Genomic DNA, 142,923 nt, shown 5'->3' with positions numbered 1-142,923 from the left:
TTTCCTCCTCTGGGCACTGAAGAAAGTGTTACTGAGGGGGACTGTTTCCCCTCCCTCCCCGATGCCCGATCGCCCCCCCACCCACGCCCCTAGGGAAATCCCTATAAATCTGCCCTTCCACTGCCTGGAGTGGAGCAAGGACTGAGCGGTGGCAGGGATGTTGCCTGGAGGGTGTAAGAGGCAACTCATGACTCAGCCCTGGAAGGAGACATCCATCACCCTGGGCAGCAGAAGGCAGTCCGGGAGAGACAGCGTGAGAGCGAGGGGAGGGGAGGGGAGCACCCAGCCTGTTCCTGCATAGGCTTTGGAGCCATTAAACTACAGGAGAACCCTAAGCCCGGAGATGAGAAAACCCAAGATTCAGGGGAAATAGAAAGGAAGGGTCCAATTATACAAAACCATCCAGGATACAAAATGCATGACCCAGAACTTCCAACAGATTCTAATTCGAGGGAAATTCCTCCCCCAACCCCATTTTCCTGGCTGCCTCTCTTCTCAAATGTCACTTCAAGAGAGTGGGCCTCCCTGGTGAGCCATTTGATCACTGCCATCTTCTCAGGGCCCTCTGAGCTTGTGACTCTTCAGAGTCACGGTGAGGTCTGCTCACTGGCCTGTGGCACCTCCCTGCACCTCTGTAATGACGCTCCGCTCCGTGAGAGGCCAGGTCTCCCTTCTCGATGGCCGTCCCCCCACCACACACACACACCTGGGACAGTGCCTGGGACACAGTGAGCCCTCCGCACAGCTCAGTGAGCTGGGAGCCACTGCTGCAGATGACCTACTGCATTATGTCACCGTGTCCCTGCCATCTCTAATAGGGAATGTGATCGCTTCCCATTGTGCAGATGGAAACACGGGACAGAGAACCAAGTGTCCCAGGATTAAGCGGTAGGGGAGCCCTGATTTAGGCCTCCGCTCTCTCACCCTAAAGCTCAGAATATTGGAACATGAGAGCAGATGAGATGCTGGGACACCCTGCTCTGTGTGACTGTGTGTCTGTGTGTCTGTGTGTCTATCTGAGACCTCCTAAGATCCTGACAAGGAAACCTCAGCACAAGCAAGGCCCTTTTCCAACTGGAATGCTTCAGCTGAGGATTTCTCCGGGGAGGGGTCCTGGTTTAACAGTTGCTGTCCACCTTCTGGAATTTGTTACCCACGCGGGGTCTTCCCAGCTAAAAATAGAAAGGAGCTCAGGAAGAGCTGTGTGAGGTTAACGGAAGCCAGGTCCCCAGTGGTAATTAAAGGAAGCCAGCGATGCTGCGGGGGTTGGGCCTACAAGCTGCAGGTCAACATCACGCTGGGGCTGCCACGGTGTCACTTTAATAGATCCCAGGTGCCCCAAGCAAAAGCCATGGGGCCTGGAAACGTGGAAGACACTTGGTCTCACAGTCCCAGGCTATCGCTGCCAGAATTCTTGCCCCCTCCCAGTCCCAGACTCAGATGGCCCCTGGGGCTGCATATCCTGGCAGGGTAACTTAGTCACCTGCTTAGGTTAATTTGTATAGGATAGATGGGTAAATTGGGTAAATAGGTAATAATATAATATATATTATATTATATTATATTATATTATATTATATTATATTATATATGGTTTTGGGTTTTGGTTTTAGGTTTACTTGTTTTTTTTTTTTGGTTTTGGTTTTCCAAGACAAGGTTTCTCTGTGTAGGTTTGACTGTCCTGGAACTCACTCTGTGACCAGGCTGGCCTGGAACTCACAGAGATCCGTGTGCCTCTGCTTCCCGAGTGCTGGAATTAAAGGCATGTGCCATCATCACCTGGCTATATATATATATGTTTTTAATGTTTTATTACGTTTTGTGTGTGTGCATGCAAGTGTGCATGCATATGCACACACACACACACAAAAACACACACGTACACAAGCGCACATACCATGGTACACAAGTGGAGAGCAGGAACAACTTGTGGAGCTGGTTCTCTCCACTGTGCAGTTCCCATGGAGTGAATGCTAGCAGCAACAGAAGCCCTAACTAAGACATTCTGGTATTTTCTTTGCTGCCTTTGTTTTGGTTTTGGTTTTTTGTTTTGTTTTGTTTTTGTTAACATAATGGCTTTTTTTTTGTGTGAGTTTTGGAGTTGACTTTTTATATGTGGTTTTGTTTGTTTGTTACTTTGTTCAGTTGAGTGTTGAGACAGAGCCTACCTATATAGCCCTGGCTGGACTCAGACTCCTGAAAGTCCTTGGTTTTAGTCTCCAAAGTTCTAGGATTACAAGTATGAGCCATCATAGCCATACTTTGTGTGTGTGTGTGTGTGTGTGTTGATCATTATTTCATTTGTTTTGTTTCTGCTCTTCCTTCCTTTCTTTTTTTCTTTCTTTATCTTTGAGACATTCATAAATGTATCAATGAGATATCTTATACATTCTCCATCACCCCTTTCAGGCCCCTATTACTTCCAAAACATCCCCTCCTAACATCAAAGCTTTCCTTTTGCTCACCCACTAAGTCCCGTCAGTACCGCCCATATGTACACAGGTATGAGGCCATCCCTAGAGTTCAGGAGATCTACCAGTTGCCATACATTCACAGAAGAGTGACGTGACTGGTTTGATATTGTGGAGGTCTCATGCAAATAACCGCAGTTGGTTTGGGTTCATGCATGCAATAGCCAAGCCATGCCTAGAGGGTAGACAGCCCCTCACAGCTCCCCTCTACTACCTCAGCTCTTATATTGTTTCACCCCACCTTTCTGTCATCTGAAATGTTCCCAAGCCATGGGGCTGTGGATCAGGGATGGGGTGACTGGGTGGCAGGTTGGTGAAGATGTCTTATTTAGGTCGGAGCACTTAGGCACTTTGACCTCTGCACTAGCTGCTGTGCACTGCACAGACAAGCTTCTCTGACCAAGGTTGAGAAGAGCCCTGGTTCTGGGTCAGATCTGGTTCCCACCCTAGGTCAGTAATTTCCTCTGAACTTTTCGGGGGAGGGGGCAAAGTCTTCTTTCTTTTCTTATGGTTCATATTCCTTCCATTTTTTTGTTGTATTTATTATACAAAATTCAATCAGCAGCTCTCTTTCTCACGAGATCCAGACTCATGAATTTCAGGCCAGGGCCTCTTGTGTATAGTAAAGCTAAGACAGGGACCTGAACCCCCCTCCCCATGACCTCCCTCCCACCAGCGTCCCACAGACAATGTGGATCATCCCTTACATTGTCTTCCTGCCATGGCCTTTACCTTTCCCTTTGTCTCTTCCCTCCCTCATCCTCTTCCCCTCTGCTTCCCCTGGTACCCACCTGTGTCCTGTCCACTTAGCCAATGTCTTCCTCCTCCTCCTTTTCCAGACTCCTCCCCCATGCAGCACCCAGCACCCTCACACTTCACAGTCACCCTCCGAGCATCTAAGTCTCTCTTATCCCGGCCCCTCCCACTCTCTGAAATATGAACAGGCCCAAGTTGTCTGTGTTCTCAGAAGCAGTCTCTGCTGGCCCTATCCCTGCCCAGTCCTCCTCACTACCTGAAAATATACCGGCTCCAAGTCACCCACCATGAGGAGAGGCGGGAGCTGCCAGTCCCTTGACCACTGGGGCCAACATACAGTCCCCTCTGTCAAAGTTAGGGTGTCAAGGCTGAGGTTGGAGCGCAGAGCAGACCTTGTTCGCTATCTCAGGCTCACTTTATGAGATCCTGGGCAAGGGCAATAATCTTCCTCACACCCCTAGACACCCCGTATGAGGATCTGATGGCCACCCAGGAACAAATGGTCATTGGAAGCAGCTGACCTGAGCCTCTCTCCGCCAGCAGCAGGCTGGGGCATCTGAGGGCCCAGCTTCTGCCTGGGCCTTTCTAGCTTTCACTGCTGCAGCAGTGTTTTTGCTGATAAGGAAGGTCCCAAGTCTCAGATACGCACACACAGTACAGGTACCTCTTCCCACGTCATGGCACACATGCATTACAGCAGGGCTTCCAGAACTTGAACACCAGAATCACCTGGGAAGCTTGGGGAGTGCAAGGCTCCACTCTTGGGGGTTTGTAATTTGGCAGAACTCTGGTGGGGCTGAGGGGCGGCCGCATTCAATGAACGCCAAGCCCGGCTCCTGCTGCTCCTGCCGATCTGGTGCCAGACTCCGAGAACCAATGCTCTAGAGATGCTCACTTGGGCACACACAGGAGGGGACACAACCATGCAAAGCTTTGGCAACCGGGGAGGACTGGAAGCGATGAGTCGAGGTTGAGGATTCCTCCGCCTAAGAACAGTCTCCAAGCGTCTTTCTCTCCTCTGTTTCTAAGCGCAAGTCTCTGAGCTCTCGGTCACCCTTCTCCCGGCAGTATCTGGTCCCAGGCAAGCCCTGCAGCTTCCAGGTGGCCTCCCAGCTCCTCTGCACACCGGAACTCGTTTACCGTCGTCACCTCATGAGTGGCAGGCAGGTGCGAGAGAAAGGTTACAGAACAGGCTCAGTTTCCAGCTAACAGGGAGCACCTTCACCACAAGAATTCAGCCAATTATTTTCCCTGTTCTGGGGGGATAATCATTAATGCCACAGGAAATTCTAAACAAGTGATTAAATCATTACTGGGGAAGGCTCAGCCACCCTGCGCCACCACTAAGTTCACTGTGTCTCACTCTGAGGGAAGTTCACCTGAGAGATAAGGAAAGGACGGGGAGAGGGTGTTGGCCCAGCCATGCAGCATCACCAGCAGCCAATCTGACAGGTGCTGGTCCCAGATCCACCATCCCTTCTCCGAACTGCACAACTCACTATTACTTCTGACCCACCAGCAGCCCTTCACAATCACATCCCACTTGAGGGGTCGGTGCTTTCATTCTATCGACAACTATTTACTAAGCACCTACTATGTGCCAGAGGTATTCTAAGACACTCCCTGGGGAGACCGTGTGACGATGACAGGCAGGTCCCTATCCCCAGGAGCTCACAATGCAGTAGGAAAGGCAGATAATCGAGAGGTGAACACATAACTAAGAAATAATTACAACTGTGGCAAGTGCCCAGGAGGGTGTAAACAAGGGACTAGGTGATTTGCGTGGAGCACCCTGTGGGAAAAGCATGGAGGCACCACCATCAGCCCTCCCGGGGCTGGTCAGCAGTCTGTACCCAGCTCTCGGGCCCACAGATGATGTTCTTTATGAACATCTGCAACTCGTGAGCAGCCTCCTGCCTACCCCCGAGTCTCCTGCACACTATCTTTGGAAAGATAATGAGTATCTGCAACAGCTTACTGTTGTTAGCACTTACTGTGTGCCAGGGACTGCACTGAGCAATTTATGGTCATGACGCCGTTTCATCCACAGAACAATAATAACGTGATGAGCGAGGTGTTTCTGAATCCCCATTTTACAGAAGAGGAAACAGAGACCTGAAACCTTCGAGTCATGTGTCCAAGTCACGGCGTCAGAGGTCTGCCTCAAGCTCCGGGGAGATACCACCTTGTTTGGACTCCCAGGAGGCCCACGACAGGCCTCTGCAGACACCTCAGCATCTACCGCAAAGCTGAGAGGTGTGTGGCTTGGCCTCCCTGTGGAGGTGGAACACTTTTAGTATCGGACAATGAGGGCTGGTGAGGCCAGCATAATAACAACAAGAGGCAGTCTGTGCTTCGGGCCTCCAAAATGAAGCCCCAAGAGGACACGCAATTTGCCACGGTCAGCTGTAGAGAGCCCCACACACTCTAGATTCTCTAGGTCAGCCGCTCTGGTTCCCCAAGACAGAATAGAACCCACAGATCTTGCTAGTTCACTGCTGCACCCCAGAGAGCTCTCCAAGTGTCCCTATGTGTCCTCCATCCACCTCCTGCCCCTGTGGCCAGGCTGCACTCCTCAGGGCCCTTGGGGCAGCCAGAGGCAGACAGGACCGGAGCCTGGGTCTGCGGTGACTAATCGCCTGGTGCTTGGGAGGCCATGGTGAATTATTCACACGGATTCTGTGAATTATTCAAGTTGTTATTATTTATTTTTCAGATATGCCTGCAGCAGAGCCTCCAGGCCCATGTTCAAAGGATGACATAACTCCTGACTCCTGGTCTCCTCTGTCTGTGGAAGGAACCCAACCAATCCTCAGCCTCCGCACCAGTCCCTAAATGCAAGCCCAGACACAGGCTGTTCTACAGGACAGATTCCTGCAGAAGCCCTACCCTGGCCCCAATTACTTATGGAGGCTTTGCTATGCCTGCCCCGGCAGGGCTTTCCCTAGACAGTCTCAACTGACTGTCACAGCAGCTAGAATAAAGAATACTATCAAACCCATTTTATAGATGGGGGAACTGAGGCTACGAGATGTCATATTCCGTGTCCAGGGTTACCAGTTAGAAACCGGGATCAAGTCCAGACCTGCAGATCCTAATGCCAGTGTCAGTCACGTCACATCATACTTGCCCATGGCTGTTACGTTGCACAGTATCTTGTCAAATCCCTCTGCCGCCCCAACTGCATCCCACCTCCACCCTCAGCTTCAAACCGTGCTGAGGGCAGGCCACGCCCCATGGCTTAACACTCTCAGAGGAGCTTGGCTCCACATCTCTATGGCAACAGTATCCAGAACAGCCAGTGCTGAGCTTGCTAGGCCTCCGAGGAACGGAGGTGGCCTTTGCCAACAGAGGCCCCCAGGTGTCCCAGGCTCCGAGCAAACATGATTCGGGGCTCCCTCAGGCACATCAGCCCCACACACTTCTCCGTCTCCCCAACACAGAGAGAGAAACATGGTACCATTCCTCCCTCGGCAGGCAGGGCAGCCGTCCCTGCCCCCATTCCTCAGCCCCACTCACAGCTTCCTAGCCATCTAACTTCCATCCCTCAGTGCAGCTTCTTCTGGGATGGAGCCTCCTCTGCCCTCCCACACACTGCCATCTGAAGGGGGAAGACTTCATTTCCGGGAAGGTCCCCAAGATCAAGGTGATCAGTGATCTGTGTCCCACAGATGCTTTCTCGTCCCGGGAAAAAAAAAAAAAACACTTGTCGTTCTGCCAGCTCATTCATTCATTCACCACTCACTCACTCACTCACTCATTCATTCACGAACTCCTAGCTGGGTGCCTCCTATGTGTCAGGCACTGTTCCAGGGGCTGAAGGGAGATGTCAGGGACCCCTCTCTCCAGGGACCAGCACCTCCTGACATCGGAGGCAGAAATCACAGGCAGGCTGGGTGAGAGCCTAATTTTTCCAGTTCCCCTAACTCTGAATGACCTTGAGCTAGCAGCCCCCTGCTCCCTGTTTTAAAAGAGGGCTGTGGGGTTCAACTCTACATCTAAACCCTCAGAGTCCCCCCTTTCTCCTGTGCCAGGAACTTAAGAACAGGAACAGCACAATCATTTCCATCTCACGGTTGTGGGAGCCAGCACTGTGCACATGCTCCACCTCAGGTAGACTAACAACTGTCCCTCTGTCTGTGCGCTCTAAAGAGGTAGAAAGAAACCAATTCCTGAAAGTTGTCCTCTGACCACCACAGGACCACCATGGCACAAGTGCACCTACACACCCACACACCCCCACACACACATACACGCAAATATCGGACACCTATGTGCAAATATAATATTAATTTTAAAAAATTTAAATGGGTGCATTTCACTTGCTAAAGTAGAACAGTAACAAGCCTTTGCATGGTGCCTGTGCTTGCCTCACAGACGGCTTTTTTAAGTTTCTGCAGAGGTAGACCTTATTCATGTCAATTGATGGACAGGAAAACTGGGGCTCTGGCTACAGGGCTGCAGAGGTAGATCCCATTAGATCCATTTGATGCCCAGGGAAACTGGGCCTCTGGCTGCAGGGCTGGGAAGCAGCAGAGTTGGACTTTGAATCTGGGCCCCCAAGAGCCCAGGCTGCTACCAGGATGAAATTATGGGGTGTGGTTCCCTCTCCGGAACCTATGATAGAGATGGGTATGGGTGACCAGATTAGCCCCTCTCCTGGGAATTTGAAGGCTCTTGTTTTCTGCTTTTGCTGACAACTACAGTGGGGACACTTTGGGTGAAGCCATACTGAGTCGTAAGGTCTAGGAAATCCAAGTTTCTAGTTACCCTAAAGCAGCCACTTCAACATGCTGGGGTTCTGCCAGCTCTTTATCTCAAAGCACCTGGACTTGGTGAGAGGAAGCTCAGAGCAGACATGGACATAGAAACCGGGCGTGGGAACATCCACCGGCACTGCCAGTGACATTGTATTCATATAGCCCAGTCTGGTTTTCATATTTCTTCCCATCCTGGAACTCTGGAGGAGATCTTGCAGGACTATGAGGATAAAAACCATTCCTAAACTCCCCAAGCCCAGCAATGGGGCCTCCTCTTCAGAGCCCAGGCGCTAGGAAACCTAAGCCTGCATCCTAGGGCTGTTCCTCCCTAGTCAGGCGTCCTTGGATCAGCATGTCATCTATTGAACCTTTTGTGAAACTGGAATACCTGCACCTTTCTCCTGGGCCCGTGTGACAGATACAAAGCGCTCAGCAAAGACCAGGTCTAGTGAGCTGGCTCCTCCCTCCAAACTCTTCCTGTTGGCCATGAAGTGAGCCAGTGAGTCTTATGCTCCTCACAGTAGCATGCTGTCAAACTGCCCTTGAACAATTCCTTGCTCCCATGGGCCATGCTTGAGGCTCTGCAGAAAGTCAACTCCAGGTTAAGAGTGCTTGCTGCTCTTGCACAGGATAGGAGTTTGGGTTCCCAGCTCCCGTATGGGGCAGCTCCCAACATTCTGTAACTACAGCTCCTGGGGATCTGAGGCCCTCTTCTGGTCTCCGTGGACACACACACAGATCTGCAAACACACACACACACACACACACACACACACACACACACACACCATTTCTTTTTAAAGAAAGAAAACTCAGCCAGGCGGGGTGGTGCACACCTTTAATCCCAGCACTTGGGAGGCAGAGGTAGGCGGATCTCTATGAGTTTAAGGCCAAATTGGTCTACAAAGTGAACTGCAGGATAGCCAGGGCTACACAGAGAAACCCTGTCTTGAAAAACCAAAAATGGGAAAGAAAACTCCGTAGACTTTTGTCTCCTGCAGCCTGGGACCAGAAGGCCTCTGTGGAGCCTCTGAGCTTCAGAAAGCTCTACCTTTAGTGTCACGGGCTAAATGTCAGAGAGATAGCTGAGGACAAGGTTGTGATTAGGAGACCCACGGGGGACAGCAATGTTTAGGCAGAACTGGAAGCCCACCCCACCTCATTCCTCTTGCCTATGCTTGGGAAAGGACTGGTGTTGGTTCTGTCTACAGGTGACAAAACCAATCGGTGCTCCGTGTTTGTGGATGAAGGGATGGATCTGGTCAGTAGATAGGGAACTGAAACCAAACCTTCAGAAGTCCGAGGTCAGAGTTGGAGCCAAGCAAGTGATGCCCCACCCTTAGCCGTCCGTGGTGATAGTACTTTACAGAGCTCTAGTGGGTCCAGGGCCTCTCTCTGAACACTGTTCAGCTATGTTCTCACCCTTGCTTCTCTTTGGAGCCCTCCTCATTCTCCTCTGCCTTCATCCTGGCATCTCAGTAAGACTCAGGACTGAAGAGGTGGCCCCCACCTCCAACTCCAACCTAGTAACTGTCCTTCCCACTGCCTGCAGGCCCCTGGGAACCAGCCCCTAATTGCATCTCAGGCTGGGAGGCTATTAGCCTGTGATTGAATCCCTGATGTCTCCCATGCCCCCTGGGTGTCAGTTCTTAGCTTCCATGGGGGTTTGAGATGACATTGAGCTCTAATTTAGGACCCAGCTAGCTTGACTCCCCAGTGCTCTCTCCCCAAGCCCTGGGCTGGCTCCTTCAAGGAGCTGGGTCCCCTACTGTGAGGCAGTCAAAGGCTCTGATCATAAGAGAGGGTCCTTGGCCTGTCAAATACAGAACACATCTGCACACTGACACACAGCTCATGCCCTGCTGCTGTGGGACTCTCGTGGCAGCTTCTTCTTCTTCTCCCTTTTTTGGTCTGGGATGCCTTTCTCATGGGAGGACAAGAGCCTGGAGTGAGAGTCCTGGTTGCTTTTCCCCTCTGCCTGGTCGCCCGCTGCCTGAGCCTTAAAGGTGGGGGTGGGGGAGGGGTACTTCTGCTTTGTCTCATCTGCTTCTAGCAGGAATGATTGGCATTTTGATACGTCCTGGGGTTTCCTCCACCAGCGTCTTCTGAAAGCTGGGCATGGTGCCAGGCAAGGTGCATGTCAGCAAGGCAAGGTCTTGCTTTCCCAGCGGCAGTACAGCTACTAGGGCTGGTCTAGAGGACTCACAGAGAGCATGGGGGATGGGATGGCCAGCGGTGGTCTGTAAAGCCAGAAGGGGAACATTTCCTCACCAAGAGGTGTGGCACGAGAAAGCTTCCCCTGTAAGGAATGAGAATGACTTTTCCATTTACTCAAGGGTGAGGTGTGGGATCTGGACAAGGAAACTGGCCCAAGCAGAGGGAAGAGCATAGGGGAGAGGCCTCGGAGGGGAGGAATGGTCAAGTGTAGAGGCTGGAGGCTGGCTAAAGCCCTGTTTGAAGATTTGTACTTCATCCAGAGGGCACGGAAGAGTCATAGGAAGTATTGGGACAAGAGCACGATACGGTGCCATACGGAGGAAAGATTGGGGGCCAGAGGGGTGAAGGCGGGAGACCTTCACGCAGACTCCCAACCATCTGTCTTTCCTCCCCCACAAGTGGGAGCAGCCCCGTATGTCCCCATTAGAAAGGGAAGCGGGACTTCTCCGGTTCTCCTTCCCTCTTCTCCCACAGAGCCCGACTCGCACGTGTGCACACAGGCACAGAGCAAGACCTGCTGGAGAGATCCTCTGTTGGGGGAAGGGCGGAGGTGGCTTGGGGGAGGACGACACAGAGTCATCTGCCCTTCCAGAGCTGGAAGGGAAGAGGTCTGGAGGTTTCATGCCTGGGTGAAGCTCCAGTCAGGAGAGCCACTCCATGCCACTTGGCACAGCAACACACTTGTCCACTAAAGGGTTAATCTCTGCCAGAGTCACAGAGGAGACTGGAGTTCAGCAGCTCCAGCAGCCTTGGGATCCACCCTCTCCATGAAAGTCCCACACTTGGGCTCAGAGAGACAGAGTCCCTCAGGGGTGGGCGCCATCATCAGACACGGAGCAGCCGTCACCAGACTACAGCTCTACCTGTGAGGACCTCCGGGAAGCATCTGTCCATTTCTGTCAACTCCACAACACCCTCCTCCTTGTCTTTCTTCTCCCACCCTCCCGCTGCCATCCAGCCCCCAACACTGAGGCCACACCAGTGTCCTGTAAGAAAACTCCAGTCACTGTTCTTCTTGATGCCTTTCTGTGGCTCTCACTGCCCTCACAGTGAGAATCAAATCCCTCCTGTAGACTGCAAGGTTAGTCTGACCGCCATACCTGACTACAGCAGCTTCACTAGTACTGCTAGTACCGCACAGGGATACCCCTCATCCGGGTCATCCTGGAGAGCTGGGCCCTCAGGGTCTACCAGTTCTCCCTCTAGGCTTTGCACTGCACACTTAGTCTCCACTACACATTTGTTCATTTTGTCTCTTCTTGGAAGTTAACTCCACGTGTGCGGAGCCTCTGACCACCATGTAGGCACCCCTTTAGGCCTGAGGGTTCACTTTTTGTTGTGTTTGTTTTGTTGTTGCTTTGAGACAGGATTTCTCTGCGTAGCCCTGGCTGTTCTGGAACTCAAACCATAGACCAGGCTGGCCTCGAACTCAGAGATCTGCCTGCTTCTGACTCCCAAGTACTTAGATTAAAGGTGTACACCACCAACTTGGACGGACTAGGGTTCCTAAAACCCTGGAATCTTGCCGACCACAGCACTGACTGTACTGCGCTCTCAATGCCTGTCTGAGAGTGCCCTGGATCTGGATCTGTGAGAACTCAATAATGAGCTGCAAACGACCTGTCTGTGATCCCAGTACTTGGGAGACAGAGGCAGGAGGATCAGGAGTTCAAAGCCTAGACTGGACTACATATGGTTCTGTCTCAAAACAAACAAGCAAAATGCCAAACAGGCCATTGGGTATCTTCATCCACATGGCTTATTTCTTACAGTATATTCTGAGTTTTCTATTACTTTACCTTAAGTAAAATTTCCATGATGCTTTTAAAACAAACAAACCTGAGGGGCAGTGGTGGTGCATGCCTTTAATCCCAGCCCTGGGAGTCAGAGGCAAGTGGGTCTCTGAGTTTGAAGCCAGCCTGGTCTACAGAGCTAGTTCCAGGACAGCCATAGTGCTACACAGAGAAACCCCTTTCTTGAAAAAAAAAATCAATCAATAAGTAAATAATAAAAATAAACAAACCCAATAACTATATGCCAAGTCCATGAGAGAGTAATAAAGGCAGGAAAGAGAATGCTACCACCATGCTACAGAAGTCAAGGGCCAAGACATTACTACTGTGCTCGGGGTAAGGTGGCAGCTCTTAGCAACTGTGCCCACTTCATGTCAGGCACTCTCCGAGCAGTCCCTCATTGCATGCCCAGGGATCTTAAGAAGGGAGGTAGTTGTTGCTATTATCCTCATTGGGTAAGCAAGGAAATCAGTTTGGTGCCATGAACTAGATAGTCCCCACCAAAATCCATGCCAAATCTTAATTCCCTGTGTGAAAGGTTAGAAACGGGACCTTTCGGAGGTAATTAGATCATGAAGACTCTGTGTTAATGAATGGATGAGCCCACTGATGGATTTTTAAAAATATCTCTCTCTCCTTCCCCCCCTCGTGTGTGTGTGTGTGTGTGTGTGTATGCGTGTGTGTTCAAGTACTAGGAAGACAAACCCATTCTCTCTTGCATGCTCAGTCAGTGCTGTAACTCGTCCGCACCCCGATTCGTGTGTTTACAGAATCAAGGGTTAATGGGTTATCTGCAGAGTGGGTCTCATACAAAGGGCGATTTGGCTCTGTCTCCTGCGTATGTCTCACTCTCCAAGCAATGTCCATACTCATAGAGTCCCGCCATCCAGAAGGTCCTCACCATAAACGGGCTCAGAAAGCTTGATACCCAAGGTTACATAGCCAGAAGATGACATAGGCTAGGTCTTCCCAATGGCTGGGGTAGGGACTTTGAGGGGAAGCCTTTGAGCAATGTGAAATGTATCTGGTACTCGAAAAAAACTCTTCGATGTTCTGGAACATTCTTCAGGCCAGAAAACTCACCGGAACACCCTGCGTCTCAATCAGGAGAAGTCCCACTTCTCTGGCCAAGGGGCCAAGATCCCTGTGTCCTTAAAGAAATATGCCACGTGGGGACCGAAAAACCATGCAGGAGGTAGGAAGAAATCAGCCTCTGGGGACTCCCTTGTTAACACTTGTGTCCTTCTGAGGCAGAAGTCTGGGAGGTGGGAAGAACATCTTTCAACATCATGCCAGAAGGTAGGGTCCTGAATCTAATAGCAAAGCAAATTTGACTGGAAAGGAAATGAGATTTCTTTGTCAAGGTGAGGATGTCTAGGAGAACAGGGAACAGGATGGAGTGGGGGGGGGACAGGGTGCTTGGGGGGGCTACAAAAGAGGGAGCGTGGATCTGGAATTATTAGAATGTTGATTATGTCCTCTTGATTGTTAATGAAATTCTTCACCTTGGGTTTCTGGACCAGGGGGAAAGCTCCCAGAGCTCATTTTCCAGCTGATGAGAGCAAGAGAGAGGGCAGGAGGGGGCAGAAGGCTCTCGGCTTAGGGAGAAATTAAATTCCATCTCTACAAATGGAACTGGACAAGCCTGGCCGCTGCCATTGGAGGCAAAGCCCCTGGCTGACCTGAAGTCCCTGTGGAAATGTGATGGAGACCCCGGAGAGGGAAAAGCCCAAGACCCATGACTCAGGCAGCAGCGTGAACTCTGATAACAACAACCCTGAGTCAGCCATGTAACCCAGGTACAAGACTGCTCAGGAGCCTCCCACTGAAGCACCGAAAGCCCCAGGTGGCCAAAACAGCAATTGCTCCCGTCCTGCAAATTTGAACACTGAGGCACAGCCAGGACAGACGTGTACCTACTCTCCCATACCTGGGACATGCAAAGGCTAGTACTCTCAACCAGATAGGATCAGTTTGTGTCCTCTGAAGTTTGGAAGATGGCCAACTCTACACTGCCTCCCAGAGCCTCAGCGGTGTCCAGAACATGGAGCCAATGACATTTGTTGCCATGGAGGGCTGTTAAGAGTCAAGGGAGCAAACAACAGCAACAAAAGCTCATTTCAAATAGAAGTAGTATTCCTTTAAGCTGGGGATGCGGCTCAATTGGTAGAGCGCTTGGCTAGCGTGCCTGAAGCCCTGGGTTTGAGTCAACCGGTCGCGGGTGCACATCTGTAATTCTAGCACTTTGTAGGTGGAGACAGGGAAGTAAATTCAAGTTCATCCTCACCTATATCCTCAGTGAATCTGAGACCAGCCCAGAATAATAAGACCCTGTCTCAAAAATAGTTTTAGGGCTGGAGAGATGGCCTAGAGGTTAAGAGCACAGGCTGTTCTTGCAGAGGACCAGGTCGATTCCCAGCACCCATACATGGCTCACAGCTGTCTGTAACACCTGTTCCAGAGGATCTGATGCCCTCTTCTGACCTCCACAGGGACCAGGCACCCACATGTTCAACAGACATACATGCAGGTAAAACATTCATACAAAAATAAAGAAAGAAAAAAATTTTAATTTAACATAAGAACTTAACTTCCCCCTTTGCAGCGACCCCTCTTAGCTGATTCAGTGAGCTACTGTGACGACAACACAGAGCAGCAAGACCAAGATCCCCATCTGTGTGACCACAAGCAAGATAAACAAGTCAATTATAACACAGCTGTAGTGGTTTCAGTGAGGATGTCCCTGTAGACTCATAGATTTAAATGCTTGGTCCCCTGATGGTGGAAATGTTTGGGAAGAATTGGGAGGTGTGGCCTTGCTGGATGAGGTGTGTCGCTGGGGGTGGGTTTGGAGATTTCTAAAGACCACACCATTCCTAATTACTGCTGTCTCCATCTCTGTCTCTGTCTCTCTCTATCTCTCTGTCTCTCTCCTCTCCCCCACCTCTCTCTCTGTGCCTCCTGTGGATCAGATGGAAGCTCTCAGCGACTGCTCCAGCACCAAGTCTGACTGCCTGCATGCATGAAGCCTTGCTCCCTAGCATGAGAGCCATGGACTCCCCCTCTGAAACCGTAAGCCCCATTAAATGCTTTCTTCTATAAGTTGCCTTGGTCATGGCATTTTGCCATGGCAATAGGAAAGTGACTATAACACCTACAGAAGATGAATACAATAGAACACAATCAAGTGGCAGAGAAGAGGAATTGTTGATGAGAAAGGTGATAACTAAGAGAGTCTAAGAAAAGAAAGGGGAAGAATGGAACAGAGGGCCAAGTAAGTGCAAAGGCCCCGAGGTGAGGCACACACAGGAGATCATAATAAAGAGGAGTAAAAATAATAGGGAGTGCAGAGTACATGGCAGCGTCTTGGCCTTTGAAAGGGCCCTGAGCATCTATATTCGTGAGACAATGATGCTTCAGAGGGTTTTAGGAATCATCCTCATAGTTAATGGTACCTCTCTGATGCGGCATTGAGAATGGACCACAGGAAGCCCAGCTCAGAAGCAAAGGAGAACTAGGAGGCTGTGGGCGATAATCCAGGTGACAATAGATGGCAGCTTGTGCAGGGAAGCAGTGATGGAGGTGGTGCTAAGCTCCCATTCTGAATGTGTCCCGCGGTGAAGGTAAAGCCCACAGGATGAGCTGATAACACTACAGGAGAGATAAAAGGAAACATCTCTGATGGGTTTTGTTTCCCCCTTTTCCACCTCCCAAACTCCTGAAGACCTGTCTCACATAACTCCATGGAGGACCCATAGCCTTTCACCTGTCTGCTTCCACTATCCGGCAGACTCATGACCTAAAGCGCAAATCTGCCTGGTGGCTTTCCGGAGCTCCCTGGGTCCCTCCCCTACAGAGACCCCACTGCAGCCTGTGTCAGCCTCAGGCCTGTGCTCCTGTAGCCCTCCCTGCTTCTGCTCTGGGACCATCGCTTTTCCCAGCTGCCAGCCCCTTGTCACCTCAGCAGAGCATCCACATGGCCAGAAGACCTTCTCTGGCCTCCCAGAGTGGCTGGGTGCTGCCACTATCCTAGCTCCGTGACTCTGAGCTTTCTCCGCAGGGGAGAGTCCCTCTTTCCTCTTGTGTTTGATGAAAGCCTGCCCTCAACTCACTGAAGCAACCTCCTCTGTGGCAGGGCCCACCTGTGTCCTCCCTCACATCATCTGGGGCCACATCCAGAGAGACCTTAGATCTGCTGGGGATCCAGAGAGTCCTTAGGTTTCTGGTAGATTAACTTTGGCGGGTGTTGAGACAGGGTGTCACGCGGCCCAGGTTGGCCTTGACTCACACTGTGGCCAAAGGTGACCTTGATCTCCTGAGCCTCCTACCTCCGCTGTCCTAAGTGCTGGGAATACAGCTGTTCCTCACCATGCCCAGCTGGTAAATTACCTTCACTGACCTAATATCTCTGGCTACCAGGCAAACACCTGGCACAGAACAGGCGCTTTGCACACACTTACTGAAGGAACAAGCCAGACTTTTATAAGACCTTGTGCATGAGGCAGGTCTGAGCGTCAGTCTTTCCATAGGTAAGGATGGGAATAAGGATACCAACTCCATGTGTTGTGTGGGGATTGAAAGCATGAGGCGTGATCAATGCCCACGCTAGATGATGCACAATAATTGTCCCTTGAACACATTCTCAGATAACTACACCTTACTATTCCCCTGTTCATCCCTGGCCCCTCCCCACCCCATTCCATACCACCCACCCCTCCCCCGCTGCCTCCCCTTCCCCTCCAAAGGACTCCCAGGGGTGGAATCATCAAGGCCTCCAAACGCACCCCGTCTCCCCCAAGGTCCCCCCAAGTCACCACTGGTTACATATTGATCCCGTTTAACTTTCCCAATGGATGATAAACATGAAATTAAAATGACTTCCTGGAATATTAATGTAGTAAATGGCCCTATTAAAAGAAAGAAAATACAGCTGAGAAAATTTGCTTTGATGTAGCATTTCTGCAGGAGGCTCATCTATCTGCAGCTCAGATTCTCCAAATGAGATTCTGAAGGTTTCTCTGATGTCTCTTATTTTTCCCTCACCAGAATTTCAACAGAAAATAGAATTACAAGCTGGTGTCATAAAAATGCGGGACTTTTCCCTTCTCAACCAAGAAGCAACTGAAAACAGGGCAGGTAGGTGTCTGTTTCTGCAAACACAGGCTGAGGGCTCTCCTCCTCCCCTTTCCCTAGCATCTTGCGGATGGAGTCCTGATCTAGGCTGCAGCAGCCTCTAAAGATCGGGGCTGCCTCAGAGATTTGCACTGCCCTGAAGTGAGGAAGAGGACTCAGCTCCTCTCAGACCATGTCTTGGTGTGGATGGGCAGCTTAACTCGTGTACGCGAAACCTTGGCTGTCACTTGTCAAGTGCATGGTCTCTGACAAAGCATTTCAGGACAGCTAGAGCGGTGACTACCTGCAGTTCCAGCCCTTGGGGAGAAAATGTAGAAGGAGCACCACAAATTCAAGGCCAACCTGGTCTATAGCAAGTTCTAAGCCAACCGTTACTACATAATGCCTTGTTTCAGTTTTTTAAACCAAGGACATGGTGGCACACACCTCTAATCCCAGCACTCAGATAGCAGAGGCCAGCTTGATGTAGTGAGTTCCAGGACAGCCAGGGCCACACAGGGAAACCCTGTCTTGAAAAACCAAAAAATAAAATCAGGTATGAATCTAGAGAGTTAGTTCAGTGGTTAAGAGTCCTGACTGTTCTTCCAAAGGACCCAGGTTCAGTTCCCAACACCCACATATGGTTCACAACCATCCATAACTCCGGTTCAGGGGATCTGATGCCCTTTTCTGACCTCTACAGGCATCAGATGGCATACATGTAGTGCACATACATATAGGCAAAACAGTCATACACATAAAAATAAAATAAATAAGTCTAAACATTTTTCATAATTAATCAATCAATCAATCAATTACCTATAGTGGTCCAAATGAGAATAGCCCCCTCCATGAGCTCATATATTTGAATACTTGGTTTCCAGTGGGTGGAACTGTTTGGGAAGGATTAGGAGGTGTGGCCTTGTTGGAGGAGGTGTGTATTACTGGGGCAGACTTTGAGGTTTCAAAAGACTTGTGCCATTCTCAGGGCCTCCCTCTCTGCCTTCTGGTTGTACATTGAGATGTGAGCTCTCAGTTGTTCCTTTGCTCTAACCTCATGGACTCCAGCCCTCTAAAACCATAAGCCAAACTAAGTGTTTCCTTTAGTTGCCTTGGATCATGATGTTCTATCACAGCAAAAGAAAAGTAGCTAAGATATTTGGTTCTTTGAGACAGGGTTTCGCTGTAGCTTTGAACCTGTCCTGGAACTAGCTCTTGTAGACCAGGCTGGCCTCGAACTCACAAAGGTCTGCCTGCTTCTGCCTCCTGAGCGCTGGGATTAAAGGCGTGCTAAGGGATACTGGTATTTTCCTTGCAGGCAGCAGTCGAGATTAATGAAGATTCTTGATGTCGGCAAGTTCTCAATATTGTTGTCAATCACTACCGTTACTATAAACACTAATTTATTGCTACTGCAGTCATGCAGTACTCCACTGAGATGTCACCTACTCCAAGAAGATGCCCCTAAACTGAGTTCTCCCCTGCTTGTGGGATTGTGTGTGTGGTGTGTATATGTATCTGTGTGTGCAAGTACGTGTGCACACGTGTACACACATGTTTATAGAAGCCAGAGGTGGTGGTTGTAGTCAGTCACTGAGCGTCAATCGCTCTCCATTTTCTGCTTTGAGGCAGAGTCCTTTTACTGAACTTGGAGCTCACTATTTTGACGAGACTGACTGGTCAGAAAGCCCTAGAATCATCCTGTCTAAAGATATGCACCAGCGGTCCCCGCTTTTTACATGGGTGCTGGGAATGTGAACTTAGGTCTTCAAGCTTACACAAGAAGCACTTTAACAAAGGAGCCATCTCCTCAGCTTCCCCTCATTCTGGTAGTTGGCACCCTGGTCCATCTAGCAGGGCCTTTGTGTTGTAAAGGGGCTACCATGTGGATCTACAAACTCTGAGTGCCCAGCTCAAAGAGGGTGCTCCTGGGCTTCCTTGTCTACATCTTGCCTGAATCTCCTCTTGATGTGAAGAAACCTGTTCCTTCCTCCCGTTCTCAGAGAGGCAGCTCTGCTAGGCCCTCTTGCATAGCTCAGCCTGCCCTTCTTTATCAACCTTTACTTTCCTTTCTCCTTAGCAACTTCTGCAGCGATCTCAGGCCCTACCCCCCACCCCTGACCAGGATTGGGTTCTATGGGTCGGTAAAGAAGTGCTACATACCATCTGCCTAGGTGGCCCTCTGCGATGACCCAGAAAAGCCCGAGATATCACATAGCCTCCCAGCTTGACAAGGCCTATCTTTGCCACCTACAAGTTCAAGGTTCTTCTGACACTTTCCAGGCTACCAGAGAAGCCCTATGCTGGGATCCAGAGCAGCCCTATGCTGGGATCCAGAGAGCAGCCCTATGCTGGGATCCAGAGTAGCCCTATGCTGGCATCCAGAGCGAGCAGCCCTATGCTGGGATCCAGAGAGCATCCCCATCCCTGCCTGCCTCAGTGCTTCTCATCCAGACACAGTCGCATCCAAGGAAGGCTCAGATGCTCAATCTGATAATCCCTGTGGTCACAGCCCCAGGAATCAAAAAAGAAGAGGAACCCCTGGGGACCATGGATGGGCCTGGGGCTGTGTAACAACAGCTTACCTGCTGGGACTACTACCCTTTGAGACCCCTGCCCAGTCAGCCCATGGTCCCCTAGCAGGAAAATGAAGGACTGGAACATGGGGGTTAATTTAGGGAAAGCAGCAGCTGCTTAGATGACGGAGGGCAGCCCGAGGGCAAGAGCTGTTCTGACTGTGATTATGACCGTGGAGTACACCCCAAGTGCCTCCCCTCATGCACAGCACAGGCAAGCTGTGTAGATACACACACACACATACACACACACACACACACACCCACACAGAGAGAGAGAGAGAGAGAGAGAGAGAGAGAGCCTTTTCTAGTCACTGTGTGGCAGGGGTCTCACAGCATGCTAGATGACCCTCTCATCACTGCACATAAACAGAGGATTCCTCCCTGTAAGAGTGAGCAAAGACACTGGCGGAGAGCCCCAGGACTGGTTGGAGCTGTCCTTAGATCCGCTGGCCTCTCCATACTCCTGAGAATACTCTCAAATCACACAAACTGCGTTAAACCACGCCCAGTTTCACGCTCCATCCCATTACTGAACGCCGGATGAGCTGGGTAGCTGGGCCGTAGGCATAGTGTGACGCTTGGTTGGCAGTTCATTATGCATTTGTTGCTCCCGACTTCTTCTTGTGGGTTTTTCCCATCGCTGAGGCCGTTGATCATCTTCAATGGCAGAGCCCTCCAAAGCTTTTGGCCTGGGGTTCAAGTCCTTGGTGATAGATGATCGAGACTTAGGGGAAAAGGTGGTGGGCTGGGGGAGCCAGCGCGGTTGCCGCTGGGAATCCAGCCGTATAATGATCAGTCAGAAACAGCAGGCAGAGACTCTCTGAGGACCAGCTGGCTCACCAGTTGCCTACCATCTTCAGAGCCAAAGAGAAAGCCGAAGATTGTGGACCCAGGAGACTCCATGTTGAAAACTCAGACTCCAAACTCGCCCTACTCAGCTGATTCACAAATACTCCACAGACCACATACGGACATCAACATAATGTGTGGGCTCTCACACAAGCGTTCTGACAGCCGCGCACCCATGTCTCCTGCACACATGCCCCAGCTGATAAGCATTACCATGTTACCTGCACATACTTCTGACATACATACACTCCTAACTAAGTGGCCGCAAGCAGATTCAGGCGCATCTAACTCTGCCTCTAACGGGAAAACTACACCATACAGCACGGAGGCCCCCTCTGGAAAAAATTGCCTATGGGTGACACCTAGCCTGGCCCTTGAGTCCACACTGCAACCCACAACCAGGCATGTGGCTGCAGATGCCCATATCTGAACATCCTGCCTGCCTCCTTCCGCTTGCCCCAGCTTCCACACTGCCTGTCCTGTCATGAGGAGACAGAGCATCCCAGTCCCACAGAGCCCAAGGGGCCTGATTAACAGGAAATTCTACGAATGCCAATTAGAGCCAAGTTTACTGAACAAATTGTTTGCAGTTGTGCCCCGGAACCATCATGAATTTTAATTTTGCATTGATTTGCACTGATTCGAGGCTCACAGATACCAGGGTCTGTGGCACCTCCCACCTCTCTCCCAATCCCCAGTGAGGTGTTATTATCCAACCTCAGACCCTGGGGCCCTGGGACAGAATTCAGTCACAAGGTCAGTGCCACCAGTTCAGGTTTGAGAGACCTACAGTGCCCAGGAGGTAGATGTGGGATTTAGAAACACACACATTGTTGATGAGGAAGACTCTAGGCTTTCAAGAATCCTGGAAGTCTCTAGATGACACTGGGCCCTCTCATGAACCTGAAGTCATCCGTGAATATGAATATCAATGTGGGAGAGACACAGTCACAGGCAGCGTTGTAATAATTTTATTTAATAGCCAACTAAGTGGATTTCCAGCATCATACAAGCTCCATCCAAAAGATACTTCAAAAATAAATCTAGCTGTATCTCCCTGTCCTTTATATCAAAGTCTCTTCCCAAACGCCTCCGTCATTTCCCACCACTTAAAAAAGGTATCCTTGAGTCTGGGCCTGCTGGGACACAACTGTGATCTTAGTAGCTACTTGAGAGGCTGAGGCAAGACAAGTCTCAAGTTCAAGATCAGCAAAGGCTACAGAGCAAACTTGAAGTCAGCTTGGGCAACCTGGTGAAACCCCATCTCTAATTAAAATATTAAAAAGTAGTAGTGTACTAGCTAGCCAGTCAGGCTGTGGTGGCACCCGCCTTTAATCCCAGCACTCGGGAGGCCAAGGCCAGCCCAGCCTGCAAAGCAAGTCCCAGGACAAACAGGGCTACAAGGGAAACACTGTCTGGAAAATAAAACAAAACAAAATCTATTCATTTCTACTTAAGCGTCACTCGGAATTTTTCTTGGCCCCTCCCCCTTCAAAATGCACCCTCTGCACTTCCCTGCCTTTAAATGACCATATCTGGCTTTGCCCATGATTGCATGGTCAGTGCCTAGCCAAAGGCCTTGCATGTAACCATTGCTCTGCATGCCTCAGCCTTTTGCTCAAGGAACACTGTGCTACAAACCGCCTCAAAGCAAGTATTTCTTTCCTTCCGGTTGACTGGGTTTTGGTCTGTCTGGCCTGGGCCCAACTGGGCCTTGTTCTAACCTGAGGTTGGGTGCAGCAACCTGAGGTGTGTTGAGCAGAAGGGAGGAATTCAAGAAAGCCTGTGCAGCCAAACAGGCACACCCTTGGCTAAGGCAAGCCCTGAGGCCACAGCAAGGGTGTGCATTCAGGATGCCAGGCATTCCGAGCGGGCCACTAAACACCCCGGAGACTCTAATACCTATCTATTCTGTGCTCCGTGGTGCTAAGCACCTTCCATGTGTGAATTCTTCCAGGCCTCTGGTACTGACAGCCCTGTAAGTGGTGTACCATTGGCCCTGCTTTCATAAAAACAGTTTAATTAGTAAGTCAAACTTATGTAAACAGCTAAAGTCACATCAGTATTAATATTCTTCCTGCAATCTCAACCTGACCCCCTGAGACATAGGGCTATTTTCTTTATTTTGTGCACTTTCTAGTAGTTTACACATACATCTCCTTTGTTACATGCACACGCGCGCGCACACGCGCGCGCACACGCGCACACACACACACTAAACCTTTGAAAATGTGACTTGCAGGCTGGGGAGCTGCCTGACTTGAAGAGTGCTTGCCTTGAAAAGGAGAACCTAAGTTCTAGTCTCAAAACTTACTGGGAAAAAAAAAAATCTGGCAGGAGGTACGCACTTTTAATCTCAACACTCTGGAGGCAGAAGTAGGTGGATCTCTGTGAGTTCAAGGCCAACGTGGTCTACAAAGTGAGTTCCAGGACAGTTAGGGCTGTCACACAGAAACCATCTCAAGAAAAGAAAGAAAGAAAGAAAGAAAGAAAGAAAGAAAGAAAGAAAGAAAGAAAACAAAAATAAAACAAACAAACAAACAAAACAATAAATAAAGAAATCTGAGCAGTACTTTTAATCAGAGTACTTAGAAAATGGAGATAGGTGAGTCTGGGGAAGGGCTCACTGGCCAGTCAGCCTAGCCTAGCCTATCTGGTAAGTAAACTGCAGACCAGTGAGAAGCCCTGTCTTAGGTCTGAGGAACAATGCCTGAGGTTGTCTTGCACTATACACACACCCACACACACATTCAAATGCATGCATATATACACATTCAAATGCATGTGCGCACGCGCGCGCGCGCGCGCGCACACACACACACACACACACACACACACACGGCAGCTGTGGATGTAACTCAGATTCACATGACAGAGTACTTTCCTAGTATGCATAAATCCCTGGTTCAGTCCCCCACATTGCCGAAACAGAGAAAGACAGGAAGAACATTCAATTAAAGATACCTAGTGAGTTTGAGACCATGTCTCAAACAAACAAACGAATAAACTGAAATGTGACTTGGAGCATGAAAGCTTTTGGTTTCACTTTGTTTTAGGCGGGGTCTCGCTGCACAGTCCTGGCCTCCCTTGAACTCTCAGTCCTCCTGTTTCAGCCTCCATGGACTACCAGGACCAGTTTTCCTTGTTTGCCTGTTTTAGGTTTATTTTATTTTGTGTGTATGGGTGTTTTGTCTGCCTATATTCTGTATACCACAAGTATGTAGTGCCCTCAGGGCTCAGAAGCGGGTGACAGAAACCAGGGAACTGGAACTACAGACACTTGCTAGTGATGGTGTGGGTGCTGGGAACAGAAGCCAGGTCCTCCGCAGGAGCAGCAGTTGCTCTTAGCCACTGAGCCATCTCTCCAGCCCCTCCTTTGGTTTTTGAAGGAAGTCCCCGGCCCCTGACCTCACTCCGTCATGTCCTTCTCTGGTTCTGCTTTTGACTGCTTATCTTTTCCCTCCTGAGTCACTTGCTTTTGCAATTGCCTTGAGTTCCAAGAACAGCAGGACTGATCAATAAACATCTTTATGACAAGGGACTGAAACTACCCCTTAGCAACAGCCAGCCTTGTAGGACAGATTACCCTATGATGAGATCATTCCCCAAATAGTGAGACTGTACCCTGGAGCAGGGACACCACGTCGCTCTCAAGCGACAATTATGCTACCAACTCCTTTAGACCCTCTCTCACACAGAACTAGAATTGAGACAGTAAGCAAAGAAATCTTCCTAACCATAGTCAGCTGCCCAGTAGTTGGGTCCTGTCCCTTCCCTTTTCTATAAAAACCTCAGAGGTCAGTGAGATGGTTTAGCTGGTAAAGACACTTGCTCTCAAGCTGATTTCTGCCCCCAGACTCACATGGTAGAAAGAGTGAACCAACGCCCACATGTTGTCTCTGGCTGTCACAGGTCATGACCTGCACAAGCATGTACACACATGTGCACACACACATATACACACACACAAAAGCACATCTCAGAGTATATTAGACCCTGGAATACAGACTTAAGAGTCACTGAACTGTCATTTGTCATCAGGTGCCTTGCTAACAGAAGCTCCTGCGTCTGCCTGGTATTTGCTAGATCAGGATCTGTGGCAGAGCCCAGTCCGTTGAAACTCCAGAGCCGGGGCCTTTGCCCTTGAACTCTGGTAGCCTGTTCCATGAGTCATGCATCCAGCAGCTCTTCCGTAGGAGTCAAGTTGACCTACATTATTTTTCACTTTCTTAGATTTGTCAGGTGAGAAAACAGACTTAAGAGTCAGGCATAAAGCACATACCTATAACTCCTGTGCGTTCAGCTGTTCTGTTCTACTGATATGGGGAAACAGAATGACACACAATGCCCCTGGCCTGAGCAGAGAAGTCCAATCCAGATCTTTGGACTCCAGCAGAGGGCTCTCCTATGGGACAAGGAATGATAATGGGAACCTGAAAGCAGGTTCCACCAATGCCTGCTAGCACTCCCAAACCCAGGACTGAGGATTTGGGCCCCTACGCCAGCCTCTGCCCTCAGGCCCCCCTCCCTTCCTAGAGCAAAGCTTGGGTTTCAAGCAGCTTCTCCCCACCCTCTGTCCAGCCTCATCTTCCCCTCTGCTCCTCCGAGAGAAAGCAAAGTCCCTTATGAAGAGAGGCAGGAAGTGTGCAGCTAAACCTACCTTTTCCCCCCAATTTTGTGGTACTGGGGTTTGAATCTAGGGTCTACCACTGAGTTACATCCCCAACCCTCTTTCTACTTTTTATTTTGAAACAGGGTGTCTCTATGTTTCCCAAACTGGCCTTCAATTTGTGGTCCTGCTACCCCAGGCTTCCAAATAGCCAGGATTACAGTCTCTGTCTTCAGGACTGACCTCCTATCTTAACAGAGACTTTTCACAGGACTTCTTGCTGGGCAGTGGTGGTGTACACCTTCAATCCCAGCACTGGGGAGGCAGAAACAGGTGGATTTCTATGAGTTCAAGGCCAGCCTGGTCATAGAGTGAGTTCCAAGACAGCCAGGGCTAGACAGAAAAACCCTGTCCTGAAAAACAAAAATTTAAAGATTAAAAAAGAGAGAGAGAAAGAAATCTCTCTCACCTCCTCTTCCAGAGGAAAGAGACTATAAGCCCAGATATGGGAACAAGGGGGGGGTGTTGGTAAGGATGGGTACAAACTATAAGACTATTAGGGAAGGTGCTCTGAATCTTGTGATTGGGCTGAGAACCCCACTAACTCCCCACACACTCACAGTGATTGTGCTGAGAACTCCACTAACTCCCCACACATACTCACACTGACTGGGTTGAGAACCCCACTAACTCCTCCACACACTCAGAATACAGCCTCTCTTCTGTAAACAGTGCCTGTGTGGGGTGGCTCACAGTCTGCCTCTGCCTGAGGACCGGGCTCTGTCAGTCAGTTGTCACAGGGCACAGTCTCGGAATGTTCCAGATGTGGATGATCTTGCCTCGAGCAATGCACCAAACAGTTCTGGGGAGCAGATACTGTCCTGAGCAGAATCTAAGTCACAGAAAATCTGGCTCAGAGCCAAGAAGTAGAGAAGGGAAGTGTTTTGTTTTCTGAGTCTTGGGTTCCTCCTCTCTTCAGGGGGTGCAACAACGTCCATCAGAAGCAAACTAAATCAGCAGGGCTGCAGGCACACAGTGGGTGCTCAGTAAACACAATTCTCTGTCCAACTTGATGGAGTCAAACACAGACAGTTTGAATCACCTAAGAGCTTTGTTTGTTTCGGTTGATTTTTCAGATAGTCCTGGCTGGCTTGGAACTTAGTGCATAGATCAGACTGGCCACAGGGCTGGAGAGATGGCTCAGTAGTTAAGAGCACTGGCTGCTCACTCAAAGGATCTGGGTTTGATTCCCAGACCCCACTTGGAGGCTTATAACGGCCTGTAACTCCAAGTCTCAGGGGATCAGACACCCTCTTCTGGCCTCCGTGGATACTTTGTCAAAAAACAAAAACCAAAACAAAACAAAACAAAAAAACCAAACACCAGAAAACTGAAAACAACCTAAAAGGACTTAGTTGGGACCTGGGTCAGGGCCTAGGGAGGGTTCTGTGGTTCAGTGGATGCCACACAAGTATGAGGACTGAATTTGGACCTCCAGAACCCATATAAATGCTAGTTGGGTACAGCGGCACACCTATAATTCCAGCCTCCATAAACACCGACAGAGAGCAGCCAGAACAAGCTGGCTAGTGAGACTGGCCATAGCGGTAAGCTCTGGGTGCAACTGAGAGACTCTGCCTCCTTGACCGACATGGAAACATCAAAGATGAATCCAGACATCAACCTTGTATTTTCATATGCATGTGTACCTACATGTCTATGCACACATACTTGCAAATATGAATACATAGATACATACCACACACACACACACACAATGGAAAAAGAAAAAACTTCATAAGGAACAATTTGGTAGTATGTGCCTATAAACCTTACATGACAGAGGCAGATTGGAAGGAAGAGAGCTCAGGCAGCTGTGTGTGTTACAAAAGCATACTACCAAAGGAGCTACATCTATAGCTCTTTCACAATGCATTTAATAGATTTCTGGTTTTAATTTTGTTTTTGTTTGTTAGTTAGTTAGTTTGGGGTTTTTTTTGTTTGTTTTTTTGTTTTGTTTTGTTTTTTTTTCAAGATAGCATTTCTCTGTGTAGCCCTGGCTGTCCTGGAACTCGTTCTGTAGACCAGGTTAGCCTTGAATACAGAAATCTGCCTGCCTTGGCCTCCTGAGTGCTCATTGCTCCTATGCCCTATTGCCAATATATACCTGGACAGTTCCTGCTGCACATGCCCACCAAAAAGCTTCCCTGACCAGCAATCTGGCGCTGGCACTTTGGCTTTGCTCTCTGAGATACTGTTAAATGCATGCTGGGCTGGATGTGTCGTATTTAAAACCCTTGCTTTCTGTGTTCGTGTGTCAGCTCCCTGTCTCTCCTTCCTTTCACTCTCAGCTTCAGAAGGACAGGGTCCCTGTCTGCTGTCACAGCAGCTAGCACACCAGCTGAACAGAGACAGTGCTTGCTAGGGCTGGGATGTAGTTCAGTGGCTGAGTGCCTGTCTAGCGTGGACAAAGCCTGGGTTCCATCCTGGCACCACAGAGAGAGAGAAGGAAGAATTGGGTGATAGCTTAGTTGGTAAAACGCCTACCATGCACACGTGAGGATGTGAGTCTGACTCCCAGAAGACATTTTTTAAAACCAGTGGTAGTGTCATGGACTCATAATCCCAGCCCTGGAGAGGTGGAGACAGGTGAATCCCCGAAGTCAGCCTTGCCTAATGGATAAGTTCAAAGCCAGTCTCACAAGGTGTGGGCTGGGTGGATACCTCGCTGGATAAAGCGTTTACTGTGCAAGCGTGTGGACCAGGGGTGGGATCTCCAGCCCCAGGTAGATGCGGGACAGGTGTGGAGGCTAACTACAATCCCAAAACTTAGGCGGCAGAGAGAGAGAACATCCCGGAGCAGACTAGACAGATACATTATCCAGAGTGGGTGGGTTCTAGGTTCAGCAAGAAACCCTGCCTCAATAAATAAAGTAGAAAGCAAAATAGAAAGCAATTAAGGAAGACATTTGTAATTAACTTTGAGCCTCTAGACACATGTATAGTCACACACAGGAACATGCATATACATACATGTCACACACATATGCAAAATGATAATAATGCATTTTAAAAGTGTCCCCAAAGCAGGGTTTTGGTGGCACTTGCCTTAATTCCAGCACTGGGGGGGGGGGGGGGAAGGAGGGGAGTGCCAGAGGCAGGCAGATCTCTGTGAGTTAGAGGCTATGCTGGTCTACAAAGCGAGTTCCAGGACAGCCAAAGTTAAGCAGTAAAACCTTGTCTCAAAAAAAAACAACAAAAAAAGTGTCCTCCAAAAGCTCCAGGAAGATAATACCTGAGAAATGACATCTCCAAGGTTGATTTCTGTCTTCCACATGCAAGTAGACACACCTGCACCCACAAACTCACAAATAAGTAAACAAATAAACATTTGTTGAATAAATGAGTGAATCCAAGTCCACAGTGGGTCTGAATGTCTCAGCAATTTTTTCATTATAATATATATATATATATATATATATATATATATATATATATATAGTGTGTGTGTATTTCTGAGGGGAGCAGAATGAGGAAGAGTGTCGCTGGCAGCAACCCAACACGAGTCAAGGTGAGGAAGATGATGATGATGATGTCCATGGTGACCATGATGGGACTAAGAGCTGTGACCCGTGGTCCTGGGTGGAGAGAGGATGAAAAGGAGACTGCTAAGAGAATATGATATACATACATACATACATACATAGAGAGAGAGACAGAGAGAGAGAGAGAGAGAAATAACAGGGAGTACAGCCAGTCCTCTATGCCCATAGGTTGCACATCTGTGGATTCAACAAACTTTGATTAGACAATCTTTGTGGGGGAGATTACATCTATACCGAACATGTAGAGGCGATTTCCCTTGTCTTTATTCCCTAAACAACCCAGTGCAGCAACTCTTTACACAGCATTTACATTGTATTAGGCATTATAAGTCATCTGGGCATGATTTAAAATATGCTGCAGGCCTGCTCGAGCTCTATGCAAATTCTACAACATTTTATACAAAGGATTGGACAGCCATAGATTTAGGCAACCAGCGGTGAAGCAGTCCCGGCAGCGATCCCTCCGAGGATCCAAGGTCTCTGGGACAAATGGGGTCGTGCGAAAGCCTCCTTCATCTCCTCTCTACACCTACAAGAACCCCTCTGCTTACTCCAGCAGCCTGGTGGGATAACATCACCTAAAGCCCCGTGCATACTCAGGAGACGTGCTTTCTGGGGGGAGCAGAATGAGGAAGAGTGTCGCTGGCAGCAACCCAACACGAGTCAAGGTGAGGGAGATGGTGATGATGGTGCCCATAGTGACATCATGGGACTAAGAGCTGTGGCCCGTGGTCCTGGGTGGAGAGAGGATGAAAAGGAGACAGCTAGGAGAATATCGTCGCCTGCTGCCAGCCCCTGCTTCCCTGTCCCACCCAAACCCCAGCCTGCTACCTTCCTCTGAATACCCCCAAGCTTTCCCAGCACTTGAGCAAGGGCAAGTATCTCAGCAGAAGCCGGGTCTCATCCTCACCTTTGCTCCCTCCGTGGCTAAGGGGCCAGGCACTAAGCTAAGCTATTTACACACACCCTTCCAGTTCATCTGGACTCACAGCAGCCACAGAAGGTCACACTCACACTGTGTTGTGACAAATGAGAAAACAGAGGGTCATTTGTCTGTTATGCCATTTGCCTAACTGTCATAAACAGCAGTTATGTCATTGGCCCGTAGCCAAGCCCAGATCTCAGCGGCATTGCTATGCCTGTTCCCCAAAGGGTACTGCTTAGAACCATCATAAACCCCTAATCCTGACAAGGAGCGCCTCAACAGCGCGCTACCCTTCCATCATTTTGATGGTTGCTTCCCCTTCATGCTTAGTAAAGGTGCTGCAATTACTGACACCACCTCTGGCATGAGGGAGCTGAAAGAAAGACAGAATCATAGGATGTCAGGCTGGCAGAGACCTAATGTCACATTGTCAGCTGGCAGGTGAAAAACCAGATGTCTGCAGAGGCTTCCCATAACCATCTAACGGTAGCCATTGAGATCTGGGATGGGGGCTTCTAGATATTTCTGCTCAGGTCCCTGCTCTGGTAGGTATCCATTTTGATTTGAGGGTAGGTTGTGGAGCTTGAATCCAGAGACTCCTGCTCGCTAGGCAAGTCCTCCGCCACTGAGCTATATCCCCAGCTCATATATTTCCATTTTGAATTTCAGCTCTCTTACCAGAAAGTCCCTGGGAGCCCTCTGCTTCTTCTCATTTTGTGTATCTTTAAAGAAAACTGTGCACAACTCTTCTCCCTCCCATTGGATTTTGTCCTTTGGAGCCAGGGCCCCTCTCCCCCTTCCTTCTCTTCACACCCCCAGATCATCTTCCTCCTCTTCCTTCTCTTGCAGCTAGAACAGGATCCTGAAGGATCCGGGTCCCGCTGTGGTCATGTGCTGGCCAGCAGGGGCTATCGGGTCTTCTGACTACGGCAAAGAGCCGCTCTCCGCTGCTTCTCTCCTCTCTCAGGGTTGCTGGGAGATTATTAGATAATTTTCAAATTTGTAAAGTGCCTTAAGCTCCTCGGAGGCAAGGTGGTATATGAGTGTAATAACAATAACAATCCTATCTGTCAGAGCCATTGAGAAAATGAATCTTGTTATCCTCAGGAACCAGCCTAGAAACCGCAGCAAGGAGCACCTAAGCAATGTCTGCGGCTTGGTTTCCTAACCAATCAGGGGCAGGTAAAGTGCCACCCCAGCCAATGTGGCATTGCACACACACACACACACACACACACACACACACACACACACACACACACGGCCCAGGGCTAGCAGTAAAGGGCTCTCAGAAAGTTATCCAAATTGCCTCTGACGCTTCACCAATTAAAATGACTTTAGGACAAGTTGAAATCAACTTAGGGAGCAAAGCATTCTGATTTCTGAACCTCTCGGAAGGCAGCCGGGAAGGCAGGTGTCTGAGCAGGTTGTCACTCACTCAGGAGTAATGACGGGAAATCCATCAGGGACAGCGATTGAGTCTGGAGAATTAGTAAGGCTGTTTACACCATCGCTGGGAGTCGGCGGGGCTGGCCAAGGCTGGGCTCTTGACGGCTGTGTCAGCTTCTCTGCTAATGAGCTTCTCCAACTCCACACTCCCCCGCTGGACTCACTGCTGCAGACTTCAAGTCTGGCTGCCTCTGACCTTTCGGTGAGGACCTCGGGGCAGGGTGACTGCAGACAGGCAGAACTGTATTCAAGTTCTGGCGCCATCACTGCCAGTCTTCCAGTGCTGGGCAAAGCTCTGCCCTTCTCCAAGCCTCGGTTTCCCCAGGGCTAACATCTACTTGAAGAGACAAGTGCATATTTGTCAACCCGGGAGGATCAAAAGTTCAAGGCCAGCCCAGGTTATGTAGACAGTTCTAGGCTAGCCTTGGGTACCTGAGATCCTGTCTCAAAAACACACCCACAAAAAAGTAAAATCTACACAATAGCACAATTTGCCATTGTCTGGTGAGGATGGAAGGGGGGGGGCCCGAGATGCCTTCTGCTGGGTGGGTGTGGAAGGAAAGGAAGTCAGTTTACCTCCTTAGCCCTAGGGCATCCATCTCTTTGGAGATCAGAAGACACAGGGAGGCAGAAACCATTGAGAAAATATAACCACATTTCCAGCCACAGCCCTGTCCCACCCTGGCTGTGTGATTGTACACAAGTCACTCCTAGCCTTAATTTCATCATCTGCAAAATAAAAGAAGCATGTAATCCTTCTCTAAGCCCACCAGAAACTCGCTAGGAGAAATTACAGAGGACGGCAGTTGGACCAGCTGCAGTCAGATTAGAACCAGACTTCCCGGCAATGGCAGCAATAAAGCCACTCCTTCCTGGGGTCCTCGGCTATGTTGGAGGGAAGGCAGACATGACAGCCCCAGAGATGCTCTACAGACAGAAGGAACACTGTGGCCTAGCAGTCCCAAGGGCTTTCTTTGATCCTCGTTGTCCAAGGCTTTGTAGAACCTAGAGTGACCCTGAAGGGAAATCTCTGGTCCTGTTCAGGAGCAAAGGTCACATCCTCACCGACAAGCCCCAGTCAGCCATGGGCCATGACCCTATTATTTAAGCTTTTCATAAAAGGGCAACCCCTGAGGCTGGAAGAATGGCCGGGACTGACTTTTCCGGACAGGAAGTAGGAGCAGCTGGACCTAAGGCCTGGATTGACCTGGGCAGCACTCTGGGCTGGCCTGAAGACGTCCAGACTAAACCAAGTGCCTCCGTGGCTGAGAAGAAGGCCGCTGGGTGGCCAGGGGGGCCTCTTTTCTGCCTTAGCCAGGCCCACCGGCCTCGCCACGCTGCTCGTGGACCCTGTGCTGACTTTATTGTAATTTCCGACTTGTCACAGTTAATAGCAGCCCTTTGTTAATTACTGTGTGTTTTTAAAGTAAAAGGAAAGGAAGTTCCCACAGGAGACTCTCACTTGGCTATCGCAATGGGAGGTGAGGAAGGGAGAGGGTCTGGGGAAGTGAGGTTGCCTGACTGGATTCTGCTCAGCCAACATCTGAGGCTGTGGACTGCCAAGGTGAGGGACATCATGTCTCTTCCTGCCTCCTTTTGGGGACAGCTCCTCACCCCCATACTTATGTCAGAGGCCCTACCTACTCACCAACCCCATACTTTTAACAGGGGAAGCCTAAGGAGAAAGTCTATATATACACTAGGAGACCTAGGGAACAGCTCCCAGGGGCCTGTCAGAGTAAAGATCTTTCAGTTAGGAAACGGCTAAAATTCAGGGCTCATATATTAAAATTTAGCCATAAAGCTCAGTGATAACACGCTTGCCTAGCAAACATGAAACCCTGGGTTCAATCCCCAGGAATGCATTTTTTAAAAATAATAAAGAGGAGCCGGGTGGTAGTAGTGCATGCCTTTAATCCCAGCACTCAGGAGGCAGCTCTTTGTGAGTTTGAGGCCAGTTTGGTCTTCAGAGTGAGTTCCAGGACAGCCAGGGCTACACAGAGAAACCCTGTCTGGAAAAAACTAAGAAAAAAGAAAAAAAAAAAAAAGATTTGGAGGAAATAGCTCAGCCCGCAAAGTATTTGCCTAGCAATCATGAAGACCTAAGTTCTATCCCCCACACACATGCGAAAAGCCAGGCACAGTGGTGTGCACTGTAATCCTGACACTGGGAAGGCAGAGACAGTGCAGGTGATGCTGGGGCTCAGAGAACATTCTGCTTAGCCCATTGGTGAGGTCTAGGTTAACGAGAAATCCTGACTCGAAAAAAAAAAAGGTGTTGGGGGAGTTGAATGGTGCCTGAGGAACCATACTTCTGGACCCAACCTGTCCATGCACACACACAGACACAGACACAGACACACACACACACACACACATACACACATACTACAACCCCAAGAGAAAGAAAATAGATACGGGGTCTAGGTCCCACCAGAGGCTGGAGCAGCAACTGTGGTTAGCCACTAAGAACTGTAGGTTGTAGGGCAACTCAGCAGGCTCCAGGCCATGCCATGCAATGGAGGGGGTCGGGATTTTCAAGGGGCTCCAAAATCTGACCTGCCATGTTCTTATCCAAAGTCATCCTGAGTCACAGACTCGGGAAGCATTGATATAGAGTAGGGGCAGGGAGAGAAGGGAGTCAGGAGGAAAGGGAGCTGGGGACACAGACTCCCCAGACAGAGAAGGATGGAGCCGAGAAAGAAGTTCATACAATCTAGAGGCGCTGATTAAAATCCTAGAAGAAAATGTAACAGAGGGACTTTCTATCTTTCTATTGAGACATTTAACCTAAAAGAAATGAGTTAAATAATTTATACGGAGAACAAGTGAAATTTGCTTTGATCAAATTAAAAAATATGACTGTGGAAATAAAGTGTCCGCCGCATCCTTTCCAGGCGGCAGAAAGGGCTGCCGAGAAACAAAATGACAGAGACATAAAAATAACTAACCCTAACCCGGCGAATATTAGCACCATATTTTTTGGGAGATTACACGGCGTCACTGTAGGCCACGCAGAGAAATCCTTGCTAAGCACCAACAGGAGAGGTCTCTCTCATTGTGGAAGCCCCATAAAACCCAGAAAATGGATAAAATTTTCCTTTGTAAAAGCGATCTGACTTCACTCAGGGGTTGGCCCAAAAGCCACAAGGGATCGAATCAAATTTCCCACTTGTGCCTTTCTGAAAAGGAAGAAAACTGCTTAGCTTCCCACCCCATCTCTGTGCTTCTTGAAGATGCCTCCCTTTCTCCCACTTATCCTGCACACACACACACACACACACACACACACACACACACACACACACACACACGGGCTCACACACACATGGGCTCACACCCTCGGCTATGATTCTTTTCTTTCTTTGTCTTTTTTTGGGGAGGTAGCATTAGAAACAGGGAGTCACTTCGTAGCTATAGGCGACGGAACTCATCATTTAGCCTGGACTGGCCTCAAATTTGTAATCCTTCAGCCTTTACCTTCAGGTACTGGGATTCTGTATAGGTCCAGACCTCCACACCAGACATTCAACCCTCCTACATACTTTCTCCCCCTTTGCTTGCTTCTACCTCTCCAGGCCTTGGATTACAACCATGCATCACTGAGCCTATCTGATACAGGGATAGATCCTAGAGCTTTTAGCACAATAGGCAGTACTCTGCAAAGTGAGCTACATTCCCAACCTCCCTCATCTGATCCTTTTGTTGTGTGGGGGGGAGTGTGTGTGGGAAGTGTGTGTGTATGTGTGTGTGTGTATGCGTGTCTGTGCACCTTGTGCATTCAGTACTTGTGTAGGCCAGAAGAGGGCGTCAGTTCCCATGGGACTGCAGTTACAGATGACTTCCGGTACCAGAGCTACTTAGAGTTGGTTGTTAGCTGCAGTATGGGAGCTGGGAACGAAACCTGGGTCCTCTGGAAGAGCATCCAGGGCTTTTAATGCCTGAGCTGTCTCTCTACCCCCTGATCTGCCCTTCGGAAACATCTCAGACCAGTTCTAAGAGTCCTGAGCAAGATGAACATGGATACCAGTCGCCGACTTAACCACTCAATCTCAGCCAATCACCCTGTACGGTGGACTTGCCTGGCTCACCTTGGTAGCACATGCCTGTAATCACAACATTCTGGGAGCAGAAAGGCAGAATGATGGATGAAAACCACAGTCAGCCTGATCTACATTGTGAAATCTGGTCAAAAGGAGGAGGAGGGGGAACCGAATAAATAAGCTGCCATAGTACAAAGGGAACCTCTCTGGCTTGGGATGTATCTTCCTCTTCTACTCGGGGAGGGGGGGGACCAGTAAGTAAAACAGAGAAGCCATGATCTACCTTCATCCACGTCAACTCCATCTTCATACCTCCTCCTGGAGAGTCTACTGAGCACCTGTAATCCAACCTAGGAGTGAAAGTTCAGCTTGGCTTGTACCAGTCCTACTGACTTTGGGGGTTCAGATGACCCACAAAACCCTTAACTCTGAGGAGAGGTTAAAAGCCAGACAGTGGGGGCTGGAGAGATGGCGCATGGCTATAAGCACCGGCTGCTTTTCCAGATGACCAGGGTTCAATTCCCAGCACCCATACGGCAGCTCACAACTGTCTGTAATTCCAGTTCCAGGGAACTTGACACCCATGGCAAAACACCAATACACGTAAAAATTTTAAAAAGTCACACAGTAACTGCTTCAAGTTCTGGCTTCACCACTGTGTACTTGTGTGCCCACAACCAATCTCACACCCCTTCTCACCTGCAGAAAGAGCAGAAACACTTTTCAAGAATGGAATGGCATACGGGCAAGCAACAAGGCATCCAGAATTTGCAAAAGTTCCATAAATGCAGATTTTTTTTGCAGTGACCTTGGTCAAGGCATCCAAGGTCACAGTAGATTTTTCTCCCCAACTCTTTAGTTATGGTTTCTGACTCTCCACAGAAAGAACGTTTAACTAGCCTCTGTTCTGCCTGCACCGTGGAGAGGGCTGTGGTTTGCAGCCCTGGCTGCACAGACAAAGGGCATCAAGATAAAGGCACAGTTGAACCCGAGGTCGCATGGACGCGTGCTTTCTCCAGAGAGTGAACCCCTGGCAGCTGTTCCCTTCCCCAAAACCCGCTATATGCCAGAGGGAACCTGAAGCCAAGATTGGCTTCTCCTGAGGAAGCTTTGTGTTGTCTGTCTGTCTGTCTGTACTTTGATTTTTGAGACAAGGTCTCGTGTAGCTCAGGCTGGTCTCTAACTCACTATGTAGCAGAGAGTGGCACTGAATGTCTAGTCCTCCTGCTTCCACCTCCCTGGTGCTGGAACTTTAGGCGTGCACCACCAAGCCTGGCTTCTAGAGGAACTCTGCAGCAATGTAGATGCTGTCTCTTGTGAGAGTGAGCTTTCTGTCCCGGAGGGTGTGTAAGCAGAACCCAAGGGACATACAGAGGGGTGTGTGTGTTCAGTGGGGGCCACTCTGCGGGAACCCTGTGCAATTCTCAGCATGTCGAGACAACTTGCTCTCAGAAGCTACAGGCCTTTGTGGGCTCGAGATGTCGGCTCCCTTCTTTTCTGTGCACCTCCTCATTTTCCCCTCCCTATGATTGATCTTCTCCTCTCCCACCCCCTCTCCAGGACCCTTGAGAAATGAAAACCCATATGAGAATAGAATCTCATATTATGTGCATATTATGGTTGTGTGTGGTGGAATGCTGTGAAGATAAAGGAGGGAGAGGTAGAGAATGGAAAGGCAGGCTCTCTCTCTGACTGTCTCTCTGTGTGTGTGTGTGTGTGTGTGTGTGTGTGTGTGTGTGTGTATGTGTGTAAGAGGGGGAGGGATCGAGGCACACAATATCCACAGCAGGTGTGCTGATGTCGTCCAGCGTCCAGGAACTGGGCTGTGGGTGAGCCCAGGGCACACGAGTGTGCGCATCAGGGCAGAGCTGCTGAGCCACTGTGCCAGTGCAAGTGTGTCAGCCCTGGGATGGGGTTGAGCCTGCTTTTATCTCCTCTGGCTGTGCGGGATTTACAAGCTTTTGAAATGCAGGATTAATAAGAAGAGGCCGGTGTTTTAATCTATAATGGAACAGAAAGTATCATTATTGTTAAATAATGCACAGCCTGTCGTTTATTAAGAATTAATGGTTTATCGAGTGTTCAGGTTGCAGCAGTCGCCTGTGCCCTCCCTGGCCTGGGCTTCTAGCTGGTGGCCTGTCCCTCAGTCCTGTCCCCAGAGCCTGCAGGCTGCAGGGGCAGCAGCCACCAGTGGGTGGCCTGAGAAGCTCAGAGCTTCAGCTGAGAGGTTCAGCCTCTCTTAGTGGTATTCCTTGGTGGGGTCAGGAACAGGGAGGCAGACTAAGGAGATATGACACAGTGATCCCGTTCACTGACTCAGCCTGGATCCTTCTGTCCATCCCATTTTAGGGAGAGGGAGATTCCTGACCCACCACATTTCAGGTTAGGAGACTGTCTCCATTCTTGGAAGTCGGGACAGTAGAGACCCAACTATACAGGAAGTTCCTTCCTCCTGGGTCATGGAGTGTGGTGCTACAATTTTCTCAGGAGAATCAGCATCTACAGAGACCTCTCAGCTGGAAAGAAAGAAGCCACTTTAACCAAGGACTTTCTGCAGGCCAGGCATCCCCAAATGTCTTTCCAGTTCAGGCCTTGGGGCAATAGCTCTAGGCTTCCCTGTTGCTTTAAAGCAGTTGATTTTCAAGGAGAGTGCTTGAGAACCACTGACGGGCCTCTATGCCTGCCCCGTGATGCTTCAACTGTAACGATGCACAAACAAAACATCAAAAACCTCAGCAAATCTAGCATCTCCCCCAGCAGAGAGCTCTGAGGACAGAGCCAGGTGATGCTCCAGATGGCAGCCAGGGTCCTGACTCCCAGCTTAGCATCCCAGTCAGATCCATCCTTGACCTCTGGACACAGAAAGTCTCGCTTACCCATCACCCACCTGTTTGTATGGTTTGAATCTCTAGCCAGAAAGACTGGACTCCAGATCCAGCTTCTGATTGCCACTATATCTGTGGCAGAATCAGCACCCTGTGACCTTGAATAAGTTCCTCAACCTCTCTGAATCTCTGGTGGATGTCGTAATAGGCCTGCCTCAAAGGATTATTGTAAGTGCTCAATGAGGTCATCCATGTCAGCCTGCAGCACAGACTTGACAGTAAACACTGGGTTGATACTGGGGAGGAGTGGTGCTGCTGGGGCTGCTGATGCCAGCAGATATTCGTAGCATCCAGAGGCCACCAGTTACCACCCCATTCCTCCCCTACTGTGCTTATGCAGCGAGCACATACTCTGGGCTGGGCACTTGTGATCAGTCTGAGGCCTTGCTGAACAATGTCTGTCTTTACCAAACCTTCAAGCCCTCTTCACCTCCTTCCTATAGTCCCAGCTCCAATCCCTCTCCTCTCAGCCTTTAATCTTGCACCCTCTGAAGCCCCCCACTGTTCCTACCCCACCTCATTTCTGCGCCCCACGCTCCACTCTTCTTCCATTCCAAACAACGCGGTGTTTGCCAGCTGCCTCCTTCCTACTTCTTTCCTCTTTTCCCATCGTCAAGTGCAACACCACTCTAGTCTCAACCCCAACTCGCTCTACTCTTCTTTCCCAGTCCCAGCCTTTCACAGCCACTACTATCCTCCCCTATCCCCAGCCTTCTCCCATCCCAGTTACAGGGGTCCTGAGGTTCTGTTGAGGGTGGTGACACTGCCCCTAGAGGCCATTGTGGGAAGGCGCACTATGAGAAAATGAACCCCCAATATCCCAGAGCGGGCACAACCCCAGCACCTGCAGTGGGTGGAGCCCCTGATTGGCTGGAGTGGGGTGGGCACAAACTGCGCTCCAGCGAGCTCCTCACTCCCCACCCCCACTGTCCTCTCTGCTCTGGGCGGGCCACCACGCTGGGACCTCGGCCCACAGCCGGGCTCCTCACGCGGCTCCTGTTTTATTAACCTGCCTGTCGCTGCTCTCGCCACTGAATAGGGCCTAGGGGGGGAGGGAGGGAGCTGAGAGGTGGGGGCCGGGCTTTGCGGGAGATCACCATGGAAACAGCAGCTCGGCCAATCAGTGGACAGGCAGGCCGAGTGCAGCGGGCAGCTCGGTCTCTGAAGCCTCGTGCAGCCACCGGCTGACTCCTGCCTGACAGGCGGTCTGCAACCCCTGCGAGGCAGAGGATGAAAGGGGGGGACAAGACCCTAGGGGAAGTGGTACCGGCAATTGAGTGGCGGGGCGGCCGTGAGGCTAGAGGCACTGGGGTGTGTGTGTGGAGGGGGCTAGAATAGAAGATAGAGAAACTGGGGGAAGCGATGCTGGCGACGAGCCCTGGTGTGGGGAGACAGTGACAGGACCACAGGAGCCCGATGCAGAAAGCCCAGTCTCTTCCTGGTGGAAGTGTTCCATCCACGCCAGGGTTCCTCGCTGGTTGGGACCACTCCACTCTTTGTGTGGGAAAGGACCGACTCTGCACCCACGGCCAGCCAATAGCACTCCCTACCCCACCCCCCACCCCCAGTTATGACAAGCAAAGACGACAGCACACATTGTTGAATGTCCGGGGGAGGGCGGGTCTGTCCCTAGTCAGGAACCGCTGAGCAGCACCAGGCAGTGGTCACTATTCATGAAATTTGTTGCCCTTGAACTGGCTTCCCTGCGAGAAAGGAGGAGGACAAGGAGGGGAAGTGGAACAGGAGGAGAAGGAGCCAGAGAGAGCCAGGCTAGGGTCCAGGTGGGTGGAAGGGGAGCAGGACTCCAGTTTGGGCTGCTGCGAGGAGCAAACAAAGCAAGCTCTCTAAATTCCTTCCTCCCTGCCCAGCCTTGCCCAGCTGTCCTGCAGACTCACTCCAGACACCACATCCAGGAAGTCCGCCCTGGTTGTCTCAAGCCATCTCTGGATTTCCTTTCCTTCGGAACAGTTCTCACTCGCCCCTGCCTCCACCACATCCCTCTGACTCACTGCTAAGAGTTGTCACCCCTGCTGAGGGAGAACCTTCCCTCTGCCAGACCCTGACAGACTTCATTCCTATTTCCTCATCTCATTGTCACAACTCCACGCGCCGGGTACCATTATCATCACCATTTTGCAGGTGAGAAAAGCGAGGCTCCCATTAGCAAGCTCGCGCAGGATGGATCACGGAGACAGCGGTGAGGATTCAAAGCAGGTGGTCAGGCCTGAAGGCTTGCCTGTCTAACCTCAGATGTGTAGTGTGAAGCTCGCGGCTCCTGGATGGGTCTGGAGCCCCTTGCAATGCCCAGCACGCACTGGTGAGTAGCAGGCACCACTGAACTGCTCTGAATAGCATGGTGGTTCTGTGTGAACAGCCAGGCACCGAGCCCAAGCAGGCTAAGACTGAAGCAACTCATGGCGCTGGTCCCCAGAAGGCCAGCAGGGTTTGTTGTGGCATGGTCTAGTGGGGTCCGTCCCACGAAAGGAAGTAGTACCACTGAGACTATTTTCCAGTCACACTACCTCACCAGGTCTCCCATGGAGGCTGGGCCATGGCCCCCCCTAGTGGCCAAAAGGTCACTCTGATGACAGGGGTGTCCCCCAGTGTACCTGAAGATCTCAAACACAGTGGTCTTCTCACCAGGCTAAATTCTCAGACTCCAGAGCATGCCCTCGGAGTTAGAGCTAAACACCTCAAGGGACTGGACTTGCCCCAACTGAGCTTGACAGGACAAACCTCCACCACTACCCCTCTCCCCACAGAAAGAGTTCCTTCCCTCCACCCCTAACACATTTGAAAAGGTGCTGCCCTCAGAGGACTCAATCAGAGCCCTCCTTCACAATGGCCAGAATGATTCCACCCCCATCCCAGCAAGAGGGGGCTTGAGGCTGTGGGGGTACCGCTAGGAAATATTGAATAACGCCACCTCCCACTCAGGTGAGGGTTTTGGTCTGGAATCCAGGAGCTGGAGTCCCAAGGGGCTCCCATCATAACCGCTACCCCCACACACACCATGCACCACCCGCCTCCCTCAGGAACCTGCCACACACGCACAGCACCTCGGCTTTGAAGGCAGGGCTCCTGGCAGGCTGCTGTTCCCATGGCAACTCCATCCCAGGCTGCCCTACCCAGTACTTTCCTCCACCCCCTTCCTCCACCCTGAATCCATAGCACCTTCATTCACAGAACAAGTGCAGCATCACATCATCAAAGTGGACACCTTCCCCCCTCCCTGGCCTTTCTTCATCCTTGTTGTCTCCCCCTTCTCATTCAGTGGGAAGCCACAAGCTGGGAAGGGGAGGGGTGGAGAGAGTGGAGGTGGCAAGAGGTTGAGCTGCGGTGGGTGAAAGAAGAGGGGAGACTCCGGAGGGAGCCATGGCTCAGCTCCCCTTCACAGTGCTGTGGTTCCCAAGGTTTTGGCTTCTGGTCTCATTCCCAGGGCTATTTCATCTCGGTGCATGGGTCTGTGTTTTTCCTGGGTGAAAGTCCAAAGCCCAGACAGGCTCTCTGATGAGCCCCAAGACTCACACTGGGGCTCACCATCAGAGCCCAGGTGCTGTCATTTCAGACCCTGGAACTCAGCCCCCAACGCCAAGGCTGCTCCCCATTCTGAGCTGGTGCCCCTTGCTTGGGAAAGACACTCCTTGTCAGAGTCAATGGGGTCACTGCAATCTCCCAGTGGGTCAGTGGGCAGAGCTGGTGGAACCTCAACCCCCATTGTTGCTTAGACAATATGACTCCTCCAACTAGGGAACCTTGACTTTGGCAGGTGCTGTTGCAAAGTCCAGAGACGCCTGCTCTGGCCAGCAACAGTCCTCTGTCTTCAGGAGGTCCAGGGCGATGGTCACAACCCAGCTTTAGAGCCAGCGGCCTGGACTTGAATTGCAATGCTCTCATTTGTCCTCCACAGGGAGCTTGTCTCCTCTGCCTTGATTCCCGTGTCTGAACAACGGAGGCAGCAATGACACACAGGCCTTGAGTTGCAGTATTTCATTTACTCCTTGCGGCAGCTCAGCGGGGTAGAATGATTGTTGTCTGATCTACAGAAGGGAAACTGAGGCTGGGATAGTTAGCGGCACAGCAGGACTTTAATCAGGCAATAGAAGGTACTGTTGGCACAGAGTCCATACACAGCGGCTAAATCTGAAGGGGGAGGGGTCTTAAGAGGTGGGGCTCAGGGCTGCAGCACTTGCCTCACACTGGGTAACTCAAGCTGCCATGTAGTCCCTATTGCGGTTTCTATGACCTAAGCTCAGGCCTCCTGTGTCACTGGCCTTTGCTCTGGGGATGAGCAGATTCCACTGGGGACCCAGGCTGTGCATTCATCAGCCAAGATCAAGGTCAAGAAAGGACTTAGTGAGACTGACTGATGTTGTCCAGGAGGGGAGCTAGCTCCGGCCCAAGGAGTGCCTGAGCCAACAAGTTGTGAGCAACTCTGTCTAGCCAAGCACTTGACCATGTACACTGAAGAAGGTGGAGCCTCAAGGATGAAGGGACTTGGCCAACGGATAGCTGTTTGGTCTACCCTGCCTTCCTAGGATGCTGCCTGTGGGAGACAGACCAAGGTCAGGGGCTCTGGGCTTAGAATCATCCAGAAAGGGAGCAGAAATCCCTAAGGAAGCAAGGCTTGAACCTGAAGGACAGGTTGTGGGGCTCGGTCTCTCCCCTGCCAGCCCACAGCTTCCCATCTTCCCATAACCCACCCCCAGTTTTTTAGGGGTCCTCCAACCCCTAAGCAGCTTAGCCTCTCTGGGAATTTCAGTGTGCTGGAACTTACACACACACACACACACACACACACAGCCCCAATCCCCTACCTTGAGTGAACAAGCCAAACAAACAGCATTGTTCTCCTACACAATGGACACAAAGAACTTGGGAATTCACAGAATGGTCCAGAATTTCAGCTTCCTTCCCCTCCAAGCCCTAGAGAGCTCCATTGTCTGCAAACTCCACTTAGAATACGCACCACTGCTCCAGCTGTGGAGCCACTTAAGACTCAAGGAAGCACCCCCTCCTTCCCTCCCAGTACCCTGCCGAGCTAGTGGGGAGGAGGGGAGCAGCCTACAGTCCCTACACCAGTGACAAGCTAGAAATGACTCTGCCCTCAGTGCCACTCGGGGGCGCCCATTTTACAGCTGAAAACCCCGACAGACCATAATCATCAGACCTAAGGAAATGAACGTTCCCAGGGCCCCCTCCTCTGTTCCACTGTGTGTTTATAGACCTCTAAGGACAGAGGACTCCCTGAGTTCCTAAGGCACCTGTTCTACTGAAAGGTCCCACCAACGACAAAACAATCCTTGAAGGAATCCCCTAAGACTCAAATGACTGACCCTCCGATGGGATGTGGCTCCTGGAATCTGAGTCTGCCATGATGCTCTCCTGAGGTCCTCTTTCCCCCAGAGCAACACAGTTCTCCTGGATGCTATTAATTGATAACTTTAAGCCCCTCCCCACACTATTTCCTTCACCCCAGCATCCCTAAGTGGTCATTCAACATACACTAAGTATCTTCTAGAAAGCCAGGTGGTGGTGGTGCACATCAATCCCAGCACTCAGGAGGCAGAAGTGGGTGGATCTCTGAGTTCAAGGCCAGCCTGATCTACAGAGTGAGTTCCAGGATACCCAGGACTACACAGAGAAACCCTACCTAGAAAAATCGGTGGGGGGGGGGGAGTGTTGGAAGGAGGAGTATCTTCCAGAGATCAGGCCTTGTGCCTGGGGGTAGACATCAGACAAGACTGCAGCTCTCCAGATAAGCACTGTAAATTAATGCATAATTACCAAGTAAGATAAGGGATCTGACTATACGAATTTGGGGAAAGCGACTAACAAAGCATTCTTGATTAGTGGAACAGAGCCGAGTAGCCACCAACTAACTGTGCAAAGGCCCTGTGGCAAGAGGAAGTTGTTTTATTCATAATATTTATGTAATAGATGAAGTTGGTCATTAAATTTGCAGGCACTGGTGGGGTGGGGATGAAGTGTTTGAGCAACAGTGAGGGATCTGATCTGATTCTAGAGCAACAGAAACACACATCAACGTGTGCAAGAACAGCTGGTTGGTTTTCCTGATTGTTTGGTAAAAAGAGGGCTTCATATAGCCCACATGTCCTGGAACTCACTCTGCAGTCAAGGCCTTGAACTGCTCATCCTCCTGCCTCTGCCTCCTGAGTGCTGACGTCACAAGCATAAGCCACTCCACCCAGCAAGATTGGTTGATTTTTGCTCCGAAAGCCACGTGGCACTGAGGATGGAGCTCAGCTGGTATGTTTGTCTAGCGTGTACAGCACTGCAAGTCTAATCTCCAGCACCACCTTAGGCAGACCAGGGCCATGCAGACCTGTAACCCAGCACTTGGGAGGCAGAGGAAAGAGACTCAGAAACTCAAGGTCCATATCAGCAAGTTCTAGGCCAACTTGGGCTACATGAATCCTGTCTCTAGAAAGATAAAGAGAAGCAGGGGAGGGAAGGTGAGAAGGATGGAAAGAAAGAGCAAGGAAGGAAAGGCAAGCCACAAATCCCAAAGTCCCTCTCCCAAAGCAGGTCCTCTATACCCTTGCACACAGTTTTCCCTCTACCCAGAATGCTCTGCTTTCAGAACCGTCATTCCAGTCTGTGCCCAAACTACTCTCCTCTCCCCCAACAGAAGAGCAGCTCTCCCTACACATACTGTCATACTACCAACTTAGACAGTTTGGTCCTTTTCGTCGTATTCACAGGGCCTAAAAACAAATTATTTGATTTCTTTGCCTGCTTACTGCTGCTTTCTCCTTCCAAAACATAGTTTTGCCTAGTCATTAAATTTGCATGCTTCAGATCCCATTGGTTGGAAAGGGGTGAGTCAAGAGAATGCTGTGCAGTTGGCCAGAAGGCCAGCATGATGCAGAGTGTCCTCAAGTGGCCACCATGGCCAGCCAGGGTAGAGAGAAGACTTAATTCACCTCAAGCCATCCTGCTCTCTAGCCCCATCATCTGTGTTCTCACAGAGTTCTTGGCACTCAGCAAGGGCCAGCACGTAGTAAGGCCTCAGTACGTAGTAGATGAAGTTGGTCGTTATGGTAGACACCCGGCATTCCAGCATTTGGAAGGGGAAGGTAGTAAGATCGGGACCTTGAGGCTCTCCTTAGCTACACAGCAAGTTGGAGGCTAGCCCGGGTTATGTGTGAGAGACTGTCTCACAAAAACTAAAACACCTCCCCTCAAAATGAACAGGCGAATGGATGACTGATAAAAGAACCAGGGTTTACCCTCAAATATACAGATATAAATGGATATTCTAACAGGAAATGTGTGGGCACTCAATCACACAGACCAGTTTATTGCTCCGGTCTAGCTAAGCCATACCCACAACCTCTGGCTGGCCAAGGAGGACAAGGACAAAGACCCTGGCCTCGTCATCTAGTTGATCAGAGATCACTGTAGACTTCTAAACACCACACCAGAGAAGCGGCAGAGGTTAAGTCACGTGTCTCTCACAGACTCCATCTATCGCCTACCTCCTACGCCCCTCCCCCACCCACAGCCCACTGAGCTCATGGTTTCCTGAGCCCTACTCTTCTGGGAATAGTTGATCCAGTCACCAAATGGGAATTACAAGAGAGAGTAGAAACTCGGTGGGATATCTCCAGGACTTATAGTTTGGCTACTTGAGAAATATATTATTACAGGGATTTTTGTTCGTTTGCTTGTACCAGGGATTGAATTTATTAATCCCAGCACTCGGAAGACAGAGGCAGAGGGATCTCTGTGAGTTCGAGGCCAGCATGGCCTACATACTAAGTTCCAGTTCTCTGTTACACAGAGAAACCCCGTCTCGAAAAAAATAAAAAACAAAACAAAACAAAACAAAAAAAACCAAACAACAAAAAACCTAGGCAATGGGGCTAGAGAGATGGCTCAGTGGTTAAGAGCACTGACTGCTCTTCCAGAGGACCCAGGCTTGATTCCCAGCACCCATACGGCAGCTCACAACCTTCTATGACTCCAGTTCAAGTGGATCCAATGCTCTCTTCCTGACCTCCACTAGTACATACACACACATGCAGGCAAACACCTAAACACATAAAATACAATCAGATTTTCATAAAAAGAAGGCTAGGCAAGGATTGGCAGCCAGGCCTGAAGACCTGAGTTGGATTCCCCAGATCTCACATAATGGAAAAAAGGGACCCCTGAAAGTTGTCTGCTAGACTCCGTGTACACTTGGGTTCACATGCCCACTCACACTCACTCACTCAATCAATCAATCAATCAATAGGCAAGTAAGTAAGTGAATAAATAAATAAATAGAATTTCTTTGGAAGGGGAATAATTTGAGACAAGCACTCCATCTTAAAGTTACATCCTGGCCCTAATATTTTATTATTTTATTTATTAATTTGTTGACTTTGGCCGAGCAGTGGCGGCGCATGCTTTTAATCCAAGCACTTGGGAGGCAGAGGCAGGCAGATCTCAGTGAGTTTGAGGTCTACAAAGAGAGTTCCAGGACAACCAAGACTGTACACAGAGAAACCCTGTCTTGAACCCTTTCCCCCAACACCCCTCCTCCAAAAAAGAATTGTTGACGGTGCCTAGTAAGTGGTTAACCTGGCAAAGGATGGGCAGGCCCATGCACTACCGTAGCTGACTTGGGGGTAGACTGAGGCAGATTTGGAACACTGAGTGATCAGGAGATGTCTTCACACGGCTTTGCTTACGGTCCCACTCTGAGACAGTGTGAGAACGCATGCGTCTCTGTGGGACTGCTAGTATTCTCCCAGATAAGCACACTAAGGCTCAGGAAGGACTAAGCAATTTGCTCAAAGTTTCCACTATTAGCCATTCAGTGGGAGGATGGGATTTTCAAACTCAGAAAGGTGTGGAGCCTGCCTCCACTCTTCATCCTGATGGTGGTTGTAGTCGAATATATCATGAATCACGCCTATAATCCCAGCACTCAGGAGGCAGGTGCAGTTCTGTGAGTTTGAGATCAGCCTGGTCTGCAATCCAGGACAACCAAGTCTGTTGGTTACACAGTAAAATCCTGTCTCCAAACAAACAAACAAATAAAATAAAAAATAAGGTTGAACCTGATTGGGCAGACCAGAGAATCACAGTCCAGGAAGAGGCCGCAGTTTGAGCAGTTTCACTTTTTGTTTTTGCCTCCTGTGGGTCAACCCTAAAGTTTCATGACTCGCTGGCAAATACTACATCTGGGCTATGCTGCTAGCCCTAATTTGTCTTGTCAATTTTTGGGTATTTTGGGGTTCTAAGCCTTCATCAACAAACAACCGTTTCTGATGATTTTTTTCCTCTCTGTGGCCTTTAGGCTATCCGGCCCCGGGATGGAGTCCCAGTCCTGGGTGTGTCTCTACCTCTCTAACAGAGCTTTACAAACCAGTAGACTGGACTGAGAGTGGAGGGGTGGGTGTAAGGGGTAGGAAAGAGGTGAGCAGAGAACTTTGGGTAAATTTGTCTCCCTACTCTGGTTGGGGGTGGGGGCAGAGGGCACTTGGGGACACTCTCAGGGCCAACTTGGTCCCTTGCCCATCTGCATCCCTGCCTCCTCCTGGCTCATTTCATTCCAGCCAATAGATTTGAAATATGCAGATTTAATGAGTAGGCAAAGAAATGATTGGCTCATTCCCCTGATGTAATAAATGCCACTATTCAAGTGACTCCTATGTGCCCCACCCCCGTGCCCATTTGGGGCATTGGATTTTATTTCTGGCAGGAATCCCCTAGCTCCTCTATTTCCCCTTGTTCTTTTCCCCATTCCAAGCTAGCAAATCACATCAAAATGCCCAACTCATCTCCCAGAGGATGGGAGTATTAGCAGATCAGGAAGCCCACACCCTTAGGTCCTGCCTGGGCTCTGGTCTTCATCGGCCAACCCACGTGCCTTTGCTGGCTGTACAAAGCATCAAATCCAGATGACGGAGCCCACTGAAGACACTTTGTGAGAATCCATGTCCAAAGCTTTCTAAAACCAAACCCCAGATATCGGCTGTTCTTTTCAGCCCCTAATTTAGTAATTCTATTGAGAAAAGAGATTGTGGGTTTTTTTATTTGGTGTGATTTATTCTTTATCATATAAATAATAATAATTTACACAAAGCTCTTCCCCAAACAGAAGAGAATCTGTACATAAAAATAAACAAAAATTAAACTGAGCTGGGCCTGGTGCCCAGAAAACCAGCCAATTCCAAACACAACCAGGAGAAAAAAAAACCCTCCAGGTCCTGGGAGCTCTGGGGCCTTGGCTGGAAGTCTGGGTGGAGGCTCTGATACGGGAAGCCACTGCCCTCTCTTCAAGTTCCTATGCAGGCTGATGACGTGGATGGCAGCCGACATTCTTAGGGAGCAGGCAAGCTTACTGGGCTGGGAGGCAGGTGAGATTCAGACTAGTAGTGATAAGCAATTCCCAAGCTCCTGGGTGGTGTTCCTGGAGGCTGTCAGCATCCAGGGGGTGGGAGAGCTACTGTGGCTAGGGAAGATGCAGCGGACTGTTGGCCAACACCCAAAGTGGGTGGTTCTCTGTCCCCTGCAGCTCCTCGCTGGCCTGGGCTGGGCAGAGCATTGCTGGTCTTCGTTCCCTTGGCGCTCTGGTTCTCTCTCTCTAGAGGCCTGTTATTTTTACAGATATTGAAAGATGACAAGCAATCTCCTTGGCCATTGATTAATTCCCTCAACAGACACTCTTTGGCTGTTTTCAATTCTCTTCCCGCCCCCGCCCCCGCCCCCACCCCTGCCCTTCTTTTCTGAGGACTTTCCACCCTCTTAGGTTGTGCCTGTAGTGTAAACTGCGCCACCCGCTCTGGTCCTAGCGAAGGAGGTGGGTGAGCTCCGCTCTGTAAGTATGGCCACCACTGCAGTTAGATATATTACAAACGGTGAAGGTGACGATGGCCCTGGGTGCGGTGATATTGAAGAAGAGGAGGAAGATAGAGGAGGAAGGCCCTCCAGCGTGGTACTGAGCCTGCTTTGGAGTCTCGGGTAATTATTTGTCTTGAACCGAAATGAGAAATGAGAAGACGATGAATTGTGAAGGCAGGTGGTGACAGGAGCGGATTAGAAAGCCCGAGAGTGAAGGACAAGAGGCAGGAAACGCAGGAAATGCATATAGGCGCGGGTGAAGCTTCCAGAACAGAAATGAAGGGACCGCATGCAGGTGCGGGTAAGCTTCCAGAAGGGAGAAGCAACATCACACAGCAGGTAAAAGCCAGGGATCTAGGAACAGATGTTGTGGCTTCAAAGTCCAGCTCCTGTGTGTGCCTAAGGGGCACAGCACTTGCCTAGGATGTGTGGTTCGGAATCAGTAAAAAGGAAAACAGCTGGGGGGGGGTGCACGCCTTTAATCCCAGCACTCAGAAGGCAGAGGCAGGCGGATCTCTGTGAGTTTGAGGCCAGCCTGGTCTACAGAGTGAGTTCCAGGACGGGCTCCAAAGCTACGGAGAAACCCTGTCTCGAAAAACAAAACAACAGCAACAACAACACAAGACAAAACATCTGCAGCACTCACTGACTTAACCTTTCTGAGCCTCAGCTCTTTTATCTCTACAATAGGACACGCACATGCGCACATGCGGTAGTACCTGCCATGACCGTTGGGTATTCAAACAAAGCCTGGCTAGTCTAGCTGGGTGTGATGATGCATACCTGTGACTCTCAGCCCTCGGGGGACTGAAGCTGGAGGATGGCAAATTTCAGACCTATGTGGTCTACATAGCAACATCTCCCCCCCCCCCCAAAAAAAAAAGAGAGAGTGAAGGCCCGAGAGATTGCTCATCGAATTAAAGCACTTCCGGGACTCATGTGGTGGAATGAAAGAACAGGCTCTGTAGGCTGTCCTCTGACCACACATGCATGCCACAGCATGTGTACACCCCCTGCCTCAAATTTAAAAATCTGAAAAGGAAAGAAAGGGAAGAAGAAAGGAAGAGGAGAGGAGAGTTAGGGATAAACCCTCCGCAAGGGTGTGCACCCTAGGTGCAGATCAGGGTTACAACTACTTCCAGGGCAAGGGTCGTAGAACTCAGAGAGCAGCTTGAGAAAATTCAGACCTGGGTCGGGCCCTGCCGCTTAGTTTGAATGACTTTTACCCCCACCCCCACCCCCAATCCAGGCTGTCCTGAGCGACATGATTTGAAGAGGATGATGTTTCAAGCCCATCAGTCCCCTCGGGCTGTAACGCTGTGGGAGTGACCGCATGGCCCGTGGGAATGTTCTGGTTCCAGACAGGCCCACACAGGTGTGCAGGTTCAGGTACAGACCAAGCAGCATACCTGTGCCAGGGGTCAAGCAGAGGGAGAGGCTGAGCAGGTCGGACCGGCCTCCTTGCTGGAGTTGAGGAAAGGTCTGCCCGAGCGGGGAAACTCCTGTACCTCCCCCAAAACAACTGCCAAGCTCTACGTGGCCTCTCATCTTGGGCCCAGCTGCAGAACCTGGCGAGGCTATGGCTGGGCCCATGCTTGCCATCTGCTCCCAAGCTTAGCTAAATGTTGGAAAATTGGCTTGCACCATTTTGGCCCCTTTTTTGCATTCTTCATAATGTTCTTCCTTCTCCCCAGAGTTGGAGGAAAGGAATGGGCAGCAAGGGTCACCCATGCACGGTGCCTGATTAAATCTTTATAGACGTTCCTTGTCTGGACCTTGTCTATGGATGTCGGGGCCCTCTAAAGTCTCAAAGACAGCAGGTGCCTGCTGAGGCTGCAGAGAAGGGTTAGATGCTTTTCCTTGACTGGCCCCAGAAGCAGACTAGTACAAGCATTATGTTCCTTAAAAGCCCAGGATTGGGGCTCAATGTCAAAGTCCTTCATGGGTTCCTCTCCTTGGCTCCTCATGGACATCAGCCACCAATTCACTGGAATGAAAGATTAGATTCGAGTTAGGCATTCCCTGGGATCAACTCCAGGACCACTCATTCACATGCTGTATGGTCGCAGCCTGAGTTCATCCAGGAACCCGGGCCTGCCTGGAGGTGTCTCCGGTGGCAGGACTAGTGTGGGCAACTGGAGATGCCTCTGGCTGCTGCTCGGAAACCCTGTGGTTCACTTACTGCGCACTCAACTCCTGCATTCTCCTGCCTTTGCCTTGTAAGTGCTGGGATTGCAGGTCTATCCCTCCATGCCCAGCTTTTCTTCTTTTTAAGATTAAAAAATTAATTCTGTGTCCCGTGTGTGTCTCTGTATGAGTATGTGCACATGAGTGCAGTGCTTGCGGAGGCCAGGAGCATCAGATCTCTCCGGTGCTGGAGAACTCGGCAATTACAAGACCCTGATATGGGCACTGAGAACTGAACTCGGGTCCTCTGCAAGGACAGCTTGTGTTTTTTAACCACTGAGCCATCTCTCCAGCCCCTGCTCAACTTATTGTCAGACAGAATGGTGTTACCATGTAGCTTTGGCTGGCCTACCACCATGTGACCCAGACGAGCCTTGAACTCTAGCCATCCCCTTGCCTTCATCTCTTGAGGACCAGCTCTCCCAGTGTGGGCTAGGCTAGTTCTTCTGCCTGCATCACTTCAAATAAATTCCCCTTTTCAGGAGAATCAGGCTCAGAGAAGTTAGGTCACATGTTCAAGGTCATCTTGATAAAAACATCTAAGTGGCTACTCAGAAATCACCCCAAAGCCACCAAAGGCTGGGCTCCTGCCCACTAAGGTAAGCGCCACCCACCTGGATGAGCTTCCATTCCTAACAGTAAAACAGATGTGCTGAGACCGTACAGAGGGCCAAGACAGCAATACCCCAGCCTCAAATGCTCCTGCCCGCCTATGTGTTCTTGCACACCTGGGTCTGCCTAAGCAACCTCCTGAAGAGCTAGAGCTGAGTCCAGAACTATCCAGACAGCCCCTGGAGGTGACCACATCCTTGATGAGTCTACAGATGCCCCCCCCCCCCGCCACCAACCTAAGGGCCACTATGGCTTTCCCTCTCCTGTAGTCCATCTCTCCTTGCTTGCGTAAGTCTATCAAGGGTGGCTCTATACCCCTCTCTTCTGTGTCCCTCTCCTTCTTTTAGGACCCTTAGGCTCCCTCCGTGCATGGCCCACACATGTCTGTAGGTTTAGGGGGTTTAGGGTATGTAGGTTTTAGTTGCAAATCTGCCTGATGAGCTTGTGATTGGGAGGAATCGCAGAACCCGTATAATGCATCATCATGTATGTGCTTTTATAAATCAAATGAAGCCCGGAGTCTCCTGGCTGGCTGGCCTATCCTTTGGACTCCCCTCCCCCTGCAACTTCCCCCCACCAGCTGCACAATGGAGTGAGGGGAAGGGGTGAACTGGCAGAAACCAGCTTGTTTCTGAGGCTAGAAAACAGAACTGTAAGAAATTAGCAGGCTGAGAAATGTCTGCTCCACTCCGTATTTGTATTGCACCCACCGCTTTCTCTGTGCAACTCGGTTCCTCCTGCCCCTGCCACCTCCATGCGGGCTCCCCACCCCCATCACCCAGCGTGGGAGCCTGGGGCTTGGAGGTTGTGTGTCTGGGGTTTTGAGGAAGGCGCAGCTTGATGTGTGTGTGCGCGCAAGTGTGTGTGTGTTTCTGTGTGGTGTGTGTAGGGATGGCAGACCTACCCCTCCTTGGGAGGCAGCTTAGCTAGAAACGCCAGCGGCAGAGACAATTGTGAGGGTGGGGATGCTGAGCGCAGAGCCGGCGGAGCCCGCGGGCAGGCAGAGAAGCACCACACAAGAAATTGATTCCATTAAAAAGTAATCTTAAATTTAATAAAAGTTATGATTTGATTATAGCCACAGAACCTACAGGCAAGAGGGAAGGGGGTGGCTTCTAGTGATGGATAAACAGAAAGGGGGGGCAAGAAATGAGGAGGAAGGGAGAGGAGAGAGAGATGCTTAGGTTTAGATGGATGTGAAAATGGAAGGACCTGGGGTGTAGTGGATGAGACCATTTTCTTTCCCTCCGAAGGAAGAAAAAAGCCCGTGGCTGCTTTCCAAAGTGGAAGGGAAGGAAGTGAGGAGTGTGAGGAGACCGGAGGAGCAGGGAGAGACGGAGCCACAGGGTGAGTGGGAGGGACCAGGGCATGGAGTGAAGGCCTGGACCAGGTGGATGTCATGCCTGTGTGTGGAGGATGATACGGAGCCTTGGGAAGGACCACAAAACACCCCTTAGCAACCAGGCAGGCAATTCTGAGTTTCCACTCCAGGTTAGAGTCTCTCTAGCAGCAGGAGTGAGAACCTCTCAGACCCCCAGTTTCCCCAGCTACTAAACTAGACTGGAGCTCGCACCTTCTGCACCAGGCTCTCCTAAAACATAAAGAAATGGCTGACCCCTGAAAGGGTCGTTCTCTTCTGATACTCCCCCACTAGAGGGCACTAGCGAGCACTGCCCCCTCCCTTGGTTTGGAAACACTAGGCTAGCCTCATTCCTTTTCCAAGGCAGATGGAGCTCTCTCTAACCCCACGCTAGGGCACTGTTTCTCAACCTGTGGGTCTCAACTCCATTGTGTGTGGGGGGGTGTCAAGCGACCCTTTCACAGGGGTTGCCTAAGACCCTCGGAAAACACAGATATTTACATTACAATTCCTAACAGTAGCAAAATTACAGTTAAGAAGCAAAAATGAAAATAATTTTATGATGGGGGTCATCGCAACATGAGAAATTGTATTAAAGCTGTATTAAAGGGTCACAGTATCAGGAAGGTTGAGAAGCACTGCCCTAGAAGCCAGCTCTCCCATGATGGCCCCTGCTTTGAGCATTGTTCATCTTTCCGAGTATGGCAAGGTGGAGGACTATAGCCCTGAAGCCCAGGGAGGGAGGGGTGACCAGAGATGGCAGATAGAGAATCAGAAGTTCAGGAGTTTCAGGGTACATTTTGGTTACACGATCAAGGACCATCTGCCTTTTCCCTCTCCTGCTCACCCCAGAATCATGCTCAGGTACAGAGTTGACATCCTTCTGACCCCAGAGAGGTGGGTACCTCTGGGGTTGAGACACTTGGGTCCAGTCTGCCAGCCACCGCAGTCAGAAAGGAGGGCAAAGCGTTCGGCTTCCATGAAAGTCTTGATGGATTGTCTTCAGCAAGCCCTGGCCCTGTCTGGAGCTGGGTGGGAGGGTGCTGGGGCCTGCAAGTTCAGTTCCAGAACCTGTGAGTGGGGACTGGGCCCAAAGCCAGGCCATCACTGTGAAGAGCTAATGGAAGTGAGAACCAGAAAATCTCTGCTACTCCCATGTCCGGGATCAGGAACCACGAAATACAATGAAGAAAATGGAGCCTCCAGGAGACACAGACAACACTGGAGGAAAGAGAAGACCAGGTCGGCTTTGTCGCCTCCTCAAAGTCCACCTGCTTGAATACTCAAATTCATTGTTTGTTTGTATGTTTGTTTGTTTTAGAGAGAGGGTCCCATGTGACTCAGGCTGGCCTCAGACTTAATATGTATCTGAATATAGTCTTGAGCGCCTGACCCTCCTGCTTGAGCCTCAGGAGTGCTGGAATTACAGGAATGCATCACCATGTCAGATTTAAATTCACTCTTCATGTGAGCTTGTTAGTAGCATCTGTTAGTGGTTTGGAGTGTGACTCAGTGGTAGAAGACTGGCTCAGAATACACAAGGCCCTGGGTCCCACTTCCAGCACCAGCAAAGAGCATTCATTAACAGAGACATTGCAAAAGGCGTGACCAAAAAACTTTCTCTTCTTTTCTTTTTTATTTTATTTTTCTTTTAAAGACCCAGTGTTATGTAGACCAGACTGGCCTCAAATTCTATGTGTAGCTGACCATAGCCTTAAACTTCTGATCCTCTGTCTCTTGTCCCCCAAGTATTGAGATTATAGGAGTGTACCTAACACTGACCCCTTTAGATTTTAAAAAAATTATTTATTTTATTTTTGAGATTATAGTATAATTATATCATTTCCCCCATTCCCTTTCCTTTTTCCAATATACCCTTCCTTGATGTGTGTGTGTGTGTGTGTGTGTGTGTGTGTGTGTGTGTGTGTGTGAGACAGCAGAGTGGCTGTCCTGAAACTCCCTCTGTAGACCAGGCTAGCCTCAGTCTTAGAGATCCACCTGCCTCTATCCCCTAAATGCTGGGATTAAAGGCGTGCATCACCATCGCCCAGCCATGGCCTCCTTTTTTCTTCATTAATTGTTATTCACGCGCGCATGCACGCGTGCACACACACACACACATATATACACACACACACACACACACACACTACATATTCCTAAATACACAAATACAGCCTGCTCATTTGTATACTGTTACTTGCATGGATGTTTTCAGGGCTGATCATTTGGTATTGGATAACCAGTTGGAATGCTTTTCCCTGGGGAAGTCTATGCCCTCTCACCCACTACCCCATTCCATCCCATAGTAGCCTTTAGTTCTTTGTCTAGAACTGAGGCCTCCTGGGATTTCCCCTATACCTCTTTGTGTGTCTATTGTTGTCCTTATTCAGTTCCTGTTTAGGGAGTTGTCGGTGAGACTTTCTGGGTATAGTTCATGACATTCCAGGAGACACAATCTCACAATAAACTCCCTGTTCCTCTGGCTCTTACACTCTTTCTGCCCTCTTTTGCACAATGACCCCCAAGCCTTAGGTGCAAGGGTTGCTTTGTAGATGTATCCTTAGGACTGAACCCCACAACTCTGCATTTTGGTTGGCTGTGGTTTTCTGAAATGGTCTCTTTTTTTAGCAAAGAAAAATTTCCTTGATGATGTTGCTAAGCAGGTTGTTGTCATCCAAGAGGAGACCAGGAGGAGGAGCCACCCAGACCCAGCCTGGGCTTGCAGTCCTGGGACTACAAGTCTAAAGAGGTGACCCCAAGTCAGTAAAGTAGGACACTTTAGTACACTTATAAAGACAAAACCCACAAGTTGTGCACTTTCTGTTGATGTGGGTCTGGTGGCTGTCGGCGAGCATAACCTGCTATGAACTTTCTGTTAAAATGAGGCATCTCTGTGTTAGCATGATACAACTGTTTCATCAGGGAGGGGAGCAGAAAGCCTTGCAATTACAGGAGCAGAACACTGGCAGGTGAGTTATGGTTCCCATAAAGTACTATGCCTGCCCGAGGGTCAGGCTGAACACAGTTTCAGCACGAGGTCAGGCCAGGATTTAGCAGATGTTTTTCTCTCCACTCCCCCCCTTGTCTGAGGCATTCTGGCATATCCGCACTAGCATTCAGTGCGGGGTGAGGACTGCACTTATCTGTGGGTATAAGGACATATTTAGAATATTGTTAGGGATTATGCTCGTAAGTAAAATGGTAATTTTGGGTTCTCCTCCAAGATCCATGACTTCACTAGCCCTGGGTAATTGGCTAGGTTTCTGGTACCACACATGGTTTCACTCTTGTTGAGTAGGCCTAAGTCCAATTAGAGAGAGCTGTTGGTTACTGCTAAGGTATGCGTGCCATTACTACACCCTTGGTGTTATCGTGCCAGGCTGCACATTTCTGTGGTTCATAGGTGTCATATCTGGTGGTTTCCCCTCTTTGGAAGCTTGAATGATACCTTCTGGTGCCACGGAAGCTGGTTGTCAGGGAGGGGGCATTCAGGTGGTTTCCAGCCCTCTGAGCTCTGTGTCTGAAGTTCACGGTGTCTTCAGCAATAGGGACACTTACCTTCCACCTCTGGGGGCAACCAAGGGCAATAGTGATAGCCTGTAATGTTTTGAGAGTCTTGGACAATCCTGACCAACAACTCAAAAAAGAGCTTTTCGTGACTGGTGCTGGAGTTTTTGGCTCTTGGAGAAAGCACTGTCAGTCCAGATGGAAACTTTGTATTTAAGCTGTATATGTATGTTTATATATCAACTTACAAGTATTGTAGACTTCTGGGGGTAGATAGTTAATAGTAAGATTCTTTGTGACTTTTTCAGACATACTTAATGTTATTTTACTCTCTTCCTTCCTCCTTCCACGATCGGCTCCCTAATTAGAGCCCCAATTTTCCTTATTTCTCCATTCAGATCACTTGTCCCTTCTCCATTGACTCCCACCCTACCCTGAAAGGTCCCTTTTTTAAAAAAAATTTTTTTAATAATTTATTTAACTTTATTTTATGTGCATTGGAATGAAGGTATCAGATCCCCTGGAACTGGAGTTACAGACAGTTTGTGAACTGCCATGTGGGTGCTGGGATTTGAACCTGGGTCTTTTAGAAGAACAGCCAGTGCTCTTAACTGCTGAGCCATCTCTCCAGCCCCGAAAGGTCCCTTTTTACTTTCCTGGTTTCTGCAGTTCTTTTAAGTTTGTTTTGTTTGTTTTGGAGATAAAATCTCACTCTGTATTTCTTGCTAACCTAGACTTTACTTTGCAGCTCAGGCTGACTTTGAATTCTCAGTAGTCCTCAGACCTCAGCCTCTCTGGCGGGAAGACTTTTGGGTAGAAGCCACCACACTCTACTCAACTTCATTTTTTTTTCTTTTTGTATTGAAATAGACTCAATAAAATGAGGCCACTCTGTAACTGGATTTAATTCTAAATCCTTCTACCATAGACTCCTGAGTGCTGGTTCCAGGCATGAGCCACCACACCCAGCCTCTGGAGGTTACTATCTTCAATGGAGGTTACTGTCTTCATTTTACCAATGAAGAAACTGATATTTAAGAGGGTTTATTACTGCCCCTCCCCCACTCCGGACCACAGAGCTTCTACCGGATGGATCTGGGACTGGAAACCACCTGTCTAGACCCAGGCAAGGCCTTCTGCAGATCACCGCCCATCAGGTCTTCTGGAGGTCTGCGGTCACCGCTGTCACAGTGCTGATCTGTTCTACCGTTTTGGATCACCACTCTGATTCCCATACCAGCAGCTTCTGTACCCGCTTCCAGGGAGTGCAGCCTGGTCTGGAAGTCCCATGGTCCATTATGTTGCCAGGGGCGGGAAACTATAGATCTGATTACCACAGGAAGCTCTGGAGCTGGCAGAGCACAATGATGTGCTGATGAGGGTCCCCGCCGGGACTTGGGAGGTGATCTGCAGCTGCCGCCTTCCCAAGGACTTCCAGACCCCTTCTCAGAAGCCCTCCCTCTGAACTAGGCTGGAGTCTCACTCGTGTGCTGTTCCACACTCAAGTCCTGTGCTGCTAACCACAAACCTCTACCGTGCTTCCGCTGTGGTGTGCTCTGGGTAGAGAGCATCTGGTCATTCCCTGTCACTGGATCCAGCCATCCTTTTGTTCTTGACCCCTTCGTCTTCTGCAGAGACCGCAGAAGCTTTGGCTAGGCTGAATGAACCTTGGAGGGAAACTGTTCTGCAGTCCTATGTCTGCATGACACTCCCTAGTAAGCATTTTCTGCAGCCTTTCCCCAGAGCTGCTCTGTGTGGTGGATGTAGATGGATGGTCCAGACAGGGAAAGAGAACATATATTGGTCAAGAGCCTGTTGTGTGCTGGGCCAGCTAGCCTGGTATAGACAATGGCAAACAACAAAGAAACCCCTCTTCAAACAAAGGTGAATGTTGAGAATCAACCTGAGGTTGTCCTCCGAACTCCACATATGTGCCGTGAAATGTGCCTGTTTGTGTGCATGTTTGTGTGTGTGTGGTGTGGGGTGTGTGTGTGTGTGTGTGTGTGTGTGTGTGAGAGAGAGAGAGAGAGAGAGAGAGAGAGAGATTAAATGGTTTAGCCAAAGTCACATAGGCAGGTGACAGAGCCAGGACTTGAACCTGCCCGTGTCTAATAGGAAGTCCATGCTCTTTCTGGCCTGGGTATCTTTCATTTCTGGTTAAGCCCCGGAGAGGAAGGGCTCCTTCACAGGAAAGAGGTCTCCACTCTAACTTGGCACAATCTTTCAAAATGAAAAATTCATAGACATTTTGAGCCAGCAATCTCTTTTCTAGGAATGAATCCTCAAGAAACATTTACACATGCGCACAGAGTCTAGATGTTCTTGTTTGCAGTATCAAAAGCTCAGGAGCAACCTGAATGTCCATCAGCAAGGGAAAGGGTAAGTACAGTACTGTGACCACGAGAAAAGACAGGCCAGACTGTACACCAACGGAGAAAATACAATACCTCAGCTATCGGATACATGTGCGTATATTTTATATGTGCACATATATTACACATACTTATTATATTTATATAGCTGAGGTTTCTTTACACAGTGTTGATGGTTCCCCAGTGAGAGGAAGTGAAGCAAGTGGGGAAGGGTAAAGAGGCTCCCAGACACCAGGAAGCAGCCCCTCCACCCTGCCTGTCTCTTTTCTGTCTCTCCCTTGAGGATTCCCAGTGCATAGACATAGCAGACATTGAAAAGTGCCTGGGACAAAGGAAGGGAGTGGCTTATCAGTGCTGGGCACCGCTTCCTCCCACCATCCCCATCCTGGCCTGGCATCTCCGGAAGGAGTCTCAGACTAGACCCCTGTTTGGGGCCCCAGGGTTAACTTCATTAGGTTTCTAACAGTGGAGGTTGAGCACGTCTTGCCGTTACAGACTGCAGAGGAATGCTGAGATCTCACCTCTCTACCTCTCTGGGCCGTCTCATGATGGCATTGGATGAAGGCAACCTGGGCCACCGAGTTCCTCCTAGGTCTCCGTTGTTTATCATTGAGTTTTGTATATTGTACAGCAGACGAAATCCGGATGTGTCTGATAAGGAACAGGGCATTCTGAGCGTGAGACACGCAGGGATCTGTTGAATGTTTTTCCTTCATCTTTAGGAGGACATCCGTTGCGTCTGAGTGCTAATAAACCAGAGACACTCCAGCTGACCTTGTCCTCCTATCGTCCTATATTCTCCTACCACCTGGACAGGTCTGGGACTCGAATGCGCTATCATTGCATGGTTAGACAGTCAAAGGAAGAGTTTTCCTGCTTCCAACAGGCCTCTCTGGAAAGCCTCTCTGACTCTGTGGTCTTATCCACAAACTCGCATCTTCCTGTCTCACTGCTAAATGTCAGCCCTTTGATCCAAATGCCCCCACACCTCCACCACCAGAAATACACCACCCCCCTGCTTTCTCTTCAGACTTGCCCCTCTTCTTGCCGTTCTTTCTCTCCTTAGGTTCTCTCTGTCTGTCTCTAGGCTGATCCACAGCCTCCTGCATGTAAACGACAGGAAGATAGGAATCCGGCTCAAGAGGCTGAGGATGAGGCTTTGTTGGTGCAGCGCTTGCCTGCCACATACAGGGACCTGTGTTTGATCCCTCATGCCACATAAAACCATGCCATGTGTGATGGTACATGCCTATAGTCCCTGCTTGGGAGGTGGAGGCAGGAGGATCAGAAGTTCAGAGCATCCTCAGCTACACAGAGTTGAAGACCAGCTTGAGTTACATGTGACCCTGGTGGGGGCTGGGATAGGAGTTCCAAATCAGGGAAGCTTAAGCTTTTTTTCCTCACATAACTGAAAAACTCAGAGATAGAGATTTCAGGCAATATCTGGATCGGGGCACTTAGAAAATGTCACCGGGCATCTGTCTCTTTGACTCAGGCCTGCTCTCATTTGTGTTAGCTTTACTTTCTGGGTAGCCACACCCCAAATGGTCTAAAGCAGCCCCATATTTAAATGTTCCAGAATAGCAAACCATGCAGAGAAAAAGCACCCTTTCTCTAAGAGGTCAACAAAAGGCCCCCGACTGATGGTAACTGGGTCTGTTTCTATTGAGTGCCTTGTGGTTCATGGACAAAAGGCACAGACTGGCCAGATCCAGTCCTTTGTCTATCCAGGAAGAAGACTGGAGAGCCCTTTCTAACCAGACATGGGGAGACATGCTCTGCAGGCAGGATTTGGGGGTGTTCACCAGCGGGAAGACTTTCTAACCAGACATGGGGAGACGTGCTCTGCAGGCAGGATTTGGGGGTGCTCACCAGCGGGAAGACTTTCTAACCAGACATGGGGAGACGTGCTCTGCAGGCAGGATCTGGGGATGCTCACCAGCGGGAAGATGCCGAGAGCCTGACGGTGAATGACAGCAACTGTCCAGCCTTGTTACTGATCTGGGGGCAGTATCTCCTTTCTGTGGAAAACTGGTGGGGTGTTGAGATGCTCTGGAGGCATCCTCACAGCCTGGTTTTTTTTGCCTAGTCTTGGCCCCCACAATCTAGATTAAAGCAGCTCCTTGGCCTAACTCTGTCAGGGCCATTCTCACCATACACCCAGTGCACACTCTAGTATGAACGGGGGCAGGGACAGCAGAGGAGCGGAAGAAGGCAGAGGCTCAAGAGCAAACTTTGAAGGTGAGCCATTCCGGGGTGCCTGGACCTATCTCCCAGCCTCACTGGCATTCTCCTGTCAGGGGTGGCACATGCTAGCTTAGTGGTCTCTGGTCTTCTGCTCCTCCTGACAGCCGCCTTCTGCTAGGGTCTTCTCACTGCCACACTGCCAGGGACTCTGCACACTCCGCACATGGCTGCCAATCCCTGTCCAGCACCGCTCTCTCCAGTCTTCTCGCCTCCCAGCTGTATTTTCTACTCAGTCTAAAGAAAGTCAAGACTTTTGCTCCAAGGAGCCTCCTGGTCTTCTGTGGGAAGACCAAGGTGGGAAGAAAAGTGTGAAATCAGAGAGGCAGAGGCAGAGGCAGGGGCCGGGCAGGTCCAGCGAGTTAGCATTCAGTGGAAACACTGGCCCCACGTCCCGCTGGTGACTCACCACTTCCTTCCCCACAGCTGGGGATTGTCTGCCCTCTGTTAGCACACAGCCGGTACCCGGATCCACCACCATTCTCAAGTCCCTTGTCTGTGTTAGGTTTGAAGATTCCAGCTGGGTATGGTGTCTAAAGTCTGTAAACCTGGGAAGTGGAGAGCCAGGAGTTCAAGGGCAGCCTGGGCTACACAAACCCTTCTTGAAAAAGAGAGCGGAGGCGAGGGTAGGATTGAAACCTTAGACAGATGCCTTACTGGAGGTTCTTCTGTTGTCCTACATTGAAAAGGTTGCAAATGGAGCAGGTATATGAAATTCTAGTGCATGGACCCCCATTGGAAAATCCAGTGCTCATGGCAGACATTACCAATCAACACTAGTATGTCCTTCTCAGCACGCATCCAGGTAATTGTTACTCATTCCACAAAAGCTTGGGACTGCTTCCTTGCCACTCCTGAACTGGCTGATCTCTGAAGGCTCTTCCCATGCTGATAGCTAAGGGTTGTTTGGACCTGGATGAATGATTCTCCTACCCTCCATTTCCCCTTTCTCCCTCTGACTCAATGCTTTGATCACTCCTTTCCCTTCCTCTCTCGCCTTGCCATGTTTCTGAGTTCTTCCCAAGTCCATGTAAACCCTCGTTTCTGTCTGGGTCTCCAAGGTTCTGTTTACCATCACTCAGCCTCGGGTTCCTCGTAGTTACGTGTATTGAGTGATTCAGTGACATCGGCTCAGAGAGACAGGCATTGATAGAGACACAGGAGGCAGTCACAGGAAGACAGGAGGGACGAGTCTACAGAAGTGTCGCCAGATAACAGAACAGCCAAAGCAGGGGCTAGAGTTAAATCAAGGTTGTCTTAGTAGGAGTGCTAGTGCTGAGGGGGAATCTGAATGAACTTTGTCCTGGAACACCCAAGGTCACAGCAGGAGAGAGAATCAGGTAGGATCTAAAACCACAAATGACAAAGGGAGCATATAAATTAGGATCTCAAATGACAAACATGAGAAGGACAGAGGATTTTTTTGGGTAGCGGGGAACTATGAAGAATTGTCATAATGAGATGAACTTCACAGGGCTTTATACCGGTGACAGCAGCCACAAGTTACTGAGCAGGAGAGTTTGGACCAGGAGGGTAGGTGCTGGCCTATTAGAGTTTAGATAAGCCAATTAGAGGCTTATCATAAAGCCTTTCTAGGTTGGTGGCTACGGCTTACCCATAGGAAGGAACCACCTGGAGCAATTTTAGACATCCAGAAAGAAATACCAACGTTATCTCAGGGGTATGTGTGCTTATGGGACGCACACAAAGGCCAAAGGGTCTGCAGGGCCCTATCTATAATCTGGGAGTTGAAATCCCAGGTCATCTACTTTCTAACTGTAAACCTCTGGCGCCAGTGTCTTCACTTGCAAAATGAAGATGACTATCATCCATCCCTAAGAGTTGCCTCTAAATAAAGTGTTAAATAAGAATGTGAATGGGAAGGGGCTGGGGAGAGAGCTGCTAATAAAGTACTTGCCTGAGTTTGATCCCAGGTAAAAATGTTGGGTGTGGTGGTGTGTGTTGTAATCCCAGCTCCAAGGAGAGAGAGACAGGTGCTTTCCTGGAGCTCACTGACCAGTCAATCTAGCCTAACTGGTTATCTCCAAGCCAAAGGTGGACTCATTTCTAAGAGGGGACAGTGTTTCTGAGAATGACCCCTGAAGTCGTCCTCAGACCTCTACAACATGAATGTACAATGCACCCTACAATGTGCACCCTCATATGTGAACACACTGAGAAAAAATAAGAATACATGTGGGAATCAGGTATGGGGGTATAAACCTGGAGCTCCGGCATTAGGAAGAATGAGGCAGGAGGATCCCACATTGCTGGGCCACATAGCTAGTTCCAAGTCAGCCGGTCTCAAAGTAAAAAACAAATGAACCGAGACTCTCTCTACCTTAGCAGTACATTGCTAACCTAGCACTATGTAAGACTCTGAGTTCAAACTCCAGAATTACCAAAACCTTCTCCGAGTTAACAGTTCCTAGCACTTGGAAAGTAAAGACTGGAAGATCAGGAGTTCAAGGTTACTCTCAGCCTCATGAAATTTGGAACTTGGTGGCTATCCTAAGTTACAAGAGAAACCCTGTCTCTAAAACCAGAACAAGGAATGTGTATAAGAGCTAGGGATACAACTTTGTGGTAGAGCATTTGCCTAGCATGTCCAAGCTTTGTGGCATATACAAATACATGTATGTGTGTGTATGTTTGCCAACGTTTATCAGCTTTAATGGTAGAGTCCTCTCAAACACACCATCTAATGCCCACAAATGCCCATGTGATGGGTAATTTTTGTGTAAACGAAGGCTATAATCCTAAACTGCCCGACCACGGATAGGGAGAGCAGGACAGCGTCTGCAGAGCCTCAGCAAAGCGGCCAGTTGTGCTTTAGCAGGCAGAGGCCACACACAGCAGCACAGCACAGGCACTGGCTGAACCAAGGGCTGAGAGCGACGCACAGACAGAGAGATGGCCAAGTCTTCAGACCAATCTTCTCTCCTTTGCCACTGGGTTGTGGACTTCCCAGCCTTTCCAAGCTGCCTGGCTCCATCTCCACTCAACAAAGGAAATAGAAACAGCAAATGCAACTTCTGGTGCTATTAGGAGGCCACCACCCACCGGAGGTGGCCTGGAGGTGGCCTGGCTGTAGCCAACAAGAGTCAGCCAGGTCTACAAAACAGCAGTCTAGATGGCAGTCCCTGGAAACAAGAAAGAAGCTGGCAGGGCACTTTCCTGAATCCCTGTAACCACTGTCCCAGCAGCTCTTTTGAGGTCTGACTAGCGGTGATAAGAAAGAAAAGGTCCTGGGGTCCCCTGACCCTGTCTTGTGCCCATAGGGTCTGTCACTTGGTACAGTGTGGGAGTCAGGCCAATACAGAAGGAGATCCCAGCTTCCCTACCCGGATATCTGGCCCCAGGACACGTGGTACCACTTAAAATCAGGAACGCCCTTGCCCTTGCTTTCCAGATTCTAGCTCAGGGATGTGCCACACCCTCAGGCCGAGGCACAGAGGCTAAGAGGAAAGGGCTATGGAGTCAGACAGATCTGGGTTCAAATCCCAGTTTGGCTCTTTGCTACTAGGACCCTTGGGCCAGCTCTTGAAGTAATTTATATCTATTTCTTCATCTGTAAGTTGGGAATGATAAAAATGAGTTCACAACAGGATTACCCACACATAATAAGCATGTAGCATTTTAGCCCAGGTGTGGAGCATAGGACGTACTCAAAAGATACTAGCTAGCCTTTTTTTTTCCTTCTAATTAATTGCTATAGCATACAAGGTCCCCAAATGTTCTGTGATCAAGAAATTACATAAATTCCAGTCAAGAATGCTAAAGAACCCAGTAAGTGAATCCTACTCAAGTAAAGTGTGATATGGTAGGATCCTTCTGCCCTGATTTCATGGCCTGGACTGCCCTAAAGGAGTGTTCTTTCAGGCCCCCATGGAGCCCTTTCCCATGACCACCTAGTGGTGCTGCTGGGAACAAAGGCAGATCCCAGAAGGTCCAACTTCTAGACTCCCTTTGACCTTTGTCCTGGCCTGGGCCCAGGAAGGGGCAGCAGCAGGCCAGGAATAGATGGTTCTCAACAACCATACCCAAAGTGACCATCCTCCCTTCCTGGGAATCCAATCAACTGGAAGCCTCGAGGGAACGGGCTCAAACCTGTCTGTAGGAAGGGAATTTCCCTGGGTTTCAGGTGAGACTCTAGGTAGTCGGGCCGGCCGTGGGGACAGAGTTAATACTTCTTGAGAAAGTAGGACACACCCATGACAGCAGATAAGAAGTCTTGGAAGACCCCAGACACTCTTTATTAGAGCCCATCCCTGGGAGTCCGCCTTCCCCCGGAGATGTTCTCTTCCTTCCGTGCCCCTTCCAGCCTCGACTACTGCCTTCTTTCTCCTCAGGAACAGCCTGTGTTCCTGTGTTTACCTGGGGCTGCCCGGTCCGGGTGTTTCTCTGTACGTGGGTCCTTCCTTGTCCCCCACCCGGCGGATGCCTGGGCTGAATTGTGTATTTCCGGAGTTGCCTACTTGAATCACAGGCTCTTATTTTTAGAAGATTATGAAGGCGGGGGCTGGGAGCAGAGGACTAGGGACCTAGAGTTAGAATGGAGGGGGATCTGAATTCGGGGACTGTGGTACAGGACTGGAGGGAGGCACCCTGGGGGTGAGGATTGACCAGATTGGGGGACTAGATGGGAGGGTGGAAGGAAAAGAGAGGTGAGGAAGTGGGGGAGTCCTAGTCTCCCACTACCCTGGGGCCCTGGGTGGAATCAGACTCTATCCGGCTGGGGAGGTTGTATGGAAGGGGCCAGGTCAAGGGTCAGTCTCTGGCATGTAGAGCTGGATCCCCGGGGAGGCTGAGGAGCCTGGGAAACAGGCTGAAAAAAGTGGCTCCCTTCCCCCTCCCCAGAGGCCTTTGGGACTGGAGAGTAGCTTCCTGTGGACAACTTTTCTGTCCCTTTTGCTGAGGATGCCTTAACCCTTCTGGTGCTGGTGTCAGAGGAAGCCACGCATTCACTCACATGCTCTGTCTCTCTTGCGGCAGTGAGAGGACATCAGCCTGAACCAAAGCTTGTGGGGTTAGGAAGCCCCCACCCTGCCAGAAACGAGGAGCCCGGGCTGAGAGGCCTTAACATTAGAAACCTGGTTTGGATTTCTGTCTCCCTCTGGGTGCTGTGACCTCACTGAGCTCCTCAGCTCTGCACTTCGGATACAGTCTTGGGAAATGAGGAGGGAAACAAAGCAGAGATGCTGGTGCTGAGGGGAGCAGAGAGAGGACATCTGCTGGTCCTCTGCTGCCCTCAAGTCCTGTAAGGCACTGAACTTCAGTGCTCCCTCTCCTGATGCTGCAACCAAAGGCAAGAGGCTGCTGGCTTCTACCTCTGAATGCGTATGCTGGGCACGGGCAACAACGCACACTCCGGACTGCCAATGAGCCTGAGATGAAGAAGTAAACCAAAATAGATGGGTGGCCTACCTTAGCTGCGGGAGAGGCTGTCGCTTCCTTTCATGTGGCGTCCCGAAGAGTGCTAGATCAGAAGCCAGAACTGGCCTGGATTCAAGTTCTGACCGATACTAGTTGTGAGGCTTTGATCAAATCCCATTGCTTCTCGGGGCCTCAGTTTCATTTCACTGCAAAATGCAGATCCGAAATAAAGCTACCTTAGGGTAAAGTGGCTGCGTATGGGAGAGCCAGACAACCTTTGTCAACCTACAGGGGTGTGCAAAGCAACGGTGTTATTGTCAGACCTGGTCCAGAGGTTGGATGCAACACAATCATTTTGAGGCTGAGGCAGCTTGGAAGTGTGACCTTGGGCAAGTTCCTTGGGTCTCCATTTCCTCATCTGCAAAATGAAGGTCCTGCTAGTAACTACTGCAATGGACTGCTGGAGAGTCAATGAGATAGTACACAGGAGAGGCTCCCCAGAGCCTAGTGCTTGGTGAACTCCATAAACAGTGGCTATTGTTACATTCACCTCCCCCCAGGGTCTCCAGCAGCTCCCTACCCTCATCTCCCTCCTGCTTCCTTCCCTGAAGGGTAAGCCATACCCAGGTCCCTACTCTGGCCTCATTGGAATGAAAATATATCTTCCTGAAGCTGGAACAGCACAGCATCCGAAAGAAGGGAGAGAGGGCTGCCTAGAGAGAAGGCTAGAGGCTGCGGGTGCTGGGAATTCACTGGGGGAGGGCAGAAGAGGGTCAGAGGCCAACCCTCCCCCCTCCCTTCAGCTGCTGGGGTCGGGTCTCTCATCCAGCTAAGCAGGGCACCTGGATGCTGAGAGCTGCTTATCAGGTTAGCTTGGAGCCGATGTCTCTGGCTGTCTCCGCATATTACCCGACCCATCCGTCCGCTCTCCTGCCCGCCCTGCCTGCCCCCCAGTCCTGCCTGTGCTAACTAGTTAATTGGATCTTGGCTAACCTGGTTAAGGGCCGAGTCAGCGGGCTCCTCCGCCTCAATAAGCTGGAGTGGGGGAGGGGCAGAGCTGTGCGTGTGAGCGTGTGAGCATGTGTAACTGTGTATTAGATCAGAGCCTGTCTCTGAGCTCTGATCTAATCCTCTAGGGATCATGGAATCCACGGGCCCTGAATCTGCATGCTTCAGAGGCGACTGGAGCACCCAGCTCCACTGGGAGAGCAGAGGGCACGGGTCACGCGGCCTTTTCTCGAAGCCTGTCTGTCCTGAAGGCATGTAGATGGAGTGTGTGTAGTTGATTCTTAACTTCCTTCTCTGTAAAATGGGATTATAAAACCTATCCCCTCAGGGGAGCCATTTGTGAAGATCAAAAGGAACCGCGTGCACATCTGTGCTCGGTGCTTAGTAGGCGCTCTGTGCAGGGTAACCGATCAGGGCCGTCATTAATCAAATCGGGTCCCAGCCATCTTGGGATCCTGGGGGTTGGGCCGAGGGATCTCGGTGGAGATGGAAAGGCTTTCATTCACAGATGATTGCAGGTGTTTCCTCTGAGGCAGGACTCCAATCTCCTCAATTGTTTCTTATGCAAATGTTATGCTAATGATCTCATCAATGTATCCCAGTGCCCAGCAAGAAGGTGAGGGTGAGCTGTGTCCCTAGGTTTCACTGTGACCGCTCTGTCCCCTCCCTTTGCCAAAGAGAAGCCAGTGCTTCTGCTCCTAAGAAGTAGTCCCCAGGGCACTGAGCTGGAGGGGAAACACAAAGAAAGGCCTGGGCCTCGCTAGGAGAAGGACAGCCTCATCACCGCCATAATCATCAGCATCAAAACGGCCTTTGGAAACGTCAGATTCTTCCCCGCCCTGTGCAGACTACTGTACAATTATGGAGGCCCAGCCCCTGGCCCTCAGGGTGCTGGAACTGGGGAGGGGGCGGGAAGGGAGCGAGGGAGAGAGAACTGACAGACAGGCTGTTTGCTCACAAGCTAGTGGCCCTCCTTTGAGTTCTCCTTAAGCCAAAGGCCAAGCTCAGGTCAGGAAGGCTCACAATCAAGTGGGCAGACTAGCAGTGAAGGAAATGGTGGCAGAAGTGCTTGTGCCGTCTTCCTTTCACTTTTTCCCCAGCGAGGTGACTTCACCCCTGTCTTACATCCATCCTCAGTCATGGACTTGGTCTGATCATTCCAGCTTTTCCAGGTTTCAGTGAGACTTAAGGCCTCAGTGACAGTCCTACCTGCTGGCTGGGTTAGTGGCAAAGGAAAGGCAGCCGCCCGCTGGCTTCTCCATGGCCCCTATGAGCTGAGCTATGGCCCCTTATCTGCAGCTTGATAAGTCAGGTAAAGGAGGCAATGAAGTGGCTTGTGCCTCCACATGGGCGGGCTTGAGCTGGGTCTCCCCATTAACCGTTCCTCTGCCCCCCGAATTCCTTTCCTTCTAACTTTGCCCTCTATATTATATAAGATGAGGAGCAGCGTGAGAGTTCGGCAACAGACAAGGACTGCTGATCAGATCAGCAAGGACACAGCCTCATTTCTGAGGTTCCTGTGCCTATACTGCCGGGAGTTTTTGCTAAAACGCCCAGGTCACTTTCTTTTCGCTCCTTTAGCTCCTCTAGAGAGAGATTCCAATAACAGTACCTACTCCAGGGTGAACTAAGCCTTTGACACATAGTAGGTACTCAGTTTTAAAAAAAAATACAAACACGAGGAGCCAGAGAGCCATCCCTGAAGTCTGTCTAATAAATGCCAAATTGTGCAAGCGGCTGCTGCTGTAATTAGACCAAGGAGGGCAGTCACTTATTAATATTGTACTCATGGCAGGGTTAACAGCCATTGAGGGTGGGGATAATGAAGAGAGAATCACTTCCTGTGTCCTCAGGGACTTCCTTCTGTGATGGCCTGCTGAAGAAGGCAGACCAGCACCCACGTGCCTTCACTGGCTGAGGGTCCAGCGGCCTTCCTGGTGCCTCTGGTAGTCTCTGTCCTGTTGTACATTCAGGACTCTGGCCTCTCCTATACCTGCCTTTCTCCTGGAGCCCCACAGCCTTTATCTTCCTTACCTTATAATGCCTATCAGTAAGAAACCCAAATGAGAGTTCTGTGTACCCAGGCCTTATCTTTTCCTTAGACCTGTGGCTTTTAAACCCTGGGGCAGATTTACCTTCTGCTTCTGTATCTTGAGAGCAAAATCCTCATTCTAAAAAAAGAGACTTCGGGTGTTGCTGTTGGGACAGAGAATTCCAGTCGGGAGGGGGTGAGAGAGAGAATGAGAAAAGGAGAAAATAGAAAGAAGAGAGTAACAGAGAAGATGGTAACTTCTAGAAGTGAGAAAGGAAGATGGAGGAAGGAAGAAAGGAAGGGAAGAAAGGAAGGAGGGAGGGAAGAAGGAAGGAGGGTGACCATGTCTGTTCTCAGAATTACAGAGCATAAGCATGCCTTGCCTGGGAGTTTACAATCTATCTGGAAAGAGGAAGTGGCCAAAGACAGACCCCTGAACTCCTGTCCCTCGGTTTGGAAGTCTCAGTTTGTACCTACTCTCTGGCCTGCCAGCCCAAGCCCCCTCTTTCCTCACTGGCTGGCTCCCCTTGGCAACCAGTCCCTGAGGATGTACTCCTGGGTACTATCCAGGGGTGGGGGGCGCTCAGGAGCCATGCCAAGCGGGGAAGCATGGCCAGGAAAGAGTCAGCAGAGCAGATGCCGCCCTTCTCCTGCTGCCTTGATTAGAGAAATTGAGATGTTAATAATATTCTGAGATGCAAGGTGCTAATTAAAGTTAATTACTGTTTCCTTGTGAAGTAACCTCTCCTCGTGTTTACCAGGAACAAGGCTGCCAGCCGCTCCCCTGGCTCGTGCCAATCACGATGCCCGCTGCTCAGTGTACCCCACACCCCCACAGGTGCCCTCAGCTGCCCCAGCTCAGCCCGGGCAGGCACCAGGAGCTGGGGTTCCCGGTCCTGCCTCTCAACCGGCCCTGCCAAGTAACACAAAAGCACCTGAGTATGAGTGACCCATGTGACCTAGAGACAGGGCCAATGACTTCAGGGCTGCCACCACGTTCTTGTTCCCTGCAGGGTCCTGCCTATCTCTTTCCAGCTCATTGACCTAGAGCAAGGTATTTAACCTCTTAGGATCTGTTTTCTCACATGTAAGTGGGGCTCATAATTCCTACCTTGTATTGCTCTGGGAGTCAAATGGGACACTGCCCATAAAATGTTTAGCATAACCACATACATAGTTGGATTTAATAAGCTCTCAATTAAAGTTAACTGTGATTGCCTTTGTCTCTGTTAATAATCATCTCCCTGCTAACCTCCCTGCTGTGTGGTCTGGCTGCAGGACCCAGGCGGGTGAGCTGTATATGTACAGCTGCCCTCCACAGGCTGGGCCGCCACCCCAGCCAGGCACAGTGCACATGAATGCCACCCCCAGCTCCCTACTCCATCCCCTACCTGGTCTCTCTCACTTGGAGAAGTGATCAACCCTTGGCTAGGAGTTCTGCCAAACCCAACCTGTGGTGTGTGTGTCTTCTCCCTTTCCAGACTTCATAGGGCTTTGGGTGAGAGGCCACCCTCTTGGGATCCAAGTCAGGTTGCCATGATGACCACTGCAGGTGTTCACCTTCAATATCCTTTGCTCCCATCCCGATACCCCCATCCCAACACAGCCATACAGGCCAATTGGGGGGCACCTTTATGATAAAAATCTCCCAACACCTATTCTGGACTACCTCTTCTGTCTCTCCTTGCCTTCTCTGAAAGCCTTTCAGCTGGGGAGAGGGCCAAGGGACCAGAGTAAACCCCCTACACAATTATTCTTCCCAACTTAGCTTTCTCCGGGCTCAGTGCTAATGACTTAATATCACTGTCATCTTTGATTTGGGAGGATGGAAGCTTTGTAAAGGGCCCCCTGCCTATAGCATAGGAAATCAAAGAGTCAGGAGCCCCTGCAGGCTTCTGGTACTTCCCCAACTACAGGAAAACATCTGGCCTTTTCTCTCAGGGAAGTACTGGCCAGTCAAGCCTAGGTTACTTCTTTTTATGACTTGGAAGGGTAAGAGAAAGTCACTCGGTTGGATATCCAGCCAGATTTGGGGGTGAAGGCAATTTGGAAAAGCACTTATGGAGTCAGCAGGCTCTGGGAGATCCTTAAGGCTTGGTTGCTCCTTCTGAGCCCCCATCCTCCCTGTTGTGGCCCCAGATCCCAATTTCAGGCTTAGCTTTGATGAGGGCAGATCCTATTTGACCTCCTCCTTCCCAGAACTGACTGTTAGCCCCTCTGGAAACCTGGGCTCCATCCCCAAAGCCCACAGCTTCAGGTTCCAGGTCCAGCTGCTTTCAACCCCAGTCCTCCCTCATTTCCACCCCACCCCGCAGTGCCCCTCTCTCACCACAGTCCTCGCCTACACCCCTTTTCCAGACTTTCAGTTACTCCCTTCCCCCTCTGCATTTCTTGCTTTGGCTGTACAATCCCAAAGCAGCTCTCCTTCCCTTCTGTCCGTCCTTCCTTCTTCAATCACTCTTGGTGGTGGCACTGGGAACTAACACAAACAAGATTCTTGCCTTCTGTAAGCTTTTATTATCATGGGAAGAGACAGAACTTGAACAAACAACAAAGCAGTAACAGATTTGGATAAGGTCAGGACACAGAACCAAAAGGGGCCTGTGACCCAAATTCAAAGGGGCACCTCGGCTGGGTGTAAGTGGCACACGCCTTTAATCCCAGCACTCAGGAGACAGAGGCAGGAGGATCTCTGTGAGCCTGAAGTCAGCCTGGTCTTACAGAGTGAGTTCTAGGACAGCCAGGGCTACACAGAGAAACCATGTCTCAAAAAAAGAAAAAGAAAAAAAAGAAAAAAGAAAGAAAAGAAAAGAGAGAAAAAAGGGAAGGATACCTTATACGTTGTCACTTGGATATGGAAAGTTAGGGGAAGGGTGATAAGCAGGCCACTAAGGCCGCTAGGGCCATTGGAAACGAAGTGCCATCTGCATGGGATATCTCCAGCTCATCATGGGTATGAAGGCACTTAGTCTGTTGCTATCCTCTGCTACCAGCTGCTCAGTCAACCATGGCAGAGATGGTGGCTTCCTCCACAGCAGCCCTCCCACCAGTTTTCCCAGCTGCTTGTATCTCAGTGCTCAGGGGATGAGGATTTAAGGTGCTAACTACTGGGGAACTCATTTGTTTGTTTTGAGATAGGTTTTCTCTGTGTAACAATCCTGGCCATCCTGGAACTCACTCTGTAGACCAGGCTGGCCTTGAACTCACAGAGGTCCGCCTGCCTCTGCCTCCTGAGTGTTGGGAATAAAGATGTGCGCTACTATGTTAGGTCTTTTGAGGAAAATTTAAATAAAGAAATTTGGGCTGGGGCTCAATGATTGAAATTTTACCTAGCATGCATGGAGACTCTAAGTTTAATCTCCAGCACTACACAGAAACAAACAAACAAACAAACAGAAAACAAAAGGAGGTGCTGAATACATGGACAAGAAAAGCCAAGGCCAAGCAAAAAAAAAAATTTTAATTGATTTTTATGTATGTGTATGCCTGTACATGTGGGTGCAGTGCGCTCAGAGGCCAGAAGAGGGTGTTGGCTTCCCCATGGGCTGGGAACTGAATGAGGCCTTCTGAAAGCTGAGCAAGTGCTCTGAACTGCAGAACCATCTCCCCACCCTCGGGTAAAGGGTTTTAGCACAGCGTCCATGCTACACAAGCTCCTACTGCTGCAAGAAAGAAATATGCATGCTCTGGGAGGTTCATGAAGAATCCTGGCCAGGAAAGGGCTCCCGGGGGCAGCTTTCTGTGGGTGCAGGTTATTGAGGGCGGGGAGTGCAGAGGGCACTGGGCAGGTGGAATAGGTCCAAGCCACATGGTGGAACCATGTGCACACTGGCAAACACTGCCCAGGGACTTCGCCCTTCCTGGTGCTGCAGTTCCATGAAATATTTAGGCTTCTGGAGGCTGCTCATCTCTTATTGTCCCCCTCAGCAAGGATACTTCTCCTTTACATCATTTATGGCTGTCCTCTTTCCTCCCTTCAGAGGCGGGCACAGCAGGGAAAGCAGCCCTAAAGCTAGAAAAGTCTTTCTGATCCTGTGGACCGGAGGCAGAGCCTAAGCCCCATGCCTCAGGCAGCTATACCCTCTGAAAGAGCTTACCCATTTAGTTGCCTAAGAGCAAAGGAAGGGGTGGATCTGGACCTAGGAAGGGGTCATTTTGCTTCCGGTGAAACAGGAAGTTTCAAGAGGACAATGCCCCTGAAGTGCTCTAGAGAAAAAGAGTCTGGCCATTATTTGTGTGTTCATTCTATTTATTTATTTACTTTTGAGACAGGGCATTACTATTTGGCTCTGGCTGTCCTGGAACATACTACACAGATCAGGATGGCCTCAAACTCACAGAGATCCGCCTGTCTTTGCCTCCCAAGTGCTGCAATTAAAGGCGTGCACCACTATGCCTGGCTATCCACTTAATTTTTTAAGACACCATCTCACCCTCTTGCGCAAACCAATCTTGAGCTCACTAGGTAATCCTGAACATTTTTTGTCAATCCTCCTGCCTCAGCCTCCCAAGTGCTGGAATTATGAGCATATTTCACAATGCTTGACTTAAAGCTACCATTCCCAAGCTCTTATTACCGAGCTTTACTTAGCAGTTTGTGTGCACGATCACCTTACATCCACGAGACAGATTTTGGCTTTATTTTCCTCATTCCATCTAGGGAAACTGATGCTCACAGAGGCAATCAGACAGCCCAGCAGCTGAGCTCACACCAGCCTCTTCTCTTTGATAACCTCCCAAGAGGTGAGGCTTGGGAAGGGGAAAGACGGTGAGTGCATCTTAGTCCTTCTATCTGCTGTCCTCACCAGTCTGGGGAGTTCTGTCAGGCCAGCTTCTGCCTTGTCCCCTCCAGATCAGTCTCTGGGTCCCAGTGGATCAGCTCCCCAGTTCTGATTCCCAAATACCTTAACTGTTCGTTAAATAAAACTCATCAGTGGTCAGAGGCTGGGAGACCTTGAAGATGCGGAAGAGGGAAAGTGCTGGGGTCCAGGGACCAAAGAAAGGCCAGGAGAGAATGGGGAGTAGAAGAAAGGAGACACACAGAGACCGAGGTGGGAGGGGGAGTAGAAAGCAGGTAAATAAGGGGGTGTCCCATGACAGCTGGAAGGACAGATGTAGGATGACTCCCAGCCCAGACTCTTACAGACCACACCATCCATGAGAGGTGGAACCAGAAGACCCATTCCTGTCTCCACCCAACCTCCCCCATTATTTCCTTCCCCTCCCCCAACATCTTCTTCAGAACAATTCTAATTAGCCTAAGTGACTAAGAGATGGTTTCAGCCTGAACAACCAATTAGGTCAGGAATAAGGGAAAGTAGCTCCTCAAGTCTCTCCCCCACCAACCTACCCCCCATATCTACCTTTTACCCAAAAGGAATAGTCTCATCCTAAGACTCTATGCTGTCATCCAAGTTCTCCTATTTCTGCTCCTTTCTTAGTGCCCAGGAGCACCATTACCTGTGGCCACCCGGTTTCTCATCCACTCTCAACCTCCCACTTCCACCCCTCCTTCTCAGGACCTGAGTCCACTGACGCTTCCTGATAAGCAGATACAAAGCTAGGCTAGGGGGTCTCTCCACAAGGCCATCTTTTAAAACCTTTTCTTTTCCCCTGACGTTTCTCTTCCTATTTTCTTCCCCCACCTTCTCTCTTCTTCCTCTGGCACTTATTTCTAACATCCATGGACCAGGCCTCCCAGTTGCCATGGAGACGCAGTGTGCAGCTGGATGGTGAGTGTGTGAGAGGAGCTGTATGCACTTTGCAGTAGGGGCGGGCGGCTCTGTGGGAAATGCATCGGTGTGTAGGAAGCATACTGCAAGGGGGAATTGGACGGGGATCCAGGTCACCTCCCCGAAATGAGACTGTTCTAGGCAGGGACACTCTGGAGGACCTAAACCTTTAAATACTGGGTATGTTTCCTCTGGGAACACTCCCCACCCAGGTCAGATACTAAATCCTATCTAGTCCAGGCATTGGATAGGCAGATTCTGAAGGAACAGAACCTGCCTCTGCAGTCTCTAAAGAGAGGAAGAAGCCTAGAGAAAGATTGGGAGTGAACAGAACTCAATTGGTCTAGGGTCAACTTCACCTAGAACTGGGGAGGCAGATTGGCTGACTAATAAAGAAACCAACAGCTCCTCGATACCCTTCCAATGAATGGCAAGAGAGGATGTCAGCAAACTGGACACTCTTCTCCTCTACTTGCTTCCCCTGGATTTAGCCTGAAAGTTTGATGTCGAAGGAGCTCAAGGTACCTGCCCTCAGGAAGCTTGGCATCTTAGTGGGATTCAAAGGGAAGGTTATCTAAGCACCAAAGCTTAGAATTCTTCAACAACAATCAAAAAGATTCCTGGCTATGATGAATAAAGCAGCCCCTTCCCTTACTCCACCTCTGTTTATCTTCCTTTCTGTCCCACTGTTTCTTTCCCAGCACAGTCTATAATTATCTCATTTGTTTGTTTGTTTGTTGTCTGTCTTCTCCACTGGAATGTAAGTTCCAGGGGAGAGAGGAAGAACCCTGCCTAACTCAGTGCCCTGATGCCAGCACCTGGCACAGGGCCTTCCATATGCTATAGATAAAAAAACAGGTGACTGACTCCACTGAAATCTTACAATCACCCTACTACCATCCCGTTTTATAGACGAAGAAACTGCGGCTGATACTCGGCCCCAACCAGGTCACTCTAGGCGTTGAACGGCAGGTTTCTGCTATTACTAAGTCCACAAGTGATGGACGGACACGGGACTATGGTAACTAAGCGGAAACAAACCTGATTCCTCTTCCTGTCTTTCTGTCTGTGCGTCTCCACAGCCCAGACATCCCCAGAGAAACTGGGCAAGGAAGGAAGACAGAATCTATAAAAAATGTAAATCTGACCTTTTCTCTCGGAGGTGTAGGCTCCTCTGGCCCTCTTCTCCCCCCAGTTCTTAGATGGACTAGCAGGTCCTTCTAGTTCTGGCTTGTATTTCTACTCAAACGTTTCTTGCTTTTCCAGGACACCCTATAGAAATTCCACCTCCAGGCCTTCACAAACCGACTTCCTGTAGGGAAGAACCATCCCACCCACCCCCACCCTACCCCCATGACTTTTCAGTCATGTGCCCTTTGAACCTTTGAAACTCCTCCTTGACCTAACCCCTCGGGGAAACCCTTCTGGCCTTCGGAGGAAGCAACCCTCGTGGTTCTTGAGCCAGAATTTCAGGCTCAAGTCAAGATGTGGTCATTGTTTACCTGTCTTCGTTTCCCATAGAGATCATGTGTCATTCTTGTGGTGTCCCAGTATCTGGTGCCAGGCTAGGAAGAGGGAGAGGCTGGGGAATGTTTGTAGAATTAGTAAGTGAACCAGGATCAGAATTCTGGTACCTGGCTGGCCACTCCCATCCGCTTCAACTCCCTTGACCTTTGACTTTTTTTTTCCCCCTGGGCTTGGCCTTAACTGGAGGGGCTCCCCATCCTCCACTGTCTAATCAAATCAGGGTGGGGAAGGCTATGGGCCCTCCACACTGATTAACCTGCCTCATGATTCATTGAGATCGAAAGTCTTGGGGGCATCACCATGACCACTGAGAGAGGGAGGGTTTGTGAGTCTGTAGCTGGGGTATAGGGTGACTGACTGAGCTGCAGACTCAACTAGGGAGCTGACCTAACCCTATAGACTCAACGCTGCCAAGAACCTTGCTTCTCTCCTCTCTCTCCCACCTCAGTACCAATGCACGTCACACTTGAGGGTGCCTGATGCAATGCATCTTCGCCATGCTCTCTAGCTCTGGAGCACTTCCCCCCCATCCATCCTCACCCCTCAACAAACACACAGCAGGGCACTTCAAAAGTAGCAGAGACCTGGAGTGAGACTCTAGACCCCATCAGGCCATGCCTCTGGGAATGGATGAAGGGGCACCAGCGACCGACACCCCCTCCCAATACACACACCGTCCTCCAGTCAATCCGGGTTTACACCATGGCTCATCCGGGATTAGTCCCCGTGCTCAACTAATCCCAGTGGCTGGATGGACCCAGAGTCCTAGGCCCTGAAAGCATAGGCCCTGGACAGGGCGCAGGCCGACCGGAAACACGCCTGGCGAGGAGAGGAGGCGTGTCCCCGAAGGCGGAGCCGGGAACTGGCCGATCCGATATCAGTTCTTCGACCTCTCTCCAGCCGGTGTTTACCCGGGAGCTGGGCAGGAGGAGGCTAGGCAGCTGCAGTCCAGAAAGGGGAAAGAGAGCGCAGCTGGAGCCCAGGACAGAAACCTTGTCAGTCCCCTTCCCCAAAATCAACTTCCAACCCTCGTTCCTAAGCGTGGGAGGAAGTGCCAGACACACAGATGCCTCCCGCCCCCCCTCCCATCCAGTTCCGCAATGCCTACTCATTGCCAAAGGAGCGGGAAGTGATACACCAGGGAACGACACCAGGGCCCCAGTTCCCACCCCCGAGTCCCTGGAGGGCTCCCCACTGAAGAAAATCATACGGTACCATCCTCCCAGAGAGTCCCTCCGTTCCTGACCTGCACCTGAGCTCGGGGCGGGTGAGAGCCACGAGCCAATAGGTGTCACTTTGAGGTGTGCTAACCTCAAACTCTCTCCTCAGAGTTCTTTCCGCCGCCCCCTGCCCTCAACCCCCAAGGCACCGTGATTCCAATATGGGTCTCTCTCTCTCTCTCTCTCTCTCTCTCATGTCCTCCTAGCCCAAGGCCTCCACCCAAGAATAGCTCTATTCTCCCAGGGATGTGGACCTGAGGGGCTGGAAGAAGCGAAGTGGGGTCCGGTTTTCACACTTTTATTGTAAAGCTCGGGAATAATTACATGGGTCTTTCATTGACAGCTCAGCAAACAAACCGGAAACGAACCGAACCGGAGGGGGTAGGGGCGGTGCCTGCGCATGCTCGCGGCGAGGGGAGGGAGGTCAGAGAAAGAGAAAGACAGAAAAGACAGAAATCATTACAAATCAACGGGATTGTGCTCGCAGCGCCGGGGGTGGGGATGGAGTGGGGGCGGGGGCCCTTCCCGGGAGGAGCGAGGCGGTGGGAAGTGGCACGAACCAAGAGAAACACGACCCCGAAGTGGGCACCCGACGCGCCCAAACCCCCCTCCCGATCCCACCCCCCCGACACACGAGAGAGACACGGCCCCCCTCCCCACTCAGATAACCCGAAGAGACACAGTCTCCCCTCCCATGGGCAGACATACTCGCCCTGGAACCCCCATGAGCGAGACGGCCCTCCCTCCCAGAGAAGTCTCACAAGGAGATGCCTCCCTAAGAGACTTTCACATGGTCAACACAAGCCCTCCCAACACCAGGACACCCCCACCCAGGGAAGAAATGGCTCCAGGGGGCCTCCCTCAGGAGAGAGTGGTATCCTCGAGCCCCTAGGAGAAAAGACAATTCAGAGAGATGCTCAGTCTTATTCCAAGTGCTGCAGGACAGACACCCTCATAGGAGAGATGGGGGAGGGCCAGAGACATCTCTTCCGGGGAGCTTCAGAGACAGCTTTTCCCTGGAAAGAGAGCCGGCCCAAGACTGACTTGTCTTAGGTACTCCCAGGAACCCTGGGAGGCAAACAGGCTCCTCAGAGAGCCTGGATAGGGAAGCGAGACATGTTCCCATGGTCCCTGGTGGGAATTCATGTCCCCAGAGACTCCCAAGGGGAGACAAGGACTAGGGAGCCCACAGGTTAGGGATGCCTAGAGACAGCTCCCCTTATGATGTGAGAGATGCTTCAGGGACCTTAGAAAGTATGTCCCCACATACCCTTCCCCTACTACGAGACATGCTCTGAAGTAGGGAGATGGGGACCAACTTGGTCCCCTCTAGGAAGACACTGACTGGGTCAGGCTGGGTTTGAGGGGGGTCTCCTCTGGCCAAATGTCGCCTATTAGTACATAAAACTGTACGCGACACAAGGCATTGGGGAGGGGTTTCACAGACCTAGGACCAACAAGGCTAGTCCCTAGTGCTGCCACCCGTCCCCTGCCCACCTTTGGTTTCACCTCTTGAGTGCCCAGGTGGTGACAGACTCAGTGCCCTTACCCCAACCAGGGGGCCAGGGCTCTGCATTTGTCTGTGGAAGGACTTCTGCTCTGTGCTTCTGAGCCCTCCCAGCCATCTAGGCTACCCCCTTCCTTCTTCTGGCTTCTCCATTGTGCAAAATGTTCCTCTGCCCTCCCGCTCAGTGCTCAGGAGTCTCCAAGGCCAAGCCAGGGTACCCAGGCCACCAGGGGCTTCCAGTGGGAGTCTGCTGACCCCAGGGATGCCTCTTGGCTGGATTACCCTCTCCATTGAGCAGTTGGGCCTCATACAATCTTTTTGTCCAGATCCTAACCTTCAGGACCCAGGACAGCCCTCCAGGCCACTGCACCTCTTTCTACCAGCTCCACCGCTATTGCACCTGCCCCATTTGTGCAGGGGAAAGGGGCTGTGTCTTTAACAAGCCCCTGGCCCGCTTCCCGGGCCTCCCCTAAGGAAAGGAGCCTTTGGCCAACCCCTAGACCTGGTTGTTGTCACCTTAGCCACCCTACCCACTGCCCTCCACAGAAGGGCTATGGATGCCGGGGGGGCCACCACCCTAACCATGCACTCCTTCCCAGCACTGTTACCCCAAACAAAAGCGGGGTAAGGAGGCAGAGAATAGGGTGATTTCTACAGCCCCCTGGCTTTTCTGGGGTGGAGTGGGGTCTCTGGGGTTACAGGAGGCAAGACTCCAGCAGCACAGTTCCCAAAGGCACCAGATGACCCACCAGCCTGTCCACCCCTCCCACACATGGGCCACCCCCCCAAGCTTAGACTAAGTCAAGTGGGGGCCATACCCTGAGTCTCCAGCCTCCCAGCCTGGGCCCTTGGGGAGCTGGAGAGGTAGGGGCCAAGGCAGTGGGGGCTTCTGGAAGGAAGAGAGGCTGAGGCTTTGAGATGGCCACAGTGGGAGACGGGGGCTCTGCAGGATACCCCTCACACCTTGGCCCCCTGAGGTGAAGAAAACCCCCACCTCATCATGGCTGACTGGGCTTCTCTGCCCCCTAACCTCCCCACCCCTCCCCCATGGGACCCCTGACCCTGGTGAAGGGAAGCCCAACTGGAAGAAGGGGCCTGGAGCCCAGGGTGCCCTGAGGCAGCCCTCCCACCCCCTGAGATCAAGGCAATGGTGGTTTTACAGGCTGATGGGTCAGTCATGGCGGGGGCTGGGGGTTGGGGGGCAGGGAGGAGGCAAGGTGCGGGTCCCCCATATAGGAGGCAGCAACCAGCCACCCCCTGAGCAAACTTTCCTGCTCCCAACTCACCCAACCAGGCCAGAGGCACAGTCATCCCATCCCTGTCCAGCTGCCCCCCACAGCCTCAGGGCCCCTCTGCGATGCTCATCTGTCTGGGTGTGGGAGGCCAGTCTGAGAGGGGATTCCCCACCCCCCAGGGCACAGCGCAACAGTTCCAAAAAAATAGAGATTTGTATTTTTTTTTTAAAAAAAAAAATTAAATAAAAGCCCAGCTCTGCTGATAGGCAAATGTTACCCCTGTCCCCACCCCCCACCCACCATTTGTTTCCCTGGCCTGCACCCCCATCCCACCACGGCCCCAGGGGTATTTACAACATGGAACAATAGAGGCCTGGGGGGCACTGCGGCAGGGAGGAGGGGCACAGGGCAGGTCCCCCCAGAGGGGCCCCCCAAGACAACACAACATCAACGAGAAAAGTTGCAAATCAGGCAGAAATGGGAACATCATTCCAAGGTCCTTATATACAGACACCGCAAGACCAGCAGGGAAGGGGGTGCCCAGATGGGATCAGACATGAGCCTGTAGGCAGGTGGGCCAGCCCAGGAGCAGTACTGGAAGAAGGTCTTCGCAGCGCTCTCACCCCAATCCCCACCCCACCTTTGGTAACAACAGCCCTTCAGAGAGCCCCTGGTGGAGAGTTTCCTCTGAGCATTCCCAGGGAATAAGTCCCCCAGTTTACCCAGCTGCAAGGCTACACTGCCCTGGTCAGCCACGAAGGAAACAATGAGTTAAAGTGTGCTGCTGACTCTTGACTCCACCATCTGCCCAAAGCAAGGGGGTACTCCCTAGAAGTAGATGGAAGGGAGCCCAGTCATTGCAGAGGAGCCCGTGGGCATCCGCTGGATGGAGGAGCCCCATAGACGGGGAAGAAGGGGCTCCTTGGAGCTAAGGGGTAGGAATGGGGGGAAGGACCTGGACCCTGCATGGGGGCAAGGGCCAACGTGGTCTTGAAGCCAGTTCTCTCACGGAACGGGACCTGGCCACAGAGTCCACGCTGGAGGGATTGAGATGGGCCCTGGAATAGACCCAGTTGGGAGCTGGCCGGCGACTGGGGGAGGGGTGGCCGCCGGCCAGAAGGGGGCTCACAGGTAGATCTCACGCTTGGCGGCGGTCTGGGCTGATGTCGGTGCGGCTGTGGGTGGGAAGTCCGAGGTCTGGGTCAGGGGAATTTCCTCCAAGGTGGCCGAGTCCTTGCAGGAGTCATGGCTACTGTGGGAGAAGGCACTGTAGGAGGGCAGGAGGCGCACGGGGGCCGTTTTGGTGTTCCGGTCTTCCGGGGGGCTGGGGCTGCCGGCGCCCGCAGGCTCCTGCCCTCCTCGGTCCTGGTAAGGCACGAAGGTGGAGAGTTTGAGGGCGCTGCTCTTGGTCCGGCGGCTGGGAGACGACTGGCCAGGCATCCAGCATGTGTCAGAGTGACCAAACTCGCTGCACTCCCGGGTACAAGTGCCCGTCATGGCGACGTCGGGCAAAGGGCGGAGGTCTGTAGGAAAGCAAGGACAGCCATTGGAGATGGTAGCCTCGAAAACCTCTGCTCTGTGGTCTCCCATTATCATATGCACTCGGCTTCTGTACTGAGGTGCGGTTTCTCCTGCCCACAGAGCAACACACACCATTCAGGCAAGCACAGACTCCCTTATCTACCTGTGACCCAGTGTACTGCTGCTTTCTAGGTCAGTCTCTCACACACACACACACACACACACACACTCGTGCACGCACACAACACACTCTCACACTCTCTCACATACACACTCACACAAACACACGCTCTCTCACACACTCACATACATACTCATACACACAATCTCTTTCTCACACACACATGTGTGCACGCACACACTCACACACGCACACACACATACACACTCACAAACACACACGCACACAATCTCTCTCTCTCTCTCTCTCTCTCTCTCTCTCACACACACACACACACACACACACACACGCACGCATGCTCCTTAAATAGGTGCTGCTCTTCCAACTTCATCTACCCTCTAGCACTCCGCACACACCCACCAAATCTGCCCTCAGACAGGTGCACAAACAGCTCATCTACAAACCGTCACCTGTCTCCAGACAGGTTCAATCATGGAATTCCACCCTCAGAGAGGGTTGAGGAAATCCCATCCTAATTTAGAGGCCCCTCCCCCCACACATACAAAGTCATGGCTATACAAATCTACACCATTGGACACCTCTGTCCTCAGACAAAGACGGCACATACCTTCCTTCCGAGTCCCTTCAAGCCTTACATGCTCCCCGCTTTCTTAGAACCACACCCCACACCAGCACAGCAATGCCTTACTTTAAAGCCAAGGGGAGGGGACGAGCTTCTATGTGGGATGTTCACGCATAAGCACACACACACACAACAAGCACACACATGCAGCCCCTGCCCACCTCACACCAGCCCCTCACCAGCCACCACCCTGGCCTTGCCCCCAGCTCCCTGCCCAGAACACCCACGGGAACAGGAGTTGGCCGCCTGACATCAGCAGTAGCCAGTGTGGTTGCTGGGCAGCAGAGTCTCCATGGGAACGGCTGGGCCATGAGCACTTCCTGTCACAGCTGCCCCTGGGCCGCCCTCACTCAGGGACAGCACCAGGCGGTGACCCCCCTCAGGGACACGACTGAGAAGATCTGCCTGGGGCAGGGGCTCCCCCAGCACCACCCACTGTAACTTGGCCTCCTGCCAGTGTAAGGTGAGGAGGGGATAGTTTTGTTATTAACCCTCAAAGCACCAAAGCTCTTTAGTTCATGGCTGGGGGACCCAATATGGCACAGAGCACTGGGTGGGCGGGGCTGGGTGCTGGGGCGAGTCCCATAGACCCCAGACCCCAGAGCAGCTCCCACCTACCTGGCACTCTGCCTCAGGGCCTGCTCCGGCCAGCCGGCTCTGCGCGGGCACAAAAAGGACGAGACTGGCATGAGATCACGCAGGCAGGGAGTGGCAGGGGAGGGGGCAGAGGGTGCTCTGGGCCCAGGGCCTGGGAGGTTAGACAGGACCCTATGACTCAGGGCGAAGACTGGTACTTTTCATCTTTGGGGAGGAGGGAGACTTTGGACTAAGAGAAGTGTGAGGCCCAAGGACAGCTCTCAGTCAGTCTTTCTATCCCAAGGGTTGGCTCCTTCAGATTCTCCTCCACAGGCTGCCATGAATAGCCTCACACACATACACATCCCGGACAGCACAGGCAGACTCACAAGATACTTCACCATCCATTCCCACACTCAGCTCTGCTCCAGCTCCTCCCTTCAAACTCCTCCTCGGGAGGCCCACTCCTTCCAGACTTCCTCCCAGTTCCTCCTTAGCCAAACCTTCTCCCACTCTTCTCCTGGGGACGGGGGAGATTCCATCCTTCTCTGAGTTCTTCATAGCATCTGGGAGTCTCATGCTCTCATCTCAAATTCTCTCACTCATTTGGGGACCACCACCATCCTTCCAGTTTCCTCACCATTATCTGAGCCTCCAGGCCACCATTTTCAGGGGTCCCTGTCCTCAGCAAGTCAGTGTAAGGCAATGCTGACCCCAAAGACCCCAGAGTCAGACATAGAGATGAATCCCTTCTGGGTTTGTTACTTTCCAGAGGTATAATTTTGGACAAGTTGCAGGACCTCTCTGAGTCTCAGTTTTCCTCACTGTAAAGTGGGTACCATAACATTCTCAGGTCAGAGAGTGTGAGGAGCCAATGAGTAGATAGATCTGAAAGTATGGTGCTCACACACAAACGGAACTCAAGACATGGAGGACCATTTTAAAGCATCACCGTTTCTCTTGAACTTCTACTCCCTCCTAGGATGCCTCAGCCATGCGGACGCTCCTCACCGTTCTCGGGGTGCTCCATTTCACCTATGCTGCCGTCAGGGGTGGTGCGCTCATAGTGGTCCTCGGGTAGGGCCAAGGGACCAAGTCGGGGCCCTGAGGATGACTTGCTAGATGGTGTTTCAGACTCTTCCAGGCCACTATCATAATAACTGTGCTGTGATGGGTCCTGCAGCTCCTGGGCCTGACTGGTGGCCGAGAACGTGACGCGGCGGTGAGGTAACTGTAGGGAGAGAGGGTATTATTCTTGGCTGGCTAGCTTCCTCTATGGGGCCCAGCACCACACCAATCCTAAACCCAACAAGACCCTCCCAGACCTCAGCAACAGCCAAGAAGAGGCCCAGCCCCTTTAGTACAGCATAGGCCCCAGAAAGCATAGACTCTAGTAGAGATGCCTCTTACTTCGAGGCTCGCTCCCAGTACAGCCAAGTTCACACACTCAAAGTCCCAATACAGCATAGCCCCCACTGTTATTACAGCCCCAGACTGCCATGACCACCCTAACCCTGTGCCAGCACAGCTTCCCGATGCAGGCATGGCCTCCCGTTGTCTTTCAGGACAGAGTGAGTAGCAGTAGAGTAGAACCCGAGAGCAGAACAGCACAGTCTCAGCCAACTCCAGATGCCAGCCTGGCCTCTAAACACCAGCACAGCCTCAAGCTTCTGAAACAGCTTCCTGGAAGCAGAGGACTCCTCTCTTCCACACAGAACCGTCCGCTATTAGTCTAACTGTACCTTCCAGGCTTGGGCTCTTCTCCTGTCTCACTGCTCTGCAACTTCCCATTGCCTCCATCCCAAAGGGGTACCAACCTTTCGCATCTTGCTCCTCAGACCAAGTTTGCAGTGCTGAGGCTTCCAAGAGCCCCTCCTGCTCAGGCCCCAGCCCTCTATAAATCCTCTTATAGAGGCCTGAGTGTGGGAGGGGATGGAGGGAGGAGAGGGAAACTTGGTAAGTCAAACACGTGGTGTCAGAGAACATAAATAGACCCCTTCAGTGCTCCATGTCAGGGAAGGGGTCGTAGAGGGCAAGACCCAGTGTGGCGGAGTCCCCTCTAGGAAACAGAAAGGAGCCCGAGGAGGGACACCCTGCTTGGTGAAACCAGATTTGAGTTTAGACTGGGTACTGGCATTGGAAGAATGGAACAGCGACAGGCTGTTTCCTGCCAGCAATCCTGTCTGCCTGCCATGGGTTAATGATCAGACCAGGAACCTGGCAACCTCAGCCTGGCACTTGGCACAACCATCAAGCCACCCACCTGGGACCTCCACTGGTTTTCATGCCAACTAGAAATTAAGAGTTGTGGAGGGCACAGATCCTGGATCCCTGGAGGCCAGAGGAACATCAAGGCCCAGGTCCTGTTGGGGAATCAACAGACTCTAATCCTCCAAGACAGAAGCACCATGACTCAGCTTTGGGGCCCTTTCACAAAAGGTCAAGGAGCTAGCCAAGCGAGGTGATCTCAGGTTGTAAGCCCACTCCCCACCCTTCCTGCAACCTCCTACTGATGTCTGAGTTCGGGGCAGGGATATCAGGGCAAGGAACTTTGGTTCTGGTACAACAGTCCACTGATACCTCCCCACCTTTGCAGGAACCTATTCAGCCCCAAACAATGCAAGGTCTGGGTGATGAAATGAGGTCTCCAGAACTGACCTGCACTTTTGGAGCTACGAGGTTATAAAGGAGTGAGGTCCACCTGGTAATGGGATAAACAGGCTCCAGGATGGTCCTCGAAGGCATAGGACAGCCTGGTTATTGGTGCTTCTCCTTCTTCCCTGGCTATCAGGGGCTTCAGTCCTGCATGTGGACAAGTCCCTTGGGCCTTACTCCTATGCTGGATGGTCATACTTAACCTTAACAGGTCCTGCACGTCTGTCAAATCTTAAAAGATCAGATCACTAAATCTCTGGTCCTGAGTTCTTGCTGAGTATTTCACGGGCTACCCATACTGACCCTCCAGATCCAACATGCCTGAAATCAAATTATTTCTCATTGATCGCCTTTCACATAAGCAGTGAGCTCATCACTAGCCCATCACCAGCACTCAGAAAGCTGATAGCCACCCGGGAATCTAGGTAATTTCTCCCTCAAACCCACCCCCATATCCTATCAATTAGGACCGTGAATATCGTTGGCCCTTTCTCCCTTCCTTCAGCCAGATCCATCCACCTGTCTTCGTCATCCTCACTGCCATATTAGTCCAAACCTTAGTGCTCCTGTCCCCCCACCTCTAGCACAAATAGGAGTTGAGCTAGGGCTCTACACAGGCTAGGCAAAGCAAACGCCCTTTCTAAAAGTCAGTTCATCTGCGAAACTGGGATGTGTGACTTTTCCTCTTGAGGGATGTTTAGCAAGGCATCCTGACTCTCTTCAATGTATAGTTCTTCCTGGCTCACTGTACTCTCTCCTACAACCTCCACCCCAGCCAGATTGCTTCCCTTTCTGCCCTCTCCCAGCTTCCAACCGCATCATGCTCATCTGCTTCAAGAGCTGCTCACACAGTGACCCTAGGCAAGGCGGCCCTTCTGCTCTAATCCTACCTGTCACAAGCTAACCCTGGGTTCCTAGTCTCCTCCTAGAAGCTCATTAATATTTCCCCCATATTATGTCCTAAAAGGAGGAGGAGGCACTATAGTCAAACAAATGTGGAAAACTCAGTTATACAAGTTTAACAAGTTCACCCTTTGTGACAGGGTTTTGCAGAACTTTTTACAGGATGTGATAGCTAGTTTCTCACTAACTTAATCATGGAATCAGCTTTTAATTGTATAGTAGATAATGGCGGAGTCTGGAAGCCAGATTCCCTGATGCTTTATGCTTCATTTCTGACTCCGCCAACTGCTAGTTCTCACTTCTGTGAAATGACTATAATAAACTGGCCTGTGTCACACAGTCATGATCACTGAGTGAACTCACATAGGGTACCTTGCAGCTAGCCAGGCCTCCCAAAACGGGAAAGAACAGCAGTAAAAACAATTTCACGGAGTCAGACATGGTGGCACATGAGTTACTTCCAGCACTAGGAAGGCAGAGAGAGTGGATCTCTCTGAATTCAAGACCAGTCAGGTCTATAAAGAAAGCTCCAGGCCACTCAAAGCAACATAGTGAGACCCTGTACCCCAAAGAAAGTTAAAATCATTCTATAGTGCACATAAGGAAAAGCTGCCTATGGGCCTTCTCACTTGACACCATTTTTCTATCAAAGTCGAATACCACACTGAGCATGCAGTAGGAACTTGGCTTATGTGCTCTGGTGATGACAATGAAAGGTTTGGTTAGACTCAGATGTTGGGAGGAGGTATTCAGTGTGGTTCCATGGATGGGTTGGATGGGTTGGAGCCCAGTGAGGGACAATCCCTCAGCCCTTGAGAAAGAAAAAAAAAATATCAATGAACTAAGGAATGGAAGAAGCAATGGTTGCAAGGCAGAAATGGAAGAGAAAGAGTGTGAGACCAGGAGTTTCTGGAGGTCACCTGACAGCTAACTTCTCAGGAGAAAGAAGTTGTAACTAGGTATGACCTCCCCATATCCCACTCCTCCAAAAGTCTTCAGATGTTTTTCACTTTGGGGGTACCCCAGGGCTTTGGGGAGTTTATAGACGGAACCCAGAAGACAGTTGGCGACTTGGACCTCCTGGGAGTGTCTCAAGCCTCTTCGGTCACCATGGAGATGGGTTGCCTCCGGCCTCAGAGATTTCCTCAGGACCAGAGGTCCCTCACCCACACCTTAACTTCCCTCAGGTATAACCAGAGGCAGGGCAGACCCAAGAGAGCAAGAAGTGAGAGACGGAGGGAGAGAGAGAGAAAGAGAGCTAGCTGGCAGTCCTGGCTCGAGTAAGGAGCTGAAGGAAGGGGAAGGAGATGACCTTAGGCAGGAGACAGAATTGGGACACCTCATCCTATGGCAATGGCTCACCCAAGCAGGAGGGTGTAAAGTGGATCTCTGCCTCTCCCAGGACCTTCCCTCTCTGGAGCCCAGGGTGGTGATCGTGGGGAGACACAGGGCAGGGCCAGCTAATTGCTAAGTGTTGGTGTGCTAAAGAGGCTGGGAAAGGGACTTGGGGGAAGAGACTGCCCTGAGGGAAGGTAGATGGTGTAATCAAAAGGTTCTCTGGCTTCACCTGAGGCAGGAGGCTGGCTGCCACCCCACACAGGTGCTCCGGTTTCAGCTCTCTCAGAAGCTACTCCATTAAGGCAGATGGGAAAACACTGAATTGGACTAGGAGGCAGAGCCTCCCCTCCTACCCTTTCTTGGTGAGGAGTCTCATGCCAGGGAGAAGGCCTCACAGACATGGGGTGAGGGAGCGTGCTAGCGTACTCCCCCATTTGAAGGCTGGAACTTTCTCCAAACATGGAAACGGTGTGGGGGTGGGCAGGAGATGATATACTAAGATAGGGCTGGAGTAAAGTAGGCAGGCCTAGGGAGCAGGGAGGGATAAAGGGCAGACATGGGGAAATTGAGGCAGGACTTGAGAACAAAGCTGCTTCCAGTCTCTCTCGCTGCTTCTCTCAGTTCTGGGAAAATAAGAAACCAAAACTCCAAAAATAGAGAACTTTATTATCAGGGTCACATGGATAGGGCTGGGGTAGGGGTGCGGGGCCAGCCCCCGGGGCCTGGGGATGAGGAAGAAGTTAATACACAATACATACAGAAGGCACAAATGGGGAGGTTCCTCCCTCCCCAGCAGAGTCCCCACCCAGATTCTAGGTCTTCTGTGTCCCCTCCAAAGGAGCACCTGCATAGCTGATCTCCGAGGGAGACCCAGGTTTGGAATAGTCTCCCACTTTACCCTGTTCCCTTCTGTCTCCAAACCTGTTCACCTGCCCATCATCGGCTCCACCTGAAAGACCCAGTAGCTAGTACAGCATCCTGGGATCTGACAAGAAGTCACAGACTTCTCTCCCTTGTGGGGAGGAGCAGGGAAGACACTTCAGAGCCGCCCCCTCCCCGCATCCGTTTCCACTCAGCCTAACCCTTCATATCTGAGTAAGGCAGCAGGGTCCTTAGTGAGGCCTCAGTACCCCCAGCTCAGTATTCCCACCTCCCACAGCTAGCTCAGGATGTTCCCACATGATCTAGTTGATCATGGCAGGCAAGACACATCTGCTTCATCACTCCCACACCTCGGTCCAGATGGCCCCACGGTAGGGGTGGGGTGGGGGCTGGGGCGTGCTAAGCCGAAAGGGCTGGCCTACCTGCTTGCTGGGGTATTTGGGGGGGTTGGTGCGATAGCTGTAGTCGGAGTACTGCTCGGAGCCCGTGGACGTGGTGTCCCCGGTGCCCACAAAAGTGTTTGCAGGCGGTAGGTCCTGCACCACCTGGTGCTTCTTGGAGGCCGAGGGTGACTGGGGTTGTAGCTGGATTGAAGGCAGTGGGGAGTTGGAGCGGTAATGGCGGCCTAAGTCGGGGCTGCCTGGTGGGTAGTTGAGGGGCAGGTGGATTCGGGGACTGTCCCCAGGGGCATCGCTCATGAGGTTGAACTTGAGGGACTTCTGCAGCCCAGCCTCATCCTCGTCCTCCACTGGCTTCACGGGCTTTGGGGACTTGCTCTTCTTCCCTTTGTTCTTGCTTCCCTTAGCCGCTTTGCCGCTGGGCTTGGGAGCATACAGGTCCTTAGTCTCCTTCTTGCCAGCCTGATAGCCACTCTTGGCCTCCCGCTGCCGGCAGTAGCGCACAAGCACTGCCAGGGCGATGAGTAAGGCCACGGCTACCACTCCGGCCACGACACCAAAGAGAATATTGCCACGCTGCTTGGAACGCTCGTACTCTGGGTCCCCGGCGATGTCAATGTCCAGTGGTGTGTCCAGACTATGGACAAGGAGGGTCTCCAGCAGTGTGCGGTTGGCTAACGTCTCGTTGACGTAAAGGTGGACCAAGGCTGTGCCATAGCGTGGGGGCTTGCCACGGTCACTGACCTTCACCACGAGGCGGTGTAACCCATGGTGGCGCCGTTCAATCTCCTTCTCTAGGGTGATGGCGCCTGAATGCGATCCAATCTGGAAGAGTCCATAAGGGTTGCCACCAGCGATGCTATAGGTCAGCTCGGCATTGACACCGGAGTCAATGTCCTCCGCCGTCACCTGGCTGACTGTCTCGCCAAGCCGCGTCTGTGGGGTCAGCAGTCGGTGAGACGTGTTGGAGGGGGCGGTGATAAAGGGTGCGTTGTCATTCTCATCCAACACGTTGATGGTGACACCGACGTATGCTGAGCGAGGTGGGACGCCACCATCTACAGCCTTCAGCTGGAAGGTATAGGTACTCTGTTGCTCCCTGTCGAAGCTCAAGCTGGATAAGATGGTGCCTGTGCCATTCTGGATAACAAAGTCACCATTGTCCTGCTCGACCGAGAGCTGTACCCGGGCATTCTCCCCCTTGTCTCCATCAATGACAGTCACCATGCCCACTGGACTCAGTGCGGGCATGTTCTCCATCACTGAGAAGTTGTAGCCACTCAGCATAAACTTGGGGTCGTTGTCATTGCAGTCCAGCACGTTGACAAGGACCGTGGCTGTACCCTGAAGGCTGGGACTGCCCCGGTCAGCCGCCACCACCTTCAGCTCATAGCTGTCTCTCTGTTCCCGATCCAGCGACGTCTTCACCCGGATCTCTCCGTTCTCAGGTGAGATGGTGAAGAGGCCCTGGGCAGCTGGCTCGGGTTCCAGAGAATACACCAGCTCGGCGTTAGAGCCGGAGTCAGCGTCACTGGCAGTGACCTCGGCCACCACTTCCCCAGGCTTGTTGTTTTCTGGGAAGGCGACTTCAGTGATACTCTGGGTGAAGACCGGGGCATTGTCATTGACATCTACCACCTGGACCTTGAGGGAGTTGGTGCTAGAGAGTGGGGGGTTGCCGGAGTCCACGGCCACGATCTCAATGGTATAGTCTTTGACTTTCTCATAGTCAAGAGGGGTGGTGGTCTGCAGAAAGTACTTTTTCTTGCTGTCACTGCCTGTCTCACTGGCCTGGCGCAGCTGGAAGGGCACATCCCCTGCTACGACACAGGTGACCGCTGCATTCTCTCCTTCATCTCGATCAGATACCTGCACCAAGGCCACGGCAGTTTCCTCTGCCACATCCTCTGAGATGTTAGCCATCCCATCTTGGTGAGTCACCAGCCCTATGCCTCGGATCTCAATGGTGGGGGCATTGTCGTTCATGTCTTTCACAGTCACGACTACCTGGGCACGGGCGCTCTTCGGGGTGGCGCCTCGGTCCCTGGCCAGCACTGAGAAACGCAGAGTGCTTAGATCCTCACGGTCCACAGGACCCTGCACGGTGATAAGTCCAGTGTTTCTGTCTAGTCGCAAAAGACGCTTGACAACTTCAGGCGCCTGGTGGAAGGTATAGTCAATCTCTGCATTGGCACCTTGGTCCGAGTCATTGGCTTTCACCTACAGGGAACAGGGACAGATTAGTAAGTTAAGGTGCATGTGTTGCTAATGTCCTTTCCCACAAGCACACCAGACTCAATGAAGTTAACTCAGCACCCTTTCCAAAAGCAGCACTCTACAGTCTTTCCCCTGGGCCTGACACCCTGTTAGACACGGCTAACCTATTTTCCTAAAGAACCCAGATGTAGCTTGCAAATCCTTCTTAGTGACCCTGGAACACTAGGACCAGGCAGAATTATATTCCACTCTTGGTTTGCACCAGTCCACTTAAACACAGAGCTAGCCAACCATCATTGAGCAAACCCTTCCAGCCAAATGAACTGCTCTCCCACCCCCCAGCCCCCACCACCCACCTTCTGAAGAGATGAGAGACTGTTTGAGCAGTAGAGATAGTAGGCATGCATGCACTTATGTACATACCTTGTATGCAGGTGTGTCACATACACAGTAAGTATGTGACTGTAAGCTGCGATATTTGAGTGCAAGGTGTGTTTGTTCATGTGTGTACATGCATCAGTGGAGACCCCCATGCCCAACTAGAGGCCCCAGGTGAGGGGATTTCTATTGAAAGCAGCCAGATAGAGATACGGGTCAGAAAGAGCCCAGCAGGCCCAACCCAGCCACTGCTGTCAAACTGGGGGAACCTGTTTCTGCAACTCCTTGACTGTTGTCTGTTGCTGGCAAGGCACCAGTGTGAGGAATCCGGCCTGAGCCTGGGGCCAGAAGGGAGGGGTTTGTGCAGGCCACAGAGCCTGCTGGCAGCGGGCTGGGCTTCCAGCACCAAACAATGAACTGCCTGTCCCTTTGCAGTGGGCACGCCCTCCCACGCCAATGCCGCCCTACACTGGGACCAAGTCTATACAAACATGGGTGGTAATGGGGCAACAGAAGCCAGGTGGGGATGGCTATGAGGGGTTGAAAGTATTTACAGCCAAACAAAATGTAATAGAGTGTGTGTGTGTGTGTGTGTATGTGCGCGCGCGCGTGCGTGTCTGTCTGTCTGAGGGGCAGAGGGGAGAAAGGAACGGTAGGCATACCTTGGCAGTCTCTAGGGAACAAAACCAAAGTCTTGGGTTCAAATCCCAGTTCTACTGCTTTCCAATTAATTATGTGACCTTGGGCCAATTATTTAATCTTCCCCAGCTCACTCTACAAATGTATAAAATGGGGATGAATAATGGAACTTCATAAGATTATGGTGAAGGTTACACGGGATAATATAACGAAATAACCAATGCTACCTAGAACACGGCAAGTGATTCCTAAATAATTCCCCTTTTCTTTTGATCTGCTTGTCAATCATTCATTCATTTTCCCATCCATCTGTTTCTAAGAAATCCAATTACGCAGTACTGAGCACTATACCTAGAGGCCCTCGTGCCACAGCTGGACTTCCGTCCCCTTAGGAAGGGAAACCCTGTCCATAGCTGTCAAGGCTTTCTGCGGAGGAGACTCCTGCACAAGGGCTCCCAGTTATCCTGGTGTCCCTGCACACCCCAGTCTGTCTGCCACCAGCTCTACGGCTATGCTCCTATGCCCTCCCTGTCTCTAGACTGGCCATCTTACTTCTTAGCTATCCCCTTCCCCCCACCCCCCATCTTTCTTTCTGTCGAAGACTTCTCGCTTTCTAACCTTGCTCAGTTCTCACTCTGCCAACCTCTAAGGACTCTGCGTGGCCTGTGTCATCTCAATGAGAGTATGTGTAACAAGACTGTAGGGCGTGAGCTAAGGTGGGCTCTGACCTCAGGCAAATTAAGAAATCTCTGTGGGCTCAGATTCCCGTCTGTAAAATGGGGATAATGCTTACTTACCTTGTACTATAAGGATTAAATTATATAAGACACATAGTGTACTTAGAGCAGTGCCTGGCACCTGGGCTATTATTATTCACCATCCTGAACGGCTGTCTTTCTATTCTTTCTCAGCCTCATTTTTATATTCTAGTCCGCCAGTCTCCAGAAGAGATAAAACCTGCCACCCACTCACTCCAGCTCCAGGACCCAGAACGAAGGGTCTCTCAGGTTGGGTAACGGTGTCCAGGCCGGCTGAGCTCTCTTTAGCTAGCTCACAACATGGACAGAGATAGCTTCAGCCCATGGCGAAGGAGAAAGAGGATGAGGCTGGCAGGAGGCCAGGGCTGAGATGACAGCGGGAGATACACCCACCTGTCTGCAGGGACGCTTCACCGCTCCTTCCCAGGCCCCAGCCCCACCAAGCTGCTGCCCAGCCCCTGGGGCAGTTCCCATGAAGAAGGGTGGTGAGAATTTTCATAGTTGCTGACCCCTCCATAGCTGTCTTAAATGCCACAAACCCTGGTACCCTATGTCTGGGGAAAAAGGCAAATGTACAAACAGTCCAGTGTGATTCATCCAAACCGAGGACCCTCCTGGCTGACACAATCTCGTGATTTTGTTGAGAAGGGGCACGATGAGGCCGTGTCTCCAACCAAAGCAAACACAAGGGACCTGCCCCTGGGTGGGAAGATACTCCAATGGCAGAAAGGGTCTACTGGGTAAAAGGTGAGTTACTTGATCTAGCCCAGGCTAAGGAGATGGTAATCCCTGTGTTTCCCTGAGTCTAGTGGGGAGGTATGATGTTATTTAGATGCTATGTCACTGTCACTTGTTCATATGGAAGAGAGGAAGTTGATGAGGAATTCTCCTTTGGCTGGAGCTGGAGAGAAGGGAGCTTCCTAAAACATTCTGGCTACCCCCCTCCCCAAGTGAAGAAACCTCCTACCCAGTTTTGGTAGGTCCCATTTCTAAAGGTGAATCATCCTGACAAGTTAGATAGAGGAAGCTTCTCACCTGGATGACGGAGTGGCCAATGGGGCTATTCTCAGACAGCTCGGCTTCGTAGGACGGCCGCTCGAACTTGGGAGCGTTGTCATTTGTATCAAGCACAGTGACACGCAGCAGGGCACTGCTGGCTCGTGGAGGACTCCCGCCATCCTGTACCTTGATGGTGAGGTCATAGGAGTCCCAACGTTCACGGTCTAGGTTGCCCATGACAATGAGCTGTGGCTGCTTCTCTTCCTGGTCCTCAGCCACCTGCAGTCCAAATAGCTCCTGGGCCTCAGGCCCAGCCTGCAGCTCGTAGGATGCGACACCATTGGGGCCAGCATCACGGTCTGTGGCCAGTGGGATGGGGAAGAGCGAGCCGATGTTGGTGTTCTCAGGGATGGCCAGGGTGATGACCGGTGAAGCAAAGTTAGGTGTGTTGTCATTGATGTCCTGCACCTCTATCTGTCCCTCTAGCAGCCGGGGGCTGCCATTCTGCACGAGGTCCGTGATAGACACCTCAAACTCCAGGATACAGGGATTCCCAGGGATCTGGTTCTGGCATTCACGGAGTCCCTCTCGGTCAATGGAGGTCTCTGTGGTGAAAATGTCACCAGTCTTGCCATCCACTCGAAGGTATGGAGCACCTACCTCTAGTTTATACAGATGACCCACGTCTGGAAAACCGTAGTCAGCAGCAAGGCTCCCAATGAGAGTGTTGGGCGGCTGTTCTTCTGGCACCTTGTATACTACCTGGGTGGTATGGCCTGCAGATGGAGCCAATAGGAGCAGCAGTGCCAGCAATAAGGGGGGCAGCAGCAACCGCTGCCCCCCAGACCCAGGGCTGGGCCTCAGAGGCCCCATCCCGGCAGGCTCCAGGATCAGGAGAACTACGAGAAGACACAAAGTAGAGGCCATCAGGTAGGAAGAGGAAGTTGACCCAAAAGGCTGACAGAGCCGATCCCCCACTCTCCCTCTCCCACTGATTCACCATCCTCCCACAGAGAGAGTCAACCCCAGCCCAGATATGTGATTCCAGAACCCAGAGCCTCACCCACAGTGGGGTGTAGCAGCTGCATCTGACCCAGCTGGAGAAGTTGGTAAGACGACAGGCAGGTCTACAGCAGCTCCTGCCCATGGCACGCCCTTACCCAGCTGACGTTCCCTGGGTACCGCCCCCCCACCCGGCTTTCAGCTCCCTGCTTTGCACAACACCTCCTTCTCACCAGCATCCTGCCTTAGTCACCCATGGTAATTACCCTGATACTGAGATAGCGAGCAAAACCAAGTGGAAGGGTTAGGCCTGGGACACCTCCTGCTGGAGCGTTCCTCCCCACATCTGTCATAAAAGAGCAACACGTGCCCACCCCGCAGGTCCCCCAGACCCTGAGAGTTAGTGTATTGTCCTACACTTTCCGTTCATGTTAGCGAGAGGAAGAGGGGAAGAGTATTTTTCCCATTTTCTTCTGAGGTGCCAAATAAGCTATGTGTATGAGTTATTATTATATCCCAAATTCTCCCTTTTTTTGACAAACAGCATCCACAGTGTCCAATGCTCCCCACTCCCACCACTGAAAATGGCTAGCAGCAGGGCCAATGAGATGGCTCAGTGGGTAAAGGTGCCTGCTGCCAAGCCTGATGACCTGTGTTCAATCCCTGGGACCTACATCAGAAGGAGAGAACTGAGCCTTGTAAGTTGTCCTCTGACCTCTACCCACATTCTGTGACATGCATCTCACACACACACACAAATAAATAAATAAAATTTAAAAAACGTTAAAGTTGAGTAGGTATTAGCCCTCCCTCACTTCCCCAAAAATATATCTCAAAGCACGCACACACACACACAGTTCCCATACTCCTTGCTGCCTGTTGCCATGGGCAGGTATGTAGAAGGAGTAGAGGTCACAATTGGGATTAGGACTGACTGACCCTCAAGTTGACATTGAGAGCTGCCCTGGCCTGTCCTTAGCAACAGAGAGTCCAGCAGGTTTAACTGGGACAAAGCTGCAATGACACCATCAGCCTTCACTGGTTCACTGTGTCTGCTGCCTCCTGGTTTGCTTGCTTGCTTATTTCTTTATACGCCCACCCCCACCCCAGCCCTATGCTGAGAATTGAGCACAGGGCATTGCACATGCTAGATAAATAGTCAACTACTGAGCTACATCCCCAGACTTCATTTTTTTAAAGACAAAGTTTCACTAGGTATCCCAGACTAGCCTTGAACTCCTCCTGTCTCAGCTTCTGGAATTAAAACCTGAAACACTGTCTCAAAACAAAACAACAAAACCAGAATGCTTGGATTACAGATGTGCACTACCACACCTGGCTTTGGCTCCTGTTTGACCCTCATCCCGCCTACATCCAGAACCTGCTGCATATTCATCCCTTCCCCCATCTCTAACTGGTCCAGTGTATCTCATACCCTCCGTTCTCTGCCGGCCCCAGATCCTTTCAGGAAGGGCTATTCTGTGCACACCCTAGACTACAGGTTGCACCACCATCACCACAATAGCCTGCCTCTTTCATCACCCCATTCTGAGGCCGTCTGCCTGCCTATGTTATCAGACCTGCCAATACTGTCCCCGTCACTGGTCCAACATCTCTAAACAATGATGGCAATCCCTTCCTCTATTCAAATCCCAAGTTTCTGGCCCAGCATTTTCTGTGGGGAGAGAAGAGGGTTTCAGGTTCCATTCATTTTCCCTTCTTCTAGAATCTCTATCCCAGGTCTGACCCTGATCATGCCCATCCCACTGAAGACGGGTTTTGACACCGCCCACAGCCCTGCAATGCCTTCCTAGGCCTCTTCAGCCCACAGTGACCTCTCCTTCCTTCAACTCACAGCCACTTATTGTCTGCTCCAATCCCAAGGCAATGAATCACCGGGCTGCCCCGGACACCGCCCGGCCCTGTTGTTCAACTACAGTATTGGGCACCTATTCTTGTGTTCTCTGACTCCCCAGGAAGACGCCAGACATTCCAAAGAGGCAAGAGTTCATATACTCACTCACGCAACCCCCCTCCTCCCGCCGCCCCGACTGATGTAGCTTGGTCAAACTGGGTATAAAGCAAGTGCTCACTCACGTACTCAACAAAAGTTTTAGTCAACTAGAATGTTCTAGGCCATGTCCTGGGCACGAGAACACAACAGTAAAGACTGGGCCCATGTAACAGTGGTTCTAGCTCGGTGACTGTCAGGTTGCTGGGTTACTTCTGTGCACCCATTTGGCACATAGAAGACAGCAGGGTGGAGATAAGCCTGGGTTGTGCCTTCAGATAATTTGAGGCAAGCCCCTGCTGGATATTTCCTGAAGTAAACAATTGAAAACCTCAGTTTCTTACCTGTCGAATGGAAACGATACTATCTCTTTTCCATTGGGTTGAAGTTAAAGTCAGCTGAATGTTTATGGCAATGCAGACACTCAACTAATGGTCTTTTCTTTCAAAGCACTTAGCACAATGGTAGTTTCAGGCCTGTTTGGAAAATTGGCTAATGGTTATCTTTCCTACAGCACTGTAAACGGGGAGCATTTCTTGAGGCAGGATCTCAAACACGGTAACCCAGGCTGTCCTAGAATTCAAGATGCGGTTCAAGACGACCTTAAACTCAAGCTTCTTGAGAGCTGAAGTCACAGTTACAACCCTCTAATTGTTTACTGTGCCATCTAACACTGGACCAGACACACAGCAGGCCTGAAGTTGTGATTCCCGGGGTTTAACTCCTGGTGGCCTTGGCTGTATGGTAAATGGTTTTGTTTTTTTTTTTTTTTTCACTTGCCTATTTGCCAATTCCCTAGGATTTCCACTTAGAGTTTACTCGGCTGGAACGCTCAGCAAATGTTCACCAAATGTACAGATTCCTTGCACAACTCAAGCACTTCACCTCCCTTGGGGAGCCTTCCCCAAAGGCAGGCCCCTCCTGGCCACTCCTCAGCCCGTGAGGTAAGCGCACATGCTTACTCTCAACCACAAGCTTCTCCTCTATAAAGTAAGAATTTTACGGTGTCCCGTTTGAACCCACCCCATCATACTTCCAACTCCAACACCAAACTGCCCAGAGAGCTTCCCCACTTTTGCTCCCCACCACCAGATCAAGAAGACTTTAGGTTTGGGGATCACACCTCCTTTGAGAACTGTACAACGTTATCCAGCAGGATTTTCTAGGAAAATGTCTGTCCACAAAATTTGGCAACAAATCGAAGGGTCTGTACTCTGACAAAGTCAGGGTGATTTTGATTCATGGCCACTTTGATAGCTAAATATTAAACCTTTCACTTGGGACTTTTATCCTATTTGGGGAATCACAACCTGAAACACAAACCCCTTGGGCCTCCCAGCCCCACCTCCCTGTAAGAGGTCGCTTCCCTTCCGGTCAGCAGCAGTCAAGAAGGGCTTACCACAGGGTAAGGCACAACCCAAGGAAGCTATGGGGATGGAGATGGGTCTGGAGGGAAGGTGGCCCCAAAAGGGTGTTAAAGAGGGGTTAGGTACTTGAAGAGTTCTACCAAATAAGGATTATCTGGCCCTACCCTTAGGAATTTTGATTTGGAGGTGGGACCTAGAGAAACCCCCAAGCAACTGTGATGCAAAGGTCTTGGAAAACAACCTCAGGAGAAAGTAGTTTCAGGGGGTTGAAAAGGAGCTTCAGCCCTGCAAACTACAGCTTCACCACCTTTGCTACCACCATCCCAAAAAAACTAAGGTTCTACTAGTATACTGCTAAATATTTAATCATTGGAAATGGATATTATTAATTTATTATAGCATCCTCCCCAAATCTTTTTTGGGTTTTGAGGGATTTCTCTGTGTAGCCCTGGTTATCCTGGAACTCACTCTGTAGACCAGGCTGGTCTCAAAGATCCACCAGCCTCTGCCTTTCTCCAGAGTGCAGGGATCAAAGGTGTGCACCACCACCTACCCCCCCCCCCCATCACTGATGTTCTAAGACTCAAAAATATGTAAAACAGTCTGGGTCACAGAAGCAGTTTTGAACAGGCAGGATCTGTGAAAGAGCATCTCTTCTCCTCTTAAAGACCGGATTTGGGAAAAGAATCAACAGAAGCGTGAGGCTGAAATATGGTATTTATCACATTTATTACTTCTCATCCAACCCTAGATTGCCAATCTGGCCTAACCAGGAGGGAACCCAAGCCTCCCAGCCATTTACAGCTGTGGAGAGAGTCATGTGGCCTGCCAGGAAGGGGCTGGGAGAAGCAGTAAAGTGGCCTTTCCATGTCCCTACCCCCAACATTGCTGAACTTTGTCCCAGGCAGTTGGTGCTGGGAGTCATTAGTCTCAGGCGGCAGCCTTTGAAGCCGCCTTATCTGCACAGGCTATCCTAGGCCAGGGTGCCTCTCCACCCAGTGACATGGGTGCCCAGGATCCTGACAAGACAGAACCTAAGAAGAGAAAAGCACAGCAACCCATCTCCAGGAGGACTGAGGAGCCAAGAAGAAAGAAAGCAACAAACAGACCACAAAACAGCAACAACAAAGGCCCATCAAAGCTTTAGGAGTGAGGGACGAGGGGACAAGAGTCCTAAAAGGTCAAAAGAAACTTCATCTGCGTCAACATCTGAGACGTTATGAGCGCAGGTGAGGGTTCACTAGGAACCTTCATTTGCACATCCCACTTTGGGACTAAGGTCCACTTCCTGCTGGATGCTGTGCGAAGAGCTTTTTTATTGTTGCAGTGAACAGGTCAGCTCTGAAGTTTCTGACCCCCCCCCCTCACACACACACACACACCTGCCCCAGCACCATTACACAACAGCCCCTGGTGCAGCAAGCTCAAAACACCAAAGGACAAAGGGACCATCTGAGAGCCTGGGCGGAGGGTAAGTAAGTAAAGCTGCATGGGGTGGAGCTGTTCAGAGGCTTCCCACTGCGAGCAGTACTCGGTTCCTTTCCTATCTTCCAGAACCCTCTATTAGCCTCTGCAGGCTTCCAGGCACCTGCAATCTTGAACCAGATTGCTGAGTTCAAACCCTCATCCTAACACTTCCTAGCTCTGTGACCTTATCCAGGTAATTCACTTTTCTGAACCCATTTCCACATTATTAAATGGTGTGTATATGTGTGTGTGGGGGGGTGTCCTCTCTCTCGGGTGAGCAAGATGGCTCAGTGGATAAGAGGACTTGCAGTTTGGTTTCTGAAATCTACATAGTGGAAGGAAAAATCTAACTACTGAAAGTCATTCTCTGACCTCCAAATGTGTGTGCACGCACAGATAAACTAACTAAATAAAGCTAATACATTTTTAAAAAACCCTGCCTCTTTAAGTTATTTGGGAGAACTAAATGAGATCTAATGCACCTAAGCACTATTACATTACAAGAAAGATTAGATCCGCCCAGTTCTGCGGCGGAGCATTTTATCCCACCACCAGTCACATAGTAGGTGCTTTCCGAACAAACGAATCTGCAAGCCTATGAAAGAAGAGATAGTGTGTGCTCTACTGTTGCACCCACAACTGACAAACGGCATCTGCTCAAGACATTGTTTAACGAAACCGCTCTCTGCAACACCAACTAGCTTTGTTCCTGGCAGGGATACCTCTCACCCCAAATCAGAACCCGGGCTCCCTCTTAGCTCCTCCCCACCCAGGCAGGCCCCATTCCAGGCGGTGTCACCATCTCTTGCCCAGCACTCTCTGCTGAAATAGCCAGAGCTGCAAGATACCCCGTTACAGTTGGTCCCCTCTAATATGGAAGGAACTAGGGATGGGTGAAGGAAGCGAGACAACAAGATGAGGTTGCACCAGAACCCAGGCCTGTTCCCCCTACTCTGTGTCTCGCTCTTTTCGGAGGTTTCGTAGATTCTCTCCTGAAACCCGTCCTCTACCCTAGCCCAGTTGTTACTATAGGTCTCAACCCGACCGCGGACACCCTCCCCCCAATACACACACTCAAGAAAGTACTGCCCAGGCGCTCTCATACACATCCAGACCTCTTCTAAGGGTGCCCACAACCACCTTCCGGGTTGTCCCTGTCCAGGCATCTGACCGAGAGCAGGTGCTGGAAAGAGCCCTGCACCTTCTGCACCTTCCGGTCGGTCCTAAGTCCTGGGCTCAGCCAGCATGGGCAACCCTCGTCCTCACCATCTCGGTCAGTGAGCGCTCACAGCACACACCCAGCACGCCCAAGCGCCTTCTCCCAGAGGACGCCAAGTGTGTGTGTGTGTGTGTGTGGTGGGGGGGACGGCGGCCACTCCTAAGGCTCTAGTCACCCCACCCCCGCCCCTCACCAGGGTGACGCCTGGTCTTCTGGAGCCCAAGGTGAGGCTAGGTGAGGCGCAGCACAGGGAGAACTCGCTTAGGCCAGGCGGCCACTCGCGTCCCTGGCCACCAGAACCGCCGCGGGGAATCCCTCCTCTCCCGCATCTCCGGCCTCCGCCTAGGTCCCCCACAAGCCGGCGCCGGCGGGAGAAGCACAGCGGGCGCCGGGAGGGGGCAGGGAGGAAGCCGGCGCCGGAATCACAAAGCCGCGAGCCTGGCCGGGTGGGGACATTCTCATAAAACCGATCCTCTCACGGCAGCAGAAACGGGGTACTTGCCCTGCACTCAGTCCACGGTGGCCTCAGCGTTACCCGTTTTTCCTGTTGAAAGAATAGTCGCCCTCTACTGCTGGGGAAACTGAGGCCAGAAGCCTGAACTACCGGAGAATGGCCGAAGGAAGGGACGAGAGTCCTATTCGCCTACCAGCTCTACTTCTGCGCATGCTGCGGTCTCCGTTCCGGCCCCCGGGCCTTGTCAGCACACAGGACGGGCCTGCGACCGGGCCCCGTAGCGGGGCACCCAGGTGTGCGGGACCTAGGTGTGCTGGGGACCCAGGTGACCCGGAGAACTCAGCTAAACGGCCCGGACTCTCAAACACCTCCTTCAGTAATGTACCTTTTGCATTAGGACCTAGGGTCACACAGCCCCAGGGTGGCGGCATGGCGCGGCCTGCCCTGTCCAGCTTGTTCTCGGAATACTCAGCCGTTCGGGCCCCGGAGTGCAAGTGGGGGGAGGTGCCGCCTGGAAGCCGGTCTGGCCGGCCCCGGGGCTCCAGTTGTGTGGATATTTACAACAACAAAGTCCCGATTGAGGTGACAGGGTGCTCTCTAGGAGAACCTGGAGGCTTCTCCTGAGGGGATCTGACCAGCGAGAGTGGAGTGTGTGTGTGTGTGTGTGTGTGTGTGTGTGCGCGCGCGCGCTGCGGAGTGTAATGTGACACTGTTGGTGTAAGGTGTGTGTGACAACCAGTGTTAAGATGCTCTGAGCAGTGCATTCTGTTTATGAGTCTCTGCTGTAGGTACCTCTGTGCTAGGGTGTGTGCTACCAAGGCGTGTGATGAGACTCTGGGTTGTGTGTGTGTGGGTACAGTAGAGGGGTGTAAGGAAGACCTGTGCCGTGTACCTATATCCTGGCCAAGGAGTGGGCAATCGTTTATGTCAGGGTGTGTTCCTTCAGCGGTGTGTACAGGGAGCTAGGCTTGGAGCGTTCATCTGGCGAACCGAGGCAGTCATCTCTGTACAGGAAGGCACGAGGTTGTGTTTGTGTGTCTGGCACTGCCTAGTATCACACCCGATTGTGTTGTAGTTATCTATGGCCACGGGTTGTGTGTGTCCCCGCTGCTGATCGTGCAGGCGCCGAAGCAGATTCTGAGCTTGGTGACTGTGCCCAGTGGGCGCTGGTGTGCGGGAGGTATGTCTGTGTTCACATATATGTACGGATGAATGTCTGTGTGTCTGTGTCTGTGCTGTGACTCTTCCAGGTGTCCGCGACGAGCTGGAAGCGCCTGAGTGAGCTGAGCAGATCGCCCAACAAGTGTGTGTGTGCTGGATAATGTTCCTAGCTCGCCTGCTCCTCCGGCAGCCCCCGGCTCCACGGAGGGCCTTGCGCTTCCCCCAAACCCTCTCCATTCCGCGCGCTCCTGGAGTCTCTCTCTCATCCCCGCGGCTTGGAACGCGCTCGGGTGCGGACGCCGGGGCTGGGGTCCAACTCAGCACCCCCTCCCTTCCCTCGGCTGCTTGCAGTGGACCTCGGAGACCAGGGAACCCCAGCCGCAGCCTCCCCACTCAGTGTCCCAACGGCCCCCACCTCAGCCCCGGCGCGCTGGACACCGGCTGGGCCCCGGTCGCCTCGCTCCACCGAGCGCCCCTCCCTCAGCTCCCGCCGGCCATGGCCGCTCTGGGCCCCGAGCCGCCGCCGCTGCTAGATCCTTACCCGCCTCGGGGCAGCACCCGCCGCCCGCCCCGCTGTCCGTGAGCCGCCGCCGGCCCCGGCGCGGGCTGCGGCTCGACACGGCAGGGGCTGGCGCTGCGGTTCAGGCTCCGGCTCCGGCAGGCTGTGTGGGGCGCAGCAGCCAGGCGGCTTCGCGTCCGCGCCGCGCTCCCGCTCCGCTAGTGTGTGAGGCGGCAGCGGCGGCGGCGGCGGCGGCGGCGGAGCCAGCAGCGAGCGGAGCGCACAGCCGGCCCGCCCCCTCCCTCCCCCTCCCTCCCGGCCTGCCCGCCCTCCCCCCCCCCCCCCCCCCCCCCCGCCTTAGGCCGGGAGGTGGAGCCGGGACCGTTCTGGTCCCGCTGGAAGGGGACCCTGAGCACCGCGCCCCCAAACAAGTGCCCCCTCCTCTTACGCTGCCGCCACCACCACCACCACCACACACTCCTGCCTAAGGCCGGGTGCACTGGCTTCCTTTTCGGCTCTTCACCTTACACTCATCCCACCCAAGCGTCCATCTAGGACCCCGTCGGAAATGCTCTCTCCTGCCTCAAACACCTGTCCCCCGTCCACCCCCCACCCCGCCCTGCCTCCTGGGAAGTCAAGGCAGGGGAAGTGTCTCCTCTAGTTCATTCTTCCCCCGGCATCTTCCCTGGGCAGCTGACCAACCAAGTCCACCCCTCTTCCCAGTCAGACCCCCGGGCCACCCCGAGTGGCCCTCCCTTCTCTTTGCGCTCAGGGGAAGTCCGCCCCTCCCTCTCCGGACGGAGCTGCAGTGGGGGTGAGACTGGAAGGGGACCGTAGAAAGCTTAGGGCAGGAGATCTTGGAGCTCTAGAGTGAGGGCGAGGAAGGTAGGTGTTCAAGTGTGAGGATGAAATGACGCTCCTGATTTGAGGCTGTTGGAGGGTCCCCTCAGCACCTGCCCTCTTGGGCGGTGTAGAGATGCACTTGAGGCGGTGACTTAACACACCTCATAGAGTCAAAGGGATCGCTACCCCGTGAAGCCGCTCAGTGTCACGACTTGTGTCACACGCCCTCACAGTGCCACAGGCTCTCTGTCACACACTCGGCGAGTCACACACCGTGTCACACGCAGTGTCTCACACTCCCAATACTTGGTTTCGAGAGCTCAGCTCTGGCTCTCTGGCGCCATCTTGAGGTACTCGAGCAGCCTGGGCACTCCCTCTTGCTCAGGTTTTGGTACCCAGGCTGCCAAGTGCCCCAATTCAGTAGGACCTCCTGCCTAGCGCTGCTTTCTAAGCCAAGGCCCCATGTTCCAGGTCAAACGAATGGGGAAGAGCATCTGTAGCAAGGTCTGATGCTATGTTTGGGAAAGGCCCTTATATGAGAAGACTGCTCTCTGGGTCTCTGTCACAGCCACCGACCCCCACCCCCATTCCATCTCTGTCCCTCCCTCATTTCCCCCACCTATCTCTTTCCTACCTATCTTACTTCTGTCTCATGTTATTTTTTCTTCTGCTTTCTCATGTTTCTAGCCTCTGGGCCTCTTTATGTGGGGCATTCTTCGAGGTCGGGGTGAGCTCTGTAGCTAGCTTGAAGAAGCAACGGAGAACTACCAGAGATCTGGAAGGGCACCCCTAACCTCCATTCTTCTCCCTTCATGATCTGGACCCTCTACTTGTCCGTAACCCTATCCTTCAGCCCCAGGAGCCCAACTGGGGTTCTCAACAGGAGTGGCAGAAAGTTGGTGGGAGGAGGGCCTGTCCTTTAAGTGGCTTTTCTCTGTCCCTCGCAACACTCGCCCCATCGTTGAGCACAGCACCGAGAAGCAAATCAGTGGGCCGGAGGGAAGAAATCTTCCACAGAGGAGCTGCCCCAGACTCCCTGCCCCCAGCATGTGCCTGCTGCCCACTGCAGCAAACCCTCCCCAGGCTGCTTGCTGGGAGCTATTCAAAGGCTCCTCTGTTCTCCTCCTTTGCTCAGGGCTGAGCAGGATCAGCAGCCTCAGAGCTGGGCAGGAAATGCTAATCTCCCAGATGTTCCCCTCCGTCCTCCCTGCTCCACCACCATCAACCCCAAATCCTGCACCAAGTGGTTGGAGTCGAACTGGGCCAAGGCAGTAATAGCAGGGGTGTGCTTAGGAGTCTGTCCTGCTGTAGGTCCCTTCCGACTCCAGCAGCCAGGTTGTGTCTGTAGGGACCTGAGTTGGGACAATGTAGGTACGAGTATTGGGGCTTGTTTTCCCCTGGGAGGGCAGGCAGAGCTGAGACTTTGAGGAGAATGGTTGGGGAGTAGAGGGGGTAGCATCTGAAGAAGAGAAGCCAGGCGCTTGGCCCTGTACCAAACTGGGAGGAGGACCAGTTGGCAAGTGAGGCGTTGGGGGAGGCTCCTCAAACTGACAGTGACTGAGAGTCCATCTGGGACTGTGTCCAGAGAATGAAGCCTGGGTGATGCTAGGTAGGAAAATGGCTGGGATGCTTGCTGATATGTGTTTACCTGGGCTGGGCTCTAGCTAAGAAGGCTGGGATACATTAGAATCTGAAACCAAGAGAAAGGCTGTTGCCTCTATTTTGCTGTGATGCTGGCATGCCTAGGTTGTAGCCAGATAACCACACGACCCAAGAAGCTGTTGTGAAGTAATGGGTTTATATGTATCTGTGTGTGCTGAAGGGGGGGCTGTCACTGAAAAGCCTTTGGTCTGGAAGCTGTAGGTAAGATACTGGTACCCCTGGGACTGGCTATAGCTAAGCTGTTCCATGTTAATTTGATGTGTTTAGGGCTGTAGCTGAAATACACTGTGTAGGTCTAGGAGATTAAAAAAAGCTGTTGCTAGGAGCCTGTACCTGAGAAGCAGGCTGTTACCTGGGATAAGAGCCGAGCTACTGTTGTATATAGGACTGTAGCTGGCACGCTATTGGTCCTGAGGCTGTAGCTGTGATGACAGCATATTGAGGATTGGCTATAGCTAAGATGCTATTGCCCAGAATTGTGACTGGGCTGTTCTTGTGTGCAAGGCTCTCACTGGGATGCTGCTACGCCTGCAGCTAAAGCTCTGAAGCTCGGGTGTAGCTAGGACGCCATTTCTTGGTAATATAGCTGGACCACTGTTGTGTGGGGGCTGTAACTAAGACTCCGTTGTCTAGGAGATGAGGAGCTGTTCCCCAAGATGCTGTTCTGGGAGGTAGCATGCTACTGGAAATGGGAGCCGATCGGCTTAGGATGGTCCTCCAGTGGCCATTGCTGGGTCTGTGATGGGCTGGGTGGGGGAGGGCAGGTGAGTCCTGTCTAGAGGTCTGGGAGATGCCAGCAACCTAAGGTCAGGCTGGAGCTGCTGCTCTGGGAGGCCTCAGCAGCTGCTCTGCTGTGGAGCTCAGAAGCCTGTTTTCATTACTGTTTTAACTCTTTTTTTAACCTTGTTTTTCTCTCGGCTGCACTTTCGCTCACTCATTAATTTTGGTATTTTTCTCACGGTGCCTCAGCCCCTGTCACGGCTGCCATGGCAACAGGAGGCAGTGTGCATAGTGCCAAAATATCTGATCAAAAAATAACCAAAATAAGCAAACACCGGGATGGCTATACTTGGGGCTATGGCCAAAGAAGTGTTGATGGGTGATATTCTGGAAACCCTTGGTTCTCAGGGGAGCCCTTCCACTCCCCCTCTTCTTTAGGGAGCTTCTGAACCTTCTGATAACCTGGGAGCTTGCTTCCCGAGAGACCGCATAGCATACTTTCCTGGGATTCTGAGATTTTCAGCAGTCCTTGGTCAAGTGACAGCTTTTCCTGGGGTTAGCATATGAGGAGAGAGTAAGATCTAAGAGTCTCCATACCTTCCCTAGTAGAATCCTTCCGCACCTGCCCACCCACCCCTCCCCTGCCCTGTCTTAGGCTTATCCTCCTCCTTTGCTCCTAGCCCATGCTTGGTCCACTTTCCTCTTTTTATAGCCCGACACCCTGAAAGGATGGACTGAGGCAAGAAAACTACCATCCTTGGACCACCCCACCCATCCCCAACTCCTCAGTGAAGGTGCCTGAGTAGAGAAGGGTGCCATAAAGGGACCTAACAGTACTAGTACCTCTAGCACTGCCTGCCTAAGAGAGGCTCCTCAGCACCCCAATTACTCTAACCCCACTCTTATTTCCTCTTTCATTTCTTATTTCCCTGGAGAGACATCCTCTCCAAAGGGCAGGTTCTAAAAGGAAGAGAAGCTTGGGTAGCAAGGGAGGAAGAATCAGAAGTCTTGGTATTACCTGTCCTGTGTCCCCCCACCTCACCCTTTAGCCCCCACTAATGCTCCCTCTGAGGGAGCTTGTCTAACTGTCTGTAGCACTGGGAACTGGGGGTATAAGAGGGAACCCCTTAAACATTCAGTTACATCTCTCTCTGTTCCTGGGCCCCACTCCTGGAGAACGCCTCACTCCCAACACACCTGCTTCCCCTCTGGGAATGACGAGAGAACTTGTTTCCTGATCTTCACTTTCAATTTCTTTTCTACCCTCCCTTCAAGAGCAGTAGTGGCCTTGGCCTCCAGGCAGAGCCTTCCTAGCCCGTTTCCATAGAAACCTGGTAGGTTGTGCAGTGCAGGAGTGGGAGGGGAGACAGAAGGAAAGAGGGACCAGGCCTCAAGGGCAGCCCCAGATGAAGGAACATGGGTACTGAGAGATCGTGGGGTTCTGCTCCATCCAGAGTGGGACCCTGCTTTAGGAAGGGGAGGTAAGACATAGAAAATGCCTGCTAGAGTCTACTTGTATGCAGTTTGCTCTGCTGCCTCCTGAGAAGGGACCGCAGAACTATCTTCGCCTGGCATGGAGAAAGGGAATCTCTCTCTCTCTCTCTCTCTCTCTCTCTCTCTCTCTCTCTCTCTCTCACACACACACACACACACACACACACACACACGCCGCCATCTTCACCTCTTTAAGATCCTTGTTTATCAGAAACTACTCGATTGGGAATGCCTTTCTTCTCAGGCAGGACCCATTAGTCTCTAAGACAGGGACCAAGGGACACCTCTCCCCCACCAGCTCCTCATCCTTCTTAGCCCAGAGACTTGGAATTAGAAGGCTGGGCAGCCCCAGGGGACCCGGTGGCCTCTGCTGACCTCATGGCGTGCAGCTCTCAAAGGCCTCATTCATGTCTGGGGGCTGAAGGCACCATTGTCCCCCCCGCGGGGGGTGGCATGTAGCTTGGGGACTGAGGGGTCTCGACTCAGAAGGAAGGAATGCGTCTGGAGAAGTTGCCCGCCCCTCCGGAGAGGGGGCCTCTAGTTTCAAGGTCCCCACCAGATCTCAGTCGGGACCCTTTCGTGACCCCAAGTTGGGTCCCCTGTAGTTCCCAGCAGCCTTCGCGCATCCCTTGAGGGTGGGGACTGCTGCGGTGTCAGAGAAGGGGCGGGCGAAGTCTGGCCCCACCTCTCTGCACTCGAGAAAACCAGTGCAGAGTCGGGAGCTGTCCAGCACTTCAGGTTTGAGAAACTGCTAATTCGCCTAAGTGCCAATAGACAAGGGCTCTGGAGTCAGCCCTAAGAGCTCACGAAGTCTTCCTCACCTAAGTTAAGACCGCAGACTACATCTATCCTAGGTGGGCTTGGATGCTCTGGCGGGGAGAGGTGGGAGGGAAAATCCCTCGATGCTTAGAACTGACCCGGGGAGCAACATGTCTCTTACTCTATCTGAGCAGAACCGAGGAAGCGAATGTTATGAAACTGTTCCTCCGAACCCAGTCTCAGATCTGAGCAGGGAAAAAAGAACCCTCGGAGCTCAGGCCTTGTCGCCCCTCCCCCACCTCTCTGCCTATGCCCGCTTTCCTCCCTCTCTCCCGCCTTCCCTCCTCTTTTCCTCCCTGCTGGGTTGGGGGCTGCTGAATTATCATTTCTCAGTTCTACTAATGTGCTCCCTGCTGCGGGGAGGGATCATAATTCTGGAAGATGATTAAGTTTCAAATTGTTTTTCTTTCTGTTGTTGAAGATGAGGCTTTAATATGGCCCCTCCTCAGTGAGGGAAAAGCACCCCATCTCCCCTCTTTTAATACTTTTCTCAGGACAATACCTTTTGGGGTCCCCTCTAGACTTTAGGCTGTTTAAAGTAGTAAGGGAAGTGAGGGGCACAAACCGACCCTTGACTCAATGGGGAATTCATACAGTGTACTGGAAAGAATTCAGTCAAACAAGTATTCAACTCTTACCTCTGTCACTTACTGCCCCTGTGATTAAGCTCCTTCAACTATCTGAGCCCCAGTCTCTTCGTCTGTTAAGTGGGCTCATGGAGTGTTAGTGAAGATAAAAATTTTCAGTGGATTGCTTGTCTTATGCTGAAACTCCATAAATGTTGGTTGTATGCCCCATGCTGTGCTGCCCTGCTCCCAGAACCTCCCTGAGTTTGTTCTTTGGTTCTGTAAATGTTTATAAAATGTCTTCTATTTTCCAGGCACTTTGCAACAGATATTAAGTGACCCATATGTCCCTCACTTTGCAACAGATATTAAGTGACCCATATGTCTTTCAAACACCTCTTCATCCACCTCCTTCCCTCACTTCAGCTTAGCTTCACTCCCATTGTAGCCTGTCCTTGATTTTTTTTTTTTTTTTTTTTTTTTTTGTGAGACAAGATTTCTCTATGTAGTCCTAGCCATCCTGGAACTCACTCTGTGAACCTCACCCTCACTCTGTAGATCAAGTTGTTCCCAAACTCAGAGATCCACCTGCCTCTGCCTCCCGAGTGCTTGTTTTAAAGGCCTGTGCCACCACGTTCAGCTGTCACCTGCATTCTTGTTCTTCTAACATACATGTCTCTTGTGTCTTCTCCATCATTGCTCATGTCACTGAGGCCATCAGAGTGAAAAAATACAGGGAGGGAGGGAGTTTTCAATGAAAGAGAGAGAGTCTTTTTTTTCTTTTTCTTTTTTTTCTTTTCTTTCTTTTTTTTGGGGGGGGTGTTAAGACAGGGTTTCTCTGTAGCTTTGGAGCCTGTCCTGGAACTAGCTCTTGTAGACCAGGCTGGCCTCGAACACAAAGATCCGCCTGCCTCTGCCTCCCAAGTGCTGGGATTAAAGGCGTGCACCACCACCTCCTGGCAAGAGAGTGAATCTTAAGTCATGATTTATGTGTGCATGTGTGTAAGTCTGTAAAGTACTATGTGTTCAACAGTGGAAGTTGACCATATAGCAGACTTCTAAACATTAACATCTGCACTGCATGCTTGCTTGTCTGCTTATCTCCATTAGGAGCTGTCTTAGTAAGGGTTTCTATTGATGTGAAAAGATACCATGACAGGGCAACTCTTCTAAAGGAAAACATTTAATTGTGGTGGCCCACTTACAGTTTCAGAGGTTTAGTCTGTTAATGTCATAGTGGAGCATCGTGACACACTGGCAGACATGGTGCTGGAGAAGGAGCTGAGAGAGTTCTACATCTTGCAGGCAGCAGGAAGTGAGCTGAGACACTGGGTGTGGCTTGAACATACTTGAGACCTCAAAGCCTGCCTCCATAGGGACACACTTCCTCCAACAAAGCCACACGTCCTGATAGTGCTGCTCCCTTTGGGGTCCGTTTTCTTTTAAACCACCACAGGAGCCATAAGCCCCTGAAATAAGTCTGTTTCTTTGACTATCTGTCTCTCTTCTCTGTCTCTGCCTCTCTATCTTCTAAAAATGTATTGTTGTAATATTAGTCATCTTTTTTAAAAATTTATTTATTTAACTTTATTTGTATGCGTATTGCTGTAAAGATGTCAGACCACCTGGAACTGGAGTTACAGACAATTGTGAGTTACCATGTGGGTGCTGGGAATTGAACCTGGGTCCTCTGGAAGAGCAGCCAGTGCTCTTAACTGCTAAGTCATTTCTCCAGCCAATATATTAATCATTTTTATTGAGATACAGCTGAGATAAAAATGCTGATAGTTGCTGTAGGAAATCTTACAGCTTGTGGTTACCCGCCTACTAGGGTGTAGCCTCTTATACTATAAATGTGGATGCAGAGCCTGCGTCTGCTCCTTTTTCTTTCTTCCCTGGCTGCTCTTTCAGATTGCTGGATTGCTGGATTCTCTCTCTTTCTCTGCCTTTCTTCCTCCCAGCATTCAGTTCTGTCTTTCCCACCTACCTAAGTTCTGCCCTATCAACTAGGCCAAGGCAGTTTCTTTATTCATTAACCAATGAAAGCAACACACAAACAAAAGGAACTCCTACCCCAGATGGTTAGTTAGTTACTTAGTTAGTTTTTTTGAGACAGGGTTTCTCTGTGTTGTCCTATCTGTCCTGGAACTCTGTAGGTCAGGCTGGCCTTGAACTTAGAGATCTGATTGCTTCTGCCCTCTGAGTGTTGGTATTAAAACAATGTACTATCATGTTCAGCTTAAAACTGTTCTATTCTGTTCTGTCTCCCCAATCCCCGTGTGTGTGTGTGTGTGTGTGTGTGTGTACATACATCACAGTACATATGTGGAATTCAGAAGACAACTTGAGGGAGTCAGTTCTTCCCTGCCACCATGTGGGTTCTGGGACTTGAACTCACATCATCAGATTTGGCAACAGAGGCCTTTTCCCACTGAACTATTTTACTGGCCTGAATTGCACACATTTAGTACATATAATTTGAGGAGTTCAGATGTCCTTGTTTTCTCTGAGTGAGAAAGCTTACACTATATTAATAAGAGATATGACTTATGGTAGCTGTTTTTGTTTTTGTGGGCCACAGTTTGTTTGTGTTAAGGACAGTTTCACTGAGCTATATGATCAGTGAAATTTACAATGTAAATTTAAATTATCTAAAGTTAATTTTTATTAAACAGGTTTCTCTGTTTCTTTGGTTCTTCATTTTCTTATGAAGGCTCTTGTGTCAGACAAAACACTAAATAACTATATCTAGTTTTCTTCTGTCATTCTGTCTTTTGTTATAGCAATCTGGACTATTGACTTAATCAGTGGTTTAAAAAAAATGTCTTTTCTACAACACTGACTTTTGTTTGTTTGGTTTCGGTTTGTTTCACTTTATGACTGTGTGAGGGTTCAGTTCAGTATAGGAAATAGAAACCTTTCTAAGTATTTTAAACGGGAGGGAGTTAATTTAGGGAATTAGTATTCCACAATAATTGAAAGGGCTTGAGGAATGGACTCCCAGAAACTGCATCAGGAGAGCTAGAATGTTTGCCGTGACTGGCAAAATTAGAAATCAAAATGCCACGATGGTGGAACTATTGATTTAAAGAATGCTTTGCCAGAGATTTGCTCTCCAGGAATTAGGAAGCAGAGATCGGCAAGCTGGAATGGCTCTTACAAGAGAATTCCACGTCTCTAGGGTTCTACTTAACAGCGAAGATCCGGGCAGACGGCGTGGTGGGTAAAAGTGTTTGAATGCTCTGAGTCTGATTTCCAGAACTCACGTGGTGGAAGGAGAGAACGGGCTCCTGCAAGCTGTCCTCTGACCTGCGCATGTGCACACACAATAACTAAGTGACATGTTGGGAAAACAAAGCCAGGGACAACAGAAAGGCATCTTCCTTCTTCCTGCCATCTGGTGACTTAAGTGCCCCGATGTGAAGGGGGTCAGAGAAATCAGACCAGATCTCTAGGCTTCTCATTAGAAGAAAGCAGGAGCAGAACACAGTGGCACACGCTTACCATCCAGCTACAACAGGAGGCTTAAACAGGAGGACTGTGAGGTCCAGGCTTGCCTGAGTGAGTTCAAGGCCGGTCTCGGATAAAACGTAGAAAGAATTCTGGGAACCTATTTCAATGTTATAGTACTTGCTTAAGGCTCTAGGCTCAATCTCCAGCACACACAGACACGCATACACCCCAGAAAAGGAAGAAGGAACAGGACCACCTGTCACTGCAATGTCTGGAAGCTAAGCAGGTAGTATGAGATCGGGACATGGTGACAGGATGATTCAGAAAGTATCTGTCTCCGACCAAGTTTCAGCAGCACAAATCTAGAAATCAAACTGACCTCGGTTCTAATTTGGAGCTAAGGAAACCAGACTCTGAGATTTGCTGGAAGAACAAAACTAAAGACAGACAAGATTGTGACCTCAAAGTCAAAGCTATGATGTTCTTGCTGCCCACAAACAGCTAGCTGTACGTACGTGATAATCCAGAGCCTTGAGCATAGGCCCCTGGTAACAATGGCAGCTTCTCTCTTATGCTATCTGGTGTGGGTCTGTGTGGCTCCATGAAGTCCACCTGCCACCGACCTTATGACCATCATTCTGCAACAAGGCCCAGGACTCCCCTGAGGGATGCAGAAGAAAAACACTCTGAGTATTTTCAAAGGCTCATCTTTCAAGCAGGAGGGCCAGGAGTCTAGGAATATTTTGCTGGAAAACACCGAGGAATTGATGTTTCCTTGCTGTTGGTGTTAGCTTCCTTCTGAAATAACAGATGTTTGGGCATCTCTCCTCTGAGGCCAGGAGTCAGGAGACAGGGCCTGAGGGTTGTAAGGAAACGGTGTCATCTGCTGACATTCCAGATATATCACAAGTCCACTAAATAGCATCAGTGTGTGTCTGTTGAGTGACTATAAAAATGTAAGGACTCGGGGTGGCCCGACTCCCTGGTCTCCTAAAGAGTTTAGGAAGGGCTTGAGAGATGGCTCTGAGGTTAAGAGAACTGACTGCTGTTCCGGAGGTCCTGAGTTCAATTCCCAGCAACCACATGATGACTCACACCCATCTGTAATGAGGTTTGGTGCTCAGAACACTGTATATGTAATAAAATAAATTTAAAAAAAAAAGAGTTTAGGGATGAACAGAATATCCTGGGTTTAAAAACCCGGCCTTACAGTTGTGCTATAACTACTCCGCCATTTCTTAGTTGTGTGACCTTAGTGAGTTCAGTTTATTATTTCTTCTCTCTGGGCTTGTTCTTCCAGCTATAAAATGGAAATAACTGTGTACCTATCTCACAAGGTGGCTAAGAGGGTTGGCTGGGGTGATAGATATGAAACACTTGGCCAGTGCCTGATACATACTGAACTTTTGATAGAGAGTATCTGCGAGTATTTTTTTAAAGTAAATTTTATTAAATTATAAAAGTTTCCATTTCTGCCCCTCTTCCCAACACCCTCCCACTCCCCCCACTCCCTCTCCTCCTCCCTCTTCGTCCCTTAGGGTAGTCAGGGTTTCCTGCCCTGTGGGAAGTTCCAGTTCCTTCCCCCTCCCTCCAGGTCCAGGAAGGTGAGTGTCCAAACAGACTGGATCCCCAAAATCCAGTATATGCAGAGGAAACAGGTCCCAGTATCATAGTCAATGGCTTTTCAGAAAGACTTCGGGCCAGCCACAGTCAGAGAATCCGGCCAAATTCCGAGAATCTGGTTAGATCACGTCCTCGTTCAGTCCCAGTCCAACTGGCCTTGGTAAACTCTCATTAGATCCGTTCCCGTGTATCAGTGGGTGATAGCATCCCTCGCAGTACTGATTTCGTTTTTCATGTTCTTCCTCCTTCTGCTCCTCATTTTGACCTCGGGGGGCTCAGTCCGGTGCTCCAATGTGGGTCTCCGACTGTATCGCCGTCCTTCGCCAGATGAAGGATCTATGGTGATAAGCAAAATATACATCAGTATGGTTATGGGCCACGGCCGATTCAGGCACCCTCTCCTCTGTCCAGAGAACAATCTGGGGGATCTCTCCTTGGACCTGGGATCCCATATATAATCAAGTCTCCTGTAAACCCTAAAATGACTCCCTTAGTTGAAATATATTCTTCCCTGATCCCATATTCATCCTTCCTCCCTCCCCCCCCCCCCGCGAGTATTTTTGCAATGATTAACTGTGTATGTCCTCAGGAATAGATACTTTTCATTAAAAAAAAAAAAAAAAAAACAATAGAAAGAGAACCTTCCTCACTCCTTCAAGGTTTTTTCTGTACATGCTCAGTCACTTTCTGGAGAAGTGGGGATCCGGATCAGGTTAGGATGCTCCTTGAAACCTGCTTCCTCTCTCTGAATAATCTTCCTCTTTTTATCCCTAGCTCAGTCCCCTGTGGTTCCAACAGGCTTTTAACATGCCACATGAAGGATGGCATGGCGACATTCCGGCAGTGAGGAAGAGAGGGTGTGATATTAAGAGTCGGAAGATCAGCAGGATTTAGAACCATCATCTCTGACCTTTATGTCCCCCATCTCTTTCTCTGTTCTCCTTTTCTCAAACCCTCCAATTTCATTTAAGTTTATTGAATATCTACTCTTTAGCAAGCATTATGCTGGCACTGAGGGCATAGAAGAGAAAGCAAGACAGCCACTACCTACTTAGACACATGAATAACACCTATAACAAACCACACAACCAACAAACACCTAGAACCACACAAGCATATTGGTTGCAAATGTAATAGCTTTATGCAAGGGAAATGATGGGGGAGTAATAAGGGTGAATAATGGGAAAACTTGCCCTCCCCTGCTAGGGAGATCCAAACAGAACCAGACCAGAAGAATGATTAAGAATCAGACAAGGAGAAGGAAGTTCCCTGGGCAGTAGGGAGTTCCTGCCAAAATGTTAGATGATAACTTTATGGTGTGATGCCTTGACCAGAGGTATTCGATTCTCAGCTGGGAACTCCCATAAGAATAAATATTTAATGGTGGGATTTGTGAAGGCATGCGACCTGCTGATAGAATCAGGAGACCTTCTCATTGGATAGTCAACCAGACCACGTGGCTAAGGAGGTTTATCTCTGGGAATGGTGTGTGTGTGTGTGTGTGTGTGTGTGTGTGTAAAAGAAAGTAAAAGTGTAGATGTTTCTTTGTGACAGTAAACATCAGCGCAGGTGTGCCTGAGTACATGCAGAGCTGTAGTTAATCATTCTGGCATCTGGACCGATCAGCGGAAACACACACTGAAATTCAGGAGCACACCAGCTCCTGAGTGGAGGAGTGCAGAGAAGGGAGACAACTCTTTCAGCTGCACAGGAGCCTCCAACAACTGAGCTCTGCGTCCTTGCCAGTGTACGTTCTAGGTTATTCACCCTGGCCAAGTGTAGAACACAAACCAGCCAACACTTCTAGAGAAGCCTTGGTCCTGAAAGTGGAGGAGAGGAGAAGGCTTGAAAATCTGTAATCTTTTGGAAAATCATTCTTTTAAAATGTTGACCTTCCTCTATATTTTTGCCCCTGGACCACTAGTGAGTTCAGTTTATTAACACTCTAAATGTAGACATGCATATACGTGTGCTGGTGGTGTGTATTTCTGCATGTGCACATGCACGTATGTGTGCTGGTATTATGTGTTTCTGTGTAGCTGAACAGGTATTTGGGATAACAGTGTGCAGAGTGGTCAGCACTAATATTCCCCCGCTCCTCTGTCCCCTCCAGGGGCTAAGCCCTCCCACTATACCCATCTCCACTGCTCTTATGAAAAACAGAGGCTGGAATGAGCTGCACATTAGGCCCGAGTCCCTTCATATTCGTGACAGACTGAAAATATACTGACCGCAACACGACAGACAGAAATAATATGCTCACATTCACCTCCATCCCATAAAGCGAGTGGAACCTGGGCCCATTGCAGTGAATGAGCTTCAATAATTCATCCCAGCTGCTGATGTGGTATTGACATAAAGCTAATTTAACACTGGAGGAGCCAGGGAAAGTAAGGAGCAATTATGCCTTCACCTGCGGCATGGTCTTTCAGCTAGCTCGGATACTGCACCGGAAGCCAACTCCCAAAATAGGAAAAGTGCTAGGGAGGTCATTGGCCCCTTCTCTTCTTGAATGCAGTTGACTTTCTGAAGATGCGTTTGGGTTTACCTTGCTCATTGTCTGTGTACACATGCATTCATATGCACAGGTAGAGGTTAGAGGTCAGTCTCAGATGTCATTCCCCAGGAGCTGTCCATTTTGGGTTTGTTTGTTTGTTTGTTGTTTGTTTGTTTGTTTGTTTTGAGACAGGGTCTCTCATTGGCTTGGAGCTTGGTCAATAGGCTAACCTGGCCAGTGAACCCCAGGGAACTACTATCTCTGCCTTCCCAGTTCTGGGGTTATACATGTCACCACATCCAGATTTTTTAATGTGCATTTTGGAATCATACTCAGGTCCCATGCTTGCAAGGCAAACATTTTACTGACATGTTATCTCCCATCTTCCCCTGACATTTTTTGAGACAGGATCTCACACAGCTCATACGTTTTTTTATGTGTGTTAGTGCCATGTTTGAGCGTGTGTGTAAGTGTGTAAACATGTATGTAAGTACATGTGTGTGCAAATGCATGCGCACATGTGTGCATATATGTAGAGACCCAAAGTTGGAGGCAGATGCCTTCCTTGATCACTCTTCACTTTATTTATTAAGGCAGAATCTCACTGAACCCAGAGCTCACTAGTTCCTCCAAGTACATCTACCTAGCTTGTCCTGTGGTTCCCCTGTCTCTGCCTGCCAAGTGCTAGTATTACAGGCAGACTGCCATGCCTGCCCAGTGTTTACATGCATTCTGGGGATCCAAACTCCTGCCCTCATGCTTGTATAGCAAGTATTTTGCTCATTGAGCCATCTCCCCAGACTTATCTTTGAACTTCTTATCCTCCTGCCTTTACCTCCCAGGTTCTGGTATTGCAGGCATGTGCCATCATACCTGGCATGTTGACAGTATTCTTTTATTTTTTTAAGATTTATTTATTATGTATACAGTGTTCTGCCTGTATTTATCCATGCAGGCCAGAAGAGGGGACCATATCTCATTATATGATGATTATGAGCCACCATGTGGTTGCTGGGAATTGAGCTCAGGACCTCTGGAAGAGCAGCCAGTGCTCTTAACCTCTGAGCCATTTCTCCAGCCCCTGTTGTCAGTCTTCTTGAACAAAGACTGCCACTTCTGCTTCTAGACTTTTTAATAGCCAAAAGAGATGTTTCTTTAAGATTTCTTCCTTCCTTCCTTCCTTCCTTCCTTCCTTCTTTTCTTTTCTGAGACATAGCTTTTCCGTGTAGCCCTGGCTGTTGTGGAACTCACTCTGTAGACCAGGCTGGCCTCAAACCCAAGAGATCTGCCTGCCTATGCCTCTAAAGTACTGGAATTAAAGGTGTGTGCCACCACCGCCTGGCCCAAGAGATGTTTCTTATATTAGATAGATCAAGGTATGTCCTGTCTCTCTTTGCACAGAATACAACCTCTAACACTTTCCGTGGGGTACAACAAATGGACAAGTGAGGCTGGAGACAGAGGAAGCTGTGGCCAACATCTTAAATGATGTCCGACATTCCGTTTCTTTATCCTCAAAAACAAAAATCAGATCTGGGTTGTACTCAGTGGCAGAGCAGTTGCCTAGAATGCATAAAGGCCCCAGCTCAATCCCTAGAATTCCAAAAAGTTAAATAAAAGCCACTCATCTGACATCACAGAGATGCTGAAATTCTTATTTTCAATTATTTAAAAAATATGGAAAGGGCTAGAGATGTAGTTGAGGAGTAGAGTGTTTGCCTAGCATTCACAAGGTCCTGAGTTTAGGACAAAGCGCCACCAAAACTCCTCCGAAAACTCAGCATCTGTTGGTTTCAGATTCGGTGAACAGATGGGATTCTTGCCATCGGAGGGTTGGAAGCTCAGTGGGAGAGGCAGGCATCGAACAGGTAAACACGTGAATGAGTAGATAATTGCCGATTATTACCAATGCGTTTTATTTCTATTTATGTATTCATTCAACCATCCACTCAGCTAGCAATTCAAACAAGAGAAATAATAACAGTTAGCAACAGTTCAGAATGGCAATGCCTCTCAGTGCCCCAAAAGGTGAATGGTTTGGGAAGGCCAGAGGTGGAACAGACTCGGGCAGGGCAAACTGTGTCTAATGCTTTACTTCCTTCTGCGGGTAAGTGGGTAACTTTACTGAATCAGGTGGGGTAAAAGGAATTGTGAGTGTGTGTGTGAGTGTGTGTGTGTGTGTGTGTGTGTGTGTGTGTGTGTGCATGTGTGTGCTGGGGGGCCTGGTCAGTTCAAATCTTGCCTCTGCCATTTTTAAGCTGGTTGGGTGACCTTGGACAAGTTATTTCTTTCAACTCTCAGTTGTCCCATCTGGAAGACAGAAACGATCACATCTCTCGCTTTATAGACTTGTTGTGAAAAATTAAGTGAAATAACATTCTGAAGTGCTTACCAAGGCTTGGCATATGGTAAGTGTCAATAAATTACTATTATTGCTATTATGATTATCCTCAAGCGTCTTTATTACCCCCAGGCTTTGACACAGTTTGTTCCATCTGCCTGGATCGCACCCTGTTTCCTGCATTCATTCACACTTGCCTTCCAGGTAACACCTGAGATATATTTCTCTGGGAGAACGTTCCTAGCTTCTAGATCAGTAGCACATGTGAAAAACACCATGTGAGGCCTTTTAAGGCAGTTCAAGGGGCAAAGCCCTGCACATAGGCCTAGCAACCTGAGTTAATCCCTGGAACCCATGTAAAGGTGGAAAGAGAGAACTGAGGCCACCAAGTTGTCCTCTAGCCACGTTGAACACCCTCTGATTGCTGCACACTCATTGGGGTACACACATGCTACTATACTGAAACATACATGGTGGTTTAAAGGAGGATGGCTCCATATGCTCATTTGAATACTTGGTCCCAATCGGTGGAACTCTTTGGGAAGGATCAGGAGGTGTGAACTTGTTAAAGGAGGCATGTCACTGGGAGTGGGCTTTGAGGTTTCAAAAGCCCACACCATTCTCAGTTAACTCCGTCAACTCTTTTTTTTTTAAAGTATTTATTTAATTATTATGTATACAATATTCTGTCTGTGTGTATGCCTGCAGGCCAGAAGAGGGCACCAGACCTCATTACAGATGGTTGTGAGCCACCATGTGGTTGCTGGAAATTGAACTCAGGACCTTTGGAAAAACAGGCAATGCTCTTAACCTCTGAGCCGTCTCTCCAGCCCCTCCGTCAACTCTTGTGTCTGTCTCTGTGTCTGTATCTCTGCCTCATGTTTATGGATCAGATGTAAGCTCTCAGCTACTGTCCAAGACTATGCCTGCCTACTGTCATGCTTCCCACCATAATGGCTATGAACTCTGACCCTCTGGAACTGTGAGTGCCAAATTAAATGCTTTCTTTTCTAAGTTACCTTGGTTATGATGTTTTTTGTCTTCCAGTAGAAAGATAACTAAGACACACATGGGCACACGCATAATAAATAAAAACAATTTGAAATTACTGTGTGAGACAAAAGATATAGCTTATTAGTAGAGCTTTTGCCCAGCATGTATGTTTGAGGTCCCTGGGTTTATACTCCTCTCTTGCACACAAATGAATAAAATTTAAAAGGAAGAGTCTCTCTCTCTCTCTCTCTCTCTCTCTCTCTCTCTCTCTCTCTCATGTGTGTTCATGCATGTACATGAGTATACACTCATGCGATAACAAAACAGCTGTCAAACTTGATAAAGTGCCATGACCAGGTGATAGCACTTGGAGAAATGGAAACTGAAGGAGACACCCAGGGGCTCTCCTTCCTATCCACAACTTCTTTGTAAATCTAAAATTATCCCTCCCCCCCGAAAAGTTATTTTAAAATGAAGATTCTGTGCCAAACCACAGTGACATGTCATTTCATACTATCAAAAAGAAAGGAAGGAGAGAGGGAAAAAACCAATCTCAGAAAATAACAAGTATTAGTGAGGATATGAAGAAATTGGAAACCGTGCAGTTGACAGGAATGTTAAATGACAAGGTTTCTTTGGAAAACATGGTATGTTTTCATATAAAATTTCATAAAAAATTAAAAACAGGACTGACAAGAAGGCTCAGATGGTAAAGGCACTTGCCACACAAGCCTGGGGATCTGAATTTGGTCCCTGGAGCTCTCAGAAAGGTGAAAAGAGAGAACCAATTTATGGAATTGTCCTCTGCCTCCATACATGCACTGTGACACTCCCTTCCCACACACACAGTAAGTGAATAAAATTTTGAAGTTAAAACGGTCAACTTTAGTTCATGTGTATTGTACCCATGTATTTATTCTTTCAGTCACTCCTGGGTTCTGTCTTCATATCTTTTGATTCAGTACAGCAATAAAAAAAGTTGATCCCGAAGTCCATGTCAAATTGCAGGGGCCCTATAAAGTCAAAACAACTTTGAAAAAGAATAAGTTTAGAGGACTCATACTTGCTGGTTTCAAAGCTACAATTGCCACAAGAGTTTGATACTAGATTAAGGATAATACAGCTACCAAGATGATAGAATTGAAGCATGCATGTTCACTCATGCCTTTAATCCCAGCACTTCAGAGGCAGAGACAGGTGGATCTCTGTGAGTTTGAGGCCAGTCTGTTCTTCATGGCAAGTTTTTTTTTTTTTAAAAAAAAAAAGAAAAGAAGTTTGAGGGCTCAGGAAAAAAGCTCTCATACAACCGTGGCCAACAGATTTTTAGTTCCAAGAACAAATGATTCTTTTATGGTGCTGGGACAACTGGATATCTATATGCACGAACACACACGCACACACACACACACAAAGTTAGAGGTTGGGCAATGATAACAAAGCCATAATCTCAGCAATTGGTAGGCTGGAGTAGAAAAGTCTCAGTTCAAGGCTAGTCTAGGCTATGTCAGGACTTAATTTCAAAACCAAAAACACATAACAAAAATCCCATAAATTGGTACCCCTGTTGTGATGACTAATTTTGATTGGCAGTTTGGTTGACTGTAGGAGCAGCTAAGAGACATACTTCTGGGTGTCGTCTACGAGGGTGTTTTCAGAGTGGCTTAATGGAAAAGGACAGCCCCACCCTGGCTGTGGCCAACACCATTCCACAGGCTAGAGTCTCAGACTGAACGGAAAGGGGGAAGCCAAGCAGCAGCGTTCACCCCTCTGACTCCTAACTCCAGGCCACTCCACAGTCCTGCTGCAGCATTCTCCCTGCTAGAGCGCACTGTGAGCCCAGAAAAGTCCTTCCTCGAGGGGCCTTTACCAGATACTTCGTCACGGCGTTGTCTCAAGAAGTAACTGTACACCACCTGACACCATGCCCAAGAATTAGCTAAAGAGTTTCCAGGTGGCTGGACACTCCTGGAGAGGGCGTGGGTGTTCTACCTCCCTGTCCACATGCCTTGACCCTTCTTTCGCTTCCACACAACTGTTTGTATGTATCCTTTAATATACTGGGTGAGTCATAGACAGGTAAACCTTATATGTCCGTATGGTATTCCTCATCAAGCATTTGGCTTCTACCAGAACCCAGAAACAAATTTGGAAACTGGTTTCTCAAAGTATGAACACGGTTGTGTCAGAAGACATGTCTGAATGGGGAGGTGGTGACACACACCTTTATCCCAGCACTCGGGAGGCAGAAGCAGGTGTATCTTTGTGAGTTTGAGGCTAGCCTGGTCTATACAGAGAGTTCCAGAATGACCAGGGATACACGGAGAAACCCTGTCTTGAAAAACCAAAATAAAACAAGAAGAAGAACAAGAAAAGAGTATATCTACAATTAGAAGAAGAGATATATCAGCATCTTCCTCTCAGGGATTTCCAGATGGTCCATGAGTATCCCTATCTGCAGCAGACACTTGGGGTACTGTTGAATTGGTGGTCACAAGACCAAGCAAGAAAGCAGCTTACAGTATTCCTATATTAGCTTCAAAACCTTTCCTGTTCCAGGCCTGTGCTAGTCTCCTACTGATGTGTAACAGGTTGTCACAACTTAGTGGTGATAACAAAAACAAACCAACAAAAACCTTAACTCTCCATGGAACTAAATCTAAAAGCAAGAACTATCAGACCTCTGGGACTAACACCCGAGGGTACATTTTCATGACCGTTAAGTTTAATGATGGTTTCTTCTCTTTCCTTTCTTCTTGTCCTTTGAGACAGATTCTCGCTCACCCAGGTGAGCCTCTTACCTGCCCTCACAATAGAAATGCGAATGCCTCGCTGGCAACGGTTTCTTAAATATGAGGCCGACACTGCAAGCCACCAGGCCAGTGAGATGACTCAGAGGGTAGAGTGCTATCTGCACTGAGCTTGATCTCCAGGACCCACGTGGTGGAAGAAGAGAGCTCATTTCCACAGGTTGTCCTCTGATCTTCACATTTGGGCTGTGGCACATACCTGCCCCTCGATCAGTCAATATAATAATACCAATAATAATAAACCATCGTCAAACCACAAGCTGGGGTAGCAGTGTTGCCTGTAATCTTAGTATTTGGGATGCTAACACGGGAGGATTTTAAACTCAAGGTTATCATGGGCATATAGTGAGATTATTCATAAATAAATAAGTAATTAAATAAATAAATAAATCTGGGTGGCAACAGCACACGCCTTGAATCCCAGCACTCGGGGGGCAGAGAGAGACAGGTGGGTCTCTGTGAGGTCGAGGCCAGTCTTGTCTGCAAAGTGAGTTCCAGGACAGTCTCCAAAGCTACATAGGAACCCTGTCTCAAAAGATCAAAATAAATAAATAAACAAATATGCACATATGTAAACAACAAAGGAAAAATACATAGACTACATTAAAATGTCTTTGTTCAAAATGTTTGTATAAATAAATACCATCCAAAAAGTTAAAATAAAAACCTTTCGATTCTAATTGCAAATCGTATATCATCCAATGAACTTCTGGTATTCAGAATATATTATTCCAACTCAACAATATAAGGACAACTCAGTTCAAGTGAGCAAAGGATTTGACTAGGTATCTGTTTTAGTTACTATTGTGAAGAGACACCATGACCAAGGCAACTTACAGAAGACAGCATTTCATTGGGGCCTTCCTTACAGTTTCACAGGGTTAGGCCATGATCATCATGGCAGGGAACATGACAGCAGGCAGGCAGGCATGGTGCTGGAGCAGTAGCTAAGACCTTATATCTTTTCTACAGTCACAAGGCAGAGAGCAAACAAGACTGGGCCTGGTGTGATGGGCTTTTGAAACCCACCACACATCTCCTCTAATAAGGACACATCTCCTAATCTTTCCTAAACAGTCCTCCAACTGCTTACCAAATATTCCAATGTATGAGCCTAGGTGGGCCATTTTTATTCAAACCAATACAGTATCCCTCCAAATAAGATAGATAAATGGTCATCAGATACATGAAAAGATGCTCATAAGTACTGGTCACTATTGAGATGCAGATCAGAGACACATTGCGTTACTGCCTCACATCACATTGTAATTATGACTTGTGTAGGAGATTGTTGTCTTGTTTGCTTGTGGCAAAGTTTTGCTATGTATCCCAGACTGGGCTCCATCTTATGGTCCTTCCTTATGTTAGATGACAGTTACAGTTAATGGGAATTGCAAGTGTTGGCAAGAATGTGAAGGTAAGGTTGCTTGTGCGTTCAAACAGAAGCCATAGTGGAACAGCGAAATAGTCGACAACCAAAGTGCTTTGGTGACTCTTCAAGAAGTTAATATAGAGCGGGGTGTGACAATGCACACCTGCAGTCCTGACAGCTGGAAAGTGGAGGCAGGAGGACAGGGGAGTTCAAGAGTTCAAGACCAGCCTGGGCTACATGAGACCCTGTCTCCAAACAAACAAACAAACAAATAAACAAAATGCCCCCAAAAGCTAGATAAAGAATTGCCATATAACTCAGCAATTACATTATTGGATGTGGACCCAAGAGAATTGAAAACACCTAATCAAACAAAGTATGTTATAGAAGATTATCTGCAAATCATTCACCCAATGAGATTTCCATGTAAGAATGTTCGTAGCCATGGGGTCCAAATGTCCAACAGTGGATAAAGGGCTAAAATAATTCAACAATAAAAAGAAATGAAATATTGACTAATCATATAGATATACCTCAAAAACATATGAAGGAAAAGAAACCAGATATGAACCACATACTGCTTCGTTTTATTTACATGAAATGTCCAGGATCCACAAATCCACAGAAATAGACTACAGATTACTGGCTGGAGTACCTGGTTCTTAAGGGTAGAATGTCTTTGATGGCTAGTAAAAATGTTTTAAAAGTAGATAGAGGTGTGATTGCACACCACTGGAAAAACACTAAAGGGTGTTGGAGTGTGTGCACGCTGATTTTCCCCTTAGCTACATTTTATCCGTTCTTTAAAAGCAGTTTGCTTGTGACCCACTTTCAATTGCCTTTTACTTTATTCACTAACACTGTGTGTGTGAGAGAGTGCAGGCTCCTGCATGTCACAGCACTTGGGTGGATAGATGTCTGCCTTACTCCCTGGGTTCCAGGAATCCACCTCAGGTTGACATGCTTGCTTAGGAAACGCCATCACCTGCTTAGCCATCTCACTGGCTGAGCCCTATTTTCAGAGACACACATATTCACTTGATACATATGGCCAGGCACTGCATATTTTGACAAGGAACTCAAACTTTTGATAGGTAGTCGAGGGAGAAGGATCATTAAACTACTATATTAAGCCTCCTGTCTGCTGGGCATGAGGGTACATGCTATAATTCTAACATTCAGGAGGGAGGACCATAAGATGGAGTCCGGTCAGGGCTACATAGCAAAACTTGGCCACAAGCAAACAAGCCAACAATCTCCTATACAAGTCATAATTATAAGTTTTCTTCACCTCTTTCCCCCTGTACTGGCTAGTTTTATGCCAACTTAACACAGACTAGAGTCATTTGGGAAGAGGGAACCTCAATGGAAAAAATGCCCTTAGCATATAGGCCTGTAGGCAAGTCTAAGGCGCTTATTCTTAGTTAGCTATTGAGGTGGGAGGGTCCTACCCATTGTTGGCAGTGCCACCCATCCCTAGGTCCATGGTCCTGAATAGTATAAGAGAACAAGCTGAAGCCAGGCATCGTGGCACACACCTTTAATCCCAGCACTTGGGAGGCAGAGGCAGGGAGATCTCCGTGAATTTAAGGCCAGCCTGGTCTATATATTGTATTTCAGGACAGCCAGAGCTACATAGTGGGATCCTGTTTCAAAAAACAAAACAAAACAAAAACAAAAACACAACAACAAACCATAACAAAATAAAAACAAAAAAGAAAGCAAGCTATTAGGAGCAAGCCAGTAAGCAACACTCCCTTCATGACCTCTGCACCAATTCCTGCCTGTTGGTTCCTGCCCTGGCTTCTCTGAGTGATAGACTACAAGTTGTGATGAAATAAACCCTTTCCTTCCCAAGTTGCTTTTGGTCATGGTGTTTTATCACAGCAACAGAAATCTTAACTAACACATGCCCCTACAGTGTAAACTCCATCAAGATATTATTTATGCCTTCTTTGTTTATCATAATAATCCTAGTATCTTTTTTAAAAAAGATGCCTGGATATTATATGGGGTCAGTAGACACGGGTAAAATGTTGTAGGGTATCCACCAGAAGAAGACTGCTCATACATGGGTTTAAGCCTATAGAATGTCTTTTTTTTTTTAAAAAAAAATTATTATGTATACAATATTCTTTCTGCGTGTATGCCTGCAGGCCAGAAGAGGGCACCAGACCTCATTACAGATGGTTGTGAGCAACCATGTAGTTGCTAGGAATTGAACTCAGGACCTTTGGAAGAGCAGGCAATGCTCTTAACCGCTGAGCCATCTCTCCAGCCCTAGAAAGTCTTTATTAGCTGGTCAGCAACTACACAGAGTGCTCGGGATCCCAAATCCTCAGTATGCTTTCTCAGGGTGAGATTTTAAGTTTAAAAAAAAAAACATATTCTGGGTTGACATACTTCAGCTAGCAGGAACATTTAGCCAGAAGCAGAACTACAGAAGCCAAAAAGCAAGGTTAGTACATTTAGAGACTTTCCAAGAACTAGGGGTTTTGATGGATTAGGTCTTTTTTTTTTCACTTTGGCAGGTGGTACTGTCTGCGTCCTGAGTTTTATGGTCTGAATGGAACTTCCAACATGGCATCAGTTGTGTTCAGGTCTGGGGGCACCCTGCATAACTGAATAACTGAAGTAAGTTAGCTAGAACGAATCTGAGTCAAGTGAAAGAGACCCGAAAGGGTTGCGAGCCCAAGCATTCAGTGTTTGTTGTGGGCTCAAGCTTTTGACCCCTTGTCTCTGGTTCTTTCACTGACCAGGGGGTGTGTCAACACACAACATGGAAACAGGTGGAACTCTAGTTTTGAAGCTAGAGTCCCAAAACTCAATTTGAAATTTTTCATTGTAACTATCTTAAGTGGAAGGCCTTCAAGAAATGAATAAGTCATGAGGGTTCTCATGGTGGGTTCATTGCTTTCTCTTTCTTGTCCTGTCTTTCTGTTTGCTGTGAGTGCCATGTCCTTCTGCCATGTTATAGTGCAGCAGGAAGGCCCTTGCCAAATACGCTCCTTGATCGTGAATTATCTAGCCTCCAGTACCAAGAGCAGAACATACGTCTATTGTTTGTGGGCCCCGTCTGTGGCATTGTGTTATAACAACACAGAGTAGACAGAGTACTTGTTCCCAGTACCCCAAACTAGGCTCTGTCTGGGGAGGCCTATCCTGGATCTGATGGCAAGCTTGGCCAGAGCAGTCTTGGCTCTGAGGCCCTCAGAAGGCTTGCATCCAGAGGTGCACAGTCCTGCTGGCATCTCCTGGCTAGCAGACTCTGGCCAGATTTTCCTGGCCTCCCTGGCTGATTCCAGTGCCTTTTGGCTGGGTGAGCACTCTTGCTCTTGGCCACTTCCATGGTACCTTTAGAGCACAGTCAGCAGAATTGCTCCCCTCACCATCAATGAGCTGGGTCTGGGCCAACCCACTGTCGCCTGGACTGGCCTCTGAAGTCTCATCCACGCTGCAGGAAGCGTGATACAGCCAAGTGGATTTAGGTGAGACATCCAGGGGTCTACTGGAATCTCAGACCTGTTCCCCTCCTATGAGGCAACACAAATGGAATGTCCTTTCGGCTCTTATCCCTCTCATCTAGATCCTCTGGAGTCAACCGATTTTCCTGTTTCTCCTCTCCATGTCTTCTCTAGGGACTTCAGAGTAATGCTTTCCAACTCTGCACTGAGCTTGTAGCTGTCCGTTCCTCTAAATCAGTAAGCACCTCCTTCCCCATATATACATACACACAAAAAAAGGCAGTCAGTGCTTCAGGTCAAGGGACTTTCTTGATTTTATCAGTGACTAACTAGGTGGCCTTCTCCAAGGCTTTCAGTCATCCCCTCAACATGAAAAACTCACTTCCATGACTACCTACTACATACCAGACAGGCTTGGTTAGAGCTTTAAATGCATTATCTCCGTCAGAGCACACAGAATTTACCAGGTAAGTTATATCCTAACAACTTGTGAAGCATAACAAATCCAAGAGATACCTAAAATGTCCATATGAGCAGTTAACTCATTACCCCCCATTATTCCACATGGTTATCTATTACACAGGCCTGTGATGGACATTCTCTGTCTTTGTGTGTGTGTGAGTGCATCCCGCTCATGCTGGGCGAGCATTCCGCCACGGCGCTGTATCTCCAGATCCCATGTTTTTCTACTTTTGGATTTGTACGTGAGGTGTGCGCTCTATTTCAGCAATCTCAAGGACAAATTTTGCACTGGATGAGTAGGCTTTAGTTTACCAATGACATCATGGTTTCAGTCTAGGTAGCTCTGGGGCAAAGTGAAGAGGAACACGCTTATATGATCTCATTTTTTTCACTGAACACATTATGAGTGTGCACTTTCTGTGCAGCACCAAGCACATGCCCCCAGTATTGTGTGGTTTACCATTCAACAGGGTTCCAGAAAACAGCATGCGTGGGTAAAGGTTAAAGATGTGTGCAAAGACTCAACAAGCACAGAATCAAATCAGTCTCATCTCCTATATCCAGCTGCAGGTGCCCAGCCAGGAGAGGTTCCTCTCAGAACATGAGCTGGGTGAGACATGCATAGGGAAAGAGTGTCAACCCCCAGAAGATGGTACTATTGTCTAGTGCTATGCTTCAAGTGACCGCAGGTGTTGTAGAGCACTGTCCTCCTGGCCTGCCATGGCTGCTGTCCAGTTGTACTTTCAGTAGCTGTGAGAACATGAGAGCCACACAAGAGCAGGCCCATTAACATCAATAACAGAGAGAGGAGAGCTTCACAAGGCTCCGCCCCTCCCCATGGATAGGCACATAGGCAAGAGCTGGTTGCTGGGGGAGGGGTTTTTTCTTAGTGGTATAGTTGCCCGTAAGTTGATAGTGTTCCTATAGATAAACCATCACCCATGTTGATAAATAATCAAACCGTGATTAAACTCATTGGTTTCCCAAGTTAGACTTGGCTAAAATGGTTTCTTCAGTATGTGACTGATGTTCTATCTGGGATGAATAGACATGTGTTCGTTCTTCTCAGGAAAAGGTCACATAATTCTGCTCAGAACTGACCTTAACAGCTATGGATAAGGACAATGATAGGTCTTCAAGGGTGTGGTCTAAGGAAACTGTAGCTCTTACCTTCAGATACTCCTATCCGATAATCTATAGGGCTCTTTTGTGGGTGGGATGAGACAGGGTCTCACTGTGTATCCTGGCTGTCCTGAAATGCTCTATGTAGACCAGGCTGACCTCAAACACAGAGATCCACCTGTCTCTACCTCTTGAGTGTTGGGATTAAAGGGAAGCACCACCCCTGCCCCTAGGGCTCTTAATGTCTCAAAGTGTCTTCCGATAGAACAGGTGTCTGTAAAGGTGAAGTCTCCCTGCCGGTCAGAGAGGCCAGCATGGACGAGGTAAGGGACCCAGTAGGACGATTTCTAGATTTTCCCCAGGTTTGAGCCTATTTTCCAAGTTCAATGACTGTTGTTTTCAATTGGTCATCATTTTTGAATCACTACCTACTAGTTTTTCCTTCAGTCTCATGGGGAAAAAAGGCTTGGTCTTTGGCAGGCAAATGGTTGAGGCTGAGTTCTTGGGGGGAGCTGGAGCAGTGGTTTGGGGAGATGAGCTGGACAGTGCCCTAATTTGTTTCTGCATCAGTTTTCTTTCTGTAAAACAGACTTGAAGCAAGGATGTAGAAATTATTCTCTTTTTATATATGTAGGAAACTCAAAGCTCTAAAAAGTTAATTTGTGCAGAAATTCCCTCTGGAAAGTCATCGAGATTCAGTCTGATTCCAGAGTTGGAGTTTGTAATTACTGATAGATCACTATTGGGGTGGAAGGATGCAGGATGGAGGGGGGATGCACCACCATATTAATATTGATGTTCACTATTAGATGCCTCCTGGTATCCAAGGTGTCAAAAGGAAATAGTGTGTTTGTATGAAAGGAACGGAATGTGGTTTTGAGGGTTAGCAGGAAGCTCAAGGAAGATTCAGCCAGTCTGCATCTCTCTTTCTCCCTTCCTCACTCTCCCTCTCTCCCTGCCTCTGGAGGGCTCGAAGAGGCAGAATCGCCACGTTAGCGCAGGTCTGCAGCGCCGACCCCCATAGAGAATGCCCAGCACCCCCTCTGCAGGACGCCACCGCATCTCCCTGCCCCCAAGCAGCCGAGGCTTGGAAGGGGGAGCAGAACTGCAGCGGTTGCCACGGTTTATGCTTCTCCAGAGCTTCGAAGCAAGATTTCCCCAAAAAGCCATATTAAATAAATAAAGGGAAATTCAGCAGATGGGAACATGAATCAATGAAAACTCCCATATGAGTGCGAAGATTTATGTCAAAAAACAAAACATCAACATCTGGGAGCTGCCGCGTCTCCTCTTGGTTGTTCGTTTGAAATGGATTCTTGGTGTCGTTTTCTCCCTCTTTCTGGCTGCGAGAGAAAGCAGGAAAAATAAAATAAAGAATAGAAACCCATTTTGAAATTGTCGTTTTAAATCAGAAACGAAAGCCCGTTTCCCACCCTACCCTCTACCCCCAGGCTGGAGGGGATGTGATGCAGGCAACCGGGCTGTGGGCTGGCTCCAGGAGCCTGGGACCGAGAGCCCCCTGCCGGACTCCGCGGGGCGCCCCTGCCACCCGACCGGGGCAGCTCGCGGCTGCAACCCGCACAGCTGCGGCGGCGACAGAGCGCGTGCACACGCACAAGCGCCTTCCGCACTGCGGTCGCGTCCCACGCGGGTGGAAGCCCAGGTCGGCGATTCTGTGACAGCTTCTCCGGGCGGTCAACCCAGCAGCCAGGGAGCTTATGTCTGACCCGAGGGAGCCAGGGCTGCTAAGGAGTAGCGTGCAGCTCTTTGGCTGGACCACACAAGGATGAGGAGGAAAGGTGCTCGGTCCTGATGTCTGGATTCAAACCCTAGCTACTACAGCCCGCTGATCGTCTTTGAGCAGATTTACCTTTCCAAGGCAGCGTGGGAATAACTGTAACAGGCTCCCAGAGGATTGTGGGTGGCGAATGACAAAAGCACACAAGGTGCTTAGCACAGTGTACAGATACACAAAATTGAATAAATGTGGACTATTATCATTAGGACAGAGGCTCACATCCCTCATCGTGGCTCCGCAGGATGTTGCAGCCGTGTAGAGGTCTTGACCCACCTCATCACTCGGCTACAGCTGCGCTAACCTTGTCTTTCACTCAACAGCCCCATTTTCTTCTGCCTGAGGCCTTCTGCAGAAGGTTCTTTTTCATCTTCTGCTTCAACACAGCCTACACATTGCATCATCCAGGAAATTCGTACTACCCTCTCCCTCCCCAAAATGTGCTCTGTTCTAGCCTGGGCTTCTCCTTCCCTGCAAGGTTCCTGGATGAAATGTATCCTTTCCTTAGTTATATGCTTAACGCCCATAAATCCGATAGTTTGCTCCATAATGTCAGCATTCTAATCTATTGTGGGTCTTGCAGTACTCTTGGCCCCCAGGCCAAGCCAGTGACAACAGCTTCTTCAAGAGCGGTAAGTGACCAGAGTGAAAGGTGAGCCACTAAAGTCAGACAGAATCCCGAGGACAGGATAACTCCTCTCCCACTTACCCCCTTCTGTCTCCCTCCTCCTTCATCCCCATCCTTCTATCCTCCTCTTCTTCCACTTCCTCTTCTTGAGACAGAGTCTCACTATGTAAACCAGGCTGGCTAAAATTGATAGAGGGCTGCCTGCCTCTGCTTCCAGAGTGCTGGGATTGAATGCACACACCACCACACCTGGCTTATTTTTCATTTACATATACTGTGTCTTGCCTGTGTGTATGTGCACCATGTGGGAGCCTGGTGCCCCTGCAGGTCAGAAGAGTGAGTCAGATACCCTGGAGTTGTGAATCACTACGTAGGAGCTTGGAATCAAACCCAGGTTCTCTGCAAAGGCGCCAATACTCCTAACTGCTGAGCCATCTCTCCAGCCTCTGTATTCTGGGCCTTCTATACAGCCTCACCAATTCCTCCCAACAGTAACTTCATATGCCTGCTGACAAACAGGCCAGGCTCTGTGCTGGGCACTAAGAACACAGACACATACACCATCTTTGACCTGGTGGCGCTCCGGCACAAAGATGGCGATGGACATGTGAGCAGAGGACAAAGAGATGGGAGGGAGTTGAGTGTTGGGGTGGGAGGGTAGCTGGTCTAAGAACAGGACCGGGACTGGAAAGATGGTTCAACAGCTGGGACCACTGACTGTTCTTCCAGCGGACCCGGATTCAGTTCCCAGCATGCACATGGCAGCTCACAGCTGTCTGTAACTCCAGTTCCAAAAGATCTGACACCCTCACACCAATGTACATAAAATAAATAAAATTAAAAAAAAAATAATAAAAAAGGAACAGGGCCCTTGGCTCCAGGAGATAAAGGTGAACCAAGCTGCTGAGGGCTTTCTCTGCATTATCATAGTAAAACTCGGCACCATTGTGAAGGTCTATCATCGCCCCTGCCGCACAGAAGAGGCAGGAAGCAGTTAATTCGCCCAGGGCCACGAAGATAGTAATGGCAGCAGAGGGATTGAAATGGGCGGGTTCTGACTCAGAGCCAGAGCTGTGAACTACTTAGCCATGCTGCCTGGGAGCCAACAGCTGTGGGGCTGAACTGGTGGGAGTGGGAGCTGCAGTCCCCACGCAGGAGAGCCACCGGCCAGGAGCAGGCAGGGAGAGTAGGAGCAAACACCTGGCTCCCACACAGAGTCTAATGACAGGGTGCAGAGCGGACCCGCGAGTGCTCAGCAGAACTGGGGCACCTCTGGCTTCTGGCTGCCAACCTTCGGGGAAGGCCCCAGCCTGCGCCTGGCACGAGACTCCGCGGGTGCTGCTCTTACCTCTCACCTCCAGCAAGCGCTGCAGATCTTGCCACATGCCTCACCATCCCCAGCTCTCACAAGGCTGGGCTCGCATACTCTCTGCTGCTCTTCAGTGGCAGCCGCACCTAGATTCTCGGGTTAGTCTAGTAACATAGGCTTTGGGCCCGGGGAGGGGAATCCTGCTTCATGGTGTTCTGAGCTGAGGCCTGACTGAAGCCGAACAAGGCTTTCTTCAAGAAGCAGATGTGACCACCTATCTTTTTCAATTTTTCCCACTCCCCAGCTCTCAGAAGCCTGCATTCACCCCAATACCTGAAATTTCTTTATTTTCTTAAATTACATTTATTGTGTGAGCGTGCATGCCATAACACACGCTGAAGGTCAGAGGGCAGCTTGTAGGAGTAGTGTCTCTCTTTCTACCATGTGGGTCCCACAGACAGAACTCTGGTTGTCAGGTTTGGGGGCAAGTGTTTTTACCTGCTGAGCCACCTCACCAGCCTTTATTTCTTACTTGAAAAACAGTTTTTCAGGGGCTGGAGAGATGGCTCAGAAGAACACCGGCTGCTCTTCCAGGGTGCTGAGAATTGAACCCAGCACGCAGCAGTTCACAGCTGTCTGTAGCTCCAATGCTAGGGGGACCAACACCGTTGCACAGACATACACAAAGGCAAAAGACCAATGTACATAAAATAAAAATAAGTCATTACAATTTTTTAAAATTAGATTTATTTATGTATATGAGTATTTTGTCCCCAGGTATGTCCACGCACCACAGTGTTACAGATGGTTGTGAGCCGTCATGTGGGTGCTGGGAACTGAACCTGGGTCCTCTGGAAAAATGGGTGCTCTTAACCGTTGAGCCATCTCTCTGGTCCTCCTCTCCTTTTAAAATTAAGATAGAGTCTCATGTAGCCAGGCTAGCCGTGAATCTGCCATGTAGTTGAGGACAAGCTAGAACTTCTGACCCTCCAGCCTCCACCTCCCGGGTGCTTGTATAACAGGTGTGTGCTACCTGATTTGGTTTTAGTGCTGAGGAACGAACTCGGGGCTTTGAGCACGGGCACGCTGCCAGCATTCTGCCACGCGAGTCACATGCCCAGGTGGCCTCGAGCAGCTGCAGAACTCTGCCAGGTGGACCTGAGGTCATAGCAAAACAGCTAACAGAAGGAACTAGAAGGTGGGAGAGGACTGGCAGGCAGGAAAGGAAACAAAGGCAAGATCTCTGCCACCGTTCATGGAGGCCTTTCTATGTACTGCACTGAGGGACCCATTTTACAGAAGCAAAGACAACAGAGTTAAACTAACAAGGTGGGGACATCTCGGGGAAAGCTGTACCAGAGACACGTGTAAGCACTTGATGCAAGAGGGTGATTTTCACAGGACCTGGGAGCAAGCTAGGTGTGGGAGTGTCTGACACCTGTGGGGTGTCTGTACAGATCACAAGAAATCCATAAGGCAGTCTGTGAAGGGGCTCACTCAGTTGGCTCCTGAACCCACATCTTTGATCATTCTTGGGCTCTGGCTATATCCTGCTCCAGTTATTCCTTAGATCCTCACCCCAACCCCTCCAGATTCTGACACAACTTTTACAGATGCTAGGTTCTAGTGAGTCTTCAGTATTTACAATGACAGACCAAACTAACATGGGGAGGGTGGAGAAGAAAGATGAGCCAACCAGAATCCAAGGTTGCTTTCCTGGATCACTTAGAGAAACACAGACAGAAACAGGGATATGGGATGGTGAGTCTTTGTAGGTGAGATTGAAGGAGTAATGTGGCCAACACAGCCAAATACTCTGGGTCCAAAAGTACCCTGGTGGCTAATGAGGGGGGCTCTGATGGACCTAGTGTCCGGCACAGCAGGAAGAGAGATAGAAGTGGATGCCAAGACTGAAAAGTCAGGCATTAATACAGAAACAAGAGGCAGCATTCGTGTTGAGAAATTTGGCAACGGAGACAAAGAAACAGACAGATAACTGAAGAAGCAGGAGGATCAACTAAAAGTCTTGGCTGAGATAGGAAAGGCCTGTGCATATTTCATAGGCAGAAAGCAAAGATGTAGTGAAGAGATGGATGCTTCCATATGAGGCTCAGGATGATCACAGTGGCAAGGTTGCAGAAGAGTCAGGAAAGGAATGGGACTGAGAATGATCCATTTGGCTTAGAACAAAGGAGAAGCTCAAACTTCTCCAACTGAGTCTGGGTTCTTGTCAAGTCCTCCAGATCACAACTGTGCCCTGTCTTTATTTGTATGGTGTGTGAGCAATGTGCACAGTGGCTCTCAAGCTCCCTCCTCTTCCTCCTCCTCTTCCTTCAGCAACATCATCTGTGGTCACCACTCACTGACGCTGTTTTCTCATGAAATGCGTACTACTTTCATTAACCCCATGATACCGATAAGAGAACTGAGGGAAAAGATAATAATTAACCTGACCAAGATAACCAGGCGGTCAGTGGGAGCACTGTGTTGAATGTCACACAACCCCTGCTCTTCTGCGCGGCTTCCTGACATTTCAAAGAGTTGAAAATGGCTGCCTCCAGGGAGCCGAACTGCAGGGTAGAGAGCGTGAGGCAGAGGTCTGCTGCTTTTTGATACAACCCTTTAGTACTATTTGACTTTTTACTAGAGTAGAAACTCTCTTAACGACCTTCTTTGCCCTCTTCTACATTACCTTTTCATTGGTAATGAAAAGATAATTTCAATTTCATATATCTTTTTATCTGAGAGGTCAATGGCATGCTCCCTGCTCCTTGCCAGCAGGTTCTCCCTCATCACACTTCACACCCAAGTATAAATTGTGTGACCACTCAACCAACCCCATGTCCAGGTGCCTACCAGGCAGCAGGTTTCTTGCAAAATGTTCTTTGAAAAATAAATGAAACAAAACAAAACATTTGTAATAAGGGGTTTGCATTAAAAAAAAAAAACTAGTAAAAAGCAAAAGAACTGATAGCAATGTTGAGGTAACGACTCAGACTTCTCAGTGACAAACGTGAGGTTGCTGGCCGAGAAAGGACAGGGTGACAATGAGGGCTTGACCTCTTTCCTGGACCCAATCTATTCCACACAGCAGCTACACACACAGAGTCCCTAGTCCTTATTATTATTATTATTATTATTATTATTATTGAATTAGGGTCTCATGAATTCTAAGCTGGCCTCCAGTCTGCTATGTATCTGAAATTGACCTTGAATTTCTGATCCTCTTGACTCACATACCTAGTGCTGGGATTACAAGCATGTGTCACCATGTCTCATTTATGCAGTCCTGGGGAATTGAGCACAGGTCTTCATGCACTCTAGGCAAGCACTCTTCCAACTAAGCTACATTCCCTCACCCCAACTATACCTCTAACTCTTCATTCAGTTTTGAAAGAAGTCAACCCGTGGAGACTGGAGACATGGTTTAGTAGGTAAGAGAGTTTGTTGTGCTAGCATGAGGACCCAAGTCCGTGTAAATAGCTGCATGGCTGTGCACGCATATAAAAATTCCAATGTGGGGAGTAGTGGCAGAGACAAGCAGATCCTACTTGCTTATTGGCTGGCTGGCCAACAAGCATCCGGGTTAGTGAAAGACCCTGTCTTAAAGGAATAAGGTAGAGAGTTGTTGGCAGAGGCCACTTGTTTGTTTCTGGCTTCCCAGACCTGAAATAATCACTCAGAAATTATTAATTAAATCACTGCTTAGCCTATTAGCTTATGCATATTTCTAGATAACACTTACATCTTGAAACCCATTTCTACTCATCTGCCTATGGCCATGTGGCTGTGGCTTACTGGCAAGGTTCCGGCGTGTCTGTCCCCGGTGATGGCTACATGGCTTCTGCCTGACTCCGCCTATTCTCTCTTTAAATATCTTTTAGCCTGGCTATATTCTGCTAAGTCATTGACTGAAAGCAGCTTCTTTATTCATTAACCAATAAAAGCCACACACATACAGAAGGGCTTCCCACACTAGATAGTGATAAAGGAAGACATTCAGTGTTCTCCTAGGGCCTCTGGTTGTACGTGCCTGGGAACACACACCCACCTGCATGTGTATACACACAGGAGGAGGAGAAGAGAAGAAGAAAGACTCAGGAGAGGAGAAAACAAATAAGAGAAGGAAAAGGAAGAGAAGGAGTTGTTGTTTATCGTATATGGGCTCCTGTACAGCCCCTCCTGTAGAACCCGTTAGTCTCCAAAGAACCACATTCTTACAGTCACGGTCTAGGGTCTTCCCCTTCCACACTAATTTGGGGCTGGCCTTCCAACTTGCTTTAGCCAACAGAGCACAGGAGGAAGAGAGTGCAGGTTCCATGCCTAGGTTTTGAGGTGCCTGGTAGGTCTACTTTTGTACACTTTCAGTCACTATGTAAGAAGTCAGCTGCCCAGAGAGGCCACATGGAGCCGAGAGGCCCCGGGACTCTGTGCAGATTCCCAGCCTTTCTGTGGCCCCAGGTGTCTTCAAATGACTTCTGGTACAGTTGCCATCTAACTACAACCTCATGAGAGACTCCAAGTGAGACCCGCAATATTGCCCAGCTGAGCCCCATTTACAGAACTAAAGGAAATAATGATGGGTTTAAGCCACCAAGCTCTAGAGTGTTTGCTATGCTGCAATAAATAACTAAATGACATTCTGTATTTTAATTGCCTACTGGCTTCATTTGCCCTACTATATAGATTCCTCAGGGCAGGGTTCTGTTTTTATAATTTTTTTATTCTTGGGAATTTCATACATATGCACAATGAAATATGATTGTGTACACTTCTATACTCCCCACGTCCCTCTCCAACTTCCTCTGTATCTCTCCAACACATCTCCTTCTCAACCTCAAGTCTTCCTTTTCCTTTGATAGTTCACAAGATTAAATCAGTGCTGTCCATGGATATGGATGTGGGGCCGTCTCCTGGAACATGGGAAACTCACTAGCAGCCACACCCTCAAAAAACAAATTTTCCTCTCCCAGAAGATATCAGCTCAAACAAGGGGTGGGGTCTGGAGAGCCCCTCTCAACTGTATCAGAATTTAGCTGGCTTGATTTTGCCCCGGTAAGCACAGATGCCATGAGTTCATGTGTGGGATATCCTTGTCATGTCCTGAAGACAGTGTGCACAGTGCCCTTCCCATCCTCTCGCTCTTACATTCTTTCTGCCTCCTCTTTGGGGATCTTCCCTAAGCCTCGGGGGTTGGAAGATAATCATTTCGGGCCGAGCATTCGGTCAACTCCTTAGCACTTGGATCAGTTAGCTATCTCTGCATTGACTGTTGCCCACTGCAAAATCAAGCAGCTTTGACCTGTTTTGCTGCTTTGAGACAGAATCTCCTAGGCCACCTATAACTCACTATGTAGACTAGGTGGCCTATAGCTCATTATGTAGACTAGGTTGCCCTCAAACTTACGACAGCCTGCCTCAGCCTCCTGAATGCTGGGATTACAGGCATGAGCCATGATACTGGGCCACATTCATTTTCTTTTTAAGTTGTTAAATATTCTAGGTATGCTCTAGCACTGAATAAACTCATAAACTTGATTAGTATGAATTTAAAATGTCTACAAAAATAAAGGCAACAACAAATGTCTACAATGCTCCCTGTTGTAAGAACAGAAGGGCTTGTATACACATCACAAGACGTGATTTACTAGGTACCTAGACAATAGGTTCTTAATGAAAACAGCTGGCCTTTGAAAAACAATTGAATCAACTTGACTTTGGGCCACAATCCAAAAACAGACTGTGAGAGCAGCAGAAGAAAATGGCTGAAGGCTTCGGGCCTTGGCATTTCTAGTAAAAACAAAAGTCCATATGATTCCCACAGTGTTCCTGTTGGATGGGACTGGCAACCGAAAGGCTGTGAGGATTCCAGCCACCCCCACACTTCTCACTCCAGCAGCCTCTGATATCCCCAAGATTCGGGGGGGGGGGGTTGCTCATTCTTTCCTCCTCCTCCTCCTCCTTCTAGACAGTGTCTTAATAGACATCTGATTGTCCCTGAACTCATGATCCACCGGTTTCAATCAGCCAAGTGCTGGGATTACTGGTGTGTGCCACCACCCCTGGCTATAACATCACTTTGTCTGGGGGCAGATACACAAACCCCTTCGACTAACTTTAAACAGGCCAGGACCTCAATGAAGGCACGTGGACTGAACACACTTTTGCTCGAATCAGTCATTCCATGATAAGGGTCTGGTGCTTTGGGCTGTGTGCAGTTAAGAGACATTGGGGACACATACATTGTGGGCTGACAGTGTGTGTTAAGCCCCATGTGGGACACAAAAAGGGGAAGATGCCACCCCTGCCCTGAGGGAAAGAACCGGGGAGAGTACACTTACACAGACGAGATAATTAAATAACAGGACAACATATAATTACTGCTAAACTGTGTAGTAAAAATTAAGCACTACAGGGATTGGCGAAAGCAGAGAAGTGAGGAGCGCTCCACCAGTTGGGGAGTCTTCATTGTGGTCCTGAAATCAGGCTGGGCCTTGAGGAAGAAAGCCAACTACAGATAGGCTGAGAGGAAGGGGTGCCCAGAAGTCCCAGGAGGGACAGAGCCAAGTCAGCACACTTATGGTTTTATGTCAGGCAGCACAGCGACTGTGAAAGACGGCTGTCCCAACTCCCCAAGCAAGAACATTTCTGAATAGTTCCCCGCTTTCAGGCTCCTGGGCCTTCATGTGGTTTCCTCTGCTTGCAATGCTCTTTCCCCTTCTCCACCTGATAAACTTACTTGTGTTTAAAGGGCCCAACTCAAAACGCAAACCACGTGGAAGAATCCTCCCACAATGTACCCCCACTCACTGTTCATGCTCTATTAAAACACAACTCACAGTTCCCTGCTTACTGACTCCTCCACTACCATAATTAAGACTAATTTATATTTCTTGGACCCTTTCTACGCACCAGGACCTAGGCTGAACATTTATGCTGTTTTGAATCTCACAATTACGTGAGGTGTTATTTTCCCTGTTTTACAGATAACAGGCTAAGAAGCTGTGCTAAGAACAGTGCTTAAGAACCCTGCAAAAGAGTGGTAGTAGTGTAGGCCTTTAATCCCAGAGGCAGGCAGATCTCTGAGTCTGAGGCCAGCCTGGTCTACAGAGCAAGTTCCAGGACAGCCTGGGCTACACAGAGAGATCCTGTCTCAAAAATTCGGTAATGATAATAATAATGTCAATAATAATAAAAACAGCAAATGTTAAATTTTCTACAAAGAGTTCTAGGGAAGCCAGGGATACACAGACAAACCCTGTCTTGAAAAACCAAAAACCAAACCAAACCAAACCAAAACAAAACAAATAAACGCCCTGCAAAGATAACCAAGCTAGGAAATCAGAAAGCTGACATTCACAGTGGTATTTGTGAGTCTAGAGCCCGTTTGCTGTTTGTCAGTGCTAGAGACTGAACCTGGCCTCTTGCAGGACATGCCTAGCCTCTGATACTGAGCCATAATTTCAGTCCAGCAGACTCTGTCCTTTCTCTTTTTGAGGCAAGGTCTCAGCACGTAGCCCAGAATAGTCCAGAACTCATTGTCTTGAATCTGTGATCCTCCTATCTCAGCCTCCCCAGGACTAGAATTACAGGCATATGTTCTCAGAGTCTGTGAAGTGAAGCATGCCCCTGGCAATGCTGATGCACGCACGGGCAGCCCGTTTATATTGGGTTCTGTGGTCTGAGTTGACGAGGACAACTGACCAGGTCTCTTCAAGGAACAGGTTCTACCGAGATATAAACTCGGATCACTGGATTCAGAGTCCAGAGCTATAACCAGTATACCACGAGAGCTGGTGCTATCTCAGAGCCTACTCCTATTTATTCATTCATTTATTTTTGGGAGACAGTGTCTCATGTAGCCCAGGCTGGCCTAGACCTACGTAGCTGAGGATGTCCTTGAACTACTGATCCTCCTGCCTCTGGTTCTAAAGCCTTGCGTCACCAGACCCTACTGCAGTCTACTCTTCATGTACTAGATAGAGTCCTGTATTTTTGGGGGCCACACATGCTCTTCATCAATCTGTCTTCTCAGATCCTAGAACGGTGGCTGACATATGGCTCGAGATTGTCTGACAGAGAAACACAACTTTCACAACACATGCCGGGGTCTAATCGTAGGTACACCCAGTACTCGCATCCCAGATACTTCCACCCACCTAGAAGTCACATATTTGGGGGAAGCAGGAAGTCTGAACACCCCCCCCCCCAAATAGGACTTCACAGTCGTGAAGTTTACGAAAACTTACACTGGCTGAACCTGAACCGGAGGGCTCTGACTGAACACAGTCCGTGAATCCTTCAGTATTTTGAAGCAAGCAGCCACTCAAAAGCCTTAGCCTGTGGCATCAGGAAAGGGCAGTCACGACTGCTCCAGCTGGCCCTACCTTTGTGCAGGTGTCCAGAAAACAGAGTATCAGCAGTGAGGGGACAGGGAAACGGCACTACACTGTGACCTTCAGCTGCCTGAGTTCTCCTAATAGTTTCGGGACTTTGACTCAGGCCAAACCAAAATTCCTGGCTGAGAAGATGAAAACAGTTTCAGGACTAGCCACTCTGATGAAGAGCTGGAGATTTTATTAAAAATAACTAACATGGGTATAAGCATGGGCTTAGGAGGCACACAGGGAACAAAGTAAGGCAATACCAAAGTGCAAGTCTATACGCAAGAGGGAGTTGCAATTGTCATCGTCTTAGCCACACATATCTTTGGTGGTTAAGTTACCTCTCAAAAGCTTGCTAAGAACCAACCCCACTTCTCTCTTGGGTTAAGTGAATTTATGGGGTGATTCCTTGGATGGAATTATAATCTGATAAAATGAAATCAGATGCCTCTGGGGTTGCAGTACATGTCCTTTGCCTGTAAACCGAGTTTCTGGTGAGATTAGTAGAGGAACAATTGCTTTAGGC

At 49.9% G+C, this 142,923-nt stretch overlaps 1 protein-coding gene and 2 long non-coding RNA genes across 6 annotated transcripts; 1 reads left to right on the top strand and 2 right to left on the bottom strand.

The window, feature by feature from the left end:
* Window positions 1–58,591: 58,591 nt before the first annotated feature.
* LOC125390448 (uncharacterized) lies at window positions 58,592–67,495 on the bottom strand. The gene is made up of 4 exons (XR_007228745.3): window positions 66,898–67,495; window positions 66,626–66,780; window positions 61,608–61,746; window positions 58,592–59,605 (listed from the first exon to the last, which is right to left on the bottom strand). It is a non-coding gene; the product is annotated as an uncharacterized LOC125390448 (long non-coding RNA).
* A 10,880-nt stretch (window positions 67,496–78,375) lies between these two features.
* Window positions 78,376–104,259, bottom strand: Pcdh1 (protocadherin 1). 4 transcript variants are annotated; one of them, XM_085699951.2, is made up of 6 exons: window positions 104,086–104,259; window positions 98,221–98,352; window positions 94,900–95,762; window positions 89,897–92,092; window positions 84,708–84,927; window positions 78,376–82,358 (listed from the first exon to the last, which is right to left on the bottom strand). In XM_085699951.2, the coding sequence occupies exons 3-6, from the start codon at window positions 95,734–95,736 to the stop codon at window positions 81,961–81,963; spliced, it is 3,651 nt and encodes a 1,216-aa protein (XP_085556077.2). In that variant the 5' UTR covers window positions 95,737–95,762; window positions 98,221–98,352; window positions 104,086–104,259; the 3' UTR covers window positions 78,376–81,960. The 4 variants fall into 4 exon arrangements, with proteins under 4 accessions (XP_085556077.2, XP_085556076.2, XP_048275577.3 ...); XM_085699950.2 differs by lacking the exon at window positions 98,221–98,352; XM_048419620.3 differs by lacking the exons at window positions 98,221–98,352; window positions 104,086–104,259 and adding an exon at window positions 83,739–83,777 and having other exon boundaries at window positions 82,225–82,358.
* Window positions 104,260–104,455: 196 nt separating this feature from the next.
* LOC125390499 (uncharacterized) lies at window positions 104,456–121,079 on the top strand. The gene is made up of 4 exons (XR_015734711.1): window positions 104,456–106,495; window positions 119,518–119,588; window positions 120,194–120,265; window positions 120,770–121,079. It is a non-coding gene; the product is annotated as an uncharacterized LOC125390499 (long non-coding RNA).
* Window positions 121,080–142,923: the final 21,844 nt, after the last annotated feature.

Source organism: Myodes glareolus, chromosome 13 (assembly GCF_982192425.1).
Source record: "Myodes glareolus chromosome 13, mMyoGla1.1, whole genome shotgun sequence".
In the NCBI taxonomy this organism is placed as follows: domain Eukaryota; kingdom Metazoa; phylum Chordata; class Mammalia; order Rodentia; family Cricetidae; genus Myodes; species Myodes glareolus.
This window is presented reverse-complemented; position numbering and strand designations above follow the sequence as displayed.

Bases quoted from the DNA above. Each gene is read 5' to 3' on its own strand.
- Pcdh1 (XM_085699951.2), bottom strand. From the start codon at position 95,736: ATGGGGCCTCTGAGGCCCAGCCCTGGGTCTGGGGGGCAGCGGTTGCTG. The intron at 92,093-94,899 runs GTGAGAAGCTTC...TGTTCCCTGTAG, and splicing joins TTGGCCACTCCGTCATCCAG to GTGAAAGCCAATGACTCGGA. The intron at 84,928-89,896 runs GTAGGCCAGCCC...CTCTCCCTACAG, and splicing joins CCAAATACCCCAGCAAGCAG to TTACCTCACCGCCGCGTCAC.